The 144,179-nt window shown below is 44.6% G+C and overlaps 2 protein-coding genes and 1 pseudogene across 3 annotated transcripts; all 3 read left to right on the forward strand.

Moving 5' to 3' along the window:
• The first annotated feature begins 3,565 nt into the window (after window positions 1–3,565).
• Window positions 3,566–116,027, forward strand: RAB7A (RAB7A, member RAS oncogene family). Of its 2 annotated transcripts, none has more exons than XM_058567071.1 (6): window positions 3,566–3,653; window positions 97,471–97,531; window positions 99,782–99,908; window positions 108,184–108,402; window positions 110,562–110,690; window positions 114,614–116,027. In XM_058567071.1, exons 2-6 carry the CDS (start codon window positions 97,479–97,481, stop codon window positions 114,707–114,709), a joined length of 624 nt encoding a protein of 207 aa, XP_058423054.1. In that variant the 5' UTR covers window positions 3,566–3,653; window positions 97,471–97,478; the 3' UTR covers window positions 114,710–116,027. The 2 variants fall into 2 exon arrangements, with proteins under 2 accessions (XP_058423054.1, XP_058423045.1); XM_058567062.1 differs by lacking the exon at window positions 3,566–3,653 and adding an exon at window positions 55,587–55,768.
• Window positions 10,857–15,100, forward strand: LOC131420826 (26S proteasome regulatory subunit 4-like; annotated as a pseudogene).
• A 12,457-nt stretch (window positions 116,028–128,484) lies between the features above and the next one.
• Window positions 128,485–129,953, forward strand: LOC131420809 (histone H1.10). The gene has a single exon (XM_058567048.1). The coding sequence runs from the start codon at window positions 128,888–128,890 to the stop codon at window positions 129,524–129,526; it is 639 nt and encodes a 212-aa protein (XP_058423031.1). The 5' UTR covers window positions 128,485–128,887; the 3' UTR covers window positions 129,527–129,953.
• Window positions 129,954–144,179: the final 14,226 nt, after the last annotated feature.

A 144,179-nucleotide genomic window follows, 5' to 3' on the forward strand; every position in this document is an offset into this window, starting at 1 on the left:
CTTAGAGCATTTACTAAAAAGGGCTTGTAATTATGACTCTTTACTCTGTCCCTTTGAGATGTATCTACTACAACTCAGGAGTGTCAGGATTATAGGGCCACCGGGCTGGCCCTATAATCACCTTTACAGTGACCTACACTTTGTAATTTTCCACTGGAGCCCCACTCTCTCTCCTTCCCTACCCTCTTCCTTTAAAACTCCCAGTCACCTCAGTGCAAATAGGAACAGAGCTCAGCTCTTCCCTTGCTGTCAGCAGTTACTGAGTAAAATCTGCTTCCACCACTCCAGCTGGTGCTTCAAACCTTGGCATATGCAAATAGTTTTAAAACAAGGTAGATTTGCCTGTGGGAAGGAGAGAGAGAGAGAGGACTGGGAGGAAGCAAGCAGAAGACATCAGGGGGCTAGGAACGTTGTTTTTCCTGATAAGTGGTGGTTACACAGGTGAGTTCACCTTGTGCTAATTCATTAAACTGCTCACTTACGATTTAGGCACTTTTCTCAATGTGCTTTGTTTCAGTATGAAAACAAAGCAAAAGAGTAATACTCAGTAGAGAAGCTGACATAAAACAATACATACTATATTACATATTTATATAAATTCAGACATACCCAGAGAAACTATACTGTATTGTCCATAGGTGTACACTTTAGTGGTGTTATTTTGAAGCAATGCTTCTCAAATTTGAGCACATCAGAATCATCTGGAAAGCTTGTTAAAACCACAGACGGCTGGGCCCCCTTCCAGTTTCCAATTAAGTAGAATTGGGCTGGGGCCTGGGAATTTTCGTTTCTAACAAGTTCCCAGTTAATGCTGGTATGGTTGATCCTGGGACCACACTTTGAGACCCACTGTTACAAAGAATGGCAAGGAAGTATTTACCATAAATGTCAGGATAATGGTTATCTCTGGCGGGTGGAAGGGGCTTGTGAACGGTAAAGGCGCACAAGGGGGAGCTGCTGGGATGCTGGCGACATTCTCTTTCCTCACTTAGGTAGTGATTACATAGATATCCACATCAAAATAATTTATTAAATTGAACATTTGTTTTATGCACTTTTTATATATATTATGATTCACAATAAAAAAAAAAAGGTTAAAGCAATTTTAAAAACAAAAGAAAAAGAGTCTGCATCCCTAATGGCACACTATGCCCCATAGGCCTCCTTGGACTACTTATTCCATGAGATAGATTAATTCTTGTCTGTTTAAGCCACTAGAGAAGGGTATTGTGTTATTTGCAGCCAAACACAATCATAATTATATGTGATAATCTTGGAGCTCATTCCATAATAGCACTGCTTTATTCTTTTTAAGGGCTGTATAGATGTGTCATATTTTTAAAACCAAACCAGTCCCCCATTGATGAACAATTAGGTTGCTTCCAGACTTTTCTATTCAAACAATGCTGGATTGTATTGGTGGGAGAGAGGGAGAATCTCCCTCTGCCCTTTTCCTTAAGGTTCTTATGGCTGGCCAAATAATTAACAAGACAGGTTAGCAGGAGAAAATAATACCAAGTTTAATAACATGTATACATGGGAGAAAGCAGGGACATGGCGTTTCTCAACACAATAACAGAAATTCTCGTCTTAAATACCATGTTCAGCCAATGACAAAGGAGGATGTTGGGGGTGGGAGGAGTCAGTTACAGGAGTTACCACTAAAGCACAGTAAACAAGAGTAAGGTTATTATGCAGATTTAAGGCCTCACCTTCCACATTGATAAGTCTCTAGAAATGAGGCCATCTCCCCTTTTCCCAATACAGAGAGGGCGATACCTTTACAAATGGAGATTTCCCTTATAAATGTAAATGTTTGTCTGGCAACTCCTCGCAGGGCCATCCAGAGAATGTGGCCAGAGAGACATAAGATGGGCTTGTTGGTGCCTTTTCTATTGTAACATCTATTTTACATTATATTACAGCCATCAGATAGAAGGTCTGTTCCAGGAAGGAGTTACTATGTCAAATTCTTTAGACAGGTAGTGGGGGAGGTCAACTGTGCCTCAGAGAAAACAATCAAGGTAAAGAGATATATTTCAGGGTGGCCAAATCTTGATCTCCCACAGTATCTCTTTGTACATATGTCTGAGCACATGGGGGAGCCCACCTGTAAGATAATTTTCTAGGCCTTGAAGTGCTTGATCAAAAGATTTGTACAAGGGATTATTCTAAGTTAACAGACATTATACAAATGTACACTCCCACCAATAGGTATCACAGTGCCTGTTTTCCCCAGCCTTGCCAACACAGTTTCCCATCAAAAGGCACACCAAGTGATGGCGGAGGACACCAGAACTCTCTCTCTTCCTAAAAACCTGGCTAGGGGGCCCTATTACCCTGGTTTTATAGGTAAGTAAACAGATTGCCAAGGATAAGGGACCTACTTTTCTCAACTTCAGCCTCCATTTCTGGATTGGATTAACATCTTCTAAGAATAGATATGGTAACTGCTCCGTGTCATAGCGATTATTATTATTACTATCATTCCCACTTCCCATTCTGCAAGCTAGAAGCCATTTCTTCACTTCTGGTGCAGACAGGACAAAAATTGTGTTCTAGCCTCTCTAATCCATTCCCTCTGGTACTCCCTGAGGCCAGTCCTTCTTCTCTTCCTCCCACCCTCTTCTCTTCCCTCCCCTAATGAGCCTCTCTTCAGAAGCCCCATTGCTCGTCACAACAAGGCTGCAAGAAGTATTGGTTCCTGTTTCTTTACCATCTTATTAGCACATACCCCGACAGGGTCCTGTTCCCAGAGAGAATGTGTAGTGGTTAAGATCAGAGACACCCACCCCAAACTGCCTGGGCATTGCTACTGGCTATCCTGTAACCTTGGACAAATTACTTCTGCTTTCCTCACCGTCCTCATTTGTAAAATGGGAATGCTGATACTCCCTACTTCAGAGTCGTAGGTTGAGTACAGATAATATGTGCCTGGCACGTGGTTGTTGTTGTTATATTACTATTATCAATGGAGAAGAAACTAATACTAAGAACCTGGCACTGTAATCTGAAAAGTCACTTAATCCTCGCAACAGTCCCCCAGAATAGATTGTTATTCCATTTTAGAGCAACGGGCGAGAGAGACCGCTAATCCCATCTCTGCCAGGGTTTAGCAGAGCGACCAAGAGTGCGAGTCTGTTTTCTCCCCTGTAAACAGTAACAATAACGCGTGCCTCGCCCTGTCCTGCGGAGTACTAACAGACCACGCAGAAGCCCTTGAACAAACTTGCTTTCCTTCCCCAGTTTCCCATCCACACGCCCCGCCACACCCCTATCGCTCAAGCGCAAGTTCACATTTCAGTCCAGGCTCCCCCAGTCGTCACAGCCGGGACGCGTGACGTCACGGCCCCGCCCGAGCAGACCCGGAAGCAGAATCCCCTACAGGTCCGAGCTGGCATTACTGCTCGGGCCCGCTGCCAGAGGGCGCGAGAGTCGCCGATGTTGGCTAGCACCTCCCTTGTTTCGTCGCAGGCCGGTCCCGGAAATGGAAGCGTTTGCCGTACAAGATGGCTGCTTCCTTTGTGGTGGTATGGAACGCTGAGAGGCTGTCCTGGTTCTGGGAGGCGCGGTGATCTGAGCGCAGTGATTGCTGCGCAGCCTTCTCGTACAAGTTAGCTGCTGAGGAGTTTCCAGGTGTCTTTCTTGAGGCGGTAGGTGGCCACAGGTACAAGATGGCGGCCCCCACTGCGGGCTCGCGGCGGGCGGGGAATGGGGGCGGCGTGCGCGGTTGCGCAAGCGGGGCGGCCCTCCAGCAGGGTGCGGCTGAGCTCGCGGCCGGCTTTTGTGTGCCGGGAGGGTGACGCCGCCGGGCCGCGCTGTGGAGTGCTGAGACCCGGGTAGGGGATTTTGCTCCCAGCAATTGAGAGAGGTGGGCAGAACCGAGATTCCTGGAAGCCGCAAACTGACTCCTGTAGACAAAGACTCGTTTTTTGCTATTTTAAGCCGTGAAACCAGAGTATAACCAGGTGAAATAAATTGGAGTAGATCCTTTCAGAGAACTAACCTGCCATCGCTAGAAAGAGCAAAGCGGCACTTTATATACTAATATATATTTTTTTTGCTGAGGAAGATCAGCCCTGGGCTAACATCCACACCCATCTTCCTCCACTTTATATGGGACTCCGCCACAGCATGGCCTTACAAGAGGTGCGTGGGTGCCTGCCCGATGCGAACCCGCCAACCCTGGCCCAGCAGCAGAGCGCATGCACTTAACCGTTTGCGCCACCAGGCCGGCCCCACAAAGTTCTTTTATAAAATTATAGTAAAGAGAATAACACGTTTAAAAAAAAGTGAGCTTTTTCAGCTGGAACCATGACATTTAATGAAGATTCTTGAGATTGAATTTGTAAGGATAAAAATTTGAAGGTCGGTACTGTAGTACTTGCTGCAAAGGATACAGATCCATGTGACAACCTGAGCCCTCTTGAAAGCTAGATATAGGTTTGGTTTTGTTTGTTGAGGGGAGGAAGGGAGATGGGGGGTTTGGCTGGCACACAGAATGCGCTCAAGACCTCCCTGTTGAATGAATGCCTAAATGCCTGTCCACTGCCAACACACGTGTTCTCAGCAGCTTAGTCTTGCTGGTATAGCTTCTGATATTTCTAGGGTTAGTATAGTGGAAAACAATAGCAGCATTGAATTAGAGTTTAAACCGAGTGTGTTTTTTGGCCTTAAAATCATCCAGAAATGTGTTTCCAATGCTTAAAAAATAAAGTAGCAGCCGTTTCAGAATTGGCATTGATCTTGGGAATCGCATATTTGAATGTGAAGGAAATGCCAGTCCTCCATGACCGTACTGAGCCTTTGCTAGTGTGCCAGACACTGGACTAGTGGGCACTCTTACATGTACCACTCTGGGTTATTGGGTGTATTAAATATGGTAATATATGGAGCTGGCCTGGTGGCATAGCAGTTAAGTGCACGAGCTCCACTGTGACGGCCAGTGGTTCGCCAGTTTGGATCCTGGGCGCGCACAGACCACCACTCGGCAAGCCATGCTGTGGCAGCGTCCCATATAAAAAAGTGGAGGAAGGTGGGCACAGATGTTAGCCCAGGGCCAGTCTTCCTCAGCAAAAAAGAGGAGGATTGGCAGAGGTTAGCTCAGGGCTGATCTTCCTCACACACACACACACACACACAAAAATGGTAGTATAACTGGAGTTTAGCCAAGTTCCTGACCTGTACTAAATGCTCAATAAATATTAGCAATTACTATTTTGGGGCAACTGTGAGTTTCTCGATTCAGTACATTTTTGCCTCTGAGACCTTATGGAGACTTTAAAAATATGGTAGCTACTGTAGAGAACTTACTGTTTTTTTTTAATCAACTTAGAGGCCACATGGTATAATGGAAAGAATTTAGGTCCTTATTGTGTTTCTTTGAGTAAGTTACTTAACCTTTAGGGACTTTAGTCTCCTCATGTGTAAGCCGAGAATCACAAAACCTCTGTTGGAGGCTCACTGTGAAGATAATGATTAGAAGTAATGTATGTAAAGCACTCAGTAAGTGTTCTCTAATTCTGTAATATTTCAACCTCAGAGTTAAGGAACTAATACTGCACTCAGAGGCAGGAGAACTTCTCTGGTCAGGGGCAGGAGTAGGCGGCCACAGGGTGACAGTTAACACAGGAAGCCTACAAGCAGAAATTGGAGGGATGACAGGTCCACTGGCTTCAGGGCCTTAGGCTTCCTCTCTCCATTGGGAAAATGGTGAGGCCGCCACACCAGGCAGATATGGTCTGCAGGCCCTTTGCAGAGGTGCCCCCTTGCCAACAGCGACCTGCACTGTTTCAGCTCACAGTCGCCTCTTTGGAGCATCTTAACACTGTCTCTCAGAGGCATCAGCCACTGTTTATGAGGCTCATTCCTCATACTTTAGTATTTAATATGAAGTACCTACTGCATATGTTTAAATTTTTTTTAAATTTTAAATTGTGGCAAAATATAAATAACATAAAATTTACCATCTTAATATTTTTTAAGTGTACAGTTCAGTGGCATTAAGTACATTCATATTGTTTTCTCCAGAAGTCTTTTCATCATACAAAAAGATGAAACTCTACCCATTAGCAATAACTGTCTGAAACTCTGTACCCATTAAATAATACCTCTCCATTCTGCCTTCCCAGCAGCCCCTGGGAACCACCATTCTACTTTCTGTCTCTGAATTTGACTACTCTAGGGACCTCATGTAAGTGGAGTCATATAGTATTTGTCTTTTTATGACTGGCTTATTTTACTTAGCATAATGTCAGAATTTCCTTCCTTTTAAAAGCTGAGTAATACTCCATTGTATGCATGTTCATATACCACTTAAGGGGAGCAAAATATGCCACCCCAAAATGTGCCACTTTGGCATGTGGGTTATTTTGAGCTGAAGGCAGTCAAGACCTAGCAGACTCAGGAAAATCTTTTCCCTCTCCCTTAACTGCCTAAAAGAGTTTAAATAGGGGCCTGGCTGAGGAGGAGAGCAATTACCAGAGATTTCTTTTTATCTGTAAGACTTACCTGCGTGGCAGGGCAAACATCTGCTCTTCTTGTCTTCTGGTGCATTGCCTTTCTCCCTTTTGAAGGCTCAGGCCCTTATTCCCTTCCTTAGGTCAGGATAGCATATAAGCCTCAATTGCCTGACAGCTTTTGGGTCTCATGTTTTTATGGGGCTCCCATACATATGAAATTAAATTTGTTTTTCTCCTGTTAATCTGTCTTATATCAATTTAATTATTAGATCAGCCAAAGACCCTAGAAGGGTAGAAGGAATTTTTTCTGCCTCGACACCACATTTTGCTTATCAATTCATCTGTTTGTTTTTTTTTTTTTGTGAGGAGATCAGCACTGTGCTAACATCTGCCAATCTTCCTCTTTTTTTGCTGAGGAAGACTGGCCCTGGGCTAACATCCGTGCCCATCTTCCTCCACTTTATTTATTTATTTTTTCCCCCTAAAGCCCAGTGGATAGTTGTACGTCATGGTTGCACATCCTGCTAGTTGCTGTATGTGGGATGCCGCCTCAGCATGGCTGGAGAAGCGGTGCGTCAGTGCACGTCCGGGATCCGAACCTGGGCCGCCAGCAGCGGAGCGCACGCACTTAACCGCTAAGTCACGGGGCCGGCCCCTTCCTCCACTTCATATGGGACGCCGCCACAGCATGGCTTGCCAAGCAGTGTGTCGGTGTGCGCCCGGGATCCGAACTGGCGAACCCTGGGCCGCTGCTGCAGAGCGCAAGCACTTAACGCTTGCGCCACCGGGTCAGCCCCTCAATTCATCAAGTGTTGATGACACTTGAGTTGCTTCCATCTTGTGACTATTGTGAATAATGCTGCTATGAACATGGGGTGCATACATATTTTAATATGAAGAAATATCCAATAGGATTATAGAGAGTAGAGTATATTTTATATATTTACATTTGATAAAGTAATTCTGAGTCATAAAAAATATGATATTATGAGGGTATTTACCAGGTCATTAGAAGATTTAAAAAATATAATTAGTCATTGTGCATCATGGGCCATGACGTGGCCCAGTAATGGGACACAGGTTTAAAGTTCTCTGATAATCGTGGTCTTCCTTTCTGCTGTGTCAGTGAGTTTGGGAAATTTCCTGGATAATCTTATTTAGAGATGGCATCGAAAACCTAAGGAATAGATGCACGAAAATAGGGATCAAAGACCTTTAACAAAGGATTGTAAGGAGAACTATTGGAAACACCTAAGGCCTAATTTATTCATGTGTGAAATGTGGATAATAGGATTTATCTCAGGAGGTGGTTGTGGGGATAGCAGAAGTCACAGTGAGTAAAGGGCTCACCTAGCCAGCAATGAATGTTGGCCATGATGATAATGATGTCTGTGGACATGGAAAAATGTTCATAATATGCAACTAATTTTAAAAAGGAATGCAGTAAATCTACGTGAAGGGCATATGGGGATTCTTTGTACTGTTCTTGCAACTTTTCTGTAAGTTTAAATTTATATCAAAATAAATAAGTTTGTGGGTTTTTTTTTTTTTTTTTTGCTGAGGAAGATTAGCCCTGAGCTAACAGCTGTTGCCAGTCTTCCTCTTTTTGGTGAGGAAGATTGGCCCTGGGCTAACATCTGTGCCCATCTTCCTCTACTTGATTATATGTAGGACGCCTGCAACAGCATGGCTTGATAAGTGGTGCGCAGGTCCATGCCTGGGATCCGAACCTGCGCACCCTGGGCCAGTGAAGCAGAGCACGTGAACTTAACCACTACGCCACTGGGCTGGCCCCCAAAATAAGTTTTAAAAAAAACATCAGGGCTGGCCCCGTGGCTTAGTGGTTAAGTGCGCACGCTCCGCTACTGGCGGCGGGCTTCGGACCCGGGGCGCGCACTGACGCACCGCTTCTCCAGCCATGTTGAAGCTGCGTCCCACATACAGCAACTAGAAGGATGTGCAACCATGACACACAACTATCTACTGGGGCTTTGGGGAGAAAAAAAAGGAGGATTGGCAATAGATGTTAGCTCAGAGCCAGTCTTCCTCAGCAAAAAAGAGGGATTAGCACTTATGTTAGCTCAGGGCTGATCTTCCTCACACACACACACAAAAGATAAATAAATAAAACATCAAAATAGCGTGTAAAATAGAATACAACTCTGAGGAAAAGTTTATGTACGCAAAAAAGACATGATATTTTTATATCAAAAATGTTAATCATGGTTATCTCTGGGTGGTAGAATTCCCCTCCCTTGACGTTTTCTTAAATTTACGAAATTTTTGTTGGTGTTTTGAGCATGTCTCAGTTTGGTAATTATGGAGGAAAAAACACTAATAATTAAAAGAAATAAAAATCTTGAGTCTAATAATTATCCAATAATTGAGTCTAATAATTATCTAATAAAAATATCTGAGGCCTTTCATGAAATCAAGTACTATCCAAGTGGCCCCTGGATTCCATGAAAGGGCATGGCATCAGAGCAAGGATGGGTACAACAGTGGTGAGGGATTGTGGTCTCAATGTTGGGTGAATCCTTTTTATAAGGTTGACAACATCACACTTCAGAACCAAATTAGATGCTTAGAATATTAGCAGCTCAAGGTTTGAAAGATCTTTAACAGTTATCGAATCCAACTTCCCAAAGCTCTCATCTTCCCGACCACTTGAGTGTCCAGTCTCTGCTTACATTGCTCAAAGAGCAGGATGCTCCCTGACTCACAGAGGGCCCATTGTATTTTTGGAGAGCTCTGACTATGGGAAGATCTTTCCTCATTGAAGTCCAAATCTGATCCCTTGCTCTGTTCCTTAGAGATATACTGAATGTATCTGTGCCCAATCCAAGACAGGCATGAGGGACTTTAAAAGTGTTCACCCTGAGCTCTTCTGACCTATTCTTTTCTAGCCCAGACCTTTTTTCCAAGCCCCAGGTTCATACATCCTACTCTCTCCTGGTTCTCTACATTTGGCTTGTCCCACAGGGACCTCAGACTCAGCATTTCCAAAGCATGACTGTTCTCTACTCTTTCCTTACCCAGAACCTGAGAATAGTGCGCATTGTTATTTGTCACTGGTACAAGTGACAAAAAAATTAGGGCTTGTTACCAGGGGGAAGGGGATTGGGGGGTGGGCACAAGGGGTGAAAGGATGCATTTATGTGGTGACTGACAAATGATGTACAACTAAAAGTTCACAATGTTATAAACTATTATGACATCAATAAAAAAATTAAAAAATTAGGGCTTTATTTTTCTCTTTTGTAAAAGAAGTTTAGATTTATGCTAGTGTGGCTGCCCCATGGTGCCATCAGGAACCCAGAGTCCTTCTATCTTTTGATAGAAAGCCCAACCCATAGTGCTTTAGCCAAACATAGATTTCATTTTCCCCATGGATGGAGAAGTTTTGAGAAGTACAGTCAATCCATGAAGCCGTCAGGGGCTGAAGCTACTTTTGTACTTTTGTTCAGTCATCCTTACCCTGTGGCTTTCATCCTCATGCTTGTCACCTTGGGATCACAAAATCACTATGCCGCCCCCTCTATCACATCCATGTTTCAAGCAGGATGAAGGGGAAGGCAAAATGGCAAAACATACTTGCCAGCTCAGTCAGCCTTTCTTTTTATGAGCCATTCAGCAAGCCCCACTCAGCAACTCTCACTTCCTACCTCATTGCCTAGAACCCTGTTGCCTGGCCACCTCTAGCTGCAAGGAATGCTGAGAAATGTAGGTCTTTAGCTGGGTACATTGTTGCCCTGAATAAATCCGGGTTACATTATAAGAACAAAGAGGAGAGTAGATATGTGAGCAGTACTGTCTGTCACAATAAAGCTTCGTTAAGCAACGTTAACCGTGTTTCCCAACTGCAGGATTTCTCAGAGCCTTTAAAATTTCAGGGAGAGACACTGCTTTGTATTCACAGAACCCTTTTTACAATGGTCATATCCCAGGAATAGTGTTTCATGGTACATGTTTAAGGAAACACAGACCGAGCCACAGTCTCTCTTTAATTCTTTTTTTTTTGTGAGGAAGATCAGCCCTGAGCTAACATCCATGCCAATCCTCCTCTTTTTGCTGAGGAAGACTGGCCCTGAGCTAACGTCCGTGCCAATCTTCCTCCACTTCATGTGGGACACCACCACAGCATGGCCTGACAAGCGGTGGGTCAGTTTGCACCTGGGATCCGAACCCGGGCCGCCAGCAGCAGAGCGCACGCACATAATCGCTATGCCACGGGGCCGGCTCCTCTCTTTAATTCTTTCAAAGAAAAATTTTATCTGAATTCAGAGTGGATTTCTTAATGTATTTATGTTACTATTATGTAATAAGAATGACATCTTTAATGAGTTTCATGATAATTGCATCCCTGTTCTTTCAATTTCTCAATCTAGAAAGCTTCTGGTCATTTTCTGCATTTCTTTCTCTTTCATGGTACTTGGGTTTCTTCCTTGGACTCTTGGAACAGAATCCTCACCCTTAACGTTTTGAAGTATTTCCTTCTAGTCTTTTTCTATGCATTTTTTATAAATAGTTGAGATTATATAAATATATGCAGCAGCAAGGACAGTGTTTTTTCCCTCCCATTCCCTGGTCTAGCACCAGGAATACACAGATTAGTGCAAGAGGGAGGTCTTTGGTCACTGTTGTAGGCTCTGTCAGTTGATATTCCTCGCTATCACTAATACACTCCTTTCTCCTGACTGAGGCACACTGGTTAGAAAGCTCAGAGTTAAGAAATAGATATAGCTGCTATGACAGAGATGCAAAACAATAGTGACTTTTTAAACATGAAAGTGTATCTCCACATAAAAGTCCAATCTTGACGGCTCCAGAGACCGAAGCAAGATGGCAAAGTCAAGTGGTGGTTATGGTCCTGGAGGTGGCAAGAAGATGACAAGGACCAGAAAAAGAAATATGAAACTCCTGTCAACTAGAGTGGGGAAAAAGAAGGAGGAAACACAGGGACCAGATGCTGCCAGCAAACTGCCACTGGTCACCCCTTACACTCAGTGCCAGTTAAAATTATTGAAGTTAAAGAGAATTAAAGACTGTTTTCTCATGGAGGAAGAATTCATTAGAAGTCAGGAACAGGGCCGGCCCTGTGGCTTAGCGGTTAAGTGCGCGTGCTCCACTACTGGCGGCCCGGGTTCGGATCCCAGGTGCACACCAATGCACCGCTTCTCTGGCCGTGCTGAGGCCATGTCCCACATACAGCAACTAGAAGGAGGTGCAACTATGACATACAACTATCTACTGGGGCTTTGGGGGGGGAAAAAAAAGGAGGAGGATTGGCAATAGATGTTAGCTCAGAGCCGGTCTTCCTCAGCAAAAAAAAAAAAAAAGGATTAGCATGGATGTTAGCTCAGGGCTGATCTTCCTCACAAAAAGAAAAAAAAGAAATCAGGAACAAATGAAGCCTTTAGAAGAAAAGCAAGAGGAGGAAAGATGAAAGGTGGATAATCTGAGGGGGAGCCCAATGTTGGTAGGAGCCTTAGGAGAGATAGTTGATGACAAGCATGCTGTCCTGTCTACATCTGTGGGCTCAGGATGTTACCTCAGCATTCTTTCATTTGTAGACAAGGATCTGCTGGAACCACCCTGCTTGGTCCTGCTCAACTGTAAGGTGCATGCCGTGACAGAGGTGCTGATGGATGACACAGATCCCCTGGTCACAGTGATGAGGGTGGAAAAGTCCCCTCAGGAGACCTATGCTGATGTTGGGTGTTGGGCAACCAAATCCAGGAAATTAGGGAATCTGTAGAGCTTCCCTTCACTCATCCTAAATATTATGAAGAGAGGGGTATAAAGCCCCCTCAAGTGGTCATTCTGTGTGGTCCACTTGGCACAGGTAAAACCTTACTAGCCAAAGCAGTAGCAAACTAAACCTTAGCCACTTTCTTGAGAGTGGTTGGTTCTGAATTTATTCAGAAGTACCTGGGTGATAGGCCCAAACTCGTACAGGAATTGTTTCGAGTTGCTGAAGAACATGAACCATCCATTGTGTTTATTGATGCCATTGGGACAAAAATGTGTGACTCAGATTCTGGTGGTGAGAGAGAAATTCAGCAAACAGTGTTGGAACTGTTGAACCAGTTGGATGGATTTGATTCAAGGGGAGATGTGAAAGTTATCATGGCCACAAACCAAATAGAAAATTTGAATCCAGCACTTATCAGACCAGGCCACATTGACAGGGAGATTGAGTTCCCCCTGCCTGACCAAAGGACTAAGAAGCTCAATTCACACAAGCAGTATGATGCTAGCTGATGATGCAACCCTGGACGACTTGATCATGGCTAAGGAGGACCCCTCTGGCCTAGCTCCAGTGGCCTAGTAGTTAAGTTTGGCATGCTTCCCTTCAGCGGCCCCTGGTTTGGTTCCCAGACACAGACCTATACCACTTGTCTGTCACCGGCCATGCTGTGGCGGTGGCTCACATGCAAAAAGAGGAAGATTGGCAGTGGATGTTAGCTCAGGAAGGACCCCTCTGGTGCCAACATCCGGGCAGTCAGTACTGAAGCTGGTCTGATGGCCTTGAGAGAACTTAGAATGAAAGTAACAAATGAATACTTCAAAAAATCTAAAAAATGTTTTTTATAAAAAACAAGAAGGCACCCCTGAGGGGTTCTATCTCTAGGGAACCACAGTGGCTTTCAAGGAAATGGTTGGGAGTGTCCGCACCCCTTGGAGGGTGAGGTTGGGGAAGTTGCCCAGAGGAATCCATGTTCCAGTTAATCTTTCTTAGCAAAACATCATGTGTATCTTTTTGAGCATAATGTGTAGGATGCCCATTGGGCTACCTTCATTTGTTGGTCACTTGCAGTGCTCTCTTTCCAATGAAGTGTGCTCTTTCTCAAAAAAAAAAAGTCCAAGCTTTCTCAACAGCTCTGTTTCAAGAAATCATCTGGCACCCAAGTTCCATCTGTCTTGTTGCTTTGTCATCTCTAAAGAGTTGCCATCATCTAAATAGTATAAAACTGATTGCCACCATGGCTAATTCTAGCCATTGGGAAGGGGGAGAGAGAAAAGTGGGTACATCCCTTATTTTTAAGGATATGGCCTGGAAGTTTCTCATCCATTGGCCACCACTTAAGGCTTTATTCTGAGCATCTGTGTATTCAGATAAAAATTTTAGAGTCCTGTTACAATAAGGGAGAGGTCAAGACCGTTGCCTTCCTAGAGTTTATATTCTTCTAGAGGGACACAAGGAACAAGCAATTAAATAATATTTCATGCAGTGATAAATGCTAATAAAAAAACAAAAGCAGAGTAAGGGGATAGAGGTAAAGACAGCACATTAGATAAGGTAGGTATTCAGGAAAGACCTCATTGAGAGGGGGACATACAATTAGAGATCTGCAGGGAAGCATGCTCCTGGAAGAAGGAACAGCAAGTGTAAATGCCCTGAGATGGGAATGTGTTTGGCATGTTTGAGGAAGAGCACAGTGTGGCTAGTGTGCCTAGAATTGGGTGAATTCAGAGAAGTGTGTAAACCAGATCATGTAGAGCCCCGTAGGCTAGGATAAGGATAATGATTTTTAATTTGAATGAGATGAAAAACCACCGCAAATTTCTGAGCAGAAAGTGACATGATTGGATTTACATTTTTTAAAGATCACTGTAATTTGACAAGTTATAAAACCTACATACTGTGGATCAAAGACCTAAATGTAAGAGCTAAAAGTTTAAAACTCTTAGAAACAAAAGCTTCACAACATTGGATCTGGCAGTGATTTTGTGGATGTGACACCAAAGGTAACAAAAGAAAAAAATAGATAAATTGGACTTCATCAAAATTTAAAACTTTTGTGCATCAAAGGACACAATCAACAGAGTAAAAAGGCAATCCATAGAATGGAAGAAAGTATTTGCAAATCACATATCTGATAAGGGATTAATATCCGGACTATGTGTATAGAACTACTAAAACTCAGCAATAACAAAACAACCCAATTCAAAAATGGATAAGAGTTGCACAACATGAATGTACTCAATGCCACTGAATGGTGCACTTTGAAATGGTTAAAATGGTTAATTTTGTTGTGTATATTTTACCACAATTTAAAAAATAAGTTTAAAAAAGAATGGGCAAAAGGCTTGAGTAGACTTTACTCCAAAGAAGATATACAAATGGCCAATAAACTCATGAAACGATGCTCAGGGTCACTAATCATTAGGGAAATGCAAATCAAACCACAATAAGATAACACTTATACCCATTAGAATGGCTATTGTAAAAAATCCAGAAATTGGAACCCTTATGCATTGCTGGTGGGAATGTAAAATGGTGCAGCTGCTGTGGAAAATAGTATGGAGGTTCCTTAAAAAATTAAACATAGAATTTCCACTTCTGGGTGTATTCCCAAAAGTTAAAAGCAGGTACTCAAAAGGATATTTGTACACCCATGTTCATAACAGTATTATTCACAATAGCAAAAGTCGGAAACAATCCAAATTGTTACCAAGCCCTAATGGACCAGTGACCTGCAAGTGGGTCATTTTGCCCGCAGCCGCTAGCACCGATGGAATGAGACTGGGATAGGAATAGCAGAGCAGAAAATTTATTCATTGATCAATGAATGGAGGAGGCAGAGCTTGTGCTTTAAAGCACCTTGTCCCCTAAGGGAAAGTGAGCAGGCTTCTTAGGGGATATGAAGGGGGAGGGGGTCTCTGTCATCGCTCAGGGCAGGGGCATTTGGGGCACGCGCAGATCTTTCCTTCTTGCACATGGCACCTTTGGCACATGTTTCCTTTTGCACATAGCACCCCATCGCCATCTTGGACCTCTCTGGTTTGGACCAATTCTGTGGTTTGGCTACCTAGCAATGTTCTGCCTTGGTTCCTATAAGCAAGCACAACTTAAAAACAAAGCATTGGACACGGAAAATGTTTTGTGGTTTTTTTCTTTTTTTTTTTTTTTGTTGAGGAAGATTGACCCTGAGCTAACATCTGTGCCCGTCCTTCCTCTATTTTGGATATGGGACACCACCACAGTATGGCTTGATGAGCGGTGCGTATGTCCGTGCCTGGGATTCGATCCTGCGAATCCCGGGCTGCCGAAGTGGAGTGCGCTACTCCACCTGGCCAGCCCCTGGAAAATATTTTAGGGACTTCTCTGGGTGACAAATTGTCCATCAGTGGATGAAAGGATAAACAAAATGTAGTATATACATATAATAGAGTATTATTCATCCTTAAAAAGGAAGGAAATTCTGACACGTGCTACAATGTGGATGAAACTTGAGGGAATTATACTAAGGGAAATAAACCAAAAGGACAAAAGAACAAACATCGTGTGATTCCATTTATATGAGGTTGCTAGAATAGTTGAATTCTTAGAGACAGAAGTAGAACACTGGGTCCCAGGGGCTGGGGAAGTGGGGAAATGAGGAGTTAGTGTTTAATGGGGACAGAGTTTCAGTGTGGGATGATGAAAAAGTTCTGTGGTTGGATGGTTGCACAACAAGATGGATGTACTTAATGCCACCGACCTATACACTTAAAATGGTTAAGACGGCAAATTTTATGTTATGTATTGTACCACAATAAAAAATTTAATGTAAAATTTTTAATGTACACACTCGAATTACCACATGCTCACTTAAAAAATTAGAAGACCTTTGATATACTGTTAAGTAAAAGAAGTTGAACACAAAGAAAATCAAAGGCAGCCCAAGAAAGGAAATGTAACTGTAGTATACTGCTTGATTGTATAGGTAATAATATTTATATAGTCCTAATCATATTAGCAATATTTTTGATTTTTCAGCTTTTAGAGTTCACCTACAGGCTCAGCAAAGAAGACAATTATCGTTACAGAACAAAACATAAGTATTATGAAGTTTGACAGTGTAAAATTAAAATTACAGATAACAGAAGTAGAGAGGTGGGAGAATGAGGTGAAGGAAAGAGTAGATGCCAGGATAGCCATATCTTACAAAACTGAAACTCAGATACTGTCTAGAGTTGATAGAACAAGAAATAAAACCATAAAACCTAAAGTTACAAGAAGGACTAAAAGTCGTGCTAAAATTTCTATTGGAAAGAGTGAGGGAGGGGAGGGTATAAGTGAATTAAATCTTCATACAGAGCAGGAAGTCAATATATCATTCGTGTATTCAGAAATAGCAGGATAAGCATATTATTTAGAGCTGTAGAGGTAACTACCAGAAAAATAAACAAACAGTTAAGAGAGTGACTGCTCTGAGGAGCAACCTTGGAGTCAGGAAGGATTGGGGCAGTTGGCTTTTATTAAAGCCCTTCAATACTATTATGTTTTTTAACCATATACATGTATTTCTTTGATTAAAAAAAAAACTTTAAAAACTGTTTTAAAAATCAAATTGTGGAGTAACGTGTAATCTATGACCCCATTTTTTTTATTGATGTTTTAATAGTTTTTAACATTGTGAAATTTTGGGTTGTACATTTTTGTCCATCACCATGTATATGTCTCCCTTCACCCCTTGTGCCCATCCCCCACCGCCATTGCCCCTGGTAACCACAATACAGTTTTCTCTGTCCATGTGTTGGTTTATATTCCACATATGAGTGAGATCATACAGTGTTTGTCTTTCTCTTTCTGGCTTATTTCACTTAACATAATACCCTCCAGGCCCATCCATGTTGTTGCAAATGGGACGATTTTGTCTTTTTTGTGGCTGAGTAGTATTCCATTGTGTATATATATACCACATCTTCTTGATCCAATCATCAGTTGAAGGACACTTAGGTTGCTTCCACTTCTTGGCTATAGTGAATAATGCTGCAGTGAACATAGGGGTGCATAAGCCTCTTTGGATTGTTGATTTCAGGTTCGTTGGATAGATTCCCAGTAGTGGGGTAGCTGGATCATAGGTTATTTCTATTTTTAATTCTTTGAGGACTCTCCATACCGTTTTCCATAGAGGTTGCACCAGTTTGCATTCCCACCAGCTGTGTATGAGGGTTCCTGTTTCTCCACATCCTCTCCAACATTTGTTGTTTTTTGTCTTGGTGATTATAGCCATTCTAACGGGCGTGAGGTGATATCTTAGTGTTGTTTTGATTTGCATTTCCCTGATGATTAGTGATGTTGAACATCTTTTCATGTGCCTATTGGCCATCTGTATATCTTCTTTGGAGAAGTGTCTGTTCATTTCTGCCCCTTTTTTGATCGGGTTGTTTGTTTTCTTGTTGTTCAATTGTGTGAGTTCTTTATATATTATGGAGATCAACCCCTTGTCAGATGTATGTTTTGAAAATATTCTCTCCCAGCTGGTGGGTTGTCTCCTCGTCTTGATTCTGGTTTCGTTTGTCTTGTAGAAGCTCTTTAATCTGATAAAGTCCCACTTGCTTATTTTTTCTTTAGTTTCCCTAGTCTGGGTAGGCATGTCATCTGAAAAGATTCCTTTATGACCAATGTAAAATAGTGTGTTGCCTATATTTTCTTCTATGAGTTTTATAGTTTCAGGTCTCACCTTCAGGTCTTTGATCCATTTTGAGTTAATTTTTGTGAATGGCAATAGCAGATGGTCCACTTTCATTCTTTTGCATGTGGCTGTCCAGTTTTCCCAACACCATTTATTGGAGAGACTTTCCTTTCTCCATTGTATGTTCTTAGCTCCTTTGTCGAAAATTAGCTGTCTGTATATGTGTGGTTTTATTTCTGGGCTTTTAATTCTGTTCCATTGATCTGTGTGTCTGTTTTTGTACCAGTACCATGCTGTTTTGATTACTATTGCTTTGTAGTATGTTTTGAAGTCAGGGATTGTGATGCCTCCAGCTTTGTTCTTTTTTCTTAGGGTTGCTTTAGCTGTTCGGAGTCTTTTGCTGCCCCATATGAATTTTAGTATTCTTTTTTCTATTTCCGTGAAGAATGTCATTGGGATTCTGATTGGGATTGCATTGAATCTATAGATTGCTTTAGGTAATATAGACATTTTAACTATGTTTATTCTTCCAATCCATGTGCATGGGATGTCTTTCCATTTCTTTATGTCATCATCAATTTCTTTCAATAATGTATTGTAGTTTTCATTGTATAGGTCTTTCACCTCCTTGGTAAGGTTTATTCCTAGATATTTTATTCTTTTTGATGCAATTGTAAAAGGTATTATCTTTTTGAGCTCTCTCTCTGTTAGTTCATAATTAGCATACAGAAATGCAACTGATTTTTGTAGATTGATTTTGTACCCTGTGACTTTGCTGTAGCTGTTGATTATTTCTAATAGTTTTCCAATGGATTCTTTAGGGCTTTCTCTGTATAAAATCATGTCATCTGCAAATAGTGAGAATTTTTCACTTCTTCGTTGGCTATTTGGATTCCTTTTATTTCTTTTTCTTGCCTAATTGCTCTGGCCAAAACCTCCAGTACTATGTTGAATAGGAGTGGTGAGAGTAGGCAGCCCTGCCTCGTTCCTGTTCTCAGAGGCGTGGCTTTATTACCCCATTTTTAAAAAGAGACCAAAACCCAATAAAGCGTACATCTGTGTATAGATGGTTATTTGAACATGGATAAAGATGTAGAAGATAGTGTTTATGTCTGGGAGGCAGCAGTAGAGGGTATGGGAGAGATTTTCACCTTTCCTTTACACTTTCTGTTGTTTGACTTGAGCAAGTATTTATGTAAATTTTTTTGTTTATCATTCCCTATCTCTCTAAACCACTTGAGAGTAAATTGGAAACATCTTTATGCTTAACCCCTAACTTCAGCGTTTATTTGCTAAAAACAAAGGCCTTCTGTTACAAAAGCAGAGTACAATTCTCAAAATCTGGAAATTTAACATTGATACAATACTGTTATTTTGGGCAGGCCCAGTGGTGCAAACGGTTAGGTATGTGTGCTCCGCTGCGGCCGCCTGGGGTTCGCTGGTTCGGATACCGGGCGTGCACCGATGCACCGCTTGGCAAGCCGTGCTGTGGTGACATCCCATATAAAAAAGTGGAGGAAGATGGGCATGGATGTTAGCCCAGGGCCAGTCTTCCTCAGCAAAAAAAAAGAGGATTGGCATATGTTAGCACGGGGCTGATCTTCCTCACACACACACTCAGAAAAACAAAAAAAGCAATAGCGTAATTGAATTCACAGTCCATATACAGGTCCTTCCATTGTCCCAATAATGTCCTTTATGGCTTTTTTTTTGTTTGTTTTTTTGTGAGGAAGATCAGCCCTGAGCTAACATCCATGCCAATCCTCCTCTTTTTGCTGAGGAAGACTGGCCCTGGGCTAACATCCGTGCCCATCTTCCTCTGCTTTATATGGGACACCACCACAGCATGGCCTGACAAGCGGTGTGTCAGTGCGTGCCTGAGATCCGGGCCTGCGAACCCTTGGGCTGCCAAAGCGGAGCGCGCGCACACTTACTCGATGTGTCATGGGGCCGGCCCCCTTTATGGCTTTTCTTTTCCTGGTCCAAGATCCAGTCCAGGACTATGCATTGCATTTTGCTTTCATGTCGCTTTAGTCTCGTTTAATCTGGAACAATTTCTTAGCCTTTCTCTGTCTTTTTTGACCTTGATATTGTTTAACAGCGTAGGCCAGTTATTTTGTAGACTGTCCCTCAGTTTAGGTCGGCCTGATATTTCCTTGTTGTTAGATCCATGCTTTGCCATTTGGGTAGAAATACTATATGTGATATTGTGACCATCTCAATTCATTGCATGAGGAGGTCCATGATGTTACTTTATCCCAATATTACTAATGTTAAGTGTGATAATTTGGTTATGGTGGAAGTCCACCACATTTTTTCACTGTAAAGTTACTGTTTTGTAATTAGTAAGTAATCGTGGGGAGATACTTTGGACCAATGTGTGTTGTTGTTTATTTTATTTTATTTTGTTTTATTTATTTACTTGTTTACTTATTTATTTATTTACTTGTTTACTTATTTATTTACTTGTTTACTTATTTATTGACTTTATTTATTTACTTTTTATTTATTTATTTTTATTATGTTTTTGTTTTAAATTTTTTGTTTATTGCCGTTTATAACATTGGATTATAACATTGTATAAATTTCAGGTGTACATCATTATACTTCTATTTCTGCATAGATTACATCATGTTCAGCACCCAAATACTAATTACAACCCATCACCACACACATGTGCCGAATTATCCCTTTCACCCTCCTCCCTCCCCACTTCCCCTCTGGTAACCACCAATCCAATCTCTGTCACTATGTGTTTGTTTATTGTTGTTATTATCTACTACTTAATGAAGGAAATCATACGGTATTTGACCTTCTCCTTCTGACTTATTTCACTTTGCATAATACCCTCAATGTCCATCCATGTTGTTACAAATGGCTGGATTTCATCGTTTCTTATGGCTGAGTAGTATTCCCCTGTGTATATATACCACATCTTCTTCATCCATTCGTCCCTTGATGGACACTTAGGTTGCTTCCAAGTCTTGGCTATTGTGAATAATGCTGCAATGAACACAGGGGTGCATGTATCTTTAGGCATTGCTGTTTTCAAGTTCTTTGGATAAATACCCAACAGTGGAATAGCTGGATCATATGGTAGTTCTATCCTTGATTTTTTTTTTTTATTGATGTTTTAATGGTTTCTAACATTGTGAAATTTTGGGTTGTACATTTTTGTTTGTCCATCACCCCATATATGACTCCCTTCACCCCTTGTGCCCACCCCCCACCCCCACTTCCCGGGTAACCACAGTCCAGTTTTCTCTGTCCATGTGTTGGTTTATATTCCACATATGAGTGAGATCATACAGTGTTTGTCTTTCTCTTTCTGGCTTATTTCACTTAACATAATACGCTCCAGGCCCATCCATGTTGTTGCAAATGGGACGATTTTGTCTTTTTTTATGGCTGAGTAGTATTCCATTGTATATATATACCACATTTTCTTAATCCAATCGTCAGTCGAGGGACACTTAGGTTGCTTCCACTTCTTGGCTATGGTGAATAATGCTGCAATGAACATAGGGGTGCATAAGCCTCTTTGGATTGTTGATTTCAGGTGCGTTGGATAGATTCCCAGTAGTGGGATGGCTGGATCATAGGGCATCTCTATTTTTAATTCTTTGAGGAATCTCCATACCGTTTTCCATAGAGGCTGCACCAATTTGCATTCCCACCAGCTGTGTATGAGGGTTCCTGTTTCTCCACATCCTCTCCAACATTTGTTGTTTTTTGTCTTGGTGATTATAGCCATTCTAACGGGCGTGAGGTGGTATCTTAGTGTTGTTTTGATTTGCATTTCCCTGATGGTTAGTGATGTTGAGCATCTTTTCATGTGCCTATTGGCCATCTGTATATCTTCCTTGGAGAAGTGTCTGTTCATTTCCTCTGCCCATTTTTTGATCGGGTTGTTTGTTTTTTTGTTGTTCAATTGTGTGAGTTCTTTATATATTATGGAGATCAACCCCTTGTCAGATGTATGTTTTGCAAATATTCTCTCCCAGCTGGTGGGTTGTCTCCTCATCTTGATTCTGGTTTCATTTGTCTTATAAAAGCTCTTTAGTCTGATAAAGTCCCACTTGTTTATTTTTTCTTTAGTTTCCCTAGTCTGGGTAGGCATGTCATCCGAAAAGATTCCTTTAAAACCAATGTCAAATAGTGTGTTGCCTATATTTTCTTCTATGAGTTTTATAGTTTCAGGTCTCACCTTCAGGTCTTTGATCCATTTTGAGTTAATTTTTGTGAATGGCGATAGCACATGGTCCACTTTCATTCTTTTGCATGTGGCTGTCCAGTTTTCCCAACACCATTTATTGAAGAGACTTTCCTTTCTCCATTGCATGTTCTTAGCTCCTTTGTCGAAAATTAGCTGTCCGTATATGTGTGGTTTTATTTCTGGGCTTTCAATTCTGTTCCATTGATCTGTGTGTCTGTTTTTGTACCAGTACCATGCTGTTTTGATTACTATTGCTTTGTAGTATGTTTTGAAGTCAGGAATTGTGATGCCTCCTTCTTTGTTCTTTTTCTTTAGGATTTCTTTAGCTATTCGGGGTCTTTTGTTGCCCCATATAAATTTTAGTATTCTTTTTTCTATTTCTGTGAAGAATGTCATTGGGATTCTGATTGGGATTGCATTGAATCTGTAGATTGCTTTAGGTAATATAGACATTTAACTATGTTTATTCTTCCAATCCACGTGCATGGGATATCTTTCCATTTCTTTATGTCATCGTGGATTTCCCTCAATAATGTCTTGTAGTTCTCATTGTATAGGTCCTTCACCTCCTTGGTAAGATTTATTCCTAGGTATTTTGTTTTTTTTGATGCAATTGTAAATGGTATTATCTTTTTGAGCTCTCTTTCTGTTAGTTCATTATTAGCATATAGAAATGCAACTGATTTTTGTAGATTGATTTTGTACCCTGCAACTTTGCTGTAGTTGTTATCCTTGATTTTTTGAGGAATCTCCGTACTGTTTTCCATAGTGGCTGCACCAGTTTGCACTCCCACCAGCAGTGTATGTGAGTTCCCTTCTCTCCACATCCTCTCCAACACATGTTGTTTCCTGTCTTGTTAATTATAGCCATTCTGACGGGCGTGAGGTGATATCTCATTGTAGTTTTGATTTGCATTTCCCTGATAGTTAATGATGTTGAACATCTTTTCATGTGTCTGTTGGCCATCTGTATATCTTCTTTGGAGAAATGTCTGTTCAGGTCTTTTGCCCATTTTTTAATTGGGTGGTTAGTTTTTTTGTTGTTGAGATGCATGAGTTCTTTATATATTTTGGAGATTAAGCCCTTATCAGAGGTATGGTTTGCAAATATCTTCTCCCAGTTGTTAGGTTGTCTTTTCATTTTGTTGATGGTTTCCTTTGCTGTGCAGAAGCTTTTTAGTTTGATGTAGTCCCATTTGTTTATTTTTTCTATTGTTTCTCTTGCCCGGTCAGACGTGGTTATTGAAAATATGTTGCTAAGACCAATGTCGAAGAGCGTACTGCCTATGTTTTCTTCTAGAAGTTTCATAATTTCAGGTCTTACATTCAAGTCTTTAATCCATTTTGAGTTAATTTTTATGTATGGTGCAAGATAATGGTCTACTTTCGTTTTTTTGCATGTCGCTGTCCAGTTTTCCCAACACCATTTGTTGAAGACACTTTCTATTCTCCATTGTATGTTCTTGGCTCCTTTGTCAAAGATTAGCTGTCCATAGATGTGTGGGTTTATTTCTGGGCTTTCAATTCTATTCCATTGATCTGTGTGTCTGTTTTTGTGCCAGTACCATGCTGTTTTGGTTACTATAGCTTTGTAGTATATTTTGAAATCAGGGAGTGTGATACCTCCAGCTTTGTTCTTTTTTCTCAGGATTCCTTTAGCTATTTGGGGTCTTTTGTTGTTCCATATACATTTTAGGATTCTTTGTTCTATTTCTGTGAAAAATGTTGTTGGAACTTTGATAGGGATTGCATTGAATCTATAGATTGCTTTAGGAAGTATGGACATCTTAACTATGTTAATTCTTCCAATCCAAGAGCACGGACTATCTTTCCATTTCTTTGTGTCTTCTTCACTTTCTTTCAGCAATGTTTTGTAGTTTTCGGTGTACAGATCTTTCACCTCTTTGGTTAAGTTTATTCGTAGGTATTTTATTCTTTTTGTTGCAATTGTAAGCGGGATTGTATTCTTAATTTCGCTTTCTGCTACTTCATTGTTAGTGTATAGAAATGCAACTGATTTTTGTATGTTGATTTTGTATCCTGCAACTTTACCGTATTCGTTTATTACTTCTAAGAGTTTTCTGGTGGATTCTTTAGGGTTTTCTATATATAAAATCATGTCATCTGCAAGTAGTGACAGTTTCACTTCTTCCTTTCCAATTTGGATCCCTTTTATTTATTTTTCTTGCCTGATTGCTCTGGCTAGGACTTCCAGTACTATGTTAAATAGGAGTGGTGAGAGTGGGCATCCTTGTCTGGTTCCTCTTCTTAGAGGGATAGATTTCAGTTTTTCACCATTGAGGATGCTATTAGCTGTGGGTTTGTCATATATGGCCTTTATTGTGTTGAAGTACTTTCCTTCTATACTCATTTTATTCAGAGTTTTTATCATGAATGGATGCTGTATCTTGTCAAATGCTTTCTCTGCATCTATTGAGATGATCATGTGATTTTTATTCTTCATTTTATTAATGTGGTGTATTACGTTGATTGATTTGCGAATGTTGAACCATCCCTGCATACCTGGAATAAATCCCACTTGATCATGGTGTATAATCTTTTTAATGTATTGTTGTATGCGATTTGCTAGTATTTTGTTGAGGATTTTTGCATCGATGTTCATCAGTGATATTGGCCTGTAATTTTCTTTTTTTGTGTTGTCCTTGTCTGGTTTTGGTATCAGGGTAATGTCAGCTTCATAGAATGAGTTAGAGAGCTTCCCCCCTCCTCAATTTTTTGGAAGAGTTTGAGAAGGATAGGTATTAAGTCTTCTTTGAATGTTTGGTAGAATTCACCAGGGAAGCCGTCTGGTCCTGGACTTTTATTTTTGGGGAGGTTTTTGATTACTGTTTCGATCTCCATACTGGTGATTGGTCTATTCAAATTCTCTACTTCTTCTTGATCCAGTTTTGGAAGGTTGTATGATTCTAAGAATTTATCCATTTCTTTCAGATTGTCGAATTGGTTGGCATATAGCTTTTCATAGTATTCTCTTATAATCTTTTGTATTTCTGAGGTGTCTGTTGTAACTTCTCCTCTTTCATTTCTGATTTTACTTATTTGTGCCTTCTCTTTTTTTCTTCATGAGTCTAGCTAAAGGTTTGTCAATTTTGTTGATCTTTTCAAAGAACCAGCTCTTGGTTTTATTAATTTTTCTATTGTTTTTTTCGTCTCTATTTCATTTATTTCTGCTCTGATTTTTATTTTTTCGCTTCTTCTGCTGATTTGGGTCTTTGTTTGTTTTTCTTTTTCCAGTTCCTTTAGGTGCATTGTTAGATTGTTTATTTGAGATTTTTCTTGTTTGTTGAGATAGGCCTGTATTGCTATAAACTTCACTCAGAACCGCTTTTGCTGTATCCCATAAATTCTGGCATGTCATATTTTCATTTCCATTTGTCTCCAGGTATTTTTTGATTTCTTCTTTGATTTCTTTGTTGACCCAGTCATTGTTCAGTAGCATTGTGTTTAATCTCCACGTATTTGTGGATTTTCTGATTTTCTTCCTATAGTTGATTTCTAGTTTCATACCATTGTGGTCAGAAAAGATGGTTGGTATTATTTCAATCTTCTTAAATTTATGGAGACTTGTTTTGTGGCCTAATATGTGATCAGTCCTGGAGAATGTTCCATGTGCATTTGAAAAGAACATGTATTCTTCGGTTTTTGGATGGAATGCTCTGTATATATCTACTAGGTCCATCTGTTCTAGTGTGTCATTTAAGACCAGTGTTTCCTTATTGATCTTCTGTTTGGATGATCTATCTGTTGGTGTAAGTGGGGTGTTAAAGTCCCCTACTATTATTGTGTTACTGTCTATTTCTCTTTTTATGTCTGTTAATAATTGCTTTATATATTTAGGGGCACCTACATTGGGTGCTTAGATATTTACAAGTGTTATATCCTCGTGTTGGATTGTTCCCTTGATCATTATGTAATGCCCTTGTCTCTTTTTACAGTTTTTGTTTTAAAGTCTATTTTGTCGGATATGAGTACTGCTACCCCAGCTTTCTTTTCATTGCCATTTGCATGGAATATCTTTTTCCATCCCTTCACTTTCAGTTTGTGAGTGTCTTTAGGTCTGAAGTGTGTCTCTTGTATGCATCATATATATGGGTCTTGTTGTTTTATCCAATTAGCCACCCTATGCCTTTTAATTGGAGGATTTAGTCCATTGACGTTTAAAGCAGCTATTGATAAGTATGTACTTACTGCCATCTTTTAACTTTTTTCCCCTCAGTGTTTTAGTAGTCCTTCTCTGTTCCTTTCTCCTTCTATACAGAATTGATGGTCTCTTTAGTTTGACCTCTGTCTGAAAGCTCTGCTCTTTAACTCCCCTCCTCCCTCATTTTATGTTTTTGACATCACATCTAACTTCTTTTTTGTGCATTTGTGTCCATTACCCTCTTATCATGGAAATAGATAATTTTTCCTATTTGTGGTCTTCTCTTTTCCCCTTAAATTAGTCCCTTTAACATTTCTTGTAGCACTGGCTTCTTGGTGACAAACTCCTTTAATTTTTGCTTGTCTGGGAAATTTTTGATCTCTCCTTCCATTTTGAATGATAACCTTGCTGGGTAGAGTATTCTTGGCTGTAAGTTTTTTCCTTTTAGCACTTTAAATATATCGTGCCACTCTCTTCTAGCCTGTAAGGTTTCTGCTGAGAAGTCAGCTGATAGCCTTATGTGGTTTCCTTTGTATGTAACTTGTCTTTCTCTTGCGGCTTTTAGGATTCTCTCTTTATCTTTAATTCTGGACATTTTGATTATGATGTGTCTTGGTGTGGGCCTCTTTGGGTTTATCTTGTTTGGAGCTCTCTGTGCTTCCTGTACCTGGATGTCTGTTTCCTGTCTTAGCTTAGGGAAGTTTTCATCTATTATTTCTTGAAATAGATTCTCTGCCCCTTTGTCTCGCTCTTCTCCTTCCGGGACACCTATAACACGGATGTTAGTGTGCTTGATGTTGTCCCAGACGTCCCTTAGACTGTCCTCACTCTTTTTAATTCTTCTCTTGTACCTGTTCAGCTTGGGTCATTTCTTCTAGTCTTTCGTCCAGCTTGCAGATCCATTCTTCTGTATCCTCTACTCTGATTTTGAGTCCCTCTAGTGAATTTTTCATTTCCAGTATTGTATTCTTCATTTCTGATTGGTTCTTTTTTATATCTTCCATTTATTTGTTGACATTCTCACTGAGTTCATCTCTTCTTCTCCCCAGATCAGTGAGCATCCTTAACACTCTTTGTTTGAACTCTGTGTCGGATAGGTTACTCATTTCTGTTTCACTTAGTTCCTTTTCTGGGGTTTTGTCCTGTTCCCTTACTTGGAATGTATTCCTTTGCCTCCTCATTTTGCCTCTTTCCCTGTGCTTGTGTCTATGTATTAGGTAGGTCAGCTACATCTCCTGCTCTTGGATAGGTGACCTTATATAAGTGATGCCTTAGGAGGTCTGCAGTGTGCTTCCCTCAGTTCTGAATGTTCCAGGAGTGACCCCTATGCGGGCTACGTGTGTCCTTCTGTTGTGGCCTGTTTGCTCTCCCTGTAGGTGCCCAGGGAGGCCGAGTTATGCTTCTGGCCAGCTGTTGTAATGCTCAGCTGCTTGTAGTTGTTGTGGGCCCTTCAGTCTCTTTATGAGGTGTGGGGAGCCCCAGCACAGTTGGCTGCAAGTTCTAATACCACATTTGTGTTGCAGTATTTCTTTTAAGTGAGTAGGCCCCCAGTGTGGCAGGTTGTTAGGCTCAATTGCTATAAACCTCCAGCCTTTAGGTCTCTTGTCAGCTCTCTGAGGATTGCAGTTGGATGGGGCTGGCCTCAGGCACAGGAGCACCCGATTGTTTCAGGCTTTGGAAGGTGGGGCAAACCCCCTATGTGGGTCTTTGAGAAGCACAAGTCTTCTGCAGCTGACAAGCCCTGCCCACCCACAGGTCCACACACGCCGTCAACACAGTCCTGCCCCGTGTGCGCGCCCCGACCTCCTGAAGTCGACCCAGTCTCTCCACAGTGGGAGCCCCACACACTCCACCACCACCCCACACTCTCCACCCGCTCCTTGTGGACGCCCTGCCCCACTGAAGTGGGCTCAGTTGCCAGGCTGCAGAGAATCCAGTCACCAATCTATGCAGACCCACAAGTTGCCTGAGGGCTTGTTGTTGGGTGGGGCCAGTTTCTGGGGTGGGCTGCCTGCCCTGGTTGAGCTGGATTAAATCCGTGCTCTAGTGGGTCAGGCAGACCCTGGGCTAGCAGGCCCCAGGGAGAACTCCAATGGCGTCTGTGCCAGCACGCCCACACCAGGTCACAACAATGGCCGCCGCCAATGTCCTAGTCCCTGGAGAGGTCTCACCTCTCACTGAGATGCACTCAGGGCCTATCTGGTGAGTCTCTTTTCACCAAAGCACCGTGCATCTTTCTTTCTGGTGATTTTAGGTTGCTTTCTGAAACGGGTGAGTTTGTGCATGGGCCCTTTAAGAGCCGGTTTTAATTTCTTTGTGACCCAGCTTTTCTGGGGGTACTCCCCAACATTTTAGTAGCAGGCAAAGTCACATATTATGCCACTCGTCTCGATTGTCCTGGGTCCACAAAATGCCCACAGCGGGGGCGCTGCCCGTCTCAGGGCCCCACTCCTCCAGGGAGGGCTGCGTACTTTTGGGCTGCTCCCGGGTGGCCGTGAGGCGCTGCGGCTTGTGAAGGCGGCATTTTTTCTCTCCAGAAGGGAGTTTCTGCCTCTTCCACCTCAATTAGGATTGTTCTTTGTTGCAGGAGTTCCTCTTATCCAGTTTTCAGTTCTGTCTCAGGGGTAATTTTTCCACGATTAGTTGTAAATTGGCTGTGTCTGTGGGAGGAGGTGAGTTCAGAGTCTGCTTAGGCTGCTATCTTGACTTCTCTTATTTACTTATTTATTTATCGTTTATTGATTTACCTATTTACTTATGTATTTATTTACTTATTTTTATTTACCTATTAATTAATTAACTTTACTTATTTATTTATTTACTTATTTCCTTTATTTATTTACTTATTTCTTTATTTACTTATTTACTTATTTCTTTATTTACTTATTTACTGTATTTATTTACTTATTTATTTACATATATATATATATAATATCAGCCCTGAGCTAACATCTGTCACCAATCCTCCTCTTTTTGCTGAGGAAGACTGGCCCGGGGCTAACATCTGTGCCTATCTTCTCCACTTTCTATGGGACACTGCCACAGCATGGCTTGACAAGCAGTTCGTCCATGCGCACCCGGGATCCGAACCCTGGGCCACTGCAGCGGAGCACGCGCACTTAACCGCTACGCCACCCGCAGGCCCCCAATGTGTGTTGTTTTAAGCTAGGTAGAGGAATGACAAGGAGGCACTGTAGAAGAGGGCTTGGTAAAGCCTGGCTTCTGGGACCCACTATCCTTTCTGCTCATCTGGTTCCCCAGGCTCATCTGTCAGCACTTGCCATTGCTCTCCTTCTCCATCCCATCCATTTCTGCCCTGGATATCTTTAGAGCCAGTGGCCGAGTGAGGCCTGCAAGCATTTCTTCAAACCTGAGGCCTGGAAGATGCTAGGACAGTGATTCTCAAACTGTTTTTAGAATATGAAACAGATAAAATGGAAGTTGTTTGCATTGGAGTAAGAGCAGTGAGCTCCAGCCATGCCCCAAACACCTTCTCCTTCCTTGCTGGTTGACCTCTGAAGGCCGCCTAGCTCGCACCCTAGGACAGCATTGAAACCTCTGGCCCAAGAGGCACACCGATGGCCACTGGCTCGTCAGGAAGGCTGGCTTGGACCTTACCCCTCTTCTATTTGCTGCCTCTAACAGCTCTGACCCTGGGTCTTGGGACCATGTGAGTCATTGGTTTTTGAGGAGAAACTCTCAGCCTGTGCTCAGGCAGCATCCCAACCCCCCACACCCTCCCAGCTGCACTTTCTTTTTTGTTTTCCTGGGATGTGGACTACAGGCCAGAGAGGAGGGCAAGGAGGAGTGGTGGAGACCCAGACAGGCTCCTCCCTCCTCTCTGCCCCTCAACCTGAAGGCAGCTGCTTCTTTGCGGCCTGCACCCTGGAGGAGGCAGACATGTTAGATGTCCAGGCCAAAGGCCTGACAGATCTCCTGAGCTCTCTCTGCAACAGACTAGCCCCATCAGTGAGGAACTGGGACCTGGTGGATGACTACAGCCACTAGGAGGAAGTGGGCTGGAAAAGTTTTTCACTTCTCCAAAGTTATTCTTATTGGTGGCTTTCAGAGTCTGTATATGACAAATAAGGTGAGGGTGGGAGTAGGGTGAAGAAGATACCACTGGGAATGAATCCCAACTTTGTCACTGACCACCAGCAGCCATGTGACTGCTAGTGGGGACAAAAAATAAGCAGTTCCTACAGTTGTCACGAGGACTAAATGTGATCTTGCAGTAGGCTTCCCAAATCTTAGGAATTGGCATGCCACCTGCATGGCTTTGGCCAGACCTTCATGCCAGTTCTATTACTTACCTAATAATTTCTCCTAATTGTTTTGCTTTGTAAACGTAGCCATGTCCTGAAGAAATACTGCTCACAAAATTGGGTTTATTTCACATCTTATGTTTTCCTACTCTACCTTAAAATAAGTAGACAATGATAAAAATGGAAAGTGGTTCATGTGTGTACCACAGTGGGGTAGTGCATGTAGAGTGATTGTTCCCTCCTCTCTGCTTCCACACCACTACCAATACCCCTCCCCCACCATACCCCCAAAGGCTCTGATTTAACCTCCATGGCTTTGTTTGTTGGGAAATGAAAGAGGCCCCAAATCTCTGTGATGATAGGTATTTTAACTCATTCAGTATGTTGTTGCAGACACTCATTTGGCCTGAGTCATGTTCAGGATTGTACACCCCCCACCTTTGCTTGTGAAAGGGAAGATGGGTATGTCGGAAGCAGAAGCCCTGCAGAGAAGGCTGTGTTTATGCTTTCCCTAACTTGCCTTCAGAAGTAGTCTATTCTTCTCCACCTGCAGCAGGCGAGGCCAGGAGAACTTTCTAAGGGAGGTGTCCACATTGCCTCGTGGGCAACAAGCTCTCCAGAACATGAGCCAGAGCCTGAATTAGAGCCACATTTTAGGTGGAATGCAGCTCCAGTGCATAGCCTCTGCATTAATCAGGGTTCAGTTACAGGAAACAGAAGCCAGCCTAGCCATTTTAATCAGAAGGGGATTTAATACAGGATTAGATGCTTACAAAGTCATTGGAAAGCCTAGAGGAATGGGTCTAGGTGGGCCTCCAAGAATGTACCCGGAACAACACAGCATAACTGGCCTAACCAGGGGAGCTGCAGCCTCTCCCACAATCGGGAAAGGGAGGAGTCAGGAGGCTGTCTTCAGAACTGTGATCCAGATATAAAGAAGCCTTTGCCACTGCTGCAACTCTCTCTTAATCTCCTTTAGCTCCAACAAAGCTGAATTGCTGCTGAAATCTAGTGTCTCCTTGGCCTTGCTAGCCAGCAGTAACAACCAGGGAAGCCAGAAGATGGCCCCCACCTCACTCCTAGCTGCACTAGTGCATTTAACTGATGGAGCTAACTCTTATCCAGAATTCTAACTGCAGGAAAGGGAGGGAAATGTGGTTTTCAGCTTTCTAGTCTCTGCAGCATGTGAAGGCACACTAAGAGGCTGAAATACATGATGAGACCCAGTTCACCATACCCACCACAGTCAGACAAATGAAGGCTCTTCGTCTCCAAGACCTGGGGCCAGCTCATCTCTCCATCCTCATCTCCAGCCAGTCATCCAACCCGTCCACCCTGTGTTCAGTTGAATTGCTGGAGCACCTCCAACACTCAGTGCCTTTGCTCAAGATGTTCTCTTTGTCTGGAATGCTCTTTCTTGCTTTTTCTACAAGATGAATTTGGATTGCCTCTTCTGCGAAGCTTTCTCTTACCTCCTGGGGAAAAAGTCTTGTTCTAGGCTTCTGTAGATTTTTGTGTATACCTACTATAATGATTTATTGCCCTGTTTGTCTTCCACACTAGACCAAGAGAGCAGAGACTAGATCTCATCTGTCTTTGCTTACACAGTTGAGCAAGGTCTGGACCAATTCCTTTTAGCTCCTGCCATAGAAGAAAAGAAGACTAAAACAGGATTGCAAAATTTCTGGCACAGTTTACAAGTTTAAGTTTACCAGCCTAATGCTTTTAACATAAAAATGATGATGTCATATAACTGGGATATTTTCAAAATCAATACAGAAAAATTTTAAATATATAAATTTGTAGAACATTAAAAATATTAATTCATAAAAAAGGTATTGGATACGTAGGACAGAATGCTAATTTTGCCCCAAATCAGTTCTTTACTTTTCATATTATCATGACCCTCAAATTTTAGCTGGATATATGGTCAACCAAATCAAAAACTACACTTCCCAGACTCCTTTGCGGCTATGTGTGGCCATATAATTAAGTCTGACCAATAGGATGTGAGACCAAGTGATATGCACAACTTTGGGTGCTCTAGAAGGAAAGAGGCATTTTTCTGCTCCCAATAGGCAGTAAGCCACGTTGGGCCATGCAGACTGCGGCATACTAGGGACAGTTGATCAACAATGTATTTAGAGCCTGGCTTCCTGTTACTGCAAAGCTGGGCTATTAATAGATGAAAAAGAAACTTCTATATGTTTAATGCACGAGTATTTTGGTTCTCTGTTAAAGCAGCTGAAAGTATACCCTGATTATTCTTGGTTCCGAGCTACGGATTTACAGTCATATGCCTAGTAATGACATTTTGGTCAATGACGGATGGCACATAACAACTGTGGTTCCATAAGATTAGTACCGTATAGCCTAGGTGTGTAGTAGTAGGCTATTACCATCTGGGTCTCTGTATGTACACTCTATGATGTTTGCACAACAACAAAATTGCCTATCAACATATTGGTCAGAATGTATCCCTGTTGTTAAGCGATGCATGATGGTACATGATGAGCACCGTTGTCTTGCAGGTATAACTTCATTTGGAGACAGCATTAAAATGGTAAATGTCGCACCTGTTTGTGATGAGACCAGGCTAATTTTCTTCCTGAGTCCCTGTAACAGGTGCTAGACTTGAGCACAGACAAGGCACTCACTATATAAAGGAATTAATGATCTAGAAGGTCATATATGTTTTTTACTCTGTCTCAGGTGTTCTTTTGGCAAGGTAGCCTGTTCCCAGCTTTAAAGGAGTTCCAACAAGATACAGAAAGCTCATTACACAGAGACGTTGATCACTGTGAAACATCAGAAGTAACCTAACAATAAATCAACATAGGAGGAGTTAAAGAAATAATGATTCATTCGTTCAAAGGAAAATTGCAGCCATTAAGATAATGACAATTATGTGTCAATGCTTTGAAGTTATGCTAAATCAAGAAATCTTATAAAATAGTACTTGGATTGGGAATCCAACTATGTCAAGAAGCATGTACACAAAAAGAGCAAAAACAGCCTAATCACCTACTGTGTGCTAGACCTTCTACTGAGTCTTAAGGATACACAAATGAATAAAATGTGGTCCTGATACAGCTCTCTGTTATGATACATGCACCCAGTCATGTGCAGTTAAGTGTTTAACAGCCGCCTATCAGTTGAGCGTGGGGGAAAACATTTTATATTTTTGCCAGTTTCTGTAGTGTACGCATTTCCACCATGGCTGGTTTCACACCACCAATGGAATTTCACTGAACAGGGAATTGGGAAGAGACGTAAACAAGTGGCTCTTCAGAGCCAGTGCAAGCTGGCTCCAGCATGTCCCTGGAGCCTTCCACCACCTAATGTCTAACAGTTGGGAAGTGGTTGTTATTTATTTATTTATTTTTTGTGAGGAAGATCAGCCCTGAGCTAACATCCGATGCCAATCCTCCTCTTTTTGCTGAGGAAGGCTGGCTCTGGGCTAACATCTGTGCCCATCTTCCTCTACTTTCTATGGGACGCCGCCACAGCATGGCTTGACAAGCGGTGCTCTGGTGCGTGCCGGCGATCTGAACCAGCGAACCCCGGGCTGCCAAAGCGGAGAGTATACACTTAACCACTACGCCACTGGGCCGGCCCCTGGGAAGTGGTTGTTAAATAACAAATTTATTCATAGAATGGAATGCTAATCAGTCATGAGAAGATGATACTTTAGAATAATTAGTCACATTTGAAAAAGTTCAGGGTTTATTTTCAAGTTTAGAAAACAAGTAGGTGTGAGTGACGTCAGTGAAAATAGCAGTGTATTAAGGATTCCAAAAATTGTCTCCTCCATAAAATCAACCAGAAGACTGGCAAAAATCAACAGAATCAACTTTTTGAGAAGTGTGGAAATTAGCCACAGGCTTGAAACGTCCTGGAGAACATTTATCCAAGAATAAGGGCGGGGGGTGCCCGCCCCGTGGCTTAGCGGTTAAGTGCACGCGCTCTGCTACCGGCGGCCCGGGTTCAGATCCGGGCGCACACTGACGCACCGCTTGTCCGGCCACGCTGAGGCCGCGTCCCACATACGGCAACTGGAGGGATGTGTAACTATGACATACAACTATCTACTGGGGCTTTGGGGAGAAAAGGGGGAAAAAAAAGAGGAAGATTGGCAATAGATGTTAGCTCAGGGCCGGTCTTCCTCAGCAAACAGAGGAGGATTGGCGTGGATGTTAGCTCAGGGCTGATGTCCTCACAAAAAAAAAAAAAAAAAAAAAAATAAGGGCGAATGTCAGTAAGAACAGTCAGTTTTGTGGCATTTTAACTTGCCCTAGACCCATCCCCTGTTCTCCACAGTAGCCTTCAAAAATTCCTGATGCAGCATGTCAGCTACCAAAGGAAGAAGAATGGAGCTAGGACTCTTTCAAAGATGCATTCCCAAACGATTGTCATCATTTGACCTGTCTGGTGGTTCTTCAAGTACCTCAATTGCAAGGCTGTTTATATTTGGCCTGACTTGACGCTCACTCAATGTGAAGACATCTCTCCAAGGGACATTTTTTTAAAAAACAATTACAGACAAGTGTTTTAACTTTGTGACTGCTACAGCCAACAAATAAGAGTTGGGTCAAACAGTAGACTAAAAAAAACTTAAAAGGAAAGGTTAAGGAATAGATGTCCATAGAGGCTTTGAAAACTTTGACATATTCCAGGAAATCTAGAAGGTCATGAACATGCATAGGTCTGTGTGCCCAGGGATGTGAAGGAATTGAGAAGGCCCTAAGCTCTCACCTTTGGTTGACCTTGAAGCACTGCACATGCAGGAAGTGAAGGCTAAGGTGGAGTTGTAAACTGCCTGCCTGTAGTTTGATAGTGTGCCCTAACACGCACTTAGAGACCCTTGGCAAAGACTGGGAGATTTATTGGTTCCAGGCATTTAAAGAAATCTCTGTCCATTATTAGCTGACCACTAAACTAACTAAATAGAGACTTCAGTGGCCTCACATGACAAAGAATACAGACTTTACAGAATTAGTTCGGGATAGTAACTTAAACAACTACTACAACAAGCAGTAATGACAACAGACCTTGGGGAGGGAGAAAATCTGAGTTCTAGTGTTGCACATTCAGTTATTTACAATGTCCAGTTTACAACCAAAAGAATATGAGAACACTTCCCAACTCATTGTATGAGGCCAATATTATCCTGACATCAAAACCAGACAAAAAATGAGAAAACTACAGACCGATGTCTTTTTTTTGTGTGTATGTGTGGAAGATCAGCCCTGAGCTAACATCTGCCAATCCTCTCTTTTTGCTGAGGAAGACTGGCCCTGGGCTAACATCCATACCTATCTTCTCCTACTTCATGTGGGACGCCGCCACACCATGGCTTGACAAGCGGTGCATTGGTGCACACCCGAGATCTGAACCGGTGAACCCCGGGCCGCCGCAGCAGAGCGTGCGCACTTAACCACTTGCACCACCGGGCCAGTCCCAGACCAATGTCTTTTGTGATGGTGTATGTAGAAATTCTCAACAAAATACTAGCAAACTGAATCCAGTAGCGTATTAAAGGGATTATACAATGACCAATGAAAATGTATCTGAGGAATGCAAAGTTGGTTCAACATATAAAAATCAATTAATGTAATACACCATATTAATAGAATACAGTGGAAAAAAACATGATCACCTCAATAGAAGCAGAAAAAGCATTTGACAAAATCCAACACTCTTTATGATTAAAAAAAAACACTTAGAATAAGAATAGAAGAGAACTTTTTCAACTTGATAAAGGGCATCTAAGAAAAACCCACAGCTAATGTCATACTTAATGGTGAAAGAATGAGGTTTTCCCTAAGATCAGGAACAAGGATGTCTGCTCTCATTACTTCCATTCGGCATTGTTCTGGAAGTTCTTGCAGGAGCAATTAGGCAAGAAAAGGAAATAAAAGGATTCAGATTGAAAAGAAAGATGACATGACCTTGCATATAGAAACTCCTAAAGAATAAACACACACACACACACACACACACACACACACACACAAACACACACAATTAGAGCTAATAAACAAGTTTAGCAAGGTTGCAAAATACAAGGTAAATATACAAAAAAGAAGTTCTATATCTATACACTAGCAATGAAGAATTTGAAAATGAAATTAAGAAAATAATTCCATTTATAATAGGTTAAAAAGAATAGAATACTTAGGAATAAATTTAACAACAGAAGTGGAAGATTTATACACTGAAAAGTTAAAAACATTGTTGAAAGAAATTAAAGAATGGGGCCGGCCTGGTGGCATAGCGGTTAAGTGTGTGCGCTCTGCTGCTGGCGGCCTGGGTTTGGATCCCAGGTGCACACCCGAGGCACTGCTTGTCAGGCCATGCTGTGGCGGCGTCCCATATAAAGTGGAGGAAGATGGGCACGGATGTTAGCCCAGAGCCAGTCTTCCTCAGCAAAAAGAGGAGGATTGGCGACAGATGTTTGCTCAGGGCTAATCTTCCTCACCAATAAAGAAAGGAAGGAAGGAAGGAAGGAAGGAAGGAAGGAAGGAAGGAAGGAAGGAAGGAAGGAAGGAAGGAAGGATGGATTAAAGAAGACCTAAGTAAATGGGAGGACAACCTGTGTTCATAGATTTGAAGACATACTATTGTTATAATGGCAGTCCTCTCGGTTGGGCCCAGTGGCATAGTGGTTAAGTTTGCATATTCCACTTCGGTGGCCCGGGGTTTGCAGGTTCAGATGCTGGGCACAGACTGAGGCACCGCCGTCAAGCCATGCTGTGGTGGCGTCCCATATAACATAGAGGAAGATGGGCATGGATGTTAGCCCACGGCCAATCTTCCTCAGCAAAAAGAGGAGAATTGACAATGGATGTTAGCTCAGGACTGATCTTCTTCACACACACACACACACACACACACACACACACTCACACACGAAAATTAAAAAAAAAAATAGATGGTAATCCCCTCCAGATTGATCTACAGATACAATGCAATCCCTGTCAAAATCCAACAGCCTTTTTCTCTTTTTGAAGAAATTGACAAGCTGATCCTAACATTCATATGGAAATGCAAAGGACCCAGAACAGCCAAAACAGTCTTGCAAAAGAAGGACAAAGTTGGAGGACCTCACACTTCCCAATTTTAAAACTTACTACAAAGCAACAGTAATCAAGACAATGTACTACTGACATCAGAATAGACATATAGATTGATGGAATGAATTTAAGAGTCCAGAAATAAACCCATACATGTACAGTCAATTGATTTCAACAAGGCTATCAAGCCCATTTAAAGAGGACAGAATAGTCTTTTCAATAAATGATGCTAGGACAACTGTGAAAGAATGAAGTTGGATCCCTACCTCCTATCATATACAAAAATTGAAAATGGATCAAAGAGAGCCAGCCCTGATGGCCTAGTGGTAAAAGTTTGGCTTGGCTGCCCAGGTTCGCTTCCAGGTCACAGAACCACACCAACCATCTGTCAGTTGCCATGCTGGGGTGGCAGCTCACATAGAAGAACTAGAATGACTCACAACTAGAATATACAACCATGTACTGGGGCTTTGGGTAGGGGAAAAAAAGTAAAGAGAAGATTGTCAACAGATGTTAGCTCAGGGCGAATCTTTCCCCTGGATTCGCCCTAAATGGAATGCAAAAAAAAAAAAAAAAAAAAAAACTGGATCAAAGACCTAAATGTAAGTGCTAAAACTATAAAACTCTTAGAAGAAAATATGGTTGTAAATCGTTATGACCTTGAATTATGTAATGATTTCTTAGATATGACACCTATACCAAAAGCAACCAAAGAAAAAGTAAATTGGACTTCATCAAAATGTAAAACTTTATGTGTCTAAGAACACTGTTAAGAAAGTGAAAAGACAACCCATAGAATGGAAGAAAATATTTGCAAATTGTATATCTGCTAAGGATCTATTTTCCGGGAATATATAAAGAACACTTACAACTCAATAGTAAAAAGACAACCCAATTTAAAAATGGATGAAGGATTTGAATAGACATTTCTCCAAAGAAGGTATACAAAAGGCCAATAAGCACATGAAAAGATACTCAACTTCATTAGTTATTAGGGAAATGCAAATCAAAACCACTTCACACTCACTAGGACAGCTACAGTAAAAAAAGAAAAGACAATAACAAATATTGGCCAGGATGTCAAGAAATCGGAACTCTCATACATCGCTGGTGGGAATGTAAAATGATGCAGCAGCTTTGGAAAATAGTTTGGCAGTTCCTCAAAAAGTTAAACATAGAGTTACCATATGACCAGCCAGGTTTATATCCAAGAGAATTCACAAAAAACTTGTACATGAATGTTGATAGCAGCATGATTCGTAATAGCCAAAAAAGAGAAACAATCCAAATGTCCATCAACTGATACATGGATAAACAAAATGTGGTATATCCATACCATGGAATTTTTTTTGCTATAAAAAGGAATGTGTACTGATACATGCCACAACATGGATGCACCTTGAAAACATTATTGCTAAGAAGCCAGAAAAAAAAGGCCACATAATGTATGCAATTCATATGCATACGTATATGTAATATCCAGATATTGCATATATATGCATTTACATGCATTTATCTGCATTTATCTGCAATATCCACAGAGGCAGAAAGTAGATTAATGGTTGGTTGCTGGGGGTTGAGGATGAGGGCAATGGGGAGTAAATGATAATGGGCACAGAGTTTCTTTATGGGGTGATAAAAATGTTCTGGAATAAGTGGTGGTATTTCCACAACCTTGTGAGTATACTAAAAACCACTGAATTGTACACTTTAAAATTGGTGAATGGTAAATTTTGTGGTATGTGAATTATATCCCAAGTAAACAAAAAAAAGGCAGGTTAGGGGCCAGCCCCATGGCTTGGTGGTTAAGTTTGGCATGCTCTGCTTTAGCAGCCTGGGTTCACAGGTTTGGATTCTGGGCACAGACCTACACCACTCATCAGCCATGCTGTGGCAGTGACCCACATATAAAATAGAGGAAGATTGGCACAGATGTTAGCTCAGGACGAGCCTTCCTTAAGCAAAGAGTAAGATTGGCAACAGGTGTTAGCTCAGGGCAAATCTTGCTCAGGAAAAAAAAAAAAAGAAAAGGTAGGTTACAAGATAACGTTTTGTCTAAGTAGTAGGTAGGCAGCCTCTAAAATGACTCCCAGTGATTCTCACCTTCTGGCATTCACACCCTTGCATAAACCCTTCCCCTTCAGTGTGGGCCGGATTTAGTGACTCACTTGTAACAAACAATAACAGCAGAAGTGGTGTAATGTCACTTTTGACATTATTATAAAACAACTGTGGCTTCCGCACTGGAGACTCTCGCTCTCCCTTCATCTCTTGCGTTCCTCGCTCTGGGAAGCCAGCTGCCGTGTGGTGAGCAGCTCTGGAGATCCCATGTGGTGAGGAGCTGACGTCTCAGACAGCAGCCACTGCAGAGCTGAGGACTGCCAGCAGCCGGGAGAGGGGAGCTTCGGAGTGGATCCTTCCAGTCCAGCCTTGAGATGACTGTAGCTTCAGCCAACACCTTGACTGCAGCTTTTTGAGGGAATCTGAGTCAGATACACACAGATAAGCTATGCCTGGATTCCTGAGCCACAAAAACCACAGGATAATAAATGCTTGTTGTTTTTAGCTAAGTTTTGAGGTAATTTTGATATTTTCTTTTTTTTTTTTGTGAGGAAGATCAGCCCTGAGCCAGGAAGATCAGCCCTGAGCTAACATCCATGCTAATCTTCCTCTTTTTGCTGAGGAAGACCGGCTCTGAGCTAACATCTATTGCCAATCCTCCTCCTTTTTTTCCCCCAAAGCCCCAGTAGATAGTTGTGTGTCATAGTTGCACATCCTTCTAGTTGCTGTATGTGGGATGGGGCCTCGGCATGGCCAGAGAAGTGGTGCGTTGGTGCGCACCCAGGATCCGAACCCGGGCCGCCAGTAGCGGAGCGCACGCACTTAACCGCTAAGCCACGGGGACGGCCCGTAATTTTGATATTTTCTAAAGTTAACTAATACAGTATGTTGTGTCAAACATAGTCGAAAAACATAAATGACATATGCCACACATTGTATTACTGGTTATCTCTAGGTGGCCTGATTGTTAGTGCTTTATTTTCCTATTCACATATACCTGATTTTTCTAAAATGTTCAATAATGAATATATATTGTTTACATAATCAGAGGAGAAAATGAAAGTGATAGCTACTTTTAGGATGCTTAGGGACTATTTGGTAACATAATAAATGCATTTGATACAACATTAGGTAAAATAAGCAATATTAAAACTTTACATATTCAGTTGGCCCTCCGTATCTGTGGGTTCCACATCCGCAGCTTCAACCAACCGCAGATTGAAAGGCGTATGATGTTTGCACTTGTACTGAACACGTACAGACTTTTTTTTCTGGTCATTATTCCCTAAACAATATAGTATAACAACTATTTATATATTATTTACATTGTATTAGGTATTATAAGTAATCTAGAGATGATTTAATGTATATGAGAGGGTGTGCGTAGGTTATATGCAGATGCTATCCCATTTTATGTGAGGGACTTGAGCATCGGCAGATTTTGGTATCCACCAGGGTCTGGGAACCAATCCCCCACGGATACTGAGGGACTACTGTACTGTTATTATTTTTTTTAAACTTCTTTTTGTGTGTGTGTGAGGAAGATCAGCCCTGAGCTAACATCCATTGGCAATCCTCCTCTTTTTGCTGAGGAAGACTGGCCCTGGGCTAACATCTGTGCCCATCTTCTTCTACTTTATATGGGACGCTGCCACAGCATGGCTTGACAAGTGGTGCATCGCTGCGTGCCCATGATCCAAACCTGCGAACCCTCGGGCAGCCAAAGCAGAGTGCATGCACTTACCCGCTGCACCACCAGGCCGGCCCCAAGTACTGTTATTATTATTGCATAAAAATTCCATCTGCATTTGGACAAGGTCTGGAAAGGAAAACAGTTAATTCTTTGGAGTCTTCCTTTTGAATATCAAATTCATTGTTGTCATGATGTTTAATTATTGAGTTCCATTTGGCTGGAACATTGAAAGTAACGAATGAACACTCTGGTAGATGTTGGAGGGAGGCAGTGGAGGCTAGGTCCTGGGAGGAGGGTGGAATAGTAGTCCTGCATGAGATGCAGAAGTTGGAGGTTGGAGTGAAAGGAAGGATGAACCCAGGAGATGATTAGGAGGTCAGATGGGTAGATTCTAGTGCCTGGTTTAATAAAAGGGCAGAGAGAGATGACCAAAATAACTGTCCCACACTTGAGATAGTCTCCAAAGAACCCTGAGAAGGAAAATTGGGCTACTGTCTCACAGTGCCAGAATTATTAATATTAGGTTATTTTGAAAGCTTTATGTAACTGTTTGTGTTCTATTTGGCTTGTTTCCCCCAAGAATGGATTAGAGACCTGGCCTTTAGGGTGTTCACCAATGCACATGGAGGGAGAGAAATGTACAAACACTGTGATAGTGGTCATTACTATTCAAATATTATTGACTACTTAATGATATTCATTAACATTCAAATTCTGCTCCTTTTAGAGACATAGTAAGATCATGCTTCCCTGTCTCGTTGAAGTTATGTGTGACCACGTGACAGGCTTTGTCTGAGGAAACATGAATGGAGGTGAAGTGTTTCACATCTGGGTGGAGGCCTTTAAGAGCCAGAGCATGAGTTTCCATACTCACACCCCTGTGACACAGCAGCACATGATATGCCAGTTGGTGGAGGCTGGCTCCAGTCAGCCCAGGTTCCTGAGTGAGGACAACTTGGAGCAAGACATACCATTAAAAAACACACAGAGTCTGTGATGGTAGATACACAAACCTACACGGAGGATCAAATTGTATAGAACTTAGTACACACACATACCAACGCTCTAATAAGTGCAAGGAAAACTGAAGAACTCTGAATAAGATCAGTGTCAGTATCCTCGCAGTGATATAATTACTACAGCTTTGCAAAATGTCACCATTGGGGGGAACTGAGCAAAGTGTACAAGTGATCTCTCTGTATCATTTCTTACAACTGTGTGTGAATCTACAACTAGCTCCGAAAAAAAAGTGACAAGATCATTCCTTTTTCAGTTATCTTCCAATGCTTCTGCCTACCTCAAGGAGAAATTCTGAATACGATGGCAGTGTATCTTTTACACTTCTCTGAGGGGCCGGCCTGGTGGTGTAGTGGTTAAGTTCATGTGCTCCGCTTCAACGGCCCGGGATTCGCAGGTTCGGATCCCAGGCACAGACCTACGCACCACTTATCAAGCCATGCTGTGGCAGGCATCCCACATATAAAGTAGAGGAAGATGGGCATGGATGTTAGGTCAGAGCCAATCTTTCTTAGCAAAAAGAGGAGGATTGGCAGCAGTTGTTAGCTCAGGGCTAATCTTCCTCACCAACAAACAAAAACAAAAACAAAAACTTCTCTGAGACTTGCAGATACCCCTTTTGAACAAAGAAAGAGCAGGCTTCATTCTCAAAGCCTTCGGCAGGCAATATCTAGTTAGAACTCAATAGTATTTATTTTCATTGTGCTTATTTGACAGTTATCTTCTATATATCTCAAGAGAGACTCATTATCCCCTTATATTGGTGATACAAAGTTTTCTTTAAAAAAAAAAGTTTAAAACATCAGCTCCCTTTCCCTAAATAGCAGTATTGATGGCGTAGGCTATGTGAAAAATAATGAAGGTGGTATGCAAACAATGGAATTTGAGGGAACACAGACCCCCAGGAAAAAAATGTAAATACTTTTTGAAAATTTAGTGTTAATTGGTTAAAGAATCTCAATGTCTTGTAATACAGATATGAAATATGCCCTGGGTAGCAGATTTCTTAATGGCATTAAATATTTTCTGAAGTGTAACATACATAGAGAAAAGATTTCAAATCACAAGTATATAAATTGATAACATTTTCCCCAAATGGATCTATAATTGCCATGCAATTCCAGTCAATATTGTAGCAGAATTTTTTTGTGGAAATTGACAAATTGATGCTAAAATTTATATGGAAATGCAAAGGGCCAATCCGTGCCCATCTTCCTGTACTTTATATGTGGGACGCCTACCACAACATGGCTTGATAAGCAGTATGTAGATCCATGCCCAGGATCCAATAAGCCAAGGCAGTCCAGGAGAGGAAGAAGAAAGTTGAAGGACTTACACTACCAGATATCAGGACTTATTATGTAAGTAGAGTAATTAATAGAGTGTAGTATTGGCAAACAGATCAACAGAACATGACAGAGTCTAGAAATAGACCCATAAATATACAGTCATCTGATTTATGGCAAAGGTGACACTGGAGGGCAGTGGGGAAAGGATGGTCTTTTTAATAGATGATACAGGATCATGTCTGCTTCTCTGGCTATGCTCACTAATCATCGACATTCTCTGTGGGGCCTACATTTCCACACAAGGCACTTGTGAGTTATCCACAGAACCCATAGCTCAGAACCATAATAAGGGAGATCTGACTCAGGCTTGAACTCTTCCTACTCCTCAGTTCCTGCTAAGGGTATACTCATAATCCTCTTAAGGTCCCTCCTTTCCCTTGCCAGCCCCCATGGGCGAGGGGCCAACAAGAGGGATTTGACCTCCAGCCTCCGTGTTGACCCCAATGATTCTTACCTCCTGGTATTCATGTCCTTCTGTATCTCCTCTCACACTGAATCAAAGCTGACCTGTATGACTGTGTGACTAGAAGGATTCTGTAGAGATGATGGTGTATGACTTCTGAGGCTGGTCATTTCAGACAGTACAGCTTCTGTCTTGGTCCTTTGGATTGTTTTCTCAGGGGGAAGTCAGCTGCCATGTCATGAGGACACTCAGACAGCCCTATGGAGAGGCCCAGATGGAGAGAAACTAATTTGTCAGCACCAATTTGCCAGCCATGTGAGTGAGCCTCCTTGGAAGCAGATTCTCCAGTCCCAGGCAAGGCTTCAGGTGATTCTAGCTCCCAACCTTTGAGTCTTTCAGCTGAGGCCCCAGCCATCATGGAGTAGAGATAAAGCATGCACACTATTTCTGTCTAAACTTGTGGTCCGCAGAAATCATGAGATAATAAATGACTATTGGTTTATAGCACTAAGTTTTGGGGTGTTTTGTTTTGCAGCAACAGATAGCTAATACAGTGGCTAACCCCTGATGCCCTTCTGGAGGAGCCTTGACTCTGGGAAGCTGAAAACTCCTGCACATTAGCCTCACCCAAGCAGGTTTGCAGGCAGCTCCCCTGCAGCCTCCTCTTGTCCTTATGGCCGTCTCCTTTCCCTGTCCAGGGAGGCAGAGGGCAGGATCATTAGGGCTGCTCCCTAATCGGAGGTTCCAATGGGAAATGAGATGCTCATCAATCCTGCTTGTAACTCCCACCCCAGCTTTAAGAGTAAGTCTCCTAGAATCCCCCTCACCTTGGCAATGTTGGGGAGGGGAAAACAAACAGTACTCCCCAGTGGACCTATGACTATATGGACTCCCTCTCTCACCTCTTCCCACGCTTTTGCTCCTAAGGGGGTGGAGGGAGGAGGATGAGTGATTGTGGTAGGGCCAGTCCTGCCGCTTCTCTGTACACTCCCAAGGCGGGGCCTGATCTTGTCCTAATCTTAGGAGATGTGCTTAATCATTCTAAAATGTGAGGTTCTCAGTGCTCTTTGCCCCCAGTTTTGGATCTCAGTTGTCAATACTGTACCAGGAAAACAGGCAAAGGCCCTGTCAACATCTGGATCAAAGGCATTCACGACCTACCATGACCTGGTCTTTCTGCTTGGGTTTCCTTACTACTTCTGCACCTTCCTTCTAACTGTTCTCTAGGAACACTGAACCATCAGAAGTTTCTGGAATGAGGTATGACATGCTCTTTCTTTTCTCCAAATCTTCGCACGTAGTTGTCCCTCTGCTGGTGGTAACCTTCCCCTTCCTTTGCTCAGCAGATTCTTACTCATCTTTCATGAGTTACCTCAGCACTGCCTCCTCTGGGAAGCCCTCCTTGACTACTCTGTTTCCCAGGATACATCGGGTGCCTCTCCTGGGCCACCCTAACTCCTTTGTTTCTTTTGTCTAGCATTTATCATGCTGTATTTGTGGCAGAGGCAGAGAGCTGTCCACCAAAGTTTATTTTCCCTCTTCTATAGCATATGGCTGTTGCTAGAAGGCAGCTGTCTAACCCAGTCCCCCATTTCCCATCTCCTCTTGCATCTAGGTATGCAGTGTGACTAGCTCTTGCCAAAGCAATGTGAACAGAAGTGACATGTCTCTACAAAGTTCTTCCCCTGATACCAGCTGTATTTAGACAATGACAAGACCCTGGAAATGGTGCTGCCACAGGGTAGAAAGAGCCCGGTACCCAAGTCAACGTATGCAGGAAATCCACCTGCTTCTACTTTGTTTGAGATCTAATTCATTTGGAGGCCTATTTGTTATAGCAGCTAGTGTTACCTTGCCTAACACAGTATTGTAATGGTGTGTTTACTCATATATTCTTGCTAGACTAGTCTTAAAGAAAAAGTGGGAGTTCTTCATGTGACAGGAGGGGAGTAGGGGGACAGAAGAACAATGGATTTATCAATCATACAAGAAATATTCACTCAGTACCTATTATGTCTCAGGCACTGTTCCAGGCATTGGAATTACAGCAGCAAACCAGATAGACAAAGTCCCTGGTCTCAGGAGGCTGAAATTCTAGGGAGAGACACAATGAACAAGTAAACAAATGATTACAGAGGATCATTTCTAGAAGAGGTGGTATAAAGAAAATATTATAATGTAACAAGGTTATAGGATAAAAATAACTGGGAAATAGCATTAGACAGGGTGATCCAGGTGGGCCTCCCTGTAGTGTCATTTGAATTAAGACTCAGATGGTGAGAAGGATCCAGCTGTGCAAAGATCTTTGGAATGGTGGAGGGGGGCCTGTCCAAGACAGAGGAACTAGAAGGATAATGGTGGGAACAAGTTCGATGTATTTGAGGACAGGAAGAAGGCCAGTGTGGTGGGAATGGATTGATCAGGAGAGAGTGAGACTAGATGCGAGAAGGATCATTCGCCACCACTTGCCTGCTTTGTTTTTCTCCATCACACTTATCACTACCTAATATAATGTATATTTCACTTATTTACATGGTTTATTTTCTGTGTCTGCCACTAGAATGTAAGTTCCATAAGGGCAGGGATTTTTGTCTGTTTTGTTCACTGCTCTCTCTTCAGTGCTCAGAACAGTGCCTGCCACACAGGAAGTGCTCAAGGTAAGTTTGTTGAATGAATAAATAAATGAAAGACAGACAAAGGCCAGATGATGTAGGGCCTTGATGCCCGTGGTAGGACCGTCCTAGGCAAAGGGGATCAGAGGCACATACAGGGATGGGCATGTATTGGTTAGGTAAATGCAGGATTTACGTGCATTTACCTGCACAGCATTGTCAGGATGGAGCCAGAGGAAGGCTTCAATGTGTAGAAAGAATGACTGGGTGGAAGCAGGGCTCCCTGGTCCCCATGGTGCTTGTTAACCTGAGGTGCAAAGTCTAAAACAGTCAGGTGCAGTGATCTGATGACGTGGAGCCAGGAAAGACATTGCCCGTGTGAAAGAACATGGAAGGAACCCACAGCCACCCAGCGGGTAGCAGCCCCGTCTCCCAGCCCCGGTAACTCAGTGTGGCAGGAGGCAGCTCTGAGACTCCACTTCCTGTCTTCCGGAGTGACTGCGGTGACCTGTTGGCTCTCATGTTACCACCTTGCCTTTCACAAGGTTATTTGACCTTCTCATCCATCCTAGGCTGTCAGTGGGGTAGAAATTGTCGTTTTCATTCCACAGAAGAGGAAACCGAGGCTGAGTTTTCATCAGGTCTCTTTTGGATGCAAGTGACAAAAATCTAACTTGAATGGCCTTGTCTTCACTTGGCTCCCTAGAAAACGGAGCCTGAGATGAAGCTTAACACGCTGCCACTTGATTGTGGAGTTCAATACCTGGGCAGCAAGGGTTGAGGAAAAAGAGGAGGGAGGACAGGCCAGAGGGGAGAAGGGAAAGCAGATACAAGGTAGTGTGTGATCACAGTGGCCCCAGCGTCACTGCAAACCCAGCTGCCTATTGGGTCTTATGCAGGACGGCCACATCGATATAGAAGGCCCAGTTAAAGCTGAATTCCACAGGAACACACTGTTTTAGTACGAGTATTTTTTTTTTTTTTTTTTTTGTGTGAGGAGATCAGCCCTGAGCTAACATCCGCCAATCCTCCTCTTTTTTTGCTGAGGAAGACGGCCCTGGGCTAACATCTGTGCCTCTTCCTCCACTTTATATGGGATGCCGCCACAGCATGGCTTACCAAGCAGTGCGTCGGTGCGCGCCCGGGATCCGAACCAGCGAACCCCGGGCCGCCGCAGCGGAGCGCGCGCACTTAACCGCTTGTGCCACCGGGCCGGCCCGTTAGTACGAGTATTTTTATTTTCTGATTCTGACAACTTTAGTCCCATGAGATGTCTCCAGGGCGGCCATGTGGAACAGTCCATGGGGGAAAGGGAAAAGCAGAGACTTTACCTGTCAGCTCCTCCCCAAATCCTGAGACCCCTTGGTCACAGTTTACCTGTGGGGATGTTCACTCCCCCACATTTCTGGGCCCTATTCCGTGACTCTTCTGGGCAGTCACTAGGAGAGCCAAAGCCTTTGTGAGTCCAGTCAGGTAGGACCTGGGCCCTGAAGCTGTTGCAACTCCTGCTGAGACCAGCCCCTGGGTGAGGCTGTGACTTTCTCTTCAGCAAGTGGTCAAGGCTGGAGGGGGAGGTGGATAGGGCTGGGAATAGGGGGGAGGCAGGTGGATTCAGGCATCGCTGGATGCAAGTGCCCCACGTTGTATCACTAAGACGTGTCCCTCACCATCTCTGTTTTCCTCTGTTTTTACTTTAGCTTCACTCTCAGGCAGGCTCTGCCCTCAAGGAGACAAGAAGTCCCCCAGCAATTCTAGAGATGTCTTATTCTTTCTCCGTAGAGAAAAAGTCTTCTCTCTTCCAACAGATATGCCTCCTTATATCCCCCAAAAGACCCCGACTTGAGAGTTATTGGCCCTAATTGCCCTGGAGCTGGTCAAGTGCCCACCCCTGAAAGGGACAGTGTGGGCAGAGGGCTGCAGTGCAGCTTTGTGGGCAGGAAGGCTCTGGAAAGCAGCCTGTGGCTAGAGTTGTGGGAAGAGGAAAAGGATCTAGCATGATGTGTGGTTGTCTTTTTGTGGGTGCTCCCCTGGCCACACACACAAACACACACAACTGGGACCTTCTGGAGCACAGGGACTGTGGCTGGTTAATCTCTGTGTCCCTTGGGTTGTCCTGGAAACTGAAGACTAATTCCTTTTGAATGAATGAATGAACAAACCTTTGTTTCTTTTTCCATATCTAGCATAAAAGTGCCTGAAGTCACCACCTGAGGTTTATCTCACCTAACAACTGACATGTAAGTTCAATCATTCCCCTAGATGTGATGGAGTACTTTGTAAATCACTTTCATGTCTGATTCCCACAACAGCTCAGAAAATTGGGGTTATTAACATCACTTTACAATGAGGAAATTGCGGCCTGAAAGTGAGTTGCTCAAAGGCACAGGGGCTCAGGCTGGGTGCTGGGGGTCGGGAGAAGTACCAAGAAGGGAAGACTAGAGTGGGCATGGAGGGACAGACAGCCAGTGACTCCTGGATTAATAAAAACTGCTAAGGGAGGAACCCTTGGGCAAAACTGGCCATGTTTAAATAGCAAGCCCAGGAGAACTTCATAAATCATACAAAGCTCTGTCAAAGAGAATAATTAAACATTTTACTCTGCTTTGACTTGTTCAGTCATGTGGTGAGATTTGTCAATACCCAGTGGGGTGCTAGGGACATTGAGGCAGATCAGAGCAGGTGCTGGTCCTTGAGGAGCCCCCTAGTCTAGACGAGAAACAGGTGAATAAGCAGATATCAAGCAAGCAGTGTCATGGGGCTGTGTCGGGGGCCCAGGGTTATGGGGTTCACCGTGGGAACAGGATAAGAGAGGGTGCAGCCAGGAAAGGCACTGAAGTGCAAGAGACTTGTGAAGGGAAACGCATTTCACCATGGACACGCACGCACACTCTCTGCTTAGAACCTTTCAGGGCTTCTCATCACACGTGATATATATGTCAAAGGCCTCACCATGACCTTTGAGACCCCATACAGCAATCACATTGTTTATACTCTGAAAATCGTGCTGGGCAGCAGGCATTGGGGTAGCTCATGTATGGGGTCACTGGTTTGCTGATCCTGTTGGCTTGGGGTAGCACCCAGACCCACATCCCCTCCAACCGCCATCAGATCTCCCCCTTCAGCTTCTCTGAATCTTGGGCCGAGCATTTGGGCAGCTCTGTGGTGAAGGGCACCAGGTTCTGTGCTGCAGGTCACCCACACATGGCACTGAAGTTGGAGGTGGTGAGAGAGAGACGTGTGTTCCAATTGGTCCTCGTGGGTTCTAGTTATCCTCAGGGGGTCCAGTGTGTCACTGTTCTTATCCACATCTGGCTTTTATTCCTGACTGTTGGTCTAGCTGACCTGTGGTAGCTGATGTTGGGCTCAATGCTGGACGCAGAAACAACAGCCTGCATAGACTTTCTACCAACTCTGACAATTGTGTAAGGTCTAACCCCTACCATTAATTTCTTATTCTAACTTCTCTGATTAAATCTTAACTGATATATTAGATAACCATATTTTTTATTTGCTGAAGTATGTTCTTATTCCACACTCACTTTTTTATTTTTCAAAAAAAGGAATGTATGGTATATACTTTTCTGTATCGTGCTTTATCACTTAATAATATGTCTTGGAGATATTTCCATATCAATATATGGAGAATTCTCTCATTCTTCTTCTTCTTCTTCTTTTTTTTTTGGTGAGGAAGATTGGCCCTGAGCTAACATCTGTGCCCATCTTCCTCTACTTTATATGTGGGACGCCTGCCACAGCATGGCTTGATAAGCAGTGCATAGGTCTGTGCCCGGGATCCCAACCTGCGAACCCCGGGCCGCCAAAGCGGAGCATGTGAACTTAATCACTGTGCCACCAGGCCGGCCCCTCATTCTTTTTTTTTTATAGTTGCATAGTATTTCATTGACTGGATGTACCATACTTTAACCAGTTCCCCCTTGATGGAAATTTGAGTGAAATTCTCATCTGTGTATGTGTGTATGTGTGTGTTTACTTATATATTGCTTACCACACAAAGTAGTAAGGACCTTGAGAGCAGAGGCCTTATTCTTCTTGTGTCCTCAGCTCTAAGGTCTAGCACTTAATAGATTGTCAGTAAATAGTTTATTGAAAGAATAAAACACTTCTACACTTTCTCCATGGTTATCTTATTCACATCCATACCCATTACTACTCTCAAATCTCTATTTTCAGCCCAGGCTATTCCGAGTAACCCAAATACCCAGCTACCCCATCTCTGCCTCAACACAATATATCTAACTGCCTCCTCAACATCTCCACTTGGATATCCCTCAGAGGTCCTCTGAATCAGTATTTCCAGAACAGAACTCCTCATTCCTAACCTCCATCTACCTGCCCCTCCTTCTAAGTTCCAATTTTCTGTCTCTCCCTCTGACCACTCAAGCTCATCCAAACAGCACCAGATCCCATCCATGTCCCATTGATATGACAAGCTTTCATATTTGATGTGAGTTGTATGCATGGATCAATAAGTCACAACCCCTGCCATTCCCTCCCACCCCCCACCCACATCTGTTCTACTAAAGGTCTTTTATATAACTGTTCTCTTACGCTTTGTTTTGTGTAGGCCCCATTTTGGTTATCTATTGCTCTGTAACAAAGGAACCCAAAATGTAGTGGCTTAAAACAAAAACTTATTAGCATCTCTTGGTTCTGTGGGTTGACTGGACTCAATTGGGTAGTACTCACTTGAGGCCTCTTGTATGATTGCAGTCAGCTTTTAGTTGGGGCTGCAGTCATTTGAAATTTAACATGGCTCGACATACCAAATGGCTCAGTTACATGGCTGGCAGTTGATACTGGCTGCCTACTGCAGCTCAGCTGGGGCTGTTGATAAGAACACCTATACATAGTTTGGGCTTCTCACAGCATGGAGGCTGGTTTTTGAGGAGCTTCTACTACCTGAGCCGTTCAAGAGTTCTGGGCAAAAGCTGTAAGGCTTCTTATGATCTAGCAGTAGAAGTCATAGGATATCACTTCTGCTACATGCTGATGGTGAAACAAGTCAGTAAGGCCAACCCAAATTCAAAAGGAAGAGAAGTAGATTCTACATCTCATAGGAAGGAGGAGCAAAGAATTTACTGCCGGGCCGGCCCCGTGGCTTAGCGGTTAAGTGCACGTGCTCCACTGCTGGTGGCCCGGGTTTGGATCCTGGGCGCGCACCGATGCACCGCTTCTCCGGCCATGCTGAGGCCGAGTCCCACATACAGCAACTAGAAGGATGTGCAACTATGACATACAACTATCTACTGGGGCTTTGGGGGAAAAAAATAAATTAATTAATTAATAAAAAAAAAAAAAGAATTTACTGCCATCTTTAATGTACCATAGTCCACCTTCTGGACACAAATGATTTATATTTCTCCCATGTGCAAAATATACTCACCTCCTCCCAAGGACCCTAAAAGTCTCATCCCAATACATCATTGGCTCATAATGGATCTTGTCATGTAAATCAGGTCCAGGTACCCATGAGGCTCTTCAGCTATGATTTCTCAAAAACAGCTTCTTGAGTACCGTTTCTCTCTTTTTTTTTTTTATACTTTGTTTTTTCTTTTGGTGAGGAAGCTTGGCCCTGAGCTAACATCTGCTGCCAATCTTCCTCTTTTTTTTTTTTCCTAAGGAAGATTGGCTGTGAGCTAACATCGTGCCCATCTTCCTCTATTTTGTATGTGGGACACTGCCACAGCATGGCTTGATGAGCAGTGCATGAGTCTGTGCCCAGGATTCAAACCTGCGAACCCTGGGCCACTGAAGCAGAGCACGTGAACGTAACCACTATGCTACCAGGCTGGCCCCTGAGTACTGTTTCTCTTGATCTAAAGATCTATGAGCTATAGACATATTTTCTGCTCTCCACAGACCCAACAAACAGAGTTGACAAGCATAAGATAACCAGAGCAGACACTTCTGTTCAAAAACAGGGAAAACAGGAGTGACATAGCTACCACTGGATCATAGCAATTCTGAAATCCAGTTAGGTACATGTTGCCAGTTCTTTGACTAGGGTCCAATCCTGTTCCCTGGGAATGATTCTCTGCAGCTTTTGACTCCACCTTCTTGGCTCATGGGTTTCTTCTGAAGTTGTCCTTTCTTTTCCATAAGAAATATCCCATGGGGGCCAGCCCGGTGGCACAAGCGGTTAAGTGCACGTGCTCTGCTTCGGCGGCCCAGGGTTCACAGGTTCAGATCCCGGGCGCGCACCAACGCACCGCTTGTCAAGCCATGCTGTGGTGGCGTCCCATATAAAGTAGAGGAAGATGGGCACGGATGTTAGCTCAGGGCCAGTCTTCCTTAGCAAAAAGAGGAGGACTGGCATCGGATGTTAGCTCAGGGCTGATCTTCCTCACACAAAAAAAGAAGTATCCCGTGATTGCATCTGAATAGCCTTCTCAGTCTGCTTAGAAGACTGGGGGCTCACGGGTCTCTTTTTATTTTTGTGCTCTGCCTTTTCTTGTGTTCTCTAGTTGCCACTTTATTTTCAAACCTAACATTTTGAATGGCTGCAGAATGGGGTAGAATTACTATAATTCTTGGCCTTTGAGACTATTTGCAATTTCCATTCCCCTAATACTCTGTAAATGGTACTCTTTGAGCACCCACTGTGCCCCAGCACTATTCTGGGAATCAGGGATATAGCAATGAATGAGACAGACAAAAATCCCTGCCCTTATGGAACTGCTTTTCAGTGGAGGAGATGGACAGTAAGCAAAGAAGCAATATAAAGAAACAAAAAAGCAGGAAGGGAGATAGGAAGTGGGTGTTTTGTGTCTAGTGGTGATAGGAAGGGGGATTTCAGTTTTAAATAGGGAAGGCCATTGTCACTGAGAAGATGACATTTCAGTCAAGATCTGAGGAAAGTGAGGGAGTGGCCACACAGATATCTGAGGGAAGACAGAAAGAAATAAAACTGCAAAGATCAGAGTTAGATGGGTGCCTTCTCTTTTCTTAAACTAGTATAGTTTGAGCAGACTGATCAGAGGGGACATTAGAAGGAGACGAGGTCAGAGAGGTATTTGGGGGTCAGAGGGGGTAGGACCTTTTGCTTATAAAGCCTTTAGTTTTTACTCTGACCTATGGAAAGAGTTTGAGCAGGAGAATGACATGGTTTGACATTGTTATAGAATTACTCTGGCTGCTTTGTTGAGAATTGATAGGAGATGAGGTGGGAGCAGGAAACCAAGGTTGTTGCAATAACCCAGGTGAGGAGTGATGGAGGTTCAGACCAGGTGCTAGTGGCAGAGATAGTAAGAAGTCACATTCTGGATATCTTTTCAAGGCTATGGATGAGGGGTACAAGAAATAGAGAGGGGAGCTAAATTAGTTTCCTGGGACTGCTGTAACAAATCACCTGGTGACTTAAAGCAACAGAAATGTATTCTCTCAAATATGTCTGAAATCCAAAAGTCTAAAATCAAAGTGTCCCAGCCCCCGCCATCCCCCACCCCCTTTTCTTTCCTTCAGTTTCTGGTGTTTGTCAGCCTTCTTTGGCTTGTGGCTACTCACTCCAACCTCTCACTTCTTCTTTACATGGACTTCTCTTCTTTGTGTGTTTGTGCTCTGTGTATCTCTTATGAGGACACTTGTCATTGGATTTAGGGCCCTCCTGGATAATCCAGGAGGATCTCATTTCGAGATCCTTAATTACATCTGCAAATGCTTTTTTCCCAAATCAGGTCACATCCACAGGTTCCAGCATGTGGACATATCTTTTGGGGGTCACTATTCAGCCCACTACAGGAGTCAAGAATGATTCCAAAGTTTTTAGACCAAGCAACTGAAAGAATGAAGTTTGCGTGAACCAAGATAGGAAAAGACTATGAGAAGAACGTGTTATTAAAGATGGAGATAAAGTTCTGAGTTGATCTTAATGTGTTCAGATGGGGCTAGTGCTTGGTACCCTGGCCCACCCTCCTAAGAGCTCTACAGGGTACAACTTTATTGCATCTTTTTTGGTAGCAAGCTCAAGGGAGCCTTGAGCTCTTTTTACGTTTTCTTGGACTATCTCTTCCACCAAAGTGTTCTGGTTTTGTCTAAAGATCTAGCAGTGGAAGTCATAGGATATCACTTCTGCTACATTCTATTGGTCAAACAAGTCAGTAAGGCCAACCCAAATTCAAAAGGTGTCTCTATCACCCTGCTACACAATTGGTGCAGTAATTTGCAGTCTTTGCTAGAAAGATCACACACATTAGCATCAGACAGACCGTGGTTCACATCCCTGCACTACTACTTTGTGAGCTAGGTCAAATGATCTGTGCTGGGTCTCAGTTCCCTATTTGCAAAATGGTGAAAATAATCTTCCCTTAAGTGGTTAAAGTAAGGACAAATGGAGAAGATCCAAAGATGTAGTAGGGGTGCGCAGTAGGTGCTCAGTAAATACGGGTGCCCTTCCTCACCCTGCTGTAAGTTTGTCAAATAACCACTGTCTTGTCTCCCGCTACTAGAGATTTCTCTCTGGGAAAGCCCGTTCCTAGAGCAAGCTTTGTTGATCCTGAAGAGCTCGGGACACACAGTAGGACTACTTGGTTGACTGATCAGTGCCTTCCGGAGAGGGACACTACTGCAAGGACCAGTTTACCCTAGTCCTCTCTCCCCTGGCATTCGTTATTCTGGGGAAACGGATGGCTAAGGCATGGGCTTGTGGATTCAACATGGCGCCGTCCTGCTCCCTGTACGAGCCTCAAAGATGGCGACCACCACTGGAGGCAGACATGTTTGTACCACGTGATCCGGGCCCTGGCCGGAGGCGGCCGGAACGTGACGCAAGGCTGAGGCGGGGCTCCTCCCCCGCACCCTTGGCGTCGAACGTCTCGTGACAGGTACTTCCGCTCGGGGCGGCGGCGGTGGCGGAAGTGGGAGCGGGGCTGGAGTCTTGGCCGTAAAGCCCGAGGCGGCGGGTTTGGAGAGCGGTGAGGAGAGCGCTGCGCCCGGAACTTGGACTTCTCTGCCCTTGTCCTTTTTTGCCTCTCCTCGGCGGGAGCCCTCGCGACGCGCCCGGCCCGGAGCCCCAGCGGAGCGGCCGCGGTGAGCAGCGGGCCCAGCCCGGCCCCATCCCCCTCCCCGGCCCTCGGTCGCCGGGCCTCTCGCCGTCCCCATCTCGGGCAAGTGCCGGGCCTAGCGTAGGCCTCGCGGGGAAAGGCTGCGTCGCTCGGGGCCCGGGAGCAGGCCCGGACCGCGCCCGGCTGGGAGAGGTCAGAGGTCGTCTAGTGTGACCTCTGGCCGGGGTGCCGACCCCGGCCGGCGGCCGCGGACGCCTTGGTTATTGGTGGCGTGAGGCAGGGAGACCCGGGAGGGGTTCCTGACTTGGGCGGCCGCTGGGCCCTGTACCTCGCGCGGCGGTACGCGCTCGCCGGGGGTGGCGGGGCCGAGCACGCGGGCGTCGGGAGCGGGTGTTCCTTTCTCTTGAGCGGGACAGCCGGCCCTGATCATGGAGAGGCCCCCCGGCGGCCACCGAAGGAGGCGGTGAGGCGGGTCACGTGCACCTGTGCGACGCTCTGGCTTTCCGTCCCGAACGTGTCATGGTAAATCCTGGAAGAGAAGTTTCCCAAGTTCTTGGGGGAAAGATGGTGGTTGCCGGTAGAGCTGTGTTTGCACTGCGACCGCGTAGGGGGCTTCTTAACTGCGTTCTCTTCAGGCTTGATACGTGATGGTTTGTACAAGTGGGAAAACAGAAAATAGCAGACATTTGAGCGCTTGTTGTATGCTGGGCAGCGTGGCAAGACCTTTACACAGATTATTTTGTTTCATTCTCAGAACACCTCTCTGAAGTACCGTGATTATGCCCATTTATAGATGGGGAAATCAAAGAACGGAGAGGTGGTCTTTTGTCCAAGGTCACACAGCTAGTAAGTTATGGAGCAGAGATTCAAGCCCAGGCAGTCGGACTCCAGAGCGCTGTACTCAGCATCTGGGTTGTACTGCTTTCAGATGCCCCTGAAGCTTGTGATTTATCTTTCACCACCTGGTGTCTCCGCCTCTTTTTTTTTTTTTTTTTTTTTTTTTTAGTGATGTCGTTCGGAAGCCTCGTCTGGTAACATTAGTTCTACCTTCAAGCCATGAGGTATTCCGTTTGCGAGTGTGACCTTTAACACACCTGCTGCCAGTAAACTAGGAGTTCTGTAACTCTAGCAAAATACTTAATTGAGGTTTGAAAAATTTTGTTGTTTAAATCTTTTGTCAAGTGAATTAGGCCTGGCAGTCCTGCCACGTGAACCTTTCTTGGAACTTGAGTACATGGGTGTCCAGCCAGTTGTTTCGGTCTTGTTGAAAATACTATGTCTTGTGTTTGGATTCCAAAAGAACAGGCTCTTGTCTCTTCCTTGTGACTTAAGCAGCTGATTAGCCGCATGACTTCTCGTCCATGGATTAATAAAGTCTCATATTAGTGTGTTTCCTTCTTCCGATTTGGGAAGAGTTTATTCAGATTTGAGTCTAAGATCAGGAAAGTGAGTTGTGAGTACTTCTGAAGATACTGTCCAAGTTAAAGCTTAGTGCTCACAACTCTGTTGTATTGTAATTTTTTTTTCTTTTTTTTTAAACTTTCCTACCTAGTTTGATATATTTAAGTGAGTAATAAGTATGGTAGCCTTAATTAATGTTTTGAGTTTACGGGAGAGTAATGATGAGCGCTTTTTCATTCGTTCCTCAAATGTTTTGAGTATCTACTGTGTATCAAGCATTGTTGGATATTGACTCAGGGACATAGGCATGGTTCCTGTCCTTAAGGAATTTAAAAACGGTGAGTGATCGCGGCCAGGAATTCTTTTGTGGAGTGGCTTGGTGGTAGAACTTGAGGCATTTGGAAAGAAGAGTTATTTCTGCAAGTGAATCCATAGCAATCCAGATAGTCTGGTGCTCTGCCTAACTGAAGGCTTTGTTCATTTTAACAATAGCATTTGTGTGGTTTGCTCTTGGAGAGAGTACAGAAGATAAGGTTACAGTTTTTAATTCATCATGCGTTTTGAAGAGTAACCTTCCACACTAGTTTCTCCTTTTGCTCTAGTGGTGTTTTTTTGTTCACTCAGAAGGGAGTTCATATCACTGCCGTGTTACACTGCACACGTTAGCTGTTGCAGTGCTCTTGGAGCCAATGCGCATTGGGCATGCTGGATTTTTTGTTTGTGGTACAAGTGCATGAGTAAACAAATGGGTGCAAGGTAGGAGAAGGCACTCTAAAAGTAGGTTTATTAGTATATCCCTCCAGATAATTGTTAGCAAACCACTTGGGGCAACTTTTTTGTGTGTGTGCCAACTGTACCCAAGCCCTTGCTAAAAAAACAAAATTCAGCTAAGTTTTAAAGATCTTACTGACTTTATTGAATGATTCATGAATTGGACAGCATCACGTCTAGCAGAGAGAAAGGAGCTCTGAGGAGCTGTACAAAATGAAAGGCTTTTATAGGCAGAAGCGAGTGGTACAAGGAAGTTGTACTAGTAAAACATGGATTGGTTGTAGCAAAGTGACTGTCTTCTGGGGAACGGCAGGGATCTCTCAGGCAGGTGACCTCATTAGTGCTGGCCAGGTGGTTCCTGACTGGTTTAAGATTCCATTTGGGAGAGGTGAAACTGTAATTAAGTATCAGTTTGATGACATGGGGCTTAGCATAAGTGACTCCATTTTGGGGCCTGTTGTCTTATTTTTAACACCTCCAAACTCCATAATCAAAGAGCATTGCTTTGTAGTAAAGTGTGCCTTTGAATCTGATTTCTGACCCTACCGCCAAGTGAAACAAAAAAGTTTTGATTATTTGATTAGCTTTTAATAAATCTCCAAAGAGATCTGTACTAATAACATTTTTGCCTGTATATTTAGCATTATATATGCAAAGCTGTAGCAAACCCAGACCACATACTTGTGACATCTGTCTCATGCAGTGTTGCTCTCTGAGATTTGACGTAAATATTTACCATTATTCCTATGATAAATTGTCTAACTCTCCATCTCTATAATTCAACAAACATGGCTGAGAAGGATTTGACCAAATATTGGACTGGGAGCTATAGGCAAGGTTTTCTGGGGAAGTAAGGAGGAGTCATCCTCCTGAGTAAGGCTAAACAGTGGTTCCACTTGGTGCTGATGTCATCCTCTGAAGGAGACTGAAGCTCTAAAAATTAACTGCCTCCCTCCGCCCCCCATTTTGCAGCTACTGGCTTTCTGCTGACTCTTATCCCCAATGTAAGATTCCCCTTGTAGTCTCAGGTATCCATTCCTATGTGTTATCCAACACATACCTGTGAATGCCATCTAATAGATCTCTATGCTTCTCTGTCTACAGTTTGCTGCAGAAATATTTTGTTATGTGTTGATCTCTTCAGTTATTTGTCCTCACATCTGCCCTCTATTTTCTGCTTTTTCCTTCCCACATGTGGCATTAAACGCAAAAATAGTTTGCATTTATGTTTTCATACTTCTTAATGGTGATTGTGGTCAGTATGATTTGTGAATCAAAGCTAAAAGTGGTGTGGTGGGTGAAATCAGAACAGGCTTTTTAGCAATGTTTCGGACTAGTTTCAATTTTAGTACTCTGGCCTGTGATTTCAAAACAAATTTAAGAATAGCTACTTGCAAAATGTCCCTGTGGGGGAGAAAGAAAGCTTGGGAGTTGGTTCCAGTGGTGACATATAGAGTTACTGCCTTGTTCATTTGTCCAAAGATGCCGTACTTCATGCAGGGAACCTCCAGCCTCGCCTGGGGCTCTCTGTTTTGGTGACGTCATCACTGCCATGGAGATCAGTCTGACTGATTTCTGTTGTCGGTTTCCTGGTCGTCTAGGACTGTTTGCTGTTGGACAAAGCAAATGAGGAAGCATATTGAGGCCTGGGGACCTGGGCAGTATTAGGAATTCTGTAACCTTGCTTGTCTCTCCAATGGGCTTGCTGTTTGACTGCTGCCAGATACTGTGAAGGAGCTTCTCTGTGCTCTCCCACCCTTTCAAGTAAAGATGGCTTGTTTGCTTCTTACTACTGGCTTTCCTGGAGTTATCCAGCTCAGTTTGGGAATCCTTTAAAAATTACATCGTGAAGTAAACAGTTAGGTCGTTGGTTTCCAGTCTTCATATGCAATTTAATTTAAAAAATTTATTTCTATTTGATAAAGTTTTTAGTTTAAGTTATTTGAGAGTATACGTCAAAGCTACTATGAATTAACGTTTAAAAAACCTAGTCATAACAGCATAGACTTTATGAAAATTAGTGCCTCTTACGTATAGTAGTCAATTTACCAACAGTTCTCCATGCACTTAACAGATCTGGGGGCCCCTGAAATAACTCTGGGTCATCTGGGCAGCCCACAGGTTAAGAGCCACTCTTAAATCCTCTGATCTGTGCCATTCAGTTGATGGTTGTTAAAGAGTATTAATGTTTTGTAGAAACCTTCCTACAAATATTTGTCTTTAAATGCTTTTTAATATTTGTGTAGTGCTCACAGTTTACGTAGGGTTTCATTTGGTGCTCACAACTCTGTAGGCTTAGAGAGTAGCCATTTCTGTATTTCTGCCTGAGACAGCTAAGGCTGGGTGCTGAGGTGGCCCAACTACTAGAATGTTGGATCTAGCTCTGCTGAAACACAACTCACTGCCCTTTCTGATGCACCATCCTGCCTTTTTGATTATACATGATTGTTGTAAAAGCCTCAGCATTTGATGCCTTCTAAAATATTTCTTCTACTACCTTTTGTTTAAAATGACATTTCCCTTTTGTTGATTATTAAATGAATCAGATCTTTAAAAAAAAGAAAGAAAGCTAGGAAAATACATAAGTAAAAAGAAAAATTCAATTCATGGGGCCAGCCCCATGGCCCAGTGGTTAAGTTTGGTGCGCTCTACTTCGGCAGCCTGGGTTCAATTCCTGGGCGTGGACCTACACCACTCGGCGGCGGCCATGCTGAGGTGGTGACCCACATACAAAATAGAGGAAGATTGGCACAGATGTTAGCTCAGGGCTAATCTTCCTCAGGGGGAAAAAAAAAATTCAATTCACTGCCCAGAGGAAGACCAAAGTGTTAACTAGTGTTTTCTTCCTGTGAGTATATATAAAATATATAGCTTCCTTTAATGAAATGGAATAAAAAGAGTATGGTGTAAGAATTTAACTGTGGAGCTGACTGGACACTCTTGGATCCTTTGACCTGCGGGACCTCTCCTAATAAACACTCAATGATGGGAAGCTAGAGATCATCTCCTGGCGATCATGAGACTAGCTGTATTTTTCAAATGTTTAATGGCAGTAGATGAAGAACCTGATGCATCCAGTTCCAGAATAAGGTTTATTTCCCGTGTGACACCAGATAAGTAAAGTGTTACCTTTATTTTTAAGTGATTTGTCATTTCTCTATTTTAGTAAACTTTGAATTTAAAGTAGAACACACATACAGAAAAGTGCACGGATGAGGGAACAACTTGGAGAATTTTTGCAAACTCAGAAGCCGCCTTGTTCCTCCTTCAAGTCATTATCACTCCTTCCTCCCAGGGTAATGAATCTGCTGATTTTTAACACTGTAGTTTAATTTTACCTGATTTACACTTTGTATAAATGGAATCATACACTGTGTACTTTTCTGTATCTGGTTTCTTTGACTCAATGTAGCTGGTGAGATTTTGTGTTGAGTGCAGTTGTAACTCTATTTTCATTGCTCAGTAGTATTCCATTATGTGATATACTGTATTTATTAACTTATTGATGGGCATTTGGGCAGCTTGTAGTTTATGGCTGTTACAGATAATGCTGCATGAATATTCTTGTGTCTGTCTTTTGATGAATATATGTAAACATTTCCATTAGGTTAATACTGAAGAGTGGGAAAGCTGACTTTTAGGGTATGTATCTGCATTCTTTTGCCAGGGCTGCTGTAACAAATACCACAGACTGGGTGGCTTAAACAACAGAAATTTATTTTCTCGTAATGCTGGAGGCTAGAAGTCTGAGATTAAGGTGTCAGCAGGGTTGGTTTCTTTAGAGGCCTCTCCTTGGCTTGTAGGGGACTATCTTTTCCCTGTGTCCTCACATGGTCTTTCTTCTGTACAGGTCTGTGTCCTAATTTCCTCTTCCTAAAAGAAAATATTGATTAGGGTCCACCCTCAAAACCTCATTTAACCTTAGTCACCTCCTTAAAGGCCCCACCTCCAAATACAGTCACGTTCTGAGGTACTGGGGGTTAGGACTTCAACATATGAATTTGAGGGGGACACAATTCAGCCCGCAACAGTATCTGTTACACTTTGGTAGATACTGCCAACTTTCCGAAGTTGTTGTACCAGTTTATACTCCCACCAGCAGTGTATGAGAGTTCCAAATATTCCACATATTTTGCTAACACTTGTTGTTTTCTATCTTTTTCATTTTTGCCCCTCTGGTGGGAGCCTGTTTCTTTATGGCCCCATTCAGTACTTCATGGGCAATCCTTGAGGGGGTGAGGAGGTTGTTTTCTGGAGCAAAATGTATCATAGTTTGGGACTACTTAAATCCGTTGGGGTTAGAAAATCCATAATGGCTGCAGTCTGGTGAGCAGTGATCACTCCATAGTTGCCTTTGAGGATTAGTTTTTGCATTTATAATTTGGACCCATTCCCGGTGGTGGAATTGGCCCAGAAGTGTCATCTGTGGAGTATAAATCGAGCCATAGTAGACAGTGCTTTCATTCAGACTCTTTGGTCTGCCATTTGAGTCCTTAAAATATTGGACTCCCTCATACATATGCTAGAACTAGGTCTGTTTTGCATGTTCTGACTGACCATTTAGATATTAGTTGGTGTTTGACTAACAGCTTTCTGGCAGAGTGATCTTGTGCTTTGTGCATCCACTGTAGGCCTTAGTTTGATTGGAATAATATTATGTGACTTTGCCACTCCCCCGCTCTAAGCTCCTTGAGGGCAAGGATGAATCATTATTCTAGGATGGATTTTGAAATATTACTCAGTCAACTGTTTTTTTTCTTTCCTCCTTTTTTTTTTTTTTGGTGAAGAACATTGGCCCTGAGCTAACACCTGTTGGCAGTCTTCCTCTTTTTTTTATTTTATTTTATTTTTATTGATGTTTTAATAGTTTTTAACATTGTGAAATTTTGGGTTATACATTTTTGTTTGTCCATCACCATATATGTGTCTCCCTTCACCCTTTGTGCCCATCCCCCACCCCCATTGCCCCTGGTAACCACAATACAGTTTTCTCTGTCCGTGTGTTGGTTTATATTCCACATATGAGTGAGAGCATACAGTGTTTCTCTTTCTCTTTCTGGCTTACTTAACATAATACCTTCCAGGCCCATCCATGTTGTTGCAAATGGGACGATTTTGTTTATTTTTGTGGCTGAGTAGTAGTCCATTGTGTATATATATACCACATCTTCTTGATCCAATCATCAGTTGAAGGACACTTAGGTTGCTTCCACTTCTTGGCTATAGTGAATAATGCTGCAGTGAACATAGGGGTGCATAAGCCTCTTTGGATTGTTGATTTCAGGTTCGTTAGATAGATTCCCAGTAGTGGGATAGCTGGATCATAGGTTATTTCTATTTTTAATTCTTTGAGGACTCTCCATACCGTTTTCCATAGAGGTTGCACCAGTTTGCATTCCCACCAGCTGTGTATGAGGGTTCCTGTTTCTCCACATCCTCTCCAACATTTGTTGTTTTTTGTCTTGGTGATTATAGTCCTTCTAATGGGCGTGAGGTGATATCTTAGTGTTGTTTTGATTTGCATTTCCCTGATGATTAGTGATGTTGAACATCTTTTCATGTGCCTATTGGCCATCTGTATATCTTCTTTGGAGAAGTGTCTGTTCGTTTCCTCTGCCCATTTTTTGATCGGGTTTGTTTTTTTGTTGTTCAGTTGTATGAGTTCTTTATATATTATGGAGATCAACCCCTTGTCAGATGTATGTTTTGAAAATATTCTCTCCCAGCTGGTGGGTTGTCTCCTCATCTTGATTCTGGTTTCGTTTGTCTTGTAGAAGCTCTTTAATCTGATAAAGTCCCACTTGCTTATTTTTTCTTTAGTTTCCCTAGTCTGGGTAGGCATGTCATCTGAAAAGATTCCTTTATGACCAATGTAAAATAGTGTGTTGCCTATATTTTCTTCTATGAGTTTTATAGTTTCAGGTCTCACCTTCAGGTCTTTGATCCATTTTGAGTTAATTTTTGTGAATGGCAATAGCAGATGGTCCACTTTCATTCTTTTGCATGTGGCTGTCCAGTTTTCCCAACACCATTTATTGGAGAGACTTTCCTTTCTCCATTGTATGTTCTTAGCTCCTTTGTCGAAAATTAGCTGTCTGTGTATGTGTGGTTTTATTTCTGGGCTTTCAATTCTGTTCCATTGATCTGTGTGTCTGTTTTTGTACCAGTACCATGCTTGTTTTGATTACTATTGCTTTGTAGTATGTTTTGAAGTCAGGGATTGTGATGCCTCCAGCTTTGTTCTTTTTTCTTAGGATTTCTTTAGCTATTCAGGGTCTTTTGTTGCCCCACATGAATTTTAGTATTCTTTTTTCTATTTCCGTGAAGAACGTCATTGGGATTCTGATTGGGATTGCATTGAATCTGTAGGTTGCTTTAGGTAATATAGACATTTTAACTATGTTTATTCTTCCAATCCATGTGCATGGGATCTCTTTCCATTTCTTTATGTCATCATCGACTTCTTTCAATAATGTCTTGTAGTTCATTGTATAGGTCTTTCACCTCCTTGGTAAGATTTATTCCTAGATATTTCATTCTTTTTGATGCAGTTGTAAATGGTATTATCTTTTTGAGCTCTCTTTCTGTTAGTTCGTTGTTAGCTTACAGAAATGCACCTGATTTTTGTAGATTGATTTTGTACCTTGCGACTTTGCTGTAGTTGTTGATTATTTCTAATAGTTTTCCAATGGATTCTTTAGGGTTTTCTATATATAAAATCAATGTATCTGCAAATAGTGAGAGTTTCACTTCTTCGTTGCCTATTTGGATTCCTTTTATTCTTTTTTCTTGCCTAATTGCTCTGACCAAAACTTCCAGTACTATGTTGAATAGGAGTGGTGAGAGTGGGCAGCCCTGCCTGGTTCCTGTTCTCAGAGGAATGGCTTTCAGTTTTTCCCCGTTGAGTATGATGTTGGCTGTGGGTTTTTCATAAATAGCCTTTATTACGTTGAGATACTTTCCTTCTATTCCCATTTTGTTGAGAGTTTTAATCATAAATGGATGTTTTATCTTGTCAAATGCCTTCTCTGCGTCTATTGAGATGACCATGTGGTTTTTATTTTTTATTTTGTTGATGTGGTGTATCACGTTGATCGATTTGCGGATGTTGAACCATCCCTGCATCCCTGGTGTAAATCCCACTTGATCATGGTGTATGATCTTTTTAATGTATTGCTGTATTCGGTTTGCCAATATTTTGTTGAGGATTTTTGCATCTGTGTTCATCAGCGATATTGGCCTGTAATTTTCCTTCTTTGTATTGTCTTTGTCTGGCTTTGGTATCAGGGTGATGGTGGCCTCATAGAATGATTTAGGAAGTGTTCCATCTTCCTCTAATCTTTGGAATAGTTTGAGAAGGATGGGTATTAAATCTTCTTTGAATGTTTGGTAAAATTCACCAGAGAAGCCATCTGGTCTTGGACTTTTATTTTTTGGGAGGTTTTTGATTACTATTTCAGTCTCTTTACTTGTGATTGGTCTATTCAGATTCTCCCTTTCTTCTTGGTTCAGTTTTGGGAGATTGTATGAGTCTAAGAATCTATCCATTTCTTCTAGATTGTCCGCCAGTCTTCCTCTTTTTGCTTGAGGAACAGTGGCCCTGACCTAACATCCATGCCCTTCTTCCTCTCTTTTGTGTGCAGGATGCCGCCACAGCATGGCTTGATGAGTGGTGTAGGTCTGCACCCGGGATCTGAACCTGCGAACCTGGGCTGCCAAAGTAGAGCGCGCTGAAGTTAATCACTACGCCGCCAGGCCAGCCCCTTACTCAGTAAACTTAAAAAAAATTTTCAGTTCTAACTTTGCACAGGACGTTACTATTTGTAGCATGTAAGTTATGTTTCTGGGCCAGTGATTAATACGTATAGCTTTCGTGAATGATACACTATGGGTTCTGTGTTCATTTGACAGATTTTTCTTGTTTACTATAAGGAAGCAGCTGGTAGCTGTGGGGAGTATAGAATAAAGAGCACTGGAGGTTTAGGAATATGGTCGTGTGTGGCTTAATGACAGGGCTACGTCCTGAGAAATGCGTCGTTAGGTGATTTTGTTGTTGTGTGACCATGATGGAGTGTACTTACAGAAACCTAGAAGGTATAGCCTACTACATACGTAGGCTGCGTGGTACTAATCTTATGGGACCACCGTTGTGTATGCGTTCTGTTGTTGACCAAAACATTGTTGTATGGTGCATGACTGTAATTGTAAAAACAAGGCAGACGAGAGTTATAAAAATAGCTTAAAGAAAATGCTGGAGGTGTTCAATGGCTGGGTTAGATGGGTGCTGAGTAGATTGTTGAATAAATTGATATGGAGAGGAAACTTGGGAAAGCCATTATAGTTGGAGGGAATGGCATAAGCAAGTGAATGAAGGTAAGGAAATGGTAAGGCAGACGGAGGGACTGCGGTATCCTATTTGGGAATAACTGGCCAGACTTGGGGATGGGGAGGCACTCCAATGCCATGTTGAAGGGTTTATGTTTAACAAAGTGATACATCAGTGGATAAATGCTAGGATAGGGCATAATCCTCTTACTTGAATGTCACAACGCTATTGAACAAGGCAGGTGGTACCCCAATTATGGATGAGGAATGACTTTGCTGTTATAACGTACCTAAAGAAATAGACAGTAAGAGATTAGTGAGGCTAGGACTGAAATACAAATGTTGTGCTTGAACCTTCAAAGAGGTGCTTCCTCAGAAGTTCCTTTAGCATAGGTTAAAAGTAGGAGCTGAGGGGCCAACCCCGTGGCGTAGCGGTTAAGTGTGTGTACTCCGCTGCTGACGGCCTGGGTTTGGATCCCGGGCGCTCACCGATGCACTGCTTGTCAGGCCATACTGTGGAGGTGTCCCACATAAAGTGGAGGAAGATGGGCACAGATGTTAGCCCAGGGCCAGTCTTCCTCAGCAAAAAGAGGAGGATTGGCGTGGATGTTAGCTCAGGGCTGATCTTCCTCACCAAAACAAAAATGTAGGAGCTGGTTTGGTGGGATGGGGTGGAGAAAGAGAACAGTTAGTTTGGTTTTCCTGTTTAGCCAGCCAGCCCATTGTGGACTCCTCTTAGCGATTTATGGGCAATCTGTTTTACTGGGTAAATGCCTGAGATAATCTAGGGTTGATAGCAGAAGCTTTGAGCTATTGAAAATAGTTCTGTGTAACCATCTGTTTCACTAGCTGTTTGCTTTCCAGTCTGTCTTACCACAAAAAAAAAAAAAAAAATAACGGCACCATCATCCTGGTCTCGTATTAAAGACTCTTAGCTCTTGGTTTGGCACCTGCATTTAACAAGTGTGAAAACAGTGGGAACATCATATCATATTCAAGAATCTGTTGATCTGGGCTGCAAAGTCCGCTTAACAAGCAAGAATTGCTTACCAAAGAACTTGCTTCTTTGTGAAAGTTGCCTTAGTTTTTTCCCTCCCCACATGAATGTGATACCTGGAACAAAGTATATATATAAACAATCTCTTACATTTTATAGAGCTCAACTGTTACCTTGTTTAAGCTTCACTTTAAAGTTCAAACTAAGCAGCATTTGACTTGTCACCATCTTTTTCAGATGAGGAAACAGCGTGAAAGGGACATGGTTGGTATCGTGGAGCCCCTGAATAGTGGGCCAGCACTAGCACTCGGTAGTCCAAGTTGGCGATGTTTCTTTAATCCTAACACTGGTGAGAAGAACAGCGTTTTCTATGGAAGAAAGCCCTTGTAAATTTTATTGTTCAGTTTTATTTAAGTGTTTTTTTTAAAGAAGGATGCTTAGACTCTTCTGTTTGTTTTGAAATGTAAATTTCCAGGTAGTGAATTTTCAAGCAGTATCAGACTGAATAGGCTAGGTTATTCTGTCATAACAAATAACTCAGAATGGCTGAAGACAACATAGGGTTATTTTCTGCTCATGCAGCATGTTCAGCATGGGTTTTCCAGGGGCTCTGCATCATTCTTAGTCCAGCTGCAGGAACAGACATGATAGGATAGGGAATATTGCTGGCTTTCTTGGCAAAGTGAAAAAGAGCTCTTGGAGGGTCTTGCTCCTGCAGTTAAATATCCCAGCCCAGAAATGACACATCACTTCTGCTTACAGCACACTGGCCAGAATGAGTCATACTGCACAAGAGGCCGAGAAGTGTGATTCTACTGTGGACTTATAAAGCACAGAGTTGGACATATTTGGGAAATGGTAGCAGTTTTACACTGGCTTGCTTTAATAGGTGATAGCTGTTGGGGGACAGAATGCCTCATTTGTAGATTCTTGTTCCAGGCAGCTGGTAATTTAAATGCTAAAAGGGATACCAAGTTGCCCATCATCTTCACTCACAAATCACCTTCCCATCCTAAGACATCTATTTCTTTTAAATGATAAGTGTGATAATCTCCATTCTTGTGCCTTGAAATAACCTTTGCATGAAGTAAGTATGAAAGAAATGATTGAGTCTGAGCCCTCCCTTGCCTTCTGCATTTTCAGTGTTGGAATCCTGTAGACTTACTAGATGTCTTTTTACTGATACCTCACCCCCACCACACACAGATCCTTGTTGTAAAGCGCCATCAGATATTGTAGTCTTAAAGTTCTCCTTGGGTCCTGTTGCTTCCCTGGCCACAGAACCCTATGTTTTTTTTATTGCCCTTGGTTGTGGCCCTCTGCAGACTGTCTCCAACTTGTCTTCCTGGCTTTGTCCTTCTTTTGATGCAGACCCTGTATTGCTCTACCACACCTTGTTCTCTGCTTCCTTCAACTTGGTTCCTGCCGTTTCTCTTCGTTTCTGTGTTCTGCTGTTGACATCCTGCCTTGACTCAGGTAGCACCAGCTCCATCTTTAAAGCTTTTCCTGGCCACCTCAGCCTGTACTATTCTCACCTTTCACAGAATCCCTGTGACTTGTCTTACCTACTCTAGGAGAGGGTCTTCAAAGTAGATCCTAGACTGATTTATCTGTTTTCTCCCAGAAGTTAACCATTTGAAAGAAAGAACTAAAAATATATTCCCCAAATGGCTTTTGATAGATACATATACACAACATCTGTTGTATTCTCAGGCTGGAAAAAAGAAATACCTCTGAATTCCTCACATTGTTTGAAATCAGTGGATCAGAAGCTAGGATTGTAGAGGCTTCCTTAAGCAGGGCCACAGTATGGCTCTCAAGTGAGTTTCTAAGCTTCGGTTTCCACTTCTGAAAAATGGGAGTAGTGAATTAGGTATCCTCAAGATCCTTTCATATTTTGACTTCTTTTTGGCTCTTGGTCATATTGCAGTGGCTTTTGCAATATCCTAACTGGCAAGATGACACCATCAGAAACTTAAAGGACCCTTTCAGCCATTTCAAAAGCTATCGCCTACACAGAGCCCTGTTCATTCACTTCTTTATGAGGGGCAAGGGTGACGTCACTGCTAGGTGGCTAGATTTTTCCTAAAGTGGACTGGTTTCCAAATTACAGAAGCAGTATAGAAGTTTTAAAGTGAATAGTTCTCTATCATCCTTCCAGATAATTTGGTGACTATACTTTCAAATCTATATTTTTATATTTAAATGAGATCATACAGTACATACTCTTCTGTAACTTGCTTTTTAAAAATTTCACTATATGTACTAGACACCTTTTCTTGTCAGTACCTACTGTTTTTAATGGCTGTTTAAATTGCATTTACCATAGTTTAATCATCCTCTAAATGAACGTTTTAGTTACTTCCAACTTTTATTTTTTTCCTGTCTCTTTTTTTTGTGTGTGTGTGTGTGTGAGGAAGATCAGCCCAGAGCTAACATCCGATGCCAGTCCTCCTCTTTTTTGCTGAGGAATATTGGCCCTGGGCTAACATCCATGCCCATCTTCCTCCACTTTATATGGGACACCGCCACAGTGTGGCTTGACAAGTGGTGTGTCGGTGCACGCCTGGAATCCTAACCTGCAAACCCCGGGCTGCCAAAGCGGAACGCGTGCACTTAACCTAACGCCACCAGGCCAGCCCTGCCAACTTTTCTTTTTAGGAAAATTATTTAATCTTCATCTTTGTCCACTTATCTGACCATTTCCTTAAGATTTAGTACTTAAAATTTGGTATTCATTGCCCTCCTGCCTCCAGGAAGGCTATGTATTTAACATTTGTAGTTTGAGGATTCTGTTTATATAGTTGTCAGTTTTCTTAAAGGTTGCCAGTTTAACTAGTGGGAAAAATTTAAATGATGCCTCATTGTTTAACATTTCCATTTCTTTGATAAATAGATTAAGCTTTTAAAAAAAATGTTAGCCATTTTTTTTTCTTTTGTGAATTGGCTCTTGTTCTCTAAAACCCAAGTGAGGATTTTTTTACCTAAACCTTTTATGTAGCAAGAATATTGACCCTTTTTCATATTGTCAATATTCCTGGCTTATTTCTCTTGACTTGGTTTGATTGATGGTGTGTTTTTGTAGTGTAGAAATTTTTCTGTAGTCACATCTGTCAATTTGTTTTGTTTTCTGGGTTTCATATTATACTTAGGTCTTCCCCATCCCTAGGTCAGTGAATGTTTTTTTCTAGTACTTAGCACATTTGGAATTCTTCTGTATGATGTGATGTTAGAATCTTTTTCCAGATGCATAGTTGTCCCAGTATTTCATTGTATTGTCATCCTTTCCTCACTGACTAGAAATTTTTTTTTATCACACACTAATTTCCCACCTACTTGTGTCTTTTTTTAACTCTTCTGTTCCATTCTTTGTTTCTGGGACAGTACCACTGTCTTCTTATTTGCTTCTGCTTCGTAATGCATTTTGATAAGCTGGGCAATTTTCCACCTTTCATAGAACTCTGTTAAAGTTAGGATCAAATACATGTTTGCTTCTCGTTAAATTGATCCTCTTTCTACCCCTTGTCCTGGTCCCTTAGTCAGTTTGTCTGGCTGACTCATTCATCAAGAAATTTAGAGAAAGCCTTTCCTAAGGTACTCTGGCAGAGGAAGAAGCGCAGTCTACCTCCCTCCCTCCCTCCCCCCCCCCCCCCCCCCGCAGTGTATCTGGGACAAATACTGGGTAAGTGCTTATTCAGTTAGTAGGTTGTATTGAGCACCTACCATGTCCCAAGCCTTGAGCAACACAATAACTGTACCAGCAGTAGAAAACCCGGTTCCTGTCCCCCAAGGAGCCTTGGGTTTGGTGGGGCAATGGTACAAACGGTACGTACTTTTAATCCTTGTGTCCTGACTGCCTTGTGTAGTGGATTAAAAAATTACTTTGAAAAGCAAGTATTAGGTTTTAAATTATGTGAAGCTTTCAAGCATTTCATGTTTTGCCTTGGGTCTTTATTGCAGTATTTGAACATTCACAGTTACTTCATAATCTGTACTCTAGATGGATTTTTGCTGATAACTGTTCTTGTCTAACTTAGATTTCTTGTCTGAATTAGATTTCTTTGTCACTCCTCGTGGAGGGTTGTTAATAGCAGATTTCATAGGAATGTCCCAGGCTTGGCGTGCATTAAAAATGTTTTTTTCTTTTTATTAATCAATTGTAACAGATAAAGAGGGGGTAATTAATTTTCATAGATAAAGAGTAGACCATTGGGCCAGTCTTTATTTTCAGGGCTTTTGAAGGAATGTCAGCAGTCTGAATTGGGAACAACAGTTGCCTTTTAGACAGGAAAAAAGTATACTGCAGCCAATTCTTTTTTTTTTTCTTGCTTGTTATCTTCTAAAGGTGTTGCTAATCATTTCTGCGTGTTGTTATGTGAAATCTTGTCTGCATGTGACTGTTCAGCTGCCCCTGGCAAATGGCAGTCTTCTGTGGCTTGCAGTTCTATGAGCCCATAAAGTCACCTGGAATTGTGGAGCACCCACGATCTGCTGGGGGTAGGGAGGGAGTGCTGTCTCTGGGAAGAGGGGAACCTTGTGGCCAGGCTCCTCTTAGCCAAATGGAGAGGTGAGGCAGTATTACAAAGATTCGCCTTGTGTGTGGGGAGGATGGGGGCGGTGAGGAGGAACTTGTGTTGGCCAGCCCTATAGTGTACCCTTTCTCTGGGCAGATGGTGTACAGAGTTAGTGAATAACTTCACCTGTGGTTGTTCACAAGCCAAAATCAAACAGTGCATGTAAGAATCTGAGAAGTGAGTTGGTTTTTCCACTTCCCACTGCTTGAGAGAGAACACCACGTTCTACCCCTGGTGATACAGGGGAAGTGGAAAGGTAGTCAGTCAGACATGCAAGCACCCAAAGGATGCCTTGTGCTGGGTGCTATGCTAGGGAAATGCCAAAGGAGTAAGATAGTTCCTGTCCTAGAGGAATTTTTTTGTTTGGCTGTGTAACACGTGAAGAGCCACCTACAGAAGGGAATGATGTAGTATGAGAAAAGATTTGATAGTAGGCTTCTGGACAGGTATTCATTTTTTTGTCTGAATAGGTAACGATATACTTGATAAATCCACTTGTACAAAAGGAAACCTTGAAAACAAGTCTTTGTCCCACCTTACCTAGAGACAATGGTAACCTTATAAAATTGCTTGGTTTTGACCTGCAAAAATGACATTTTCATAGGATTCAACCTGATAAACACAATGGGAGCATAACTTGTTCTGTACCCTACTTGTAAAAAAAAAATCCTAACTGCATTTTAGAATGTTCACTAATAATAGATGTAAGTCTGCCTGGTATGTATTTATGTGTTTTGAATATGTGTTTTGAAGGAAGGGCAGAGGTTTTTTCCCCACTTGGGTTTTCTTGGCTGAGAGATGCATCAAGGGGAGAGAGGTGGACGTGTGACTTCCCAAATATGTTAATGTAGCATAACCTGGAAGCAGGCTGTCTAGATTCTTGGCAGTGATTGGTTTTAGATCATTGATTTGAGATGGTGATAGGCCTTGAAAATGAGAGGAAAGGACTGAATATAGTAAGAAAGCTAGCATGGTATGCAATACTACTCAGATGATTTCAAGTGTGGCGGGCTTTGCATTTTTCCAGTATGTTATTATTGAAGAGCCCAGGTAGGAAGTACTGTGATGTGGCTGAAAGCAAACAGTTTTGTGGTATTCTTATTTTCACATTAACCACATTTCCTCTTGATAATCTATCCATATTTACATATTTAAAGGGAAACGACAAGAAAATATGAAGGAGATTATTCTGGTTGAAAGGATTTACGACTAAAATAGCATGAGTATGATGTGTGCAAGCCTGGTGGCTCTGACTATAAAAGCAAGGAAGCCTATTTGACAGGTTTTGAACAGATGGGGAGTGGGGACGGGCAAGTACAGCAGAGTCGGTGAAAGAGGAAGCAGGGCTAACTGCTCCTGCAAAACAGAATTAACTGAAGATGCCTGGGCAGTTCTGGCATGGTGTGGTACCCTGGTTTGTATCAGTTTCTGGTGATACAGAATAGAAGTTCTCAACTTCCCCTGTTGCTTCTCACCAATGATCACGTCGTAGTCATGGCCACTGACTGGTCAGTTGTTGGTGTAGTTTGGCTGTTGTTGGAGGAAGAACTTGTTTGATGGGAATTGCTGACTGTTAATTTTCATCAGTGACATCAATTTGCCAAACATTGGAACTCCTGGCTTACACTGCTAATACAAATGAATTGCCTCAAACAAGGCATATTTTAGAGAGAGTAGGTTTCTGGAGTGCAAGCTAAGATGTTTTCCCTGCATGGAGCATTCTTTGTATCCTTTCTTATGTATGCTTCCAGAAAGATGCTTCTATTAAGATAAAAGAAGCTAAGTATTTTAGCAAATATTCAAGTTTCTAATGTGTGCTGGGCACAGAGTTATTAGAAGTATTCACTCCAGCTGCAGCTTCAGAGCACTGGGTGTTTGTTACTAGAATAAAGACTCTTGAAGTAAATTCTATGTCAGGCTCCTTGTCAGCCACCTCTTAATATCACATTTCACTTCTAGTATTTTGAACACTGCTTAAACCCAGGAGCCGCTAGTTTGATGTTTTGAGTCTGTGCTATTGTAGATTATCATTTTCTTCTGCCACATATCGAATCCTTTCCTGTGGTAGTCTTCTGTGGCCACAAGAGACTTAACGAAGGAGTTACATTTAAGGAGAGAGTGATTTGGGCCAGCCCGGTGGGGTAGCAGTTAAGTGCATACACTCCGCTGTGGTGGCCCGGGGTTTGGATCCCCAGCGTGATCTGACGCACCGCTTGGCAAGCCATGCTGTGGCGGTGTCCCATATAAAGTAGAGGAAGATGGGCACGGATGTTAGCCCCGGCGGCAGTCTTCCTCGGCAAAAAGAGGATTGGCGACAGATGTTAGCTCAGGGCTAATCTTGCTCACAAAAAAATAAAAAAATAAAAAAGGAGAGAGTGCCTCATCCTAATCCTTTACCAAAACTAGAGAACAAATCTTACCTTCTTTCCAAAGAATACACACATACCTGGCATTTTCTGCCGAGAGAGTTAGCAGTGATTCAAGGGCTTGAATGAGGGCCAGCCCTTGTGGCCTAGTGGTTAAGTTCGGTGCATTCCACTTTGGCAGCCTGGGTTCGGTTCCCTGGTGCAGACCTATACCACTCTGTCTGTTACTAGCCATGCTGTGGCAGCTCACATTTGGGGAAAAAAAGAGGAAGATTGGCAATAGATGCTTGGCTCAGGGCAAATCTTCCTCAGCAAAAAAAAAACCCACCAAAAAACAAAAGGGCTTGAATGAGTTTTGTCAAGGTCTAAAAATTGCACTGGGTCACTGATATTTAAATTAAAAAGACTGTAGACCTTAGCAGTGCCATACAAAATGACAGAGTAGGAAGCTTTAGAGGTCATTCCCTCTACCAAGTCAACCATGGAGCTGGAAAGAGTGATTACAATCAACTATTTTGGAACTCTGGAACCTGATTGGATGGAGAAGTGCTTTTTGAAGGAATGGGCTGCTGATCTTTCAGAAGTGTGTGGCATGCTCACAAATGGGCAGTTCCAGCTCTCATCAAGCAGCAGTCAGCAATCCCTCAGGAGTGGGAGAATCAGATTTCTAGAATACCATACCATAATACTCAGAACGTCCATTTCTCAACAAAAAAAATTAGAAAACACAGAGAAACAGGAAAATATGGCCTATTCAAGGAGAAAAAGAATTTGACTGAAACCATGCAGGAAAAGCTCAGACTGTGGAATTATGTTAAATATACTCAGTAAGCTAAAGGAAACCATGGACTTAAGAACTAAAGGAAATTTGGGAATACAATGTCTGAACAAAATGAGAATATCAAGGAAGAGAAATTATAAAAAGGAAGCAAACAAATTCTGGAGGAGAAAAGTACAGTAACTCAAATGAAAAATTCATTAGGGGGGTTTAATAGCAGATGTGAGCCAGCAGAAGAAAAGATCAGGAAGCTGAAGCTTACAGTTGAACAATTGAAATTATTCGGTCTGAGGAGCAGAGAGAAAAATGAAGAAAAATGAACACAGACTGAGGGACCTGCAGGACACCATCAAGCATGCCAAAATACATCTCATAGGAGTCTCAGAATAGAGAGAGAGGGGAACAAGACATTTAAAAAAATTTAATGGTCGAAAATGTCCTAAATGTGGTGAATCTGCACATCTAAGAAGCTCAGTGAACTCCAAGGAGGGTAAACTCAGAGATCCACACCAAGACACATTTATATAGTAAAATTGTCAAAACCTAAAGAACTTGAAACAAGGGAAGCAACTTGGCATATGTAAGGGATCCTGAACAAGATTTTAACAGCTGATTTCTCATCAGAAATCATGGAGTCCAGGAGGCAGTAAGGATGATATATTTAAAGTCCTGAAAAGAAAAGACTATCAGCCAAGAACTCTATATCCAGCAGAACTATACTTTAAAAATGAAGGAGAAATTAAGGTATTTCCATGGGGCTGGCGCTGTGGCTCAGTGGTTGGGTTTGCGTGCTCTGCTTGGGTGGCCTGGGGTTCCCAGGTTTGGAGCTTGGGTGCGGACCTACACACCACTTGTCAAGTCATGCTGTGGCAGCATCCCACATACAAAATAGAGGAAGATTGGCACAGATGTTAGCCCAGGGACAGTCTTCCTCAAGCAAAAAGAGGAAGACTGGCAATGGATGTTAGCTCCGGGACAATCTTCCTCACCAGAAAAACAAGATATTTGCAGATGAACAAGACCTGAGGGAATTCATTACTGGTACACCTGCCCTACAAGAAATGCTGAGGGGAGTTTTTCAGGCTGAAATGAAAAGACATGACACTAACTCAGAGCCATAATAAGAAATAATACTGATAAAGGTAACTACATAGGTAAATATAAAAGCTGATATTATTGTCCTTTTGTATCGTCTTCTTTTCTTACATGATTTAAAAGACAGAAACATAAAAGTTATAAACATGGGGGCCGGCCCCATGGCATGGCGGTTAAGTGCGCGCTCTCCACTGCTGACGGCCCGGGTTCAGATACTGGGTGTGCTTGGATCCAGGCCGAGGCACTGCTTGTCCAGGCCATGCTGTGGTGGCGTCGCATATATATAAAGTGGAGAAAGATGGGCACAGATATTAGCCCAGGGCCAGTCTTCCTCAGCAAAAAGAGGAGCATTGGCATGGATGTTAGCTCAGGGCTGATCTTCCTCACACACACAAAAAAAGTTATGAATTTATCTTAACAGGCACACGATATATACAGATGTAGTAATCTGTGCTATAACGGAAAGGGGGAAGGACAGAGATCTATAAAAGCAGAGTGTACTATTGAAACTAAATTGATATTATTCAAACTAGGTTATTATAAGTTTTAAAATGTTAATTGTAATCCCCAAAGTAACCACTAAGAAAATAATACAGAAGAGGAAAGCAGAGGGAATCAAAATGGTACATAAAAAATTCGACTTAATAGAAAAAATATCAGTAAAGGAGGATTTGAACAAAAAAATAGACTTAACAAAAAACAAATTAATAAATGACAGAAGTAAATCCTTCCTTAGCAATAATTACATTAAGTGTAAATGGATTAAATGCTCCTATGTCTGTGGCCAGAGGGAGAGGCTGAGGTTGCCCCATCAGGCTGCCCAGCGTGGAGGGAGTTTCCATTGCAGGACACACTCTGGGGGCGGTTTGTTCTCTCTGGGGCTCCACTACTGTTGCTGGTGCTCTGGGTGGAGGGGAAGGCCCCAGGGCCACGCTGAGGGGTTGGGTTGCTGGTAGCCAACGTTGACTCCAGGCTGGATAGGGGACTGGCAGGCTCTTTGGCCTTCAGCCCTGACTCCTGGTTCTCTTCAGGCCACTGATTTTCTGCCTTGCAGAGCCAGGTGGGAGCAACAGGTTCACTGCTACTGTGTTTTACTGGGAGTGCGGAGACCTTCAGCTAAACGTACCGTGTTGGGGAAGAACCGCAGCTGATGGGGTCACTGGAAGGGATGGACCTCACAGTAATGGTGTGGCCCTCCACCTTGGGATTTTTGGAGCTCAGGATCAGGTACATGGCCATCACTTTTGTCATACCTCCTGCTTGTTAAGGAATCCTAGATCTCATCCAAGAGGTTTTTGTGTTCAAACGGTAAGAAGAATGGAATGTGGTATTGCCCTCTTAGTCCCGCTGCTGCAGCTTCCAGAAGTCCTCTCCCTTGAAATGCAGGGACCCAGTGACCCTAATATAAAGAAGGACTCCCAGGGGCCGGCCCCTGGCGTAGCGGTTAAAGTTTGGCGCACTCCACTTTGGCAGCCCGGGTTTGCGGGTTCATATCCCAGGTGCAGACCTACACCGATTTTCAGCCATTCTGTGGCAGCGACCTGCATACGAAATAGAGGAAGACTGGCACAGATGTTAGTTCAGGGTGAATCTTCCTCAACAACAACAAAAAAGAACAACTCCCACGCTCCATACATCCACTGGGCAGTCGTAGTTTGGGCCCTGGTGGACTTCGGGGACGGTGTCATAGGGGCTACCGCAGTAGCCCCTTATGGCCGATGAACTCATTGCTGAGGCCAAAGTCTGCAAGTTTCATGTTCAGCTCAGCATTGGAAAGCAGATTCTCGGCTTCGAGTCACTGTGGCTGATGCCCTTCTGGTGGCAGTACTGTAGAGCAGATACTAGCTGCTGGAGTTTGCTGTGGGCCTCTTCCCCTGTCATGGGGCTGTGGTCCGGTAAATAATCAAACATGTCTCCTCCGCTAGTGTACTCTGTGACGAGGAATAATGCTTCCTTCGTGTCAGTCTCTCAAATAACTCCGCAATATTGGGGTGATTCAAGGCCTCATGCTGTGGACTTCATGGAGTAGTCCCTAGATTCTGGAGGAGCTCTGCTTGTTCTTGTTAATGACCTTCACAGGCCCCTCTGTCCCGGATGTGCCAAGCCACCTTCATCTTGGAGAAGCTACCCTCACCAATGGTCTTGAGGAGCTCATAGTTGTTAAGCTGTCTCCTCGTCAGCAGAGATGGCCGCGAGGCCCTGCCGCCTCGTGACCTGCTGACTACACTGACAACATGGTTACATACCGCAGAACGACGTTTCAGGCAATGATGGACTGCATATAAGACAGTGGTCCTGTGAGATTAGAACGGAGCTGAAAAATTCCTATCACCTAACGACGTTGTAGCTGGTGTAACGTCACATACCTGAAGAAGAGGCAAGAGAAAAGGAAACTTCAGGAGAAGAAAAAGAACCCCTGAAAAAATTCTCAGTGCAGGGTTTAGCAGAAGCTTCTGCAGACCTCAACAAGCTCCTTAAAAAGTTGGAAAACACGGACCCCAACACTGAAAGGTTTTCATTAATAGAAAGGAATATTCACGGTGTATCTGCTTACAAGCAAATCTGTGATGAAAAAAGAAAGAAACTGGGCCAACCACTATGGACATATTTCTGCAAAGACTGACACCTCCTCAAGGAGAGCCTCCGATAGGTCCTCCAGGAGGTATTCCAGAAGAAGGCGTTGTTATCATAGGAGAGGACAGCTCCATGTGTGTTACTGCCCCTGGAGACCTTACAGTGGGATGAGATGTGGAGGTGGGAGACAATGATGTTGATGATCCTGACCTAGGCTAATGTGTGTGTTTGTTTCTTTGTTTTTAACAAACAAGTTTAAAACTTTTAAAAAAAGTTATAGGGCAGCCTAATTGAGGTATAATTGCCATGCAATATACTGTACATATTTATAGTATACAGAGTTTTGACATATGCATGATCTGTGAAACCATCACCACAGTCAAGATAATGAACAAATCCATTACCCCATAGTCTCCTGATACCCTTTTGTAATTCCGTCCTCCTGCCTACAGCCCCTTCGCTACCTATTGTCAGGCAACCATGGACCTGCTTTCTAGTTTGCATTTTCTTCTATTTTATATAAATTGAATCTGTGTATGTATTTTATGTACATGTACATACTGTATCTATGCTTTTGAGGGAGAGGTGTCTGCCTTCTTTCACTCAACATCACTATTTTGAGATTTATCCATGTTGCATGTATCACTAGTTCATTTCTTTTTGTAGCTGAATGGTATTCCATTATATAGATGTGTCAATTTGTTTACTCATTCTCCTATTGATGGACATGTGTTTCTAGTTTTTGGCTGTTACAAGTAAAGCTGCTGTGAACATTTGTGTGCAAGGTTTTGGACATATGCTTTCGTTTCTCTTGGGTAAATACTTGGGGGGGTTGGTTGGGGCATATAGTAGGTATATGTTTAACTTTATAAAAAATTCAGACAGTAATTCATATACCATAAAATTCATCCTTTCAAAGGTACAATTTAGTGCTTTTTAGTATATTTACAAGATTGTGCAATCATCACAGCTATTTAATTCCAGAACATATTTTCATCACCCCAAAATGTATGTTTAACTTTTAAAATGATTTTACTCTCTTACATTCCCACCAGCACTACTGCTCCATATGCTCCAGTTGCTCTGTATCCTCACCAACACTTGGTATGGTCATTTAAAAATATTTAAGCCTTTCTGACAGGTGGGTGATGGTATCTCCTGGTTTAATTTGTATTTCCCTAATGAGTAATAATGTTGACATTATTTTCACATGCTTCTTCATCTTTGGTGAAGTATCTGTTTAATCTTTTGCCCATTTATTTTATTGGGTTGTATGTTTCCTTATTGAGTCTGCGAGTTCTTTATATATTCTAAGCCCTTTATCAGATTTGCAAATATTTTCTCCCTGTCTTTGTCTTTCCATTTTATTAACAGTGTCTTTTGAAGAACTGAAGTTCTTAATTTTAATGAAGTCCAGGTTGTCAACCTTTCTGTGGATTGTGGTTTTGGTGTGATAGCTAGGAAATCTTTGCCTAACCCAAGGTCCTGAAAATCTTTTGAAATAGGACTAGATTTTAAACTAAGCTAGGGTCTCAGTTAGGTACCCAGAGGGTATTTACATTTATGGGCTGTCTCCCTTACCAGATACACTGGAAAGTCAGAAATTTGGGGGGTAATAAAGAAGCCAGTTATCAAAGTAGTCAGTTGCTCGGTCACCTGTCAGTTTTGTGAGCATGCCTCTGCTTAGCCAAATTTAAAATGATGCAGGGTTCCCCATCCCCCACATATGTCTGCATGTTTTCTAGCCTAGCTCTTTCTGCTGTCAAATGAATGAATAAAGAAAAAGAATCGTTAACTTAAGAAAAATAAAATTTAGAAGACGAATTTCCTACTTTTCCTTAAAAAATCCAAGTAGAAATGACTTAATGAAGCAAATGATTATACTACTCCTCTTTTCCATGAAGTATTTGAGAACTTGGTAGTTTTAAAGAGTTTCCTGAGCTACTGGCTTTTTTTCCCTTTTGGGCTTGAACTATACATTTCTTCCATCTCTGTGTGGCTGGACTCCCTATGTGAAAGGTGTAGTGGTAGAGCCCGTAAGATCCTTCACAGTATGAGGACTGCTCCCTTCTGGCTCCGTGCTTTCTTTGCTAGAGAAGGAATTCTGTTGTGCTTGGAATAAGGAAGCATTTGATCAGTGGCTACTACATACCCCTTCTTCTAAGTCTCTCTTATACGTATGTTCCCAGTTTTCAGGTCCTTGTCTGATTTCTGCCTTCTTCCTTCCCTTTTTAGCCTGTGTTTCCTCTCTTACCTCCTAAATTCCTCAGGAGACCTAAATTTGTGTCACATTGTTGAGCACTAATCCATACTCATCGGTCCATTAGTATTGTTTAAGCTCCGTTGTTTTAGAGTTGTACTCCAGCACAGGTGTCCTGGCTGAGGCACATTGGTATCCCTGAGGGCTGTGTTTGTTTATTGTAGATGCTCATTTCTTGCTTAGACTCTTGCTGCTGTTTCTCCTATCTTTAAATGTTAAGAAAGAATATGTCTTAATTTTGAGTTCTATATTTTGTGGAAAATTCCCTCAGTCATGGATGGGGCTCATCTCAACAAGAAGAGTGAAAACTAAAATAGATTCTGTAATTGCACTGATCAAAGGACAAGGAATCCCACAGCACATAAGGGGCTCACTCCATTTCACCAGGAACCATTAATAGCTCCAGGAATTTGAGAGGTAGAGCGAAATTGAGCTTCATAGTAGTAGTAAGCTACCACTTAATGGTAAGATACCAGACATTGCTCTCTGGCTCCTTTACATCTTCATTCTCATATCTTAATGGGAGCACAAGAAGATAAAACCATCTGTCTTTTATAGATTTAGCAATTCAGTATAAGGCCTAAGGAGGGCAAATTATTTACCTCAACTTGCATAGCTAGTAAGTTTCAGAGCCCTGATTTGAACCAGAGCCTTGTAGGTCCCTAAGCCTTTGTTGGTCTATTATCCCAAAGTTCCTGTTGTATCTGAGTAAGGAGCAGATCTGAGCCCCCTTTGGGGAAGAGTATTGGGAACACCCCTGAAGTCATAGTGCTCTGACTAGACATAGACAGATGTCTGTGAAGACATAGCCTTTGGTGACCAGCTGTAGACTACTAGGAATCTCATCACTTCTCAAATTCTAAGAGTATTGAATTTGCCTCTGAAGATGGACCAAACATGCTTAAAACTGTTGGAAATGTTAGCTGTTAAATCTAGGTGATGGGTATTGTTAAAAGATAATTTTCAAGAAAAGGTAAGATCATGACTGTCTGGGGCTGGCCCTGTGGCGTAACGGTTAAGTGCACGGGCTCCACTGCTGGTGGCCCGGGTCCAGATCCCAGGTGTGCACTGATAACACTGCTGGTCAGGCCATGCTGTGGTGGCGTCCCATATAAAGTGGAGGAAGAGGGGCATGGATGTCAGCCCAGGGCCAATCTTCCTCAGCAAAAAGAGGAGGATTGGCATGGATGTTAACTCAGGGCTGATCTTCCTCACCAAAAAAAAAAAGATCATGACTGTCATTTAAATATGAAATGAACACAAGTCAAAGATTTTGTTTAACTCATTAATTAAGTGTGGAAAGCAGGGGGGAAATGTTACAACCGGTTCACGAAAAGAATACAAAGGACAGACATATGTGTAGCTCAGTAATGTTGAAAGGAACATGCAGGTGGACACAAAACTGGCTTTTCCATGGGGAACGTTGTCCACATAGAATTCATTTGTGTATCCATAGATAAGAGTCACTGCACTCCATCAGTTCTCTACAACTTAGAGGAGGTCAAGGGCGCTGAAAGGCTGGAGTCGAATAACCCAGAAGGAAATGGGCTAGAATTTAGAGTGTAAATAATGCATAGTTTCCCATTGGAGACATCCATGCTCTTTTTAATTTTAAGTTTTCTTACAGATATGTGAGTTTATACTATTCTCTCTACTTTTTTTTCCTTTCATATTGACGTTTTTAAATACTTGTTTAAAAATGTTTTTGGTGGCAAGGCTTTGTGAATTTAAGCCCCAGTGGTTGCATATTAGGCTTAATCTGTTAAATGTGCTTTGACGATACGAAATATGATCTTTACTTTACAGCTGATGTCCTTGGAAGCATTTTTTGCTTCGAGTATCTGTTTTGAGGATGATAGCCACTGAACTGCAGCCCTTTTGACAAGTTGTCAGACTTTTAGTACTTCTGCCTTCCTAGTATCTGACTTGGAAGAAAGACTCAAGGGTTTAGAAGAAGCCTTAGATCCTTAAACATTGGGTAAGAATCTGCTGCTCTCGGTTGCGTTTCCCCTAGGGGAAACTCCACCTCCCTGCTTCTAATGTCAGAGATAAATACTATATAGCCATAGTTTGTGTTTTTTTTTGGTGATGGAGATTTGCCCTGAGCTAACATCTGTTGCCAATCTTCCTCTTTTTGCTTGAGGAAGATTGTCCCTGAGCTAACATCTGTGCCAGTCTTCCTGTATTTTGTATGTAGGATGCCACCACAGCATGGCTTGACAAGTGTTGGATAGGTCTGCACCCGGGATCCAAACCCCTGAACCCGAGGCCAAAGTGGAGCGCGTCAACTTAACCACTATGCCACCGGGCCAGCCCCAACCCGTAGTTTTGATTCCTTTGATCTTCTTCTTTGAAAAGGTGGGGGGATTGGGGTGGTGTAATGATACAGAAGTTGAAATTGAAGTTCATCTTTTTGAAGAAACAAACCAATCTTTCAACTGGAACATCTTTGGAACTAAAAGGCTCTTGGATACTCTGGAGACCCAGCAGCCATGGAGTTATGCTCTTCAGTTAAATTTGTGAGGGGTGGGCCACCATGCAGAGAGAGCCCTGGTTGGGGCCTGTTGATTGGAGAATAGCAGAAGTGCTGGGGAGGAGAGGTGGCACTAATACAACCTTGACATCTGTGGCCTGGCCTTTGGCCACAGCTTCTGTTAAAATGGAGACTGGTAGGCTGCCTGGCTTTAAAGTGAGGCTCTCCACCTTGCCCTCGTTGGAACCTTGTTTGTCTTGCTTTGTTAGCTCCAGTTGAATCAGTCTTGCATTAGTCTCCACTCTTGCTCCACTAGGAGGAAAAAGGACACATTTGCTTTTCATCTGATATAACTCACCCAACTCTTCGATTTCTTTCCTGCTTTCTTAATGGCAGTACTGTACCACATTACCTGGACTTTCCTGTTCGAGAACTCTGGGTCATGTATCCCATGAATGATGGGAGTTAACTTTTTGGCATCTAACCTTAGCAGATATGATATTACATTTTTCATTATTTGCTATACTTGTTTTGGAGCTTTAAAAAAATTCCAAGTGTGGAGACAGATTATCATTTACCTGACTGGATTTCTTTTACTTTGGCATCTTGTTTCAGGAAGTGGTCAGGAAGACATTGTTTTAGAATATAAATCGAGCCATATGAAATGCCTCAGTTCACCATGGTTCTTACAAGAGTACTTGAGAATAAAATACTTTTGACTGCCTTACAAAATTGCGTACAACTCCTAAAGAGGACCTTCTGTGAACTGATGAAACCATCTAAACTGTCACTAGCAGAATTTCACACCTAATCAGAGAAGGATTTAAGATTTGATTGAAGTTTTGGTAATTTTACCTTACTAAGGCACGGAGTCTATAAAAGCTGTTCCTTTTTTTTTTATTTTTTTGGTGAGGAGATCAGCCCTATGGTAACATCTGCCAATCCTCCTCTTTTTTTTTTTTGCTGAGAAAGACTGGCCCTGGGCTAACATCCATGCCCATCTTCCTCCACTTTATATGGGACGCCGCCACAGCATGGCTTGCCAAGCAGTGCGTTGGTGCGCGCCCGGGATGCGAACCCCGGGCCGCCGCAGCGGAGCCCGTGCACTTAACCGTTTGCGCCACCAGGCCGGCCCAAAAGCTGTTCCTCATGATCAAGGCAATCAGTTTCTGGTCCTTAATGTTCCTCATGTTGTTAACAATATTGCATGCTTTGATTTGAACATTGCTTTGCTCCTGTGCTCACCTCATTTCTGGTAAGCCAGTGATTTTGAAATAGTTAACTGAACCTCAGTCTCAGTAGGTTACAAAGGACCTAGTATAGTGTTTGGGTAGCCCTGATCTGCCAGGACAAATGGCTACAGATATTTTCAGTGGTTATGGTGCAGCCATTTTCCTGCTGTAGTATTCTAAGGAAAAAATTCAGATATTAAATAATACCTAAAGTTTGCCCTTGAAGAACCAGTATCTTTAATGTGTTTTCAAGAGTGAAAGAAGGTGGGCTAGATAATTAGTAATGAAACGAGTAATGGCCATAAATTGAGATTTGAGATGTTTGAGGACTACATATTAATTCTAGTAAAATGCTCCAGAATTTAGGCTAGTGCTGTACAATAAAACTTTCTGTGGTGATAGAAATGTTCTGTATCTGCACTGTCCAGTATGGTAAGTGCTAGCTGCATGTGGTTATTGAGCCACATCTAGACCCGTGCTTCTTAACCTTTTTCATGTTGCATCTCCCTTCTTTCCCCTGCGCAGTTTTTAGAGTTTTTCCACGCTGATTGTCTCCCCTGGCCCAATGAAATTTTAATACCACAGACATACTGTGTGTATATATCTACTTATATGCTGTGACTCCTAGAGGGCCAAAACCTTGGTTACTATCACCCCCATTGGGAATGCATGGTCTAGACTAATTGAGGGTTGACATTATAGTGAAGCTTAACCCAGTGTCAGTAGACTTCCTGGTAAATTATAATAACTACTAAGGCTAATGGTACCTGAGAATGCAATTGAGAGCCTTCAGAGCTGAGTAAGGTTTTAGAGGTTTGTAAAATTCTCAGTCAGTCATCCTTTTTTGTCCTTAGGTGACATTCTTATGGCATCAACATGTTTTAGTAATGGATGTTACTTGTACCAAGATGCAGACATTATAAGAGGTATACTGAATTCAATCCAGTCAGAGGTAGGCAACCAGGAAGTTAAGGTATCTAGAAACCATGTTGCATAGAGAGGAGTTGAGAAAACCAAAGATGTTAGGGCTGGTGTTGGAGAGACTGGGTGTCTCTAAATCACTTTGCATCTTTTGAAAATGGAGCACTGCATAGGAGGTAATTCCTCATCACTGTAAGTGTTGAGGCAGAAACCGGGTGATGTGTCAGTGTTGTGGAAGAAGTCTCTCTCCCAATAACGAGTTGAGGTAAAAAGACTTCTGAGGACCCGTTATGGTTGAGTTTAAGGTGCTTTGGTTTTGTTCAACAATTGACCTCACTATTTATAGAATTTCATAGAACCCCTTGTCCAGTAAAGAGTTGTCCAGTAAGCTGAATTTGGCCACTGAGGTTTCCAGTTGAACACTTGAAAGCTACAAGACAGAATGGTTTGTTTAGCTTATAGAGAATTGTGATGGTCTCCTTTTGAAGTAAGAAAGTGTTTGCAGTTTTCTCTAGGTCATCCTCAACATCCAGCTCAGTAACTTAATGGGCACCCAGCAAGTGTTTGAACTGAATTAGGTATGCTTACCCCCTAGGTCATGGTTAGTGACCACTGTTCCTGAATAAAATGGGAACATCTGATTGGACATGTTTAAGTATGATTAAGTGAGGCATAGAGGAGGGATGTCAGGACATAGGATATTTTAGTCTGAGGTGGTCCAGCCAACGTGGGTTAGGACCCATACTCTTAGAGCTCATGTGCCTGTGCTGTCACTGCAAAACAGTAGAAGTGGAGGCAAGAATTCAAATTGGTATATGGGAGTAAGTCACTTAGTGATCCAGTGCCCACTTCTCCATTCTGCTTTTTCTCCTATTGGCATTGGCCATATATCTTCCTCAAATGACAAGAGTCTTATGCTAAATATGACTCTCCACTGCAGTGTTTGCCAGCTTATGACACAGTGCATCATTGCTGATATACATTATGATTTTAGATAGTATGGAAATGAATGTGTGATATGTATTAGAAATATAACTAGGACTTCAGACACGATTCAGTGAGTTGACGTGTGGTTATAGCAAAAATCAGGTTAGTATGAGAGACTGTGGTAATGAGATTTGGAAGGTGAAATAATACTTGTTGACTAGGCACAAGTTTTTCATCACTGAAAAGTCCTCATGTAATAATAGCCACTTATTGAATATATTTCTTTTCTTTCTTTTTTTTTTTTTTGTGAGGAAGATCAACCCTGAGCTAACATCCGATGCCAGTCCTCCTTTTTCTTTTTTTTTGCTGAGGAAGGTTGGCCCTGAGCTAACATCCGTGCCCATCTTCCTCCACTTTATATGGGTTGCCGCCACAGCATGGCTTTGACAAGCGGTGCGTCTGTACGTGCCCGGGATCCGAACCTGCGAACCCCAGGCCGCCCAAGTGGAGCACACGCACTTAACCGCTTGCGCCACCGGGACAGCTCTGAATGTATTTCTTGTGCCAGATGGAATGCTAGGAGCTTTCTCTGCTTTATCTCATTTGTTGAGGGTCCTCATTTTTCACATGAAAGCAGAGGCATGTTTAAGTTCACACATGTATTTAAGATGGTATTTGAACCCATGGTTGTGAGCCCAAAGCCCATGGTCTTCCCACTGCTATTGCACCGGCCCCATGGAGAAGTAGGCTTTAAATTGCCTCTTTGGGCAATTTCTAGCCATCTTTCTCTCCCTCATTTTCAGTATAACCATTAAGTCAACTCCCCGAGAGTTGGGAGCATCTACTTCTGGTTATCATTCAGTGGGGGCTGTGATCTCAAGTTCCTTAAACAAATTTGAATGGAAACAATAGAAGCAGAACTATAAAATACAACGTGGCCTGGTACCTTGCACTTAGACACCTAGTGAACATTTGCATGTTGAAAAAGCAGCCAGTGATTGTTGTTGAAAGACATAATTTAAGAGAAAGAACTGTGGATCTGGACTACTTGATTTCAAATCCTGGCCCCACAGGTAACTAGCTATGTGGACTTAGACAAGTTATCTTATTTTTCTGTGTGTATAAGTCCTGAGTGCTAAGGAGGAGGCTGCCATTTGAACCCTAGCTGAATGGACAAACACTGTATATGCAAGAACAGTTTTCCCTTGTGGCAGAGGCTGATGCCCAGATGGGTGGGGAAGCTTGCTGTCTGCCTCTTGCTCTTTTTTACCTGCCTGGCAATCAGTGTGCAAGGTCACCCCTGATGGTACCACAGAATCTACCCGGGCTAGAGCTAAGGCACAGCAGTGCTTTAACGGCGCTAAGGTCTGCTTATAGTAAGGAACAGCAAGGGTAACTGTGCATTCTAATGTCTAGCCACTCCTCAGTGGGAACAGGTGCCAGTTTGCCTCTTTTGGCCATGGTAGACTCTAGTGAGATGTGGGGCTGTCCACAAAAATTATTGAAACTTGGTGAGGAAAAGGGGGTGTCGAGGCATTTCTTTCTGTCTTGTATAATCCTTCTAGTTTTTTGCTTACTCCCTTCAACCTTTAGTGCAAAAGGATCACAGATGGCTGCACACAAGGAAGGAATGTCTCTACCTTTTAAGTGAGAGCACAGGCAACACTTAGTACTATGGCTGCTTCAGAGAATTTGCCCTGGCTAGAATTGTCAGCTGGCTTTTTCCTGCTAAGTGATATATATGAGGTGCATTGATCGTGTGCACTGTGCAAGCAGTAGTTTACCAAGTCCTCACATGCCACGGGCACTGCTGGAATTGGGGATTCAGGGATGGAGGAGAGACTGCTATGGCCTCCTACATTTTTCTCTCCTTTACTTTCTGGTACCTGCATTTGGTTCCTGTGTCATCTGATGGAGGAGTTTCCAAACATCTCCAGTTTCCATCTTTGTTGTTTTCTTATTGGTGGGACATTTTTACTACTGATGGTAGTCAAATTGACATAATTCAAGTTATGACTTCACTTTTAATCCTGTAGCTTTCAAAACATTATTCAATGGTGTTATTTCTATTGCCTCTTCCCTGGGCTTAGAATTTTGAGGCTGTTTTATTTTTAACTCAAGCCAGTCTGTCACGCCCTGTCCTTTTTCCTCTTTCTTGTGGTAGAGTACTTCCTGGATTTGGTAACCCTTGGATTGTCAGTGGCCATACTTCAGCTCCCATCCCCCAAAGACACACTGAACACCCTTAAACCATCCCATATGTAGCACTAAGTTGTCTTAACCTTCAGACTTCCCCAGATGAGATAATACAAACAAGATGCTTAGGCTGGAGACAAACACATAGTGAGCTTTCAAGAGAAGCAGTTGGTGATGAGAGCTTACGTATATCAAAACTGCCCTTTTGAGCTTAGGCCTCTGTGTAGCTGGTCTTCCTTCACTTGTTATCCACGTTCCCTATGTTCCTTAAGCAAACCTACGTCCTGCAACCAGCATAACTTCTTTCCTTCCTTTCACCTCCTGTCTTGGAGGTGCTGTTGAGAGTTGTTTTTTCTTCACCTTATGACATTTTATGGCTGTCTCCTGCTACTCTAGAACTCTGTGCAGTGCCTTTTAGCCATTGTAATTGGGAATTGGCTGGGTGATATTATTTGTTGGAAATTCTGCTCTTATTCTGACTTTTCTCTTTCCATCTTAAGCTCTTCTAGGACGGGAATCTAAATTCATATTCATATCTCTTTCTCAAACTGATCTTAAAAGAAGTTACCTGTTCTTAGAAAAATTATAACATAGTTTCTTATTTAGGCCTCCTTTTTAGAAAGTATATGCCAGATGATTCTAGCCTCAGATTTCTGTGGTGGCAAAACTGTCTTGCCTGCCCTCCAGCCAGAGGCCGATTATCACAGATAACCAGAGATAATTATCAAGCCTTAATCTGGGATGTTTGCCATAAAAGTTTGTCAAGAGGCTGCCCCGATGGCATAGTGGTTAAGTTTGGCACGCTTTCTTGGGCAGCCTGGGTTTGCAGGTTTGGATCCTGGGCATGAACCTACACCACTCATCAAGCCATGCTGTGATGGTGACCCACGTACAAAATAAGAGGAAATATAAGCACAGGTGTTAGCTCAGGGCCAGTCTTCCTCAAGCAAAAAGAGGAGGATTGACAACAGATGTTAGCTCAGGGCCGATCTCTCTCACCAAAAAAAAAAAAAAAAAAATTGTCAAAAGTATTTTTATTAATAAAAATAACTTTATACATTCTTGATCTTTTTTTCTTAGAGATATTCCTAGTTTGTTAAAAGTATGAATTGCATTTACAATTTTTATTATGGAAAAATCTCAAATACGTACCAAAGCAGTGACTACAGTGTTATGAACCCCCATGTACCCTTTACTCAGCCTCACTTTTCAGTTCGTGCCCGTATTGTTTTGTCTGTGCACTCCATCTCACTCTCTGGATTATTTTGAAGCATGAAATGTCTTTTTGATCTTGGTGATCAACTCAAATTAGTGGCTGAGATGAAGGTCTTTGTTAATCAGTCCTGGGCTTCAATCTCTCATCGGAATGTTTTTAGAAACCCAGTGACCTCCCGTGAGCTTCTGTTTCCTCATCTGTTAAATTAGAATTTGACCTTATGGGCTTGTTGTGAGGAATAAATGAATGACCTCAGGCAAGTCTGTCGTGCAGTGCCTGGCACAGGGCATGTTCAGTAAGTGGTGTTTATTTCTTGCTGTTTCATGGGCTGTGCTCTACCACTGTTCAGGCCCTAATCTGATTTCTCAGTTTAGAAAGTTAAAAACAAGAGTCTGCCTACAACAGACGCTACTGTTCAGCTTGATGACCAGGCCGGTAGTTTTATGACTTCAAATGCCTTCCCAGTCTCTCTCCTCTAACCTTTTCCAAAACCTTATCAGCAGATGTTGCTTGTCTACCTCACTCTGAGGCTTGAAGTCCATCAGTTTTGAGGGCAAGATAACTGCTGGGTCTTCTCTAATGGTTGGGTACAGATCACAAAATTTTGGAAGAAAATGGGATGGAGATATTTCGTGCTGGTTGAAGTTTAGAATGGTACTTTTGAATTTGCTCAGAAGCCTGCTGCTTCTGAAATCTGTGTCCCCACAGTCTTCCTTCCCAATGCTATAATTAGACCGTGTGTGCAATAAATCACATTCTAATAGGTGAAATAGGCAAAGACCATGAGACAACTGAGAGATAATATGGTTGAAATGTTTGGCTCTACTAATCTAAGAAATGCAGATGGTGCCAGTTGACCCTCCTGTATGATTCACAATGATTTGTGCTAATGATAGCTGGGGTATGGTAAAATGGAAATACTCGTTCATTGCTGGTGCAGGTGGCAGTAAAGCTATTCTGGAAAATGATTTGTCAGTATAGGTCAAGGGCCTTTAAAATGTTCATACTATTCAGCTGAGTAATAACACATTTGTGAGTCTGATCAGATTTTGCTGACAGATTATATACATAGGTTCATCTCAGCATAATTAAAAACAACCATGTGCTTAATAACAAGGGAAGGAGTGGGATTATCCATATGCTGAAATATCATGTTAATGTTAATAACATGGGACGATATTTAATGTAGAAAGAACCAGATACAAAGTTATATAGAGTATAATCTCAACCATTTGAAGGAAAACTGGAAACATTTATATCCTGATGCTAATAGTGATTACTTCTAGGAGGTGGAATTGTGGGTGTCTTTTTATCTTTGCTTCATTCTTTTTTACCTTTCTGAGTTTTCTACAGTTCAGTACTTCAATGAGGTGGAGGCAGGGCAGGGGACAGGGTAGCAGAAAAGTCAACTGTTTGGTTAGGATCTACCAGTTATAGATAGGCATCTTGGAAACACGAAGCAAGTAAAAATGTTAAAAGACTATAGAAAATCAGTTGGTTTAACTGTCCCAGCCTTGTTGAACCTTTAACATTTCTTCAAATATTTATTTTGTATCAGACACACATGTGAATCAGAACAGTGGTTATTGACCTCAGTCACTGGTTTCCAAACGTGGTGTGAGTGCCTCAGTCCCGGAGTAAACTTTTTAAAATGCCTCGTCGAGGACTGATTCCCAGCCCTGGTGAACCAGCATCCTCTTTGCAGTGGGAGCTGGTATTGCAGAATGGCATAATGGTTAAGTGTTGGAGCCTGGGCTAACACACCTGACAATTCCAGCTCTGCCACTCAGTTGCTGTGTGACCTTGGACATGATAACACCTGGTTCAGTTTCATTCTCTGCATTTTACACTGTTGTCTTGATGGCTTTGCAAACACTTTGCTTTGAACTCCTTGATACTACAGTTCCCTAGAGTTTCATCGCCACTTGAGCATAGTCATTGTGTGTTGCTGATCACTATGCAAAATGGTTCTACCGCCAAGGATTCAGACTTTGAAATGGCCCACTGACCCCCAACTTCCTACTTCTGCCCCGCTCTTATTTTTCCCACGTCAGCCTTTTGTTCTCATTGCCCTCCCCTGACGTTCTCTGTCAGGCCCTTTCTGACCTCACTGACCCTGCCCAGCCCAGACTCCAGAACAGTTTTTTCCTGACCTTTTTACCTGCTTGGGATTTCCTTATTGTGTCTGCCCTCATGGCCAGTTGGCTTCTCTGCTTCAGAGATGAGGAAAGGGATAACTCCAGACTAATGGAGGAAGATTCTAGCTTTTGATTTATTACACGAGAAACATTATACTTGAGGGAGAGAATTGATTCAGCGTATGGAATACTGTTAGTGTTTGCTCCAAAAAATGCTCGGTCTCCCAAGGAACTGTCAGGGAAGAGGGAGAATCCCCCTCCGCCCTTTCCCTTAAGGTTCTTCTGGCTGGCCAAATAATTAAAAAGACAGGTTAGCAGGAGAAAATAATACCAAGTTTAATAACATGTATACATGAGAGAAAGCTGAGTTTCTCTACACAGTAGCGGCGATTCTCATCTTAAATACCATCTTCAGCTAAAGACAAGGAGGATGTTGGGTGTGGGTGGTGTTTTGGGATTTCAGAGGGGAAGAAGACAATTTACATGAAGAGGGAAATGTAAATGTTTGTCAGACAGTGCTTTGCAGGGCCACCTATAGAGAATGTGGCCAGAGAGACAGAAATCACAGTAATCAAGAGTATGTAGATTTAAGTCCTTTCCTTCCATACTGTGCAGATAAGGCCATCCCCCCTCCCCACCCTTCCCAATACAGAGAGGGAGATACCTTTATAAATGGAGATTTCCCTTATAAATGTAAATGTTTGTCTGGCAGCTCTTTTCGGGGCCACCTAGAGAATGCGCCGGGGAGAGACAGAATTTTTGATAAGATGGGCTTGTTGGTGCCTTTCCTATTGTAACGTCTATTTTACATTATATTACAGCCATCATATGATAGTAACTCCTTCCTGGAACAGGTCTTTTATGTTAAATTCTTTAGGCAGTTTGGGGGAGGTCAAATGTCCGACAGAGAAAATAATCAAGGTAAAGAGACATAATTCAGGGTGGCCAATTTTGATCTCCCACAGAACTCATTCCAGAGCACACTGATGACGTTTGGTTTGATAGCAGAAGGAAGGAAATGTGTTCTGAATGTACCATATTCTTGAAAGGTTTTAGGAGATAGTCATATGTAACCAGATTAGTGGGTGTTACCTAAAATGTTCATTTCCAAGGATCACAGGGTTCAGGGATCTTGTACAATTCTTTCTTCCTTTCTGCTCTGCCTGCTTCAGTTTCTCCTGTAAAGGGAAGTGGTCTGTACATTAGAAAACTGTTTTCCAGTTAGAAATTTCTGCCTTTGTAGGATATAAAAAATAATTTCAATCCTCAGAAATCCATAAAGGTGGTGATGGAATGGGTAACAGAAAGCAGAAAGCGCCAGTGGAAATTTTAAAGCCACTGCTGCTTGGGCAGCTTCTTGTGGCAAAAGTTGTGTTCAAGTGTTTTTTGTTTTGTTTTTTTCTTAGCTCTTTTCTAGAAACAAGTGTCCCATTCTTGATCCTGGAGAACATGAAGTACAAAAACATAGCTCTTAACTTATGCCAGTGTAAAGCCGTCAGTGTCCTGGTGAAAGTGGATATGGGAGTCCTTCAGATCGACTGGATCGGCTGTTGAGGACCATTTGCAACAACTCTTGAATGTTTAGCAAGCTCTAAGTGAAGATGAAAATCTGCAATCACATGTAGTTTGTCCTTCAGGGTGAACAGGGAATATTTTTGTAATCAGAAAACTTATTTGAAAAATCAACAGATTATCATTTTTCTCCAAAATGGAAATAGCTTGTTAAGTTTAAAGGTAATGTGCTCCTCTAAAAGGTCTCGGTAAGTGAGTATAAAGAAAACAAAACCATTTGTAATCCTACCACCCAGGAAAAACCTGTAAATATTATATGTATCCCTTTCAACGTCATGCATAGCCGTTTTTACATTTAAATGTTTTATATTTACATCTCCTTTGGGAATCTATTTTAGAAGATGAGGTGTAGGGATCCTAATTCTCACTAAGTGTTTCTGGCTCCTAACGCTTAGTGAATTGTTCATCCTTTTGCTGCTGAATTTTATATTGCTATATTTGTCCAAGTTGTTCATTTCTGGAGTCTCTTTGTGTTTAGTCCTATTGTAGCCTCACGTGGTTAATACTGTATTTTTATATCATACTTTCTGAGACGGGTAAAGCAAGTCCCCTGTCATTACTCTTTTTCAAAAGGAATAGGAGGGACTCTTGTGCATTTATTTTTATGAATAAAGTTAGAATTATTTTATCAAATTCCCAAAAAAATCCTTGGAATTGTTTAAATATGGAAGAATTCATGGCTTTACATTAAGGCTTCCTATTGGAAATATCTCTTCATTTTCAGATTTTCTTTGTCTCAATAAAATTGTCATTTTTCTCATTAAAGTCCTATACTTAGAGTACTTCCAGGCTGTGTCCTCAGGTGTTTCTGGGATTACTGTGACTAGAGTTTGCAGATGAGAAAAGAGACTTGGGGCATTATGCTCTGTGCCCAAGAGGGTCATGCCTGCAGCCTGTATGAACAGAAACACAAAAGGAAACAAACATGAAATCTGTCATGCAGGAGCAGGGAGGCTGAAGTGTATTTCTTGTTTTTTCCTAATAGTATTAAATAATACTTGGTACACCGGTGAAACTTACTGAACCAAGTTGTGGAAATCCCTTTTCCCATTCCCAAAATCAGTGACTTTCTTAAATAGTCTGTTTTGTTTTTTTTTTGCTGAGGAAGATTTGCCTTTAGCTAACATCTGTTGTCAATCTTCCTCTTTTTGCTTGAGGAAGGTTGGCCCTGAGATAACATCCATGCCATTCTTCCTCTATTTTGTACGTGGGTCACCATCACAGCGTGGCTACTGATGAGTGGTGTAGGTCCGTGCCTGGGAACCAAACCTGGCCGCCAAAGTGGAGTGCGCCAGACTTAACCACTAGGCCACGGGCTTGGACCTTAAATAGTCTTTTTTTTTTGTACGTGTGTTTTTTTTTTGTGAGGAAGATCAGCCTCGAGTTAACATCCATGCCAATCCTCCTCTTTTTGCTGAGGAAGACTGGCCCTGAGCTAACATCTATTGCCAGTCCTCCTCCATTTTCTCCCCAAAGCCCCAGTAGATAGTTCTATGTTGTATGTCATAGTTGCACATCCTTCTAGTTGCTGTATGTGGGACGCCGCCTCAGCATGGCTGGACAAGCAGTGTGTCAGTGCATGCCCGGGATCCGAACCCGGGCTGCCAGTAGCAGAGCGCATGCACTTAAACTGCCAAGCCACAGGGCCAGCCCCTTAAATAGTCTTTAAAAATTTCTTTGCGAAGCTTCTCATCTTCTTTTCATCTCTTTCCTTAATTTGCCCTTCTTTGGATTTGAAACTTGTCCCAACTGTCATAAACTGATCTTATAGCTCAAATTGTGATACCAGACCTTGGCATGAACTCTTAAATCTTGGTCAAGGCAGTCCCTGGGGAGAAAGGTGAGGCTGTGGGACTCAGCCGATAACTGGTGATTTGGGGTATACCTCTCACTGCTGACAGAAAAAAAACCAAAACGTAGATATGAGGGAAGATTAAAGCAAAGGGGCTTTGCACAACTCCAGCTCATCTTATACTGCCCCCTAACTAGCACTAGTAGGAGCTTTATAGACAAATACTGGGAGGCTGAGATAAGGGGTCTCCATGGACTGGCCATGGGCACAAGGCTTTGTCACTGAGACAACTTGATTGTTGGGGTAGGTCATGGGGCCTGGTTTAAGTGCCTGGTAAACTACCTCTAGTCGGGCTGCTGTTCCCACACTGTTTCTGAAGCCATGGAAAATGCCACTTTCAGGAGCATTGGGCTCGTTATTCAGTCCTGCCCTATGGGGCAGAGGTCAGTTCTAATATTTCCTTTCAGTTTGTGGTCTTTGGTGCAATACCACCTGTTGAAAGAGAATGGTTGACAGCGAAGCATCTGGAAACAAGGAAGTGTAGCTTAATTACCCTCCCTAGGCTCTGTGACTTACTGGTTCTCTGATTGCCTTTTGGACTCTGTGTTCTATTGTTTATTCATCTCTGTATTTGGCACCCATTAAAATGATAGCAGCCAACATTTACTGACCACTTACTATATTCTAGTCAGTGTCCCGAGCATTTTACTCGTTGAGGCCTTATATCATCTTTAGGACATAAGAACTATTATCCCTATACCCCTATCCCAACAGAGAGGTTAAATGACCTGCCCAGGGTCACACAGCTAATAATGAAGTGCAAAAGCCAGAAAAATAAGCTGGATAGTCTGGGATCATTATTTGTATGCTTAAATCACACCCACTGTGGTGATACTAGCAGCCTCAGCCTTCAGGAAGCTAGGTGGCTAAAGATGAAACTAAAAAGTGGCTTTTCTGAGACCCAGTGTTGATTGTCTTGTTCTCCCAAACTATAAAAGAATACCAATAGGCTTTATTGAACCCACTTCCTTACCTACTTTGTTTATGTATAAACATTTATTTCCCAGCTCCACTGAAGGTAGGAATTGGATGTCGACCCTTGACTTGTTACTTGTAGTCCCCTGCCCTGGCTATTTCACTGTTTGCTGAGGATAATGGGCCAAAGCTAGAAGTTCTCAGAAGGCATAGTTGTCATTTTTGAGGGCGCTCACATTCAGTCTTGAATTCCTGATTCTAGAGAAGAATGCAAGCCTCCTAGCTGGGGATTCCAGCTGTCTGAGGAGGAGTGCTCCTCCAGCAGTCTTTAGATAAGTCTCGCATTGGGGTCCAGAATTTAGGACTCCTGCTTTTCTGAAAGCCTCTCATTTCTTGAAAGTTGCTGAGTCAGGCTTTCGGGACTGAGAGGTAATTAAGACAGGAGCCCTGTCTTGGTAAGTGAATAGACTATGATGTGGCAAGTTGTGGAAGAGAATTGAGCAAAGATTAGGCCTCTCACATATTGTTTGGTCAAGGGTACGGAAGGCTGTCTGAAAGGTTTTCTGAAAAAGTGGTTCCAAGAGCTGCAAAGTCAAGTATTACTCATGCACTAACCCAATATTTGATGATAATTCTCTACTTGGTACTGGAGAGGCAGTGGGGAATAAAATTGTCTTCACAGAGGTTATTAGAAAAGGGAGAAGACAGAGAAATATAATACATAAAAATGTTGAGTAGTGATAAGTGCTCTGAAGAAAAATAAGGCAAAGTAAAGGGATAGAGAGCAATTTGGGAGAGGGTGTGCTATTTTAGATAAAGTGATCAACTCTCTGAGAAAGTGATATTTGAGCAGAGAGCTGGATGAAGCAGGACTGAGCTGTTGACTAAGTTGGAGCATTAATCCAAATTGATCCAACATCTTAGGGGCAGGATGGCCCTGCTGTACTGTTTTGCCTAGCTCTTGGGTCCAGAGTTCCAATGACTGATATTGCTTTCTTCAAGGCCCTCTGGATGGTAGGGAATTAACCAGCAGGAAGGCTCAGGGCACAGTGCTCTTGGGTCTACCTAGATGTTTGTGCCAAGGGATGTGGTTCACCTTGGTATTTCCATCACACTCACGGTGCTTTCTCCTTTCTTCTTTTAGTTTGAAGGATGACCTCTAGGAAGAAAGTGTTGCTGAAGGTTATCATCCTGGGAGATTCTGGGTAAGTGTTTCTCATAAATTTGAGCTAATAGATTGGCTTGGATTTAAACTTCACCTCCTTGGTGCGCATGCCCTCCATGCTGACATTTGCCACTTCCTTCTCTAATAGCAGAGGCATTAGGACCCGAGGTCTTCCTGCTGTTGTCGGGTACAGCAGAAATTTGAATGATCCCTTGTTATGTAACCCATTGTTCTCTAATTTTTGGCATGATTTGGGGTGGATGAAAAGGGTGGCTATTTGAATTCAGCTAATGGACAATTTCATGGCATCTTTTTTCTTCAAGCTGATTAGACTAGGGAGTCCTGTTTATGTAGATTTGTTGCCATTAGCATCATGCCTGCTAGATGGGGGTTTGGGGTACACTGTGCAGTATGTCTTACTGCTGTGCCTGATTTGGGCCTATATTCAAAAGAGCCTGGGACTGGAGAACTGGGTTCTTTTTTTTAAGTTATTTTGTTGAGGTTGTATTGGCTCATGACATTGTATAAATATCAGGTGTACACCACTATATTTTAGTTTTTGTATAGACTGCATCGTGTTCACCACCAATAGTCTAGTTTTTATCTGTCACTGTACATATGTACCCCTTTCACCCTCCCTCCATCTGGTTCCCCTCTGGTAACCACTAATCTGTTTGTTTATCTTCCACATAGGAGTGAAATCATATAGTGTTTGTCTTTGTCTGGCTTATTTCGCTTAGCATAATACCCTCAAGGTCCATCCGTATTGTTGCAAATGGCATGATTTTGTCTTTTTTATGGCTGAGTAGTATTCCATTGTATGTGCGTACCACATCTTCTTTATCCATTTGTTCATTCGTTCATGGGCACTTGGGTTGCTTTCAAGTCTTGGCTGTTGTGAATAATGCTGTGATGAACATAGCGATGCATAAATCTCTTTAAATTGTTGATTTTAAGTTCTTTGGATAAATACCCAGTAGTGGGATTGCTAGAGAGAACTGGGTTCTGATCCTAGATCTGCCACTAACAAAGTCACTAACTCTTTAGTAGTTGTTAAGATTCTGTGGGAGGTTTTTCAGACTTGACATCTGAAGTGACCCATGAAAGCTTAGACCAACTGGGGGCTACATATTTTAAAAATAATAATTATAATAATAAATGCAGATGTGCGTCCTTATTCCAAACTTCCCTGCCCTTCCTTTAAAAGGGTAGTGATTTTTCTACCCTTGTTGGCTTAAAATCACCTGAGGAACCTTTTAAAAGTTAGCATTTGCCCAGACCAGGGTAGGGCCTAATGGGCAGTACTTACATACCGCCCCCTTCCTCTCCCTCTCTTCCTGGCCTCCCCCCCCCCCCCCCCCCCCCCCGCCGTCACGTTCACACGCACTCTCTTGGTGATTCTGGTGTGCTGCCAGGATTGAAAGGTACTGTTTTCAGGCCTGTGTTACCCAAACTTGCCTGAAAAGAATCACCAGGCCCTTGTTCAATTACAGATTTTCTGACCTCTCCCTTGGAAATTCTGATTCAGGTGGGTTGGGTTGGAGAACCCTGCCTTAGGCTATATCTGTACTTCCAGGTCCTCTGCATATAATAATGAATGTGTTCCTTTGTGGGAAAGAAAGATGATATTATTGGCTATGAGGAAAGTTTCTGTATTATCTTCAGTTGGCCCCAACTAACCTCATCACCAAAAAATTCACACATTGTCTCTTGCTAAGTTTTCTTACTGGAAAACATCTCTAGAGGAGCATACCTTGAGGTAGATTCTGGTTTGGTGGAATATTGGTGTTTTCTCTACTTCAAATTTTCACCTTGGAAGCAGCAGGTTGGCTGACTGGTGTGTATGTCTGCTCAAAGCCAGTGGCTTCCTCTTGCTATTACTTTTTTGGATTGAATGGCAGCCACTAAATGGAGAGACATCCAAGATGGCAAAGATATTTTTAGAATAGTGGAGTGATCTTATTGCTGAAGCTTCTTTTAGAAGAAGATTATTTGCTGACATCCTTCTGGAAGGAAAAAAATAATACAAGGTTCTACCATCTAAGTTGCCTGTACCAAAACTTTAAGCAGCTTTTCAACATCTGGTCCACATCTGTACCCTGTATTTATCCTAGGAGAAAGTACGACCTCAAATGAGTAATGCTGGAAAGTTTGCTGACACTGCCCTCTGTTGTGAGGGCAGTTCCTTGTTCTCCTGCAAAATAGGCAGGTTCCTTCAGAGCTGCAAGTGTTGGAATCAGTTTTTAGTCCCTTCCTATTTGACTTATACACACTTTTTCTCCAATTTCAGAGTCGGTAAGACATCACTCATGAACCAGTACGTGAACAAGAAATTCAGTAATCAGTACAAAGCCACAATAGGAGCAGACTTTCTTACAAAGGAGGTGATGGTGGATGACAGACTAGTTACAATGCAGGTAAGCACACACTTCGACTTTGCCAGCCAAGCCTTGTTAGTTCATTCAGTCTTAACTTTTTTTCATGTGTAGGAATTTTCCCTCCCTGTTCTTCAAATCCCACTGTTACATTCATGGATAATTGTCTTCAGGTGGGATTGCTAGATAAAACAAGATATCAAGTATGTCCCAGGTATTGCATGAGACACACTGAAAATTTTTCCTTGTTTTTTTAAAGTTCAAATTTAACTGGACTTCCTATTTTTTGTTGTTTGTTTTGGTTTGTTTTCTGCTAAATTTGGCAACTTACAAATCCCTGTCTTGTGTCTCCAAAGTGTCTAACTTGTCCCTTTCTTAATATCCGTATCTAGTGCTTTAGGCCAAAAAAATCTAAGTATCTCTCCTAGGTTCTTTTTTTTTTTTTGGTGAGGAAGATCAGCCTCGAGCTAACGTCCGTGCTAATCCTCCCCTTTTTGCCGAGGAAGACCGGCTCTGAGTCAACAGTATTGCCAATCCTCCTCCTTTTTTTCCCCCAAAGCCCCAGTAGGTAGTTGCATGTCATAGTTGCACATTCCTGCTAGTTGCTGTATGTGGGACGCAGCCTCACCGTGGCCGGAGAAGTGGTGCATCGGTGCGCGCCTGGGATCCGAACCCCAGCTGCCGGTAGCAGAGCGCGCTCACTTAACTGCCAAGCCACGGGGCCGGCCCTCTCCTAGGTTCTTAGCAGCTTTAAAGTAGTTTCCTTGTTTTCCTGGCTTCTTGTAATCTGTCCTATCTATAGCTGCCAAAGTTGTGTTTCTATTAAACCAATCTGGTTTTTTCATGTGTCAGCTTAATCTTTCAAAGGCTTCCCTTTCAACAGGATAAAATACAGATTCCTTTATATGGCTTTTAGAAAGCCTTCACATTCTGCCTACAAAAATAGCCAGAATATTTTCTACCAAAAATGTTCTTCACTTTTTTGTCTCCTGCCAGCCCTTCTGAATCTTGTGCTGCTCTTACAAACCTGTCCTTGCACATGACTCTGCTTCCAGTAAAGCCCCTTTATTGCATCAGCACACATTCCGAAGTCTTCAACTTTAGCCCAAATGTTGCCTTTTGAAACTCCTACCTCCACAGCAGTTGTTCCTTTTTATATTAAGTGATATCCCTGGGAGACTAAGCTTCTAGAGACAAATGAAATTCTTATCCCGTTGTAGTCCTAGGAAACACTGGGCTTACTGAAACGTTTGAATGATATAGGTTACAGGTAGAAGTTTTTACGTGTGTTGACTTCGAGCTGTGACATGCTCCCAGAGGATGAGGACTCTTGACACTTGCTTGACTCACACATCTAGGATGGAGCTAATATGGATCTCCCTTACCCACCTCCTCCACGCATACACATAGAGATGTTCAAAATAGAAAGTATAGGGGGTCGGCCCAGTGGAGTAGTGGTTAAGTTCATGTGCTCCACTTCGGCGGCCTGGGGTTTGCAGGTTCAGATCCTGGGCATGGACCGACACACCGCTTGTCAAGCCATGCTGTGGCGGTGTCCCATATAAAGTAGAGGAAGATGGGCATGGATGTTAGCCCAGGGACAAGCTTCCTCAGCAAAAAGAGGAGGATTGGTGTTGGATGTTAGCTCAGGGCTAATCTTCCTCCCACGCACAAAAATATATATATATGAAGTTTAAATAAGCCAAGCTTGAAAGAAAAGGAAGTTTCCAGATTTCAGGAAGGAAGAGGGAACTGAAAGCTAGTGATAAGCTCAGGGGCTCCTGCCATGGTGATTTATGACTTTATAACAGGGACTAGAGTTTTATCAGTCATCAGAGGCAAGAGATGTGACTGCACAAGGTGAGGGAACTAGAAGTGAGAGTCCTCTTGGACACACACACATGCGCACACACACTTATCTAGGACTTTGGAAAGATGTGAAAACAGGAGCAAATACCTCAACTCAAGGAAGCAGCCAAGCTTATGTGTGAAGTATAGGCTTGGGGCTTTGCCTCTTTGCCTCCTTGTTGGAGAATCTCAGTCCCACTACTCATGAGTGGATTCAGAGTTTATACTCTGCATGGTACAGGAATCTTTGGATGAATTTGACATAAACCCTTGTCACTCCTGGCCAGACCAAAGATAAGACTACTCTATAGGGACTTAATGACCTCTGGACAAAAGATGAGCTCATAGCCACAGGAGGAAATAATGTACCACAAAAGATGTTCACAATGACTATACATTTTTGAAAAAGGAATAGAAACCATAATGAAAAGGAACACTATAAAAAATGAGGATATAGAAAACTTAGAACTTCAAGAAGTGAAAAAATAGTTATTGAAATAAAACTAAATGAATAGTTAAAACTACAGATTAAACACAGCTGAAGAAAATACTAAACTGTAAGAGCTGAGCAAATTACCTCAAAGAAAATTGAAAACTGCAGAACATCAAGAAGCAAAATCATAAGAGCAACTAGAGAGAAAAGACATTATTTACGAAGGACCAACAGTTAGACGGATGAGTTCTCAGCAGCAACACAAGACAGAAGGGAATGGAGTACCTTCAGGGTGCTGGGAGTAAAATACCCCCTGAGGATTTTACATGTGTTCCAGCCAGACTAAAGCTGCTTCCTGTACCAGGAGAAACAGAACTATAGAACCAAGCTGTGGTTTGGAGACCCATGTGGGCTGATTCAGAAGTCAGCCGAGCCCCTCCTGGGTTGGGGGCCATTATGATAGAGCACCACATGTACCATTAAGCGGGAACCCTGGGTTGCTGCCCTCTGGAGTAAACCCCATCTGGAGAACTACAGGGCGCTGACTGGAGTCTAGAAAGAGAATGTGTTCCTGAGAGGTTGAAACAAAAGCCTGGCCCTTGTGCTTTTGCAGCCAGTTTCAAAGACTGAAAATCGATGAAAACCATCATCTCTGAACAAAAGCATCATCATCTTAGATCCTGAGGAAGCCTCATATATTTTTCAAAGGCTTTTAGCAGCTTGTGGTAAAGGATAAACCAGATAGGAAAACAAGTCATGAACCAGTGGAAACCTCTCTGATACGATAATTCAGAGTGTTTTTTATATTTAAAGAAATGGGACAATAATTTTTCTGCAGATAAGAAAGTAAACAGGTGACATAGGTTAACAGAACTTTTGAAAGTGAAATACAATAACCAGAATTTGGAAATTCAGAGAATGTGTTTAGCAGCAGGTAGAATACATCAGAAGAGTGCTGAAAGGAAGAACGTGGGAAATAGGAAAGAGGTCAACACAGGATCCAGTGAGTAGCTTGAGCCTACGTTTAATCAATCTCAGAAGAGAGAGAATAGATCAAAGATAATATTTGCTGAGAATTTTCCGGAAGTGATGTGGCACCAATCCACAGATTCATTAAGCCCAAATTCCAGGGATAAATAAAAAAGAAATCTACATGAATCATAATGAAATTGCAAAAAAAAGAAAAGGAAAGAAACTTGAGGAAAAAGATGTCCTTGAAAGGAGCTGCAATGAGGCTGACAGTTGACCCTCAACAATAACAGTGGAAATCAATAGGCAGTGGAATATATTCTGAAAGAAACTGTAGCAAAGAATTCTGTACCTACCGAAAATATCCTCCAAGAATGAAAGCGTACATCCTTAAGTTCTAGTGGCAAAAGTTCTAAAGGATGTTCTTCAGGCAGAAATAAAGTGATTTGATTTGGAAAGGTCTGAGATAAGAAAATAAACTGAGATAAACTTTAATAGTATGCATGTATCTGTTTTTAGAATTATGACCCTAATATTAAGAGTATGTAACTTCCAAATTAGTATAAGGAAACCAGCTTGGAACCATGTAATTTAATGTGTAGAGGAAGATAGCAACTATTGTGGGTGCTTTTAATTCCTTCTATTTTTCAGGAAGAAGCTAGAACTCAATTAATATTAAACATTAGATGGAGTAAAGTATGCGTGAAAAATTTAAGGGTAGCCTGTTATGAAGCCATAGTAATTTAAACAGTGTGATGTTGTCACAGAGGTACACAGATCTAGGGAATAGGGTATACCTAGACACTGGGTAGAGAGGTGGCCTTGGAGAAGAGAAGAGTGGAGAAAGGAGGTGTTATACGGTAAAAGGGGCTGGGCCAGTGACTTCCCATTTGGGTGGAGAGTAGCCAGTGGGTTCAAGACCTGAATGGAAAAATACAAAATGAATACTTTAAAAATGAAAATAGAAAGGTTTTTTACCTTAGGCAGTTAAAATAGAGAAAGCACAAATCATAAAAAAGACCACATTAAATTAAACATGTCAATAACAAGATTCCCAAAAAACAAAAGCAAACCACAGATCAGGAGAAAATGTTGATAATGCATAGTAGTATCCAATCAACAGACAACCTGGTAGATAACTGGGCAAAAGATGTCAAGAGGCAGCTCTCAGCAGAAACCTTAAATGTCTAGTGGCTTGACTTCAGAGAACTGCAAATTCAGAAGGCTGACAAAATGAAGTCTTGGCTAGAATAGAGAGTAGAATATTCTCAAGCTGATGATGGGAATGTATTAGTGCAGCCTTTTAATAGAGACTATCACTTTGCCCTCCATTGTTGAACATGTGCATACCCAGCAATCTAGCAATTCTATGTCTAGGTTTGTAGCCTAGAGAAACTTACTCTGGGCACAAGAAGAGAAGTGTGGTAAGAATGTGCATCGCAGCCTTGTGTATAATAATGAAAAACTACAAACAACTCAGATGACCAGGGAATAAAGGGTGGTATGTTAAGGCAATGGAATACTATATAGCTGTTAATTGTTAGAAAAGAAAAAGATGAAGTTGCAAAAAGATGTACAGGATCTTACTATTTCTGTAAGACAGATCTTCAGGAGTCTTTGACTTCTGGGAGGAAGGAGAGGGAATGCTATGAGGAAGGGTTAACTCTCTTTCTTTAAAAAAAAAACCTGACATTCAAATGGCAGTGTTAATATTTGTCACATTAGAGGTGGGGTAGATAGATAGATGGGTGTAGATAGATAGATGGGTGTATTTTGAATGTAGAAAATAAAATATTTCAACTAAAATATTAAAAAATTTTAAAGGTCGCAGTCAGCCATAGGACTGTGCTTTTCTAAGTTTGAAGTTAATTTTGGAAACTTGTTAAGAATAACGTCCAAATTTTTCAGCTTCTCTTTTTAATTCCTTACTTTGCCTTTTCTGTATATCTGAGTTCCAAATACCCTTTTGGTTCCACCCAAGAGTAACAGAGTTCTTATATAATTCTACTCTTGGATTTCTATCTTTTTTTTTTTTTTGTTAGGAAGATCAGCCCTGAGCTAACATCCATGCTAATCCTCCTCTTTTTGCTGCGGAAGACCAGCTCTGAGCTAACGTCTATTGCCAATCCTCCTCCCTTTTCTTCCCCAAAGCCCCAGTAGATAGTTGTATGTCGTAGTTGCACATCCTTCTAGTTGCTGTATGTGGGACGCCACCTCAGCATGGCCGGAGAAGCGAGGCCGGGATCTGAACCCGGGCCGCCAGTAGCGGAGCGCGCGCACTTAACTGCTAAGCGATGGGGCCGGCCCTTGGATTTCTATCTTAAAGAAGCAATCTGAAATATGGAAAAGGCTCTATATGTTAATGTTTGTTACTGAGTTACTTATGATTTTGAGAAATTGGTAGCAATATTTTTTTAAAAAGCAGGAATGAACTGGTTCACTGAGTTTGCTTTCAGAATTTATCGGGCAACAGTAATTACATGAGCGGTTGCCGGAGAGAGTGCTGTGGTGTTTGCAGGGCAGAGGCGGGTGACATGGGAGAGCATGTAGAGGGATGTGTGGTGTGAGATTTCAGCTACATAAAACCCTACAACATGAATACCCAGAATAAGACATGAGCTAATGAAGCTGTTCTCTCTGCGGGAGGATGCCAAATGGTTTTTGGCTTTTGCTTTGCTTATTCAGATGTTTATATGGTAACGATATTACTTCTTTAATGGAGTTTTTTTCATTTGTCCAAGCCTTGATTTAAGTTCTGTTTTTAAAATTTTCTTTCCTACTTTCTCTTTATAGGAGTAGTTGTCTGTTTCTACTTTCCTTATTGTATGACTGAGTTCTTGATTCTCCCTCCACCTTGGTCCCCTTTGGAAGGCTCATTTTTCCACTGAGAGTTAAGTATTCAGTGTAGGATGTTGGAAAACCAGCAAAGCACAAAGGCGAACATCACCAGCAGTCCCTCTGCTAGCTATCCACTGTCAGTAGAGATCCTGCTTGGTCTCCATGTATGTACTTTGCTTATTGTATTGGGGGCAGGGCAGCCTTTAGTCTCCCACCCTGCTGAGATGCAGGGAGAAGCATCGGCTTGGAGTTCATTTTTATTGCCCTTTACCCTTGTATCTAAGCCATCATCACTTTCTTATGGTTCTGAGTGGCTGCTTCCTTTACCCAGTGGTCTGAGCACTTCTACGCCACACGCAGACATTCATGACACTCCCTTAACTCCACTCCTCCAGTCAGGGCTGACCTCCCATGGTTGCTAGGACATGTCCTGTTTCAGAATGGTTCTTCCCAGAATGATCAGTGTGTGTATTGTTTGGAGTTTCCTGGGAACAGAGTGGGCTGCCAAGGTTGGGCTCCCTGCTACCAGAGGTGTGACAGAGAGTCAGCTCAACCATGTCATCATGCCCTGATTGCGGAGGGCCACGTACATCAGAGGAAAAGGCTGAGGTGGGCTTCTCAGAGCTACCCTCCTCGTAGGAGTAATCCTTGAGCTCTTGGGAATTGTTAATCAACGAAAAGCTGAGATGTGCATTCTGCCCAGCAGTGACGATAGTAACCACAGTAGCCTCCTTCCAGTGTGCCTTTAGCCAGGCTCTTCTTGGCCAATCTGTGAGCCAGAGTTTAACCTGTGTAGTTTATTGCTTTATTGGAGCTTCTTTAAGGGGTTCTAATGCCGCCATTTCCAGCCTTCCAGACAATATTTAAGTTCTGGCTCTGCCCCTGTTAGCCACAGTGTCATTTGAGCCAGTCCCCAAGAGTAGGCCAACTGCCTGGATTTGCATATTATGTTTTAGGACTTCTTTTGGACAACATTTTGGGAGGTGTTGTGGGGTTTAGCACACGTCATGAGCTTTGTTTACCTTGGCAGTATTAAAGAAATGTGAATCCCATAATACTGCCCTGTCCTCCTTGATTGCCCTTGTGCATATTTACTTACTCTAACCAAGCATCATACTCTCGTTTTGTATAATAAGGCTCTCTTCCTACCTGAATCGGGAACTCAGTCTGTGCATGGCCTAGGTGCAACTGACACGTTTCACCAAGGGTTCTGGATCACAAGAAGGCAGGACTGACTGCCCGAGAAGGACTTCACCTGGAAGTGAAGCTCAACTGTCCTTCTGCAAAATCTGGTTCTGGAGATAGAACTATAGTGGCCCAGTCCATATTCCATTTTGGTCTAAACCCCAGGCTTTGGGGGTAGTTGGCTGGCAATTTGGACATAAAGTTGGACTTTGAGTTATGAGGATGGTCTAAGTTCTCATGTTCTGAAGCTAGGTGGTTTCCCTGCAAACAGACAGTGTATTCAACAGTTGAAGACCCATGTCAGCTGGAAGTAAATGCATGCTGCTTCTGACCCAGGCGCTCTCTTAAACCAGGTGGCTTGCGGGTGAGGGTGGAACCATTCCTCAAAACACTAGTCGTCTCTCCAGGCTGACTAAGGTGGCTCTGTTAGGGATGTAGGGCAGTGAGGAAGTCCATCCTTGTTCTTGAACCTGGTATAAGCAGTGAATGATGGGAAGTTCTTTGAGCTGGTCAGTGGTATCTGGTGTTCTTTTGATTAAAAGCTGACTTTCATCTATACTCTAGAGTGTGTTCTCATCTTTCCCTTTCTCTCTGTCAGGGTTTTTTGTTTGCTTTGTTTTTTAATTGAGGTATAATATAAAACACACTGATTTGTTTTTTTACTTGGACTTTATATACAGTAAAGTGTGTAGATTTAAATGTACAATTCAGTGGGTAATTACCTCCCTATATTTTCATCACCTCCAGAAAGTTCCCAGAGTACACAAATTTTACATAAGTATCTACCCATGTGACCACCACCTGGATCAAGGTAAAAAAATTATCTAGCACCCCAGAGTTCAGACTCAGTATTACCCCTCATAGACTCCCGTACTCACACATGGTCTTTGTCAGGGTTGTTTTGGATACTGTGGTGCTGAAATCTGCTTCCTGAATTCTGAAGTCACTTGTCTCTGGGTGGCCCCATAATCCATCCCATTTCCTCTGGCGTCCGCCCACTCCTGGTGCTCTGCCCCAAAGGAATAAGTGTTTTGTCTCTTGCAGATCTGGGACACGGCAGGACAGGAACGCTTCCAGTCTCTTGGCGTGGCCTTCTACAGAGGTGCAGACTGCTGTGTTCTGGTGTTTGATGTGACTGCCCCCAACACGTTCAAAACTCTTGATAGCTGGAGAGATGAGTTTCTCATTCAGGCCAGTCCCCGGGATCCTGAAAATTTCCCCTTTGTCGTGCTGGGAAACAAGATTGACCTCGAAAACAGACAAGTAAGTGCTAGACAAGTAAGTGCTAAAGATGCTGGGAATCACAAAGTGGAGGCTTATGAACTTACCCTTGTTTAAGTTATGGCTGCGGAATCATAGAAAGGGCGTCCCTTTAAAAGTGGCTGCTGGGGCCGGCCCGGTGGCTTAGTGGTTAAGTGTGTGCGCTCGGCTGCTGGCGGCCCGGGTTCGGATCCCGGGCGCGCACCGACACACCGCTTCTCCAGCCATGCTGAGGCCGCATCCCACATACAGCAACTAGAAGGATGTGCAGCTATGACATACAACTATGTACTGGGGCTTTGGGGGAAAAAAATAAATAAAATTATTAAAAAAAATAAAAAATAAAAAAAAATAAAAGTGGCTGCTAAGTTTGGGATGACAGGTGCTGTTTTTAGCTTCAATTGGTAGAAAGCCGTGTGCCTCAAGGACCAGTACCCAGTATGTCTGTGTGTGTGTACCCCCATGGCGGGGGAGGGGGAAGGGACAATTAACTAAGTTACCTGCCCAGCCCTTGGAATAGGGCCTTGCTCCCTCATCTAGTAAAGGCATACCATCTTGGCTTCCTTTGTGGCAAAACAGGGGCAGTGAAAGTCTGCCATGGTGTTCCCTTGGAAATTATGCCAACAAAGTAGCAGGTCCGGTTTTTGGGGAGTTGCCTGTATTGGCCATCCCTCTTGGTCCCAGTGAAATGATTTGACTTGAGGCGGTGTGGTATTCTGCATTTTGCTCTTTTGTACAGACATACATTTAAAGCCTGGCTCATGCACTCTTAATTGGGGAACACTTCTTGGAGTCTGAATCTTCACTCATAACAAGAATACTCTGGGATCAGATGACAGTGTACCTGAAAGTCTTGGCACCCAGGAGGAGCTGGGGAGATAGTGGCTTTCTGGTTGGCTCGTTGTTATTTTCCTCTCCTATGAGAGACACCTGCTTCTAAGGTGCCTTGTGAATTTGGAGAGTTCTGTGCTAAGCTTGGAACGGCTCTGGAAGGTGCATGTGGGGCTAGGAACTACCTTCAGGCCAGCTGCCATTGAGGACCAGGGCCCGAGAGACCTAGTTTAAATCCTCATACTGCCCCCAGCTACCTGTGACTTTGAGCCATTGCCTTTGCCCTCTGAGCCTTGGTTCCCTTTCTGCACTCGAAAGGAGGGAATTGGATTTTGTCAGTCTCAAGTGCTCTCCCGGCACCTGAAGAGGCCTGCCTCGATCTCCATGTGGGCAGGAGATTGCTTTGGGCTTTGAGTCAGGTTGCTCTAGCATTTCTCTTGGGAACACAGACTCTTAGAGCTAGGTTTACTTCTTTATTTTGTGAGGAAGATCAGCCCTGAGCTAACATCCATGCTAATCCTCCTCTTTTTTTGGCTGAGGAAGACCGGCTCTGAGCTAACATCTATTGCCAATCCTCCTCCTTTTTTTTTCCCCAAAGCCCCAGTAGATAGTTGTATGTCATAGTTGCACATCCTTATAGTGCTGTATGCGGGACGCGGCCTCAGCATGGCTGGAGAAGCGGTGCGTCGGTGTGCGCCCGAGATCCGAACCCGGGCCGCCAGTAGCAGAGCGTGCACACTTAACTGCTAAGCCACGGGGCCGGCCCAGAGCTAGGTTTGGTTCTGACCATTGGTCTCTTTCTTCCTTTCCTGAGTGACTGAGTCCGTCTTTTGTGCCTGAAAATGGGCAAGGAGTAGGGGAAGGAATTAGGATACGAGAAATGACGGTGTTGGTGAGAGTTGCAGAATTCTGTGGCCCTTGAGTGTGTGGCACAAGTGACGTAACGTTAGCAGCAATGGGGAACAGACTGCCGACCTTAAGACCAGGCTCCTGGGCGTTTCCTGTGCTGGAACCTCTGAGGTCCCAGAAGAGAGAATTCATTTCTTCCTGGGCTGGCTTCTTACTGCCTTCACAAGCTGCTTCTAAGTATTGCCGTGGCTCAGAAGCTGTGGGTTGTAGACAGAGAAAGGGCTTTGGGTTTGAGTCCTAGCTATGCTACGTGTAGCCAGCAGGGTGACCTTGGACAGATCTGTAGGTCTCTCCCCCCTCCCTGCACACCTTCATCCCCCAGGGCTGCTCCCACACCTGTGCTACCTGTCAGCTAGGGGAAAGACTGAGTCAGTGCTGGTGCTTCTGCTGTGAGTACACGTGCACCCTGCTGCTTCTTCCAGGTGGCCACAAAGCGGGCGCAGGCCTGGTGTTACAGCAAAAACAACATTCCCTACTTCGAGACCAGTGCCAAGGAGGCCATCAATGTGGAGCAGGCGTTCCAGACGATTGCACGGAATGCACTTAAACAGGTGGGTCTCTGGCAGCTGTCTGGCTCCCTCTGGTGATTGACCGTCGACCCCAGCCCTTGCCTGGCTTCCCTGTCCTTAATCTTCTCTCCTAGCTGACTCTTTTCTTTGTAGCCAGAAAAACCCCATATGTTTATCTGGAAAGATAATGACACATTCTCCTTAAAGCTTCCAGAAATCCCACTTGTTCGTGATCGTCCTAAACGATGCAGGGTCACTGGAGACTTTAGCTGAAGCCACTCTTGCTTGACTGGGCATGTTCTTATTCTCTTTCATGCTGTTAGATCAGGCCACTAGGAGGCCCCTCGTCAGATTGCTCCTGTTTAAGGAGATAAACTTAAATTCGAATCCCAGCTCTGCTACCCATCATTAGATCTAGTTTTTAATCACATCTGAGCTTCGTCTCCTCATCTGTAAAATGAGAATATCTGCTTTGCACGTGGTTGTGAAGATTGAATGAGATGGACTTACTTTTGTCATTCTCATAAATGGTTATATTTGATCATCAGAAAGGTTAACCAGAAGCTCTGGGAATTGTATTCTTTGAATAAAGTTTTCCTACATTTTCTTGCTTGTTTGTATTGTTTACTCAGCTATTCCCAGAAAAAGTTATTTCTTGTTGGCATGTGCGCGTTGAAGGCGCTTTTGATTATCAGCTGTTAGGGCTGGTGAGTTAAGGCAGCTCATGAGGCATCATCGGGTGCCTGTGGTAGTCAGACACAGATTGGGGGGGGTGGGGGAGGTCAGAGGTAGGTGCACATCAGAGGATGCAGAGAACATTTGAGGGAGCACATGGGGGCTGTAAAGGGCAAGGCAGATATAGAAGGTGGCGGTTCTTAGCAGGACAGGGCATCGGGACCTGTGCGCAGGGAGATATTTGGAATGGGTCGTTCCAAGGGCTGGGGGCTGCACTGAGTATTCCATAATGCAAGGGGACAGTCCTAACCAACGAGGAATTGGCCCACCCCAAATGCCAGGAGAGCCCCCGCTGAGAAACACTGATACAGTGGGAAGGAACTGACCGGGATTACAGACTCGAGGCCTTTTTGCGTTCCTCTTCCCCCCTTCCTTTAGCCTACCCTCGTACCTAGATTAATAACCTAGTGTATTTTTCCTGGTGTGCATATAATTGCATGTGGATCTAAATATGTATGGGGAGTTGTTTTCCACCAGTACCCTGTTGACTAGCATCGCTGTTGGGCTCTTTCTCTCTGAATATTGCTGTGCCTATAACTTTATTATAATGCTTTTATTTCTATGAGCCTAGCCTCTTAGGAGTAAGACTGTTAGATTGAGAAGTTTGTTTATTTTTAAGAGATGGTGCCAGATCACTTTCCCCAAGGGCGGTACTACTTCAGTTCCCACCAGCAGTGTGAGTTTTGTTTTCTTACCTCTCTGCCAGCAAGCAGCAGGATCATCTATAACTCCGCTGATGCTCTGCCCGTCTTCGGATTTTCTCTGTTGTAGCCAGCCAGGACATAGCACTTGCTGGGCACCTGTTAATTCTCATGAGCTCTTTATGAATTGACATTAGCTTCACCTGTATTGCAGTGATTTTTTCCAAGTCTGCTGTCTTTATATATACATACTTTGGCCATAGAAAAAAAGTAATTTTTTAGTCGTGTATGTCAGTTTGTCTAGGTTTCTTGTGTCTAAATTAGGTGTTGTCTGATTCAGCTGGAGTGTTATTTCAGCTTATGGCAGGAAACAGAAACTCACCTTTTTCTTTCAGAGGGATAGCCAGTGGTTTCAAATATTAGTAGCTAGTTGTTAGCTTGTCCCCACTAGATTGAAACATTACCTTTGTTGTATTAAATGTTCGCTTAGCTTGGGATCTATTTCTGGTCTCCTCAAACTGTTCTGGCATTTGCTTGTTTCTTGCCTGGACCATCTTGATTTGACTGCCTTCGTAATGTGGTCTGACCTCTGATAAGGCAAGTCTCCCCTCACTAGTCTTGTTTGTATTTTTTTTTTCTTGGCTATTTTGGTGCATTTTCCATTTACACTAAGAATTTTATTCCAGTTCCACCTTTTTCCGTCCTCACCCTCCCCCCCAAATAAACCTTATTGAGATTCTGAATGGAATTGCATTATAGCTCTTTTACTAGATGCTCTGGGTACCATAACAAAATGCCACAGACTGAGTGGCTTAAACAACAGACTTTTATTTTCTCTCAGTTCTGGAGACCAGAAGTCCATAATTCAGGTGCCAGCAAATGCGGTTTCTGGTGAGGACTCCCCTCCCCACGTACAGACTGCTGTCTTCTCCCTGTGTCCTCCGTGGCCTGTCCTCTGAGTGTGCCCAGAGAGAGTGGGGGTGGAGGTGGGGAGAGAGAGCCAGATGGCTCTGATGTGTCTTCTTATCAGGACACACTGATCCTGTCAGATCAGGGGCCCACCTGTATGACCCCATTTAACCTTAATTACTTTCTTAATCCAAATACAACCACACTGGAGGTTGGGCTTCAACATATGAATTTTGGAGGGACACAAACATTCAGTCTATAACAGCTATTATTTTAGGTCTTGTGTTATATCCTTCAATAAGATTTTGTAATTTTTCACATCCTTTGCCTTTCATATTAATTGTCTTCCTAGATGCTGGTAGGAATGTAAAATGGTGCAGCCGGTTTGGAAAACAGGCAGTTCCTCAAAAACTTAAACATAGAGTTATCATATGACCTAACAGTTCCACTCCTAATAAGTATCTACCCAAGAGACATGAAAACATGTTCACACAAAAACTTGTACACAAATGTTCATAACCGCATTATTCATAATAGCCAAAAAGTGGAAACAACCCAAACGTCCATCAAATGAAATGTCCAAAATAGGCAAATCTATTAAGACAGAAAGTAGGTAAGTGGGTTGCCAAGGGCTTAGGGTGTCAGATGGGGATGGGGAGTGACTGCTAATGGGTGCAAGGTTTCTTTTTGGGATGATGATAATGTTCTGGAATTAGATAGTGGTGATGGTTGCCCAACTTTGTGAATATACTAAAAACCACTGAGACGTATACTCTATGGTATACCTCAATGAAGCTCTTTTTTTTTTAAATATATATTACTAAGGTTTTTACTTCTATAGCTATTGTGAGTAGAATAATTTTTTCTAGATAACTTTTAGTGAATAGAGACATTCCCTGCTTTATCTCCAAATCCTAAAACAGTTCCTGGCACACAGGCGCTCCCTGTTTGAGAGACAAATTATTTTTCTCCACCAGGAAGTAGAAAGCTGCTCCTCCCCGGAAGCATGTTAATTCAGCAGTAAGTCCCACTAAACTGACCCCCATCCATCTCCTGTGATCTCTCACCACAGATGGTGATAAAATTCATCCACAGCTGGTTTTTAAGCATGTGATGTTTGGAGACCAAACTCTGTTAAATCTTTGGAGGAAAAAGAAAATAGACCCTAAGTCCAGAAAAATGAGGGGCAAAAGGGAGCTGGAGGAATCTTTGGGGCTGAAAGGGCAGCTAGCACTCAGCTCCAGCCTACTGCTGCCTCGTGGAAATGCTAAGAGTTGCCAAAAACCCAGGCATGTAAAAGTCTGAGTTCTTTTTAAGTGTTGGCATCTATATGGACTGTACAAAAAGTGTCTGTGAGCTGGCTGTGGTCCCTAAGCCACTGGACTGGGATCTGCTGGAGAGCATGAGTCATCTTCTGTCCTGACTGCTCAGAGTCGACTGCTGCTCTCCCTGCTGAATGCGTGTCTTCACTTAGCCTGGAGTTATCACACAACCTGCCTTCCTCTTCCTGGCCTTCGAGGGCTGAGCACCTTCTGCCAGAGCCCTCCCTTCACTGCTGCGTCTGTCCCCCAGCTCCCTACCCACTGTGCTCCGGGGAGGGTGTGCCCCGAAGGGCTGGTGCTGAGCATGGGAGTTCCCCTGTGCTCTGAGTAACAAACCTTTCTCTCTCTCCCTGCCCAGGAAACGGAGGTGGAGCTGTACAATGAATTCCCTGAGCCCATCAAACTGGACAAGAATGACCGGGCCAAGCCCTCCACAGAAACCTGCAGCTGCTGAAGGGGCAGTGAGAGCAGAGCACAGAGTCCTTCACAAACCAAGAACACACTTAAGCCTTCCGACACAGGCTCCCTCTACTCTTCCAAACAAAACATAAAGATCTCTCATATCCAGCTGCCAAAAGAAACCCCACTAAACACTCATCCCTCCACATACAACACACACACAGACACACAGATCTGACACAAGCAGACAGACTCCAGCCCAGGCCTGTGATGGCTCCAGTGGGGTTTGCCCTCCTGCCACGTCACTGTGACAGCAGGATGAACCAGCTGTAGAAATCATTCTGGTGTGGAGTTGGCATTGGAAGCTTTTTCTTTTTGTCCACTGGAGAGAGAGAACTGTTTACAGTTTATCTGTGTCTGATTAGTTTTCTGATTTTTTTTTAACGGTCTTGTGGTCTTTTTACTGCCCTTGCACCCCTACCCCCCACTCCTGTGAAGGCTACCACTTGGGAAGGCTGGTGCCCCATGCTTCATTACAGGCTCACACCCAGTCTGATCAGGCTGAGTTTTGTATGTATCTGTTAATGCTTGTTACTTTTAACTAATCAGATCTTTTTACAGTATCCATTTATTATGTAATGCTTCTTAGAAAAGAATCTTATAGTACATGTTAATATATGCAACCAATTAAAAATGTATAAATTAGTGTAAGAAATTCTTGGATTATGTGTTTAAGTCCTGTAATGCAGGCGTGTAAGATGGAGGGTTGAACCCTGTCTGGATTGCAGAGTGTTAGCAACTCAGAAGTCCAGCTAGAGGCAGTATTCTGTACAGTAGACACAAGAATTATGTACGCCTTTTATCAAAGACTTCAGAGCCAAAAAGCTTTTCATCTCTCCAGGAGGAAAACTGTCTAGTTCCCTTCTGTATCTGAATTTGGATGGATAAACGGCTGTTCTTTCAGAAATTAAAATTCTCGCTTTTCCTTTTTTTTTTGCTCCACGCTTCTGAACTCCCCCATTAGATCACTACCCCACTTATAAGAGAGAGAGGAAAATCTAACAGATCTGTCCTAGTGATTTCACCTTTGTTCTAGAAGGCGCTCCTTTCAGGTTGTGGTATCCTTAGGTTAGCAAACCTGTTCCTCCTTTTCCCCACCGACTCCCCACTTGCACATCATTAATTAACCTGGTTCTTTGGTATGGAACCCTTGCAGTTCTGCCCCTTCCCTAGGATCTGCCCCTGCACTGTAGCTTGCTTAACGGAGCACTTCCCCTTTCCCCTTTTTCCGAAGGTCTACATTCTAGGGTGTGGGCCAAGTTCTGTAAAGAGATGAACGTGATGCCAATAAAATGTAACAAGGACAAAGATTATCTGCCTTTGCCCTGTCTTTTTTCCTTCTTCCATACCTTTGGCTTAGTAGAGACCGTGTTAGCTAGTCATAGCCAGTGCTTTACCAAGCAAAAGCGCCTTCAGTAAAAGGGCACATGTGGTGCCTTGAGGCAGAAAGGCCTTCCCATGTCCAGCCCTGCACTACCTGTCCCTAGTTTGTTTTTGTTTTTTTAAGCACAGTATTGGGGAGTGGAGACCCTGAATGGACAAAGTATTGTCCCTTGAGAGGAGCAACTACAAACTGCTGGTGACCTGTGGACACCATGCACAACCTATAGGTGAAAGTAACTTAGCCTTAGTGTTGTTTTGTTTTTTAATTGGCATAGTTGCTAATACTTAAGACACCAGATATTTCTGGATTTCTGATTTTTCACAGGAGAGGAAGATTGGGCAGCAGGGGCCCTGCATTTCAGCATGTATAAGCCACCAGCTGGAACTAAACAGATGCCACGTAGAACCAATGTTATAAAATAGTAGTTTCAGTCAGTGGGTCATTGTAGGTTTTGCAGGAGTGCCCTGTTGACTTAGCTCTTGGTTTCTACTTTGCTATGCTCTTCTACATTTCCACTTCTCAGGCTCCTCAGTTGTTTCTTGCTTCGTGCCTACTCTTGGCTCATACTTCGTGTGTTAAAAATAGCATTCTTAGAAGCTCATGACTGCAACTTAACAGTGGCTAGTGGTGCACGGCATAAATCTTCTCTGGTGCTACTCTCTGGGCTGGGCGTAATCATAGTGTTGTGCTTGGCTTCTAGAGAAGCAGAGTCCTGTCCAGCTTAGGGCCCAGTGACTGGGCTGTGGTTTGTGGACTCTGTGATGCTCAGCTCTACAAACCAGGTTACTGTTCCTCTGGCCCTGACCTTGAATGTGACATGGAAATGGACCTTGATCTCTGATCTTGTCCTGAAACTGATGACATTGACCTGCCTTATCTTGAGATGAGCTTGAATATAACCTTGCAAGTGACCCTGATCCCAACCATAGCTCGCCCTGATTTTCCACTTGAACTGACCTCCACCTCCTCTTGTCACTGACAGTCATCCTAAACATGGTCCTCCTTGAAATGGCCTTGTATCTGACCCTAATCATAATCCTGACTTTGAAGTCAACGTTGAACATCGCTATGACAACCTTGGTCTCCAACCTGGGGCTAATACCCCCACCAGCCCGGTGTCTGGGTGATGGTGATTTCATCTTGTATTCCTGAATTGTGTACATACACACTGTGTTCATCTAGATTTGGTTTATCCACAGTAAGGAGGAATGGCTGAGACTGAACTCTGTACTAATATAGTAACTTTTTCCATAATCGGGGCAATCTGTGCCCAGGGGACAACCCCTGGGTTCTGGCTCGGTCCCACCCCAGGGCACATTAGCAACACCTCAGGAGGAGACCCTTGCTGCAGGAAAGCCCTGATGCGGGTCCTGGGTTAACTAGGAACAATACCCCAGGGTCCAAACCTTCTAGACTTGGGGTCAATTCCTTTCCCAAACCTGCGGGATCCTCGATCATAAGCAGCAGCTTGTTAAAACAGATTCCCACACCCCTCCCTGAACCTACTGCCGGACTCGAGAGAAGGGAGTCTGGGAGTCCGTATGCTAATAAGCGTCTCCAGCAGGACGGGAGAGCGGTTGGGAGGCGGGGGCGGGGACGGCGGTTGGGAGGCGGCGCGGGAAGCGTGCGGGTCACCATGGGCAGAGGGGCGGGGCCAGGCCAAGCGGCGGGGACGTCGGGGGCGGGGCGCGCGCCCAACGCCCTTTAAAGGCCGCGCCCAGCCCGCTGGTCTGTTGGGTGTGACTCTTGGGAGGCAGCGGAGTCGAGGGGACGTGGGGAAAACGGGAGGAGCTGCCGGCCGGAGCTGGAGGAGAAGAAAGCAGACAGCCGCAGGGGCTGGAGGAGGGCGCTGCACAGCCTGGAAACTACAGGGGTCTAGTGGGGGGATAGTTCACTCCTCTCAGGAGGGGCGTTGGGTGTAGGCAGCCGAACATGGCTGCGGCGGGAACCTCCTCCTGCTGCTCTCTGGGGTAGAGAAGGGCACCGTCCCTTCAGGGCTCACGAGTCTCGGGGAGCCAGCACTGCGCATCTTTCAGATGTAGCACAGGGACCCACGAGGATTGACGCTGGCCTTGGTCGATACTTACCTGAACTATGCGACATCCTCATGGGTGGTGTTTAACTCTAGGGATGAAGAATTTGTCTTTCCTGAGAACCATCCCGCTCCCTAACAGCACACCTGGCCTACATGTTCTGCCAACATCCCCTCCAAGCCTTCAAAGAGGTATTGGGGGAGAAGGCAGGCGCCCAGCGCGGAGCCTGTGACTGCGCAGGGCAGCTTCCAGTGGGATGGGAGGTGGACTGACACAAGTTGTCTCCATCATTGTCAATGCTCATTCCTCAACTAGGGGGAACTGCTCATCTGCAATCTTTAGGCGTCAGGTGGGAGGGCAGGGGGGAGGTGCTGTCTCGGTCCTCACCCCAGGCTCTCCAGATACCTAGTTTAATACTCCCAGCAGAAAAGACCAGGCCAAATCTCTGTATTTCATGAGAGCCCTTCATATGCCATTTATTCAAACAAACGTTTACTGAGCATCTACTGTGTGCCAGATACAAAGGATTTGATGATAGACAAGACAGACAAGCTGACCTTTGGGTGGAGAGACTAGGATATAAATGCAAAAACTCCAAGTAGTGATAAGTGCTATGAAGAAAAACATGAGAAAGTGATGGTGAAAGATGAGGGGAACCCTACTTCGGATGGGTTGTTTAGGGAGGGCTGCTCTGAGGGGGGCTTACTAAAGATTGGCGAGAAGGGACTGGGCCTGTGAAAGTCTGCAAAGAGAGGGTACACAGCACAAAGGCACTGCCGTGGGGCATGGCTCAGCTGTCCAGGGCATGGACATCAAAGGCAGGCAGTGAAGGGGACCAGGCGGCAGGGCCAGGACCATGACAGACCTGGGCTGTGGGGAGGCAATTGGATTTTATTCTAAATGTGATGGGAAGCCACCCAAGTGTTTCAGCAGGGGTTGGCAGGATTTGATGGGGTTTTGAGAAAACCCTGGCCTCTGTGAAGATCTGGCAACAGGGAGACCCACTTTGAGGCTTTCTCAATCTTCGGAGGCAGATGGTGCAAAATGGGCAGGTCCAGATGTCAGAGGGTGCTCAGTCTCCCCCGACTTTTTGAGGCTAGACAGTTCCTTTGGCTGTTTCCAGTGAGGCGTGGTTCTGGGGCCCCGGCCTGGATGGACAGCCTTCTAATGATTGTCTTCCGCACCCGGACAAGGGCGGCACATGGCCCAATGCCTGTCCCCATCCTGTGGCTTCTCTTTGGCCTTGCTCTCCCCTCCCCACGCCCGGCCAACTGGACAGATGAGGGGTCCAGTGGGACAAGAGCCCTGGACTGGGAATTAGACTCGGAGTGCAGTCGGCACACCGGGGCCCTCCCTGCCTCTCCTCTGGACCTGAGCTTCTCCATGTCACGTGGGGGCAGATGGGCCAGCAAGACGGATTCCCGTTGGGCCCGAGTGGTCCCAAAGCATTCCTCAAGGGCCGCCTCTTTCAAGAAATATTACCTGATTAGAGGGGAGTAAAGGAAGGGAACACAGTTTTTGAGAGCCATTTATGTCAGGCTCTAGATGAGGTGCTGGTTGGGTTGGGTGTTTTCCCTTTCTCAAATAGAACTGAGTCGGGCCTAGGGCCCAGGAGTTAGATTCGTTTTTAGATTCTCATCATTCAGTGCTACACAAGACAAGGTCTTGGGGTAGGGGAACAGATATTAAGTAAGTAAATAAAAAACAATTTAGAGAAGACTTATGAGAAAAGGAATCAGGATGACAGGATTGAAGGAACTAGTGGAGATCAAGAGTTGGGGGGTTCCTGGAAGAGGGTTCAGGCCAGCTGGACAGCTGGCGCCACAGCCCAGCACACAGTGTGTCAGTGCAGGGTGTGCCTGACGGAGAGAGGAGGCCACAGGGAGGGCAGGAGTGCCGGGAGATAAAGTCCAAGAGGTCAGCGGGGCCTGGGTGCTGCGGGGCCTGGTGGGGGAGCGACAGCTCTGGTTCACCTTGTAAAGGCTACTCGGACCGCCTCTAAGTGAAGGAAGGACTGGGTTGAGCTTGGGGAGGAAGGGGGAGGTGGCAGGGCAGAGGAAGCAGGGGACCAGACAGGAGAAGAAGAGGGTGGTGTGGGCCAGGTGGCCGGCGGCCATCTGAGGAGGCAAGTCCCTCTGCTACACCCTACCTGATGTGGCCATAACGTCCTCCTTCTTCCAGCGCCCCTCAGAGAATGGCCATTAGGGAGCAGGGTTGGGTTTGAGGTTGTGAGCCCCTTCTCAGGACAAAACTTGCAGGGCAGCTGTTAACTTGTGACTGACAAGGAGAACGTTTCAGGAACCCCAAGGTTGGACAAGGAAATAATTGTACGAATTAAATTCTGTGAGCGTTGCAAAGGTCAGGAGACTCTCTACTAGGCTTTTCAAAGGTGTCAGAAGCCCTGTGGGGCCCCTGCCTGATCTTCCAGTCAGCCCAGGGGGCCCACGGCACAGACACTTTGAGTTGGGACCTGGGGAGGGTTGGTGCTCTGACGGGAGACACAAGTGCACTGAGCTAGACCTGAGTGTGAATCCCACCCCGTTCAGGCAACAAAGATTTACTGAGGGCCTACCATGTGCCAGGCCCTGTGCAGCAGTGAGTTAGACAGGGTCCCTGCTCTAATGAGGGTGACTGGCCTGAGACAGGATAATTTCAGAAAGTGACAAGTGGTATAAAACAAAGTACTAGAAACTGACAGGGCTGGGGCAACTTGAAATGAGGTTAATAGCAAATGCTTCGCCGTCTTTTCCTGGCCAGGGATTATTGGAGATAGTACCCCATCTCTCTTGAGCCTCAGTTTCTGCATCTGGACAGTGGAGGTAGAAATACCACGCCCCACAGGATGGTTCCATTCCTGGCAAGTGAATCACGCTGCGTACTGCCCCCAGCTTTGTCTGCTGAGCATGGGGCTGCAAGCCCTCCCTGAGGTGGAATGCAGATGTGTGTGCGGGGGCCTGCACTGTCCCTCTCAATGGGATGCCCAATAAAAACAGCACTGATGCTGGGGGAAGACCCACAGAGGTCTGGTTTTTCCATAAAGAGTACTACTTAGGACCACTCTTTAAACAACTGCATATTAAACCTCTCAGAACCCGTGGGGGCTCCTGCTCTGCCGGCGCCCTACGCATGGCCTGGTGGGAAGCCTGGGACTGGGGTTGCAAAGCCGTGGGCTCTTGTGCCCATGTGGGCCTCAGAGTAATCATCTGTAAAAGGGGTATATACACAACAGCTCAAACAGAGGCTGGGTCTGGGGCTGGCAGGCTCTTTGGCTTCCAGCCCTGACTCCTGGCTCTCCTCAGGCCGCTGATGTACCTTGCAGAGCCAGGTGGGAAAACCCGGTGCACTCTGTGTCTCTTACTGAGCGTGCAGACCTTCAGCTGAACCTCGCAGGGTTGGAAAGAATTGACTCTTGGGGTCAATGGAAGGGATGGGCGTTAGTGTGATGCTGTGGCCCTCCACCTTGGGTTTTTGGGACCTCAGTATCAGCTATGTGGCCATCGTGTTGTCGTAGTTCCTGCTTGTTAAGGAATCCTAGATCTCATCCAAGAGGTTTTTGTGTTCAAACGGTAAGAAGAATGGAATGTGGTATTGCCCTCTTAGTCCCGCTGCTGCAGCTTCCAGAAGTCCTCTCCCTTGAAATGCAGGGACCCAGTGACCCTAATATAAAGAACGACTCCCAGGGGCCGGCCCCTGGCGTAGCGGTTAAAGTTCGGCGCACTCCACTTTGGCAGCCCGGGTTTGCGGGTTCATATCCCAGGTGCAGACCTACACCGATTTTCAGCCATTCTGTGGCAGCGACCTACATACGAAATAGAGGAAGACTGGCACAGATGTTAGTTCAGGGTGAATCTTCCTCAACAACAACAAAAAAGAACAACTCCCACGCTCCATACATCCACTGGGCAGTCGTAGTTTGGGCCCTGGTGGACTTCGGGGACAGTGTCATAGGGGCTACCGCAGTAGGTACTCACCTTATGGCCGATGAACTCATTGCTGAGGCCAAAGTCTGCAAGTTTCATGTTCAGCTCAGCATTGGAAAGCAGATTCTCGGCTTCGAGTCACTGTGGCTGATGCCCTTCTGGTGGCAGTACTGTAGAGCAGATACTAGCTGCTGGAGTTTGCTGTGGGCCTCTCCCTCTGTCATGGGGCTGTGGTCCGGTAAATAATCAAACATGTCTCCTCCGCTAGTGTACTCTGTGACGAGGAATAATGCTTCCTTCGTGTCAGTCTCTCAAATAACTCCGCAATATTGGGGTGATTCAAGGCCTCATGCTGTGGACTTCATGGAGTAGTCCCTAGATTCTGGAGGAGCTCTGCTTGTTCTTGTTAATGACCTTCACAGGCCCCTCTGTCCCGGATGTGCCAAGCCACCTTCATCTTGGAGAAGCTACCCTCACCAATGGTCTTGAGGAGCTCATAGTTGTTAAGCTGTCTCCTCGTCAGCAGAGATGGCCGCGAGGCCCTGCCGCCTCGTGACCTGCTGACTACACTGACAACATGGTTACATACCGCAGAACGACGTTTCAGGCAATGATGGACTGCATATAAGACAGTGGTCCTGTGAGATTAGAACGGAGCTGAAAAATTCCTATCACCTAACGAAGTTGTAGCTGGTGTAACGTCACATACCTGAAGAAGAGGCAAGAGAAAAGGAAACTTCAGGAGAAGAAAAAGAACCCCCGAAAAAATTCTCAGTGCAGGGTTTAGCAGAGGCTTCTGCAGACCTCAACAAGCTCCTTAAAAAGTTGGAAAACACGGACCCCAACACTGAAAGGTTTTCATTAATAGAAAGGAATGTTCATGGTGTATCTGCTTACAAGCAAATCTGTGATGAAAAAAGAAAGAAACCGGGCAAACCACGATGGACGTATTTCTGCAAAGAATGACACCTCCTCAAGGAGAGCCTCAGAGTAGTCATCTGTAAGAGGGGTATGGGCACAACAGCTCCAGCAGAGGCACATCTGCCTGGTAGGGCTTCTGGCAGCCTAGGCAGGAGCCCAGGTGCAGGAGGGACGGGCCTGGGGATGCAGTTCAGAGGCCCTGCTGCCTGGGGGCCCCCAACCAGGGAAGGCCCAGCTAGCTGGGCCAGGCTGCTGAGGGTGACAGTTAAGAAGGGCCAAAGCATCTGTCTCCTCCATATGTTTTAAACTAAGTGGTTGGCTCCAGCCTAGGCCTGGGCTGGGAAGGAGGGCAAGACAAAATTTGGGATTTTAGATGTAGGAGGCATTAAGAGTTTTTCAGCATTTAAAGGGAGACAAAGGAAATTCACCAGGGAGACTATGGGGAAGGTTGCCTTTAATATGCAAATATCTATTGTGAAGCCCCAAATGGGGACATTGTTAGAGTTCTGGCCCTTCACCCCCGTGGCCAGATGGTGAGCTCTGGGGGACTGGGGGTCTGAGGAACCACCGACCGGCCAGAGATCAAAGGAGATGACTAGATGATGCTGAGTGAATAATCAAACATGTCTCCCCTGCTAATGTCGTCTGTGATGAGGAATGTTTCCTCGGTGTCAGTCTCTCAAATAACTTAACGAAATTGAGGTAATTCAAGGCCTTCATGTTGTGGACTTCATGGGAAAGTCCATGGCCAAGAGGATGCAAAATGTGGGGACTGAGGGGCTGGCCCGGTGGAGTAGTGGTTAAGTTCGCATGCTCTGCTTCGTCGGCCCAAGGTTCGGTGGTTCGAATCCTGGGCTCGGACCTACTCACTGCTCATCAAGCCACGCTGAGGCAGCGTCCCACAGAGAAGAGCTACAACTCTACGACTATGATACACAACTATGTACTGGGGCTTTGGGGAGAAAAAAGCAAAAGAGGAAGACTGGCAACAGATGTTAGCGCAGGGCCGATCTTTCTCAAAAAACAAAAAAGTGGGCACTGAGATAAAAAGGAGTTCCCAGATGTCTAGCGTGGAGGGAGCCTGATGGCCCTTCAAGCCTGCGTGGGAGCGGGGGTTAAGGGGGACCACCTCCACTTCCTGGACACCATGGTGGGTGGGGGCGGGGTTCCACTTGCAGGCAGACCTGTGTTGTCTTCAGGCCGCAGGGAGCAGTGAGCAGGTACTGTCAGCCAGGCAGGGTGTGCCCAGGGATGGGGCCACACAGGGGGCACGGCAGACCCAGCTCTGCTCTTAGACAGCTCCCAGCACTCGAGTGAAGAGGCAAAATGGGGTCAGCTGGTCATAAGTGCTAGGAAGAAATGAAGCAGGGGACGTGATAGGGATGCTAGGGAGACACTTGACCACAGCCGGCCCTGGGGCTGCTTCGAGGAGCTATTTAGGGGTTGAGATCTGAATGAAAGGAGCCAGCCACACAGCAAGTGCAGAGGCACTGAGGAGGGAACGCCCCGCAGGCAGCACCCCCCCCCCCCGGGGTAAGTGTGAGGAACACAAAGGCCAGTGTGGCTGAGTACAGATTAATCCTAAATCTAATGAGAAGCCCCTGGAGGCCTTTTAGCAGAGACAGGACGCAGGGATCAGACTTCTGTGTTAGATGCTCCCTCTGGCTCCCTCTGCTGCTGTGTGGAAGCCGGGAGAGGCAGAGGGGAAGAGTGGAGACCACGGCGGCTTGGGGAGAAGCGGATGGATGTGGGACCCACTTCTGGGTGTAGAGCTGACAGGCACTGATGCGTTGGATGAGAGGGTAGAGGAAAAAAGAAATCAGAGGGGTGCCCCTGCTTTCAGATGAGAGCTGTTTGTGAGAGTTTGGGGAGCAGCAGGTTTGCAAGGCAGCAGGGAAGGGCTTCAGACATCCCGGTGGAAAGGAGGGCAGGCGGCCTGGTGCCGGGTCTGCTGGTCTGGAGAGAGACAGAAGTCAGGGGTGTCATCAGTGAAGGAAGCATCAGAGCCCCAAGCCTGGACGAGCTCCTCTGGAGAGAGAGGGCCCCCCTGACTCTGCACCCACAGGCACCATGTGCCCCCATGAGCCTCCTCCAGATGGGCCCGGCCCTGGGGAAGGGGTGTCTGTGAGGCCTGGCCACTTCAAGGTGCTCCTTTTTTTGTATTTTGTCATTTTTCATTGGCTGCTTGAGGCCTTCTCCACCTATGATTTCCTTAGAGGGGTGGCAGGAGGGCTACCTGGCAATGTGGGGTTTGAGAGGCATCCCTGGAAGCTGGTGGGACCTGGCCCTAGAGTCCTGGCTAACTGGACAAAGCCACTACCCCCACCCCCACCCAGCCCCAGGCCTCAGTCTCCTCATCTGTATAATGAGGCCACTGGGACAAAACCACTTGGTCCCTTGCCAGCTCCCAAAGCCTGGAATGAGCCTTCCCAAGCCCTGGCCCACAGGTCCACAGGCAGCCCCCCTCTTGGCAAAAGTGCTCCCTCCACTGCCAGGCCAAAGAACCCACCAGGGCTGGCATGGACTCGGAGCTGTGTCTTCTGTGTCCTCCCTCATGGCCTGGACCACACAGCCCTGCCCACCTGTGTTCACTCCCTCCACTGATTTCTTCTCTCCTTCAGTCTTAGCCAGGCTCCCCCAAGGCTAAAGAACCTCCCCTCTGCCCCACACTGGGGGCACTTCCTCCTTCACTCACCTGGTGCTGGGAGTCCGGCCCATCTAGAGGAGGTGAATGCTCAGGCCTCATCCCGCCTGCTCACCACTCCCCTCTTCAGTCGAATCTTCAGATGTTTTTAAGGGAAATCTGAAATGTGGATGCATTTTTATCTGAAATTTCCTGATTTTTTAATCCTGGAACTAATTTAGTATTTTTTTTGTGTGTGTGAGGAAGATCAGCCCTGAGCTAACATCTGTTGCCAATCCTCCTCTTTTTGCTGAGGAAGACTGGCCCTGGGTTAACATCCATGCCCATCTTCCTCTACTTTATATGGGACGCCGCCATAACATGATTTGACAAGTGGTGCGTCGGTCTGCACCAGAGATCTGAACCTGCGAACCCTGGGGCCACTGAAGCAGATAGTGTGAACTTAGCCACTTCGCCACCGGGCTGTGTTTAGTATTTAGTATTTTTTTAAAACACTGGGGGAAACAGGCAGAGTCCAACTAGGGTCTCACGGTAGTGAGCTCGGCCTTAGTGGCTGGACGCTCACTAGTCTCCTCAGCTCTGCCAACCCTGTCCGCTCTAAGAAACAGTCCACTTGATACCAGCTCAACACAAGGTTGACATAAGGGAAGCCATATTGTAGAAAAAAACCCTATTGTAACGTTGAATGACCTCTGATTAACTAGTCCAGACATGCTCTGTGGATTTTATGGCCCCTCCCAGCTGGTATAAATTGATAACTTTGTTCTCTTGAGTTCCTTAGGAATGTGATGACCCCTGGGCAGAGAGTCTATGCTGATAGCCATCAGCACAAGCCGAATCAGTTTTGAACCCGAATAGTTACCCCATATACCTCAATATGTGAAAATCTCTTGTCAGTTCCATCAGTGGAATCACACTCTCCCCCTCTGACCTGTCAGAGACCCAAGCTCAGGCCCCCCCGACCTGGTTCCCTGGGCAGCTCTCTTCTGGGTGTCCCCTTCCCATCCATCCTCACGCACCCTGGGCCACCCCGCTAGGGCCACCACATCCACGTTCCCAGCACGGCTTCTGCTCCCGGAGAGACACGCCTCAGGAGGCAGCAGCATCTGCATCTTGCCTGTTCTCTCTCACTGCACATCATCCCCCACGCACCCCGGCCTGCACACACCTTCCATTTTTGGATCTTGAGGTCTTTGTTCAAGCCATGCAGTCTCTGCAAGACCCTTCTGGCTCTCCAGTGCCACCCCCAGGGCTCAGCTCAGGGGCTTTTTCAGAAACCCACTCCCCCTCTATTAGGAAGTTCACATGGTCTTTCCTCATCTTGGCTGAGGTCTCAGGCCCTCAAGGTTTTCCTGGCCCTGGGCAAACAGTCCACTCAGGGGGTCCTCCTTCCTGGGAAAGTAGCCTGGCCTTCTTTGCAGGGACCTGGGTTGCAATCTATTTTCCCTCACTGCCCTGGGGATCTAAGTCCTTTAATGGCTCCATGCCCATGAGACCCACCCCCCCAAGAAAAACACCCAGTCTCACCTTTCCCAGCCTTAATTTCCTCTCCTGGGGCTTATTCACTGGCTTCCAGGGAGCAAACTTGGTCTGTATAAGAGCTGTGAAAGGGGTGAGTGCCAACAAGATGGGAGGGGACCACCACCCTCCTCAGAGATGACTGCGGTGCAAGAAGGCTTGGACAGACACCACCCCCTTTTGGAACCTCCCGGCCTCCAGCTCTCCCCACCCCCGGAACCCCAATTCTCTAGCCTCCAGTCCCACCTACCCCTCCATGCTTGGGCCTCAGGGGAACGTTTATTGTCTGCACCTCTGCTGCGACCCCCAAGGTCCAGGCCTAAAACGACTTACCACGAAAGCATCCGCTCTCCTCCTGAGTATCTCTCCGTGGTCCCAGCTGCCCAAAGTGCAGGCTTCTTGGGCTTCCGTAAAGACTGTCCGGCACCTCCTCCGCACCCCACTACTGGACCCAACAGAGCTCAGGGCCGCTAGACTTGCATGAGCTTCTGCAGAGAACTCTGTCTGGCACCCTGAGAGCTGGGAGCGGACCCACTCTCAATTGCCCTCCCCATACAAGTGGGGGAGGGATGTGGCCCGGAGCTAAGAGCAACTCCCCATCCCCCACCCTCTCCGGGAACTCCTCCAGCGGGTCGCAGCTTTAAGATTGCCCACTCTACCCCACCCTGGAGCCACCATTTGGCTTTGGGGGGAACGATGGCAGCTACTTGTGCACCACAAAATGGGACACTTGGGGCATCAGCAGCAGGGGATGGGGTGGCTAGGGAATGTCTCCAAAGAGGTACCTTTGGTCGTCCCCTGCTTCCTCCCGTGTTGTGCCCAGGGCCCCTGAGGCATAACAAGACCGTGGGCGCGCAGCTGGGGGGTGCCTCCATTCGCCATCCTCTTAGACTCCGGCGGAGACCCCCTAGAAGATGTCCTAGCTCACTTCACATTGCCCCAGCTGACCACGTGAGGGCGTGCCCTGTGTTAGTTCGGACGAATTAAAGCTAGTCCTGCGGGCAGGCTCGGGGCCCCCTGGATGCGGTCAGGGTCTGGGTGCCTGTGGCGCCCTCTCGGCTGCCGACTGCAAAGCTCCGGGCCATGGGGCCTCCCCTGAGGCCTGCGCTATTCGCCTCCAAATGGGGTGCCCCCCTCCTCTCGCGCTCCCGCAGTCTACGGTGTACCCCTCCGTTCCCCTTTGCGGAGCCCTTTCTGGGCGCAGGCCGCCTCTCCGCTGCGCCGCGGGCTCGGGCCCTGTTCGGGGCGAGTGGCTGTGGACCCGGTGGCGCCAGGGAGGCGCGGTCCGCGAAGCCAGCCGCCGGGAAAGGGGCTCCAAGAAGCACAAGTTGGCGCTGGCTCCGGACCAGCCTGTTGTTGTTCTCAACGTGGTCCGCCATGGAGCCATAAAAGCAGAGCGGGGCGCCCTCCTCGCCAGTAAGCAGCGCGGACCCATCAGAGAGCTCCGGCCGAGGCAGAGGCAACGGTAGTACCAGCGTTTTTTCGGTGGGTCTTCGTGTTCCGGCCCGACTGTCATTCTAATCTTTTCCGCTCCGGCCTCCAACTAAGCCGGTCCTTGCCCAGGACCCCCGCTCCGCCTGGCCCGGCCCCCACCCCAGCCCTGCCGCCCGGCCCCAGGCCCGGCCGCGGCCGCTCCCGCCTGGAGCCGCCGCGCGCCCCAAGCCCCCCGGCGCCCCCTCGGCCCCTCGCCTTTCTCTTCCCGGCGCGGCCTCCGGGCTTCCGCGCCCCGCCCGCCACCAACCCGCTGGCCACCATGTCTGTAGAGCTCGAGGAAGCCTTGCCACTGACGACCGCCGAGGGGGCGGCCAAGAAGGCGGCTAAGGCTGGCGCCTCGGCGGCGCTGTCTCCGTCGAAAAAAAGAAAGAACAAGAAGAAGAACCAGCCGGGCAAGTACAGCCAGCTGGTGGTGGAGACCATTCGCAGGCTAGGCGAGCGCAACGGCTCGTCGCTGGCCAAGATCTACACGGAAGCCAAGAAGGTGGCGTGGTTCGACCAGCAGAACGGGCGCACCTACCTCAAATACTCTATCAAGGCGCTGGTGCAGAACGACACGCTCCTGCAGGTGAAGGGCACCGGCGCCAACGGCTCCTTCAAGCTCAACCGCAAAAAGCTGGAGAGCAGCGGCGAGCGGCGCGGAGCCACAGCGGCCGCCTCTGCCACAGCGCCTGCTGCACATAAGACCAAGAAGGCGGTCTCGGGTGCAGCCGGCCCCCGGCGCGCGGACAAGAAGCCAGTCAAGGGCCAGAAGCCCCAGAAGCGCTCGCATAAGAAGGGCGCCGCCCCCCGGAAGGACAAAGGCAGCAAGGCTAAGAAGGTGGCAGCCGCTGGGGGCAAGAAGGTGAAGAAGGCGGCCAAGCCCAGCGTCCCCAAAGTGCCCAAGGGCCGCAAGTGAGCGCGCCAGCCTGCTGGGTCTTTCCGGTGTTTAGGATTTCTACTCCGAGAGTGTGTAGGTTTTGTACGTTTATTCCAGCCGGGGCGCCGAGCTTGCTCCGTCTCTTCTCCATCTCACCCATCCCCCGCTGTTGTACCTTTGTTTTGTTGTTTGCTTTAGATTTTTGAAATGGTCCTAACGGCCCCCCATTGGTTCTTGTCCTTGGCGACCGGTGTTGCCATGGCTACCAGCCCCTAGGCACCAATGACCGAGGCCGCGCCTGCCTGTCTCGGCGGCGGCCGCAGCCACGACGTCGTTGTCTCCAGTTCCTCACTCTCTCCGCTTTTGGGTGCGCGACAAACAATCGCTTTGGGTGCGGTGCTGCGCGATGCTTCTCATAATCTCGTCTGCCTTTTTTGGAGCGCAATAAATTGTTTAAACCTTGGAACCATTCTCGTTTTCTTCTGAGTGGAATAGGGATGGGCGCGGTCGGCGGGCGGCTTGGGTTGGATGGTGGGCCCCAGGGGTCCTCGGCACCCCGGACGTGTTAGCGAGGTAGGCCTGGAGCCTGGAATCGTCCGGAAGGGGGGAAACTGCGGCGGAGGGGGGGGCGTATCCTAAAGGAGCTTCAAGATCAATTTTCCGTGTAGCTGACGTGGAAAGGTGGTGGAGATAGGCTGCTAAGGTCCCTGACCAAGGGTCCACCGGGTGTGGGGTGAGGGGGGATCACCATTTACTTAATGTTCTTGGACTTCGCTTCAAGGGACCTGAGCTCCAGGTGAACGTCGGAGGCACATGATACTGCGAGGCCCAGGAGGAGGGTTTTCCTAGGGGAAGTGACCTTGGTGCAGTGAGGAGGCAAAGGATCAGGTGCATTTGCTTGTCTGTAAAATAGGCATAGCAATGGCCCAGGCCTGGGCTCCTCTCTACCTCTGATCAGGAGAGGGGTCAAGGGGGACCAGGCCCTGGAGGCTGAGATTAGGGTTCTGGGCGTGGCTCCAGTATGGTCTTTTGGTCTGGGGCAAGATTGTTCTCCCCAAGCCTTAATTACCTCATCTATAAAATGGAGGCAAAAAAGATTTTATTCATCTAACCAGGGAGTGTCTGAAAGCCAGGGTCTCCAGGTTTTCCTGCCTCCATGCCTCACGTCCCCTTGAGTGTAGCGCTCTCCTCCTGCATGCTGCCTCCTTCCTCTACAGGGGCTAGGACCTGCCTCCCTGTGAACCGTCTCAGGATCTCAGGCCTACGTTCTGGGCCCCTACATCTGACTTTTCTCTGGCCCCAGGACAGCCCTGCGGCCCCTGGAAAGGTCCTTTTCCAGGCTTGCAGCTTGAGTGACTCATGGGATGGGGTCAGCAGCCAATTGACTCCGGTGAACCAATGTAGCTGAACCTGTCTGTGCCAGGGCAGGGCTGAGCACTGAACACAACTGTTGTGGGGCCTGAGCACTCAGCACAAGAGGTACTGACATCTCTCTGTCTCAGCCATCAGACCTTGGGTGATGTGGCTAGAGGGCACATTAGTTGCTGTGAGCGCCCACTCTCCTGATTCAGAGAGGGGCAAACCAAGTTTCAGGGAGGGCAAAGGACTCGGTCAGTTTTGCATGTAGTGGGGACCCCCCAATACGGCTTGAGCCAAAGCTCCTTTCCCCAAGGAATGAGGTTCCACCCTTCCCATCACTTGCTCCTCACTCTGGTTGAGAAGGGGGAGGGACAGTGTGCAGGTCCAGGTGGGGATCTGGGAGCATGAGGCCACCCATTTTTCTTTCTGGTTCTCACCACCACCAACCCACCCTCCGGGCTTTCCTGGCAGCAAGCAGGATCTTATGCAAACTCTCCAAGCTTAGCTATGTCTCCCAGGCCAGGAGCACTTGGATTTGTCCTCAGTTTAGCTATGCCAAGCTGTGTACTCTTGGTCAAGCCCCTCCCTTGCTTGAGTCTTTTTCCCTTCCGTACAAAGCAGGGTTGGCCTTTAGGCACACAAGCTTTGCACCAGGAGATGGATCCAGAGGCACTGCAAACAGGAGTGGAGGGCAGTCACCTGTCTATTAGGACCTGGAGTCCTGGGGACCCTCTGCCTCCCCTAAAGCTGCAGAGCAGGAATTAATCCCTTTAAGGCCTGGTGCCAAGCCTACTCACTGCACTGGTAGGGTGGGGGTGAAGAGGGGCTGCCACCTGGGATCCCAGCCAAGGGGCCAGCCAGCCACATCCTAGTGCTGTCCCACCTGCCCTAGACAAGAGTTGTGGCCCTGACCTGACTTGGCCTTATCCGGACAGGCAGGTGAAGGCTGCCTTGTTTGTCCCTGAGATTTATTCTTTAAAAACAAAGGACCAGAGAAGATGCTCCATTGCTCTAGTAAGCAGGTGTAAATATTGGCAAAATGTGGGAAAATGGGATTCATATGTCCCTGAAATAAGTGAAAATTTGGAGAGCAATTTGGTAATACCTAGGAAAGCTGATGACCCAGATAGAAAAAAATAAAAATAGAAAATTGCAGAATGAAATGTCCAAGTTGATACCAATTATGTAAACCTGAAAATCATAAAATATGTTCTCAGAAGAATGTGCTTTAACATCACATTTATATGAAAGTATCAAAACCTGAATGAAAAGGATACACGCCTCTGAGGACATTCTATTCCTTCATGTTAAAATGAACCCTACAAACTGACTGACAACCCTGACAAACAGCCGGGAGATAACAAGGAAAAAGAAAGGGAATTTCATTTTTGTCGCTTATGAAACTTGAAGTAAACATGACAAAATAGTCATATAATAGTCAACCTTCTGGTAAGTTATCTGTATTTTTAAAAACCTCTTAGTCAACCAACCAAAACCCCATGCAAATCAGCCCAAACAAACCGGAGGCCACAGTGAAAGCGCCCCCCTTCTCAGTACAGCACGTAACGCCACGGGCCAACCCCGCCTCCTCAGCCGGAAGGCAGGGCGCTCCAAAGAGGAATTTAGAGACTAGGCGGGGAGGCGGGCCATCCCAAGGGTCGGGCAGGGGACCCCCGGCTAGGCCCCCGCCCTACCCGGGACCAGCTGGGAGGCGGGCGGCGCCAGCGCTCACTCCCATTAGCAGTTACAGCGCAGGAGCTGCCCTCTGATTGGTGGAAACTGCGATCCCTGATTTGCATAGAGCCTCCGGCCAGCACCCCCGCCGGTGGCTGGCGCGCGGTGTCTGCGCGGCGGGTGGATCGCACTGGGCGGCCCGGCGCTGCGCCGCTGCCGGAGAGCACTGGGGGCTGGCATCACCCTGTCCTCCCTGGTCGCCTCAGGGCCTGCTTCCGTCCAGCCGCTTAGGACAGCATTTTGCGGACCCTGTCTCCCAGAGGCCCCGAAGAGGAAGGAGGAAGGAGCAGGCCGGCCTTGGCGCTCCTGGACATTCTTCCGTTCCTTCCCCCTGGATCCCTGGGAAGGCCCCCTCCTGTCACGCCGCCACCCCGCGCTCTCTCTCCTCAGCCTCTGCAGCCTCTCTTCCTTGGAGGTTAACGGGAACCTGGCCGGCGCACTCCCATCGACAGCGGCCCTCCCAGCTCATCGCATCCTTTTGGGGCACCTACCTGAGCAACTACTTAATTGCCAGATGTGGTATCTGGTTAATGCCTGTCACTCCCTGCTCAGCACTGGGTGGGTCATGTAGTAAGTGCTCACATTCATTTAACAAATATTTGCACACCTACCACTAAGATTGGGAGAAAATAACCGTGAAAAAGCTGTCCCTGCTTTCATGGAACTAATGATCTGGGTAGGGAGACTGATGATAGATAACTATCCCAAATAAATAATTATAAACTGATTCAGTGCCAAGGAGGAGCCTGCAAAGCAAATCACAGGGGTTCTGACCAGGCTGGGGCAGATGGTCCGCCCCTGCAGGTAGCCTTGCTCTGGGCCCCAAGCCCATGTCATCCTCTGTGCCCTGCTCTACCCAGAGGCTGGGAATCTGGACAGGGCTTGGTGGCTGTGACTGGGGCTTCTCCTCACCCAGATCCTCTGCTCCCTGTGGTAAGGTCAAGGTCTTGGCCTTTGTACCCCTTCTCCCCTCTGCCCCTTGTGTTTGGCAGGCCCTTAGGTGGGTTTTAAGCTAAAGGATTCAGAAAATTGCCAAGTATTAAGAGTGAAAAGAGACTCAACAAAGAACCCCCATCAAGCCTTTTTATTGTTTCCAAAAAAGCAGTTTTGTCCCCAGAAAGCCCCAGTGCCCCATGTTTGCAACAAAACCCATTCCTTAGGACTGATGCCATGAGGTTAAGGTCACACTTGCCATAGGTCACACAGGTAGTAAGGGAGGGAGCCAGGATTTGAACACAAGCCAAGTAGCCAACACAGTTGGGTGTGGGGGAGTGGGGAGTTGGACAAAGGCCATCAGAAAGGCAGCCAACCAGAAAGGGCATTTTATTCTAACATTATCTATAAATGATGAGTTATTGAGAAAGATTTTTTTTGGTCTGGGAAGTTGGGGAAGGACGCAGCAGGCTCCCCTGACCTTGCCTGCTCACAAAGGGTGGTGGGGGCCAGTGGGCAGGAAGGCTGCCCTAAACACTGACCTGCTCTGTGACCCCAGTGAGGCCAGTCTCCTCTCCTGGCCTCAGTTTCCCCAACTGTCACAGTGGGTTAGGCTCACAATTCCCAAGGCTGAGGATGCCTGTGTCAACCACTGACCTTCTGGGGTCCTGAGTGTCCTATTTCTGAGGTCCCAGTGTCCATGGCATCATCCGTATTTGCACCCCTCCAGGGCTGGCCACTCACCTGGTCTCCCAGCAGCCTGCCCCCCATTGGACTTGGCTGCCAGAGAGCCCCGTTCCGGTGTTAGCGACTGCACCTGGTGTGTTATGAGCATCGCCTCTAATCACCCCCGCAGGCTTGAAGGGGGCGGTGGCTTATTCCAGATGGGGAAACTGAGGCTCAGGCAACTGGTGCTGGGTGTGCAGCAGGTGGCCGGCCTTCAATCAGGAGAATTGGTAGAACCAGCGGGAGCAGACCCAGGAGTCTGAGGACGGGGTGCCACCACCGACTCTCTCTCCAGACTTGCTGTGTGTACTGGAGCAAACTGCGTCCCCCTGTGAGCCTCTGCCTCAGTCTCTCCAACCTGGGTAATAATACCCACGTGCGAGGAGCATCCTGGGGTGGCACTGAAAGCTCTCTGTAAAATCTACAGCGCTTGCCAATCATAAGGAAAAACAGCCTCATCAAAACAGAACCATGCATTGGATTTTAAAAAGGAAACATTTATTTTCATGTTATGAGGTGATTACGAACTGCTCTAACAAAAAGGAAAGATGAATTTAAAATATTGATATACATATTTATCTAAAGAGCAAAAGAGAAGAAGAAAAACCCTGCAAATACAGGGATTCATATCGTAAAACATTCACACACAATGGCCTGTACACTGCAAGACTGAATTATACACCAAGGATCTTATTCAAATACAAATGTTCCTCCTCAGAAGAGTCTCTCATTCGTTGATTTTATTTTTTTACAAAAGTTTAAAATATTTTGAAGTTTTAATAAAAAGTCCTGAAGTGCCAAACATATTTCTGGAACAAGGCAAGACCCCCGTTCTCAGCTTTTTCTTGTGCTAAACACAGAGTACAGTCACTAGGGATTGGAAAATTAATTAGGTAAAAAAAAAAGTGGAGCCAACATCTCAATTGGAAGCCAAATTTTTCCAAGATGTTCCACCCCTCAGGGAACATGGCCGAGCATGTCTGTGGTGACACACAGCAGAGAATGACATAGCTTCCTAGCGAAACAAGATGCCTTCTGAGGTCCCGGCGCTGGGAGAGGGGAGGAGGGCTGCTCCCCGGCTCTGGGCTGCCCACACCCCTCTCCAAGTTCTGATATCAAGGTTTGTGTTTGCTTTGTGGTTTTGTGTTTGTTGAAGTTTTTCACAGTGGTATTTATTTATTTACTTTTTTGGGGGGGTTGTTTATTGTGGTAACATTGGTTTATAACATTGTACAAATTTCAGGTGTACATCATTATACTTCTATTTCTGCATGGATTACATCATGTTCTCATGTTCACCACCCAAATACTAATTACAATCCATTACCACATACATGTGCCTAATTATCTCTTTTGCCCTACTCCCCCCCCTTCCCATCTGGTAACCACCAATCCAATCTCTGTCTTTATGTGTTTGTTTGTTGTTGTTATTATCTACTACTTCTGTGTTTGTTTGTTGTTGTTATTATCTACTACTTAATGAGTGAGATCATACGGTATTTGACCTCCCTCTGACTTATTTCACTTTGCATAGTACCCTCAATGTCCATTCATGTTGTCACAAATGGCTGGATTTCATCGTTTCTCATGGCTGAGTAGTATTCAACTGTGTATATATACCACATCTTCTTTATCCATTCATCCCTTGATGGGCACCTAGGTTGCTTTCAAGTCTTGGCTATTGTGAATAACACTGCAATGAACCCAGGGGTGCATGTATCTTGACACATTGGTGTTTTCACATTCTTTGGATATATTTGCAAACCATACATCTGATAATGGGTTAATCTCCAAAATATATAAAGAACTCATGCATCTCAACAACAAAAAAACTAACAACCCAATTAAAAAATGGGCAAAAGACCTGAAGAGACATTTCTCCAAAGAAGATATACAGATGGCCAATAGGTAAATGAAAAGATGTTCAATATCATTAACTATCAGGGAAATGCAAATCAAAACTACAAGGAGATATCACCTCAAACCCATCAGAATGGTTATAATTAACGAGAGAGGAAACAAGTGTTGTAGAGATTGTGGAAAGAAGGGAACTCTCACACACTGCTGGTGGGGGTGCAAACTGGTGCAGCCACTGTGGAAAACAGTATGGAGATTCCTCAAAAAAGGGAGATTGGGCATAAAGTTACTTCCAGGAATGGGTGTTATACATAATTTAACTCAGCTGTAGTAGTAATTGCCACTCAGATATGAAGATGTTCCTAACCGTCTACTTACAACTCCGATTAAGAAAGTGTGTTCTTTTAGGCATTTGAGAGCGTCCTGTCTCAAGACACTATAAGGCCCAGTTATGCACTTGCTTTGGGAAGGCAATACATAGCACCTAGAAGGAAGGGAGATAGAGCATGAAGTTATTGCAAAGAATGGGTGTTATACGTAGTTTAACTTAGATGTAGTAATTATTGCCACCAAGATACAAAGACGTTTCCTTCCACCCACTTATAACCTGGGATAATAAAATGTGTTCTCTAGGACATTTGAGAGAGGTCCTGTCTGAAAGTGCTACAAAGCCTTGTTCCATACGTGCTTTGGCAAGGTAGTATATAGAAGCTGAAGGAAGGGAGTTTGGGCCTGAAGCTGTTTCCAGGACTGGGTGTTATACATAGTTTAGCTCAGCTCTAGTAGTGATTGCCACTCAGATACAAAGATGTTTCTTCCAATCTACTTACAAGTTGCAATAAGAAAATGACCTCTCTAAGGCACGGGAGTAAGAATCCCTAACAAGGCCTTACATGGCCCTGTGTCCAAACCTGCTTTGTGTTCTCAATCCTTAGGAGATGGAAGGAAGGGAGATTGGTCATGAAGTCACCTCCAGGACTCAGTGTCATACATAGTTTAGCTCAGCTGTAGTAATGCTTGCCACTGAGATACAAATATGTTCCTAACCATCTACTGACTAACCAGGATAATAAAGTGCCTTCTCTAAGGCATGTGAGTGAGATTCCCTTACAAGGCACTATACCCTCCTTTTTCCAAACATGCTTTGGGAATGCTATCCTTTGGATCCAGAAGGAAGGAAGATTGTGCATGAAGATATTTCCATGAAAGGGTGTTATACATAGTTTAGCTCAGCTGTGGAATGCTTGCCACTCAGATACAAACATGTTCCTACCATTGACTTAGATTCTGGTATCAGAAAGTGCGTCTATATGGCTTGTTCATGAGAATCTGTCTCAAGGCACTACATGGTCCTATTTTTCAAGCCTTCCTTGAGAAAGTGATCCTTAGGAATTGGAAGGAAGGGAGGCTGGTATGAAGTTACCTCCAGGAATGGGTATTCTACACAGTTTAACTCAGCTACAGTAGTGATTGCCACACAGATACAAAGATGTTTCATACCATCTACTTACAACCTGGGATAAGAAACTGTGTTCTGAAAGACTTTTGAGAGACGTCTTGTCTTAAGGCCCTACAAGGCTCTGTTCTTTACTTGAATTGGCAATGTGATTCATAGAACCTGGAAGGAAGGAAGATTGGGCATGATGTTATTTCCTGGACTGGATGTTATACATAGTTTAAATCAGCTGTATTAATTATTGTCACAAGATACAAAGATGATTCTTACCATCTACATACAAGCCTGGATAATAAAGTGCCTACTCTAAGGCAGGTGAGTGAGATTCTGAGACCAAGGCCCTACTTGCTGGGTGCAAAACCAGAATTGAGAAGGTCATTATATGGAGCTGGAAGGAAGGGAGATTGGGCATGAAGTTACCTCCAGGAATGGGTGTTCTACATAGTTTAACTCAGCTATAGTAGTGATCGCCACTCAGATACCAATTTGCTCCCAACCATCTACTTAGAATCCAGTATAGGAAAGTACGTTCTCTATGGCTTGTGAGTGAGATTCTCTCTCAAGTCCCCACATGGCCCTGTTTCCAAACCTGCTTTAGGAAGGCGATCCTTAGGAGCTTTAAGGAAGGGAGAATGGGCCTGAAATTACCTACAGGAATGGGTGTTATATGTAGTTTTACTCAGCTGTAGTAGTGATTGCCACTCAGATACAAAGATTTTTCTTCCACTTAGAAACTGGGATAACAAACTGCCTACTCTAAGGAATGTGAGTGAGATTCTCTCTCAAGGTCCTACATGACACTGTTCAACATCTGCTTTGGGAAGGGGATCCTTAGGAGGTGGAAGGAAGGAGATTGTGCATGAAGTTGCTTCCAGGAATGGGTGTTACACATAGTTTAACTTAGCTAAGGTACTGATTGACACTTAGATACTAAGATGTTTCTTACCATCTACTTACAACCTGAGTTATGAAAGTGTGTTTTCTAAGGCATTTGAGAGAGGTCATGTCTTAATTCCCTACAAGGCCCTGTTCCATACGTGCTTTGGCAAAATGATCCAGGCAGCTGGAAGGAAGGGAGATTGGGAATGAGGTTATTTCCAGGAATGGGTGTTATACGTAGTTTAACTCAGCTGTAGTAATGCTTGCCACTCAGATACAAACATGCTCCTAACCATCTGCTTAGATTCCCATGTCAGAAATTGCAATCTCTATAGCTTGGGAGCAAGATTCTGTCTCAAGGCACTACACGGTCCTGTTTCCAAACCTGCTTTGGAAAGGTGATCCTTGGAAGCTGGAAGGAAGGTAGATTGAGTATGAAGTTACTATCCATGAATGGGTGTTATACATAGTTTAACTCACCTGTAGTAGTGAGTGCCACACAGATGCAAAGATGTTTCTTACCATCTACTTACAAGGCAGATAATAAATTGCCTTCTTTAAGGCATGAGAGTGAGAATCCATAACAAGTCCCTACCTGGTCCTGTTTCCAAACCTGCCTAGGAGAACGATCATTAGAAGTTGGAAGGGGCTGGCCCCGTGGCTTAGCAGTTAAGTGCGCACTCTCCGCCGCTGGCGGCCTGGGTTCGGATCCCCGGTGTGCACCGACGCACCGCTTCTCTGGCCACACTGAGGCTGTGTCCCACATACGGCAGCTAGAAGGATGTGCAGCTATGACATACAACTATCTACTGGGGCTTTGGGGGGGAAAAAAAATAAAAGAATTTGAAAGGAAGGGAGATTGGGCATGAAGTTACTATCAGGAATAGGTGTTATACATAGATTAACTGAGCTGTAGTAGTGATTGCCACTCAGTGGCACTTGTAAAAAACAAAGATGTTTTTTACAATCTACTTACAAGCCCTGATAAGAAAAGTGCTTTCTCTTAGACATGTTAGAGATGTTCTCTCTCAAGGCCCTTCACAGCCCTGTTTCCAAAATTTCTTTGGGAAGGTGATCCTTAGGAGCTGTAAGAAAGGCAGATTTGGTATGAGTTACCTCCACAAAGGGTGTTCTAAGTAATTTACCTCAGCTGTAGTAGTGCTTGCCACTCAGATACAAAGATGTTTCTAACCATTATCATACACACCGGGATGAGAAAATGTGTTCTCTAAGGCATTTCAGAGAGGTTCTGTCTCAAGGCCCTACAGTGCCCTGTTTCCAAACATGCTTTGGGAAAGCATTTCTTAGTTGCTGGAAGGAAGGAAGAATGGGCACCTAGTTATTTCCAGGCATGGGTGTTATACTGAGTTTAGTTCAGCTGTGGTAATGCTTGCCACTCAGGCAGAAACATGTTCCTACCCACCCACCTAGTTAGAATCTGGGATCAGATAGTGCATTCTCTATCTCTTCTAAGTGAGATTCCTTCTAGCGGCCCTACAAGGCCCTGTTCCAAAATGCATTGGGAAGGCAATCCTTAGGAGGTGGACATAAGGGAGATTGGGCACAAAGTTACTTCCAGGAATGGGTGTTATTCTTATTTTAACTCAGCTGTAGTAGTGATTGTCTCTCACATACAAATATGTCCCTAAACATGTACCTAGAATCTGGATTAGAAAATGCATTCTGACAGGTAAGTGAGTGAGATTCTGTCTCAACCGCTTCCATGGCCCTGTTTCATACCTGCTTTTGGAATGCAATCCGAGCAGCTGGAAGGAATGGAGAGTGCACAGCAAGTTTTTTACAGGGATGGGAGTTATACACAGTTTAACTCAGCTGTAGTAGTGATTGCCACTCAGAAACAAAGGTGTTACATATCATACACTGACAAGCCGGGATAATAAAGTGCCTTCTGTAAAGCATGTGAGTGAGATTCTCAATCAAGACTCTTTGTGGACCTGTGCAAAACCTACTTTTGATAGGCAATGCTTAGGAGCTGGAATGAATTGAGATTGGGCATAAAATTACTTTCAGGAATGGCTTTTATCCACAGTTTAACTCAGCTATATTCCTGATTGCCACTCACATAGAGAGGTGTTTGTTACCCTCTTCTTAAAAGGCAGAAGAAGAAATTGTTTTCTCTAAGTCATATAAGAATGGTCCTGTGACAATTGACTGGTCATAGCTTCACTCTGTCTGCAGAACCTGAGGTGGGTCCCTACTTAGACCTGGCCAGGGGCAGCCAATTCAAGGTGTCACATCACAGAGGACCTGCATCTCCCAGGGCATCACAGGAAGTGTTCACCACCAGCCCCCTCCACTCGCCACTGCCAAGACCATCATCCTCCCTCGGGAGGACTAGGCAGGGCAGGGACCGGGTGTGGGAGGATGCCAGCTCCAAGGTCTGGCACACCAGTTGCCAGGTGGCTACCTCCTCTGACGGGGCCCAGCACATGCCCCAGAAAACTTGGTGGCAGGCCCCAGGGCTCTTTCCTCTGGAACTTGTCCCCCTAAAATGGCCGTGGAGTATGTGGCTGGGGCAGGCAGCCAGACTCCTTTGGACAATGCAGGCGAGTCCAGCCAACGTTCTCCTCTCCCCCAGCATGGCACTTATGCACCCAGGCAGAGGGCCTCACAAGTGCCCTCAATCATGGATTTCTCTCCAGAACCGTGGCCAGGGCACTTGGAAGGCCAGGCCTTCATGGCTCCAGAAAAGAGGCTGGGACCTATCACTGGAAGGGCTTGGCCAGTGTAGACCCCGCTCCCTAGGGCTCCAGACTGCTGGGGCCACACTCACTGCTTTGCCATATGCCTGTCTCGGCACTTCTGATTCCACAGAGCCTTTCCTTCACCTGGCTGGAGTCTAAAAGTGCAGGCATGGGGTGAGGCCATGGTTTTGTCTTTCCAGAAAGAAATGAGGTGGGGGATAAAGCAGCTGGCCGAGGCAGAGCCTTGACCTCATGCCACAGTCTGCCGTTGGCCACCAGGGTCAGACCACCACTTCCAAAGAAAGGAAGTGGCTGGCGAGATGAGTGGAAGGGGGAATGGGAGTGAGGCACAGATGAAGCTAGGAAAGAACAGCCTTCCTTCTTCACCTCCGCCTGGCCATCACAAGAGAGTACCCCACCCGGTCAGAGCCTTGTGGGTGTGCGGGGCCTTCACTGAGGCCCCCTGAGGCCAGCCAGATGCCCAGCAGCCATGCATGCACCATTGGCATGACGGGTTGAACCCAAGCCTGCAGGGCTTCTGGAGTGGCCAGAGAAAGAAGGGTCCATGGGAAAGGTAGGCGAGGTGGGCAGGACATGCCCCCCCTCCTCTCCTCAGGTCCCTGAGAGAGAGAGGTAGAGAAAGAGAGAGATCCCTGACACCTGAGTCACTGCCACCACCACTGGTGTCATCTCACACGCCATCCTCCTTCCCCCCACCACACTCATGCCCACTCCAGGGCCAGCCCCACCACAGAGAGGCCGGTTTCTGGTCACTTCCTTGCTGTCCCTTCCTGACCAAACCCCAGTGCAGGGGAAACAGTTCAGATGGGGGTGGGGGACGGCAAGATAGCCAGGGATGCAGGGGCGAGGAAGAGCCCAGTGTCCTGCACTGATTCAATTGTCATGGCCTTCCTCAGTCTGTGGACCCTGTGGGACAGGGAGATCAAAATGGGCCACCTTGAAAGATATCTCTTTCCCTTGATTTTCTCGGCCGTACATTGGACCTCCCCTAAACTGCCTACAGAATTGAACCTAGACGACCCTTCTCAGGAAGGAGCCACTGTCCTATGGAGGCTGTAATATAATGTCAAATAGGTGTTACAATAAGAAATGCACCAACAAGCCCATCTTATCAAAAATTACGTCTCTCCCAGGGAACATTCACTAGGGGGCACTTCAAAGAGTTGCCAGACAAACATTTCCATGTCCCTTTCCACGAAAATTGTCTTCTTCCCCTCTCAAATCTCAAACCTCCACCTCCAACATCCTCCTATGTCTTTAGCTGAAGATTGTATTTAAGAGGAGAATCCCTGCCATTGTGTTGAGAAACTCAGTATCCCGGGTTTCTCCCATGTACACGTTATTAAGCTTGGTATTATTTTCTCCAGCTAACCTGTCTTGTTAATTATTTGGCTGCCATAAGAACCTTAAGGGAAAGGGCGGATGGGGGTTCTCTCTCTGCCCCCAACAGCCCTGAGCTGGGTCCGTCCTTCAGACCTGGCCAGGGGCAGCCCATCCCCACGTGCCCTCTCCCAGTGCATCCCACGAAAGGCTCACCACCAGCCCCACCCCACTCGCCAGTGCCAAGACCATCGTCCTCCCTCGGGAGGCCTGGGCAGGGCAGGGACTCAGCTGTGGGTGGCCACCAGATCCCAGGTCTGGCATACCAGTGGCCAGGCTGCTTCCTCCTCTGACGGGGGCCAGCACATACCCCAGAAAACTTGGCAGCAGGCCCCAGGGCTATTTCCTCTGGAACTTGTCCCCCTGAAATGGGCCGGGCCCAGGTGGCTGAGCCAGCCAGCCGGCCAGCCTCCTTTGGACAAAGCAGGTGAGCTGAGCTAGCCTTCCCATGGCCCTTGGTGTGGCACCTGCACACTCAGGCAGAGGGCCTCATGCATGCCGTCCATCGTGGATTTCTCCCCAGAGCCATGGCCTGGGCACGTGGAAGGCCAGGTCTTCCTAACTCCAGAGAAGAGGCTGGGACCTGTCGCCGGAAGGGCTTGCCCAGTTTGACCCCATATCCCTAGGCCTGCAGCCTGCTGGGGCCACACTTACTGCTTTGCCATATGCCTGTCTCGGACCTTCTGACTCCACAGAGCCTTTCCTCCACCTGGCTGAAGTCAAAAAGTGCAGGTGTGGGGTGAAGCCGTGGTTTTGTCTTTCCAGGAAGAAATGAGGTCTGGGACGAAGCAGCTGGCCAAGGCAGAGCCTTGACCTGGCACCCCAGTCCGCCTTTGGCCACCAGGGCCAGACCACTGCTTCCAAGGAAGGGAAGTGGCCAGCCAGCTGAGTGGAAGTGGGGGGATGGGAGGGAGACAACAGCTGAAGCCAAGTCAAGAACAGCTGTCTTCCTTCTTCACCTGCACCTGGGTGGTGTGAGAGAGCAACCCACCCTTGCAGTGAGCATCAGAGCCTGGTGGGTGGGCGGGGCCTTCACTGAGCACCTCCAAGGCCTGCCTGAGGACCCAGTGGCCACACATGCACCCTTGGCCTTATGGGTTGAACCCAAGCCCGCAGGGTTCCCAGAGCAGCCAGAGAAAGAAGGGCCCATGGGAGAGGTAGGCAGGGTGGGCAGGGCATGCCCCCCCTCCTCTCCTCAGGTCCCCGAGAGAGAAAGAGAGAGAGCCCTGACCTCTGAGTCACTGCCACCACCAGTGGTGCCATGTCACACGCCATCGCCATCCCCCTTCGCCCCACCAACCCCATGCCTGGCCCGTGGCAAACCTCACCACAGAGAAGCCAGTTCCTTGTCACCTCTGTGCTGTCCCTTCTGGACCAGACCCCAGTGCAGGGGAAACAGTTCAGATGGTGGTGGGGGGCAGCAAGATAGCTGGGGATGCAGGGGTGAGGAAGAGCCCAGAGTCCTGCACCGATTCAATGGTCATGGCCTCCCTCAGTCTGTGGACACTGTGGGACTGGGAGATCAAAATGGCCCACCCTGAAAGATGTCTCATTCCCTTGATTATTTTCTCGGTCATATATTGGACTTCCCCCAAACTGCCTAAAGAATTGAACCTAGAAGACCTGTCTCAGGAAGCAGCCA

This window comes from Diceros bicornis, chromosome 2 (genome assembly GCF_020826845.1).
Source record: "Diceros bicornis minor isolate mBicDic1 chromosome 2, mDicBic1.mat.cur, whole genome shotgun sequence".
Lineage (NCBI taxonomy): Eukaryota > Metazoa > Chordata > Mammalia > Perissodactyla > Rhinocerotidae > Diceros > Diceros bicornis.

What these genes read in the sequence shown, in the direction of transcription:
- RAB7A (XM_058567071.1), top strand. Translation starts at nt 97,479, where the DNA reads ATGACCTCTAGGAAGAAAGTGTTGCTGAAGGTTATCATCCTGGGAGAT. An exon ending in TTGACCTCGAAAACAGACAA is followed by an intron (nt 108,403 to 110,561) that starts GTAAGTGCTAGA and finishes TGCTTCTTCCAG; the next exon opens with GTGGCCACAAAGCGGGCGCA. An exon ending in CACGGAATGCACTTAAACAG is followed by an intron (nt 110,691 to 114,613) that starts GTGGGTCTCTGG and finishes CTCCCTGCCCAG; the next exon opens with GAAACGGAGGTGGAGCTGTA.
- LOC131420809 (XM_058567048.1), top strand. Translation starts at nt 128,888, where the DNA reads ATGTCTGTAGAGCTCGAGGAAGCCTTGCCACTGACGACCGCCGAGGGG.